At 34.7% G+C, this 121,896-nt stretch overlaps 13 protein-coding genes and 1 pseudogene across 14 annotated transcripts in view; 8 read left to right on the forward strand and 6 right to left on the reverse strand.

The window, feature by feature from the left end:
• The window catches only part of LOC125210735 (vacuolar protein sorting-associated protein 24 homolog 1-like), a 3,553-nt gene extending 3,372 nt beyond the window's left edge, over window positions 1–181 (reverse strand). The window contains exon 1 of the mRNA XM_048110318.1: window positions 1–181. This exon is cut by the window's left edge and continues 172 nt beyond it. The gene's annotated coding sequence lies outside the window, so the exon portion shown is untranslated.
• An 8,289-nt stretch (window positions 182–8,470) lies between these two features.
• Window positions 8,471–10,624, forward strand: LOC125212606 (probable xyloglucan endotransglucosylase/hydrolase protein 32). Its single transcript, XM_048112818.1, has 4 exons — window positions 8,471–8,688; window positions 8,777–8,877; window positions 8,959–9,176; window positions 9,966–10,624. Exons 1-4 carry the CDS (start codon window positions 8,487–8,489, stop codon window positions 10,321–10,323), a joined length of 879 nt encoding a protein of 292 aa, XP_047968775.1. The 5' UTR covers window positions 8,471–8,486; the 3' UTR covers window positions 10,324–10,624.
• Window positions 10,625–14,304: 3,680 nt separating this feature from the next.
• Window positions 14,305–16,431, reverse strand: LOC125211334 (probable glucuronoxylan glucuronosyltransferase IRX7). Its single transcript, XM_048111067.1, has 3 exons — window positions 15,579–16,431; window positions 15,255–15,505; window positions 14,305–15,179 (listed from the first exon to the last, which is right to left on the reverse strand). Exons 1-3 carry the CDS (start codon window positions 16,167–16,169, stop codon window positions 14,714–14,716), a joined length of 1,308 nt encoding a protein of 435 aa, XP_047967024.1. The 5' UTR covers window positions 16,170–16,431; the 3' UTR covers window positions 14,305–14,713.
• Window positions 16,432–18,318: 1,887 nt separating this feature from the next.
• On the forward strand, window positions 18,319–19,119 carry LOC125210997. Its single transcript, XM_048110667.1, has 2 exons — window positions 18,319–18,797; window positions 18,877–19,119. The coding sequence occupies exons 1-2, from the start codon at window positions 18,405–18,407 to the stop codon at window positions 18,937–18,939; spliced, it is 456 nt and encodes a 151-aa protein (XP_047966624.1). The 5' UTR covers window positions 18,319–18,404; the 3' UTR covers window positions 18,940–19,119.
• A 1,931-nt stretch (window positions 19,120–21,050) lies between these two features.
• LOC125211670 lies at window positions 21,051–21,933 on the forward strand. The gene is made up of 2 exons (XM_048111564.1): window positions 21,051–21,669; window positions 21,766–21,933. The coding sequence occupies exons 1-2, from the start codon at window positions 21,064–21,066 to the stop codon at window positions 21,826–21,828; spliced, it is 669 nt and encodes a 222-aa protein (XP_047967521.1). The 5' UTR covers window positions 21,051–21,063; the 3' UTR covers window positions 21,829–21,933.
• A 32,996-nt stretch (window positions 21,934–54,929) lies between these two features.
• Window positions 54,930–55,916, forward strand: LOC125212645. The gene is made up of 2 exons (XM_048112862.1): window positions 54,930–55,082; window positions 55,155–55,916. Exons 1-2 carry the CDS (start codon window positions 54,978–54,980, stop codon window positions 55,668–55,670), a joined length of 621 nt encoding a protein of 206 aa, XP_047968819.1. The 5' UTR covers window positions 54,930–54,977; the 3' UTR covers window positions 55,671–55,916.
• Window positions 55,917–57,700: 1,784 nt separating this feature from the next.
• On the reverse strand, window positions 57,701–66,899 carry LOC125214817 (DNA ligase 1). Its single transcript, XM_048115981.1, has 19 exons — window positions 66,446–66,899; window positions 65,316–66,219; window positions 64,585–64,701; window positions 63,871–63,972; window positions 63,687–63,800; window positions 63,200–63,430; window positions 63,019–63,113; window positions 61,782–61,869; window positions 61,103–61,234; window positions 60,496–60,608; window positions 60,197–60,298; window positions 60,052–60,113; window positions 59,842–59,913; window positions 59,642–59,715; window positions 59,492–59,548; window positions 59,315–59,392; window positions 58,674–58,751; window positions 58,418–58,561; window positions 57,701–57,967 (listed from the first exon to the last, which is right to left on the reverse strand). The coding sequence occupies exons 2-18, from the start codon at window positions 66,117–66,119 to the stop codon at window positions 58,493–58,495; spliced, it is 2,388 nt and encodes a 795-aa protein (XP_047971938.1). The 5' UTR covers window positions 66,120–66,219; window positions 66,446–66,899; the 3' UTR covers window positions 57,701–57,967; window positions 58,418–58,492.
• Window positions 66,900–69,714: 2,815 nt separating this feature from the next.
• LOC125216216 (protein SOSEKI 3) lies at window positions 69,715–72,740 on the forward strand. Its single transcript, XM_048117874.1, has 6 exons — window positions 69,715–69,886; window positions 70,215–70,496; window positions 70,590–70,659; window positions 70,762–70,877; window positions 70,995–71,877; window positions 72,032–72,740. The coding sequence occupies exons 2-6, from the start codon at window positions 70,289–70,291 to the stop codon at window positions 72,336–72,338; spliced, it is 1,584 nt and encodes a 527-aa protein (XP_047973831.1). The 5' UTR covers window positions 69,715–69,886; window positions 70,215–70,288; the 3' UTR covers window positions 72,339–72,740.
• A 4,913-nt stretch (window positions 72,741–77,653) lies between these two features.
• Window positions 77,654–79,971, reverse strand: LOC125209259. The gene is made up of 3 exons (XM_048108865.1): window positions 79,009–79,971; window positions 77,860–78,876; window positions 77,654–77,794 (listed from the first exon to the last, which is right to left on the reverse strand). The coding sequence occupies exons 1-3, from the start codon at window positions 79,969–79,971 to the stop codon at window positions 77,654–77,656; spliced, it is 2,121 nt and encodes a 706-aa protein (XP_047964822.1).
• A 1,465-nt stretch (window positions 79,972–81,436) lies between these two features.
• LOC125210922 lies at window positions 81,437–86,700 on the forward strand (annotated as a pseudogene).
• Window positions 86,701–94,217: 7,517 nt separating this feature from the next.
• LOC125215531 (zinc finger protein ZAT5-like) lies at window positions 94,218–95,270 on the forward strand. The gene has a single exon (XM_048116974.1). It carries the CDS (start codon window positions 94,375–94,377, stop codon window positions 95,116–95,118), a length of 744 nt encoding a protein of 247 aa, XP_047972931.1. The 5' UTR covers window positions 94,218–94,374; the 3' UTR covers window positions 95,119–95,270.
• Window positions 95,271–101,524: 6,254 nt separating this feature from the next.
• LOC125215754 (protein SENSITIVE TO PROTON RHIZOTOXICITY 2-like) lies at window positions 101,525–103,278 on the forward strand. Its single transcript, XM_048117288.1, has 2 exons — window positions 101,525–102,019; window positions 102,408–103,278. The coding sequence occupies exons 1-2, from the start codon at window positions 101,628–101,630 to the stop codon at window positions 102,991–102,993; spliced, it is 978 nt and encodes a 325-aa protein (XP_047973245.1). The 5' UTR covers window positions 101,525–101,627; the 3' UTR covers window positions 102,994–103,278.
• Window positions 103,279–107,000: 3,722 nt separating this feature from the next.
• Window positions 107,001–108,195, reverse strand: LOC125215477 (cyclin-dependent kinases regulatory subunit 1). Its single transcript, XM_048116900.1, has 4 exons — window positions 108,108–108,195; window positions 107,901–107,998; window positions 107,765–107,825; window positions 107,001–107,364 (listed from the first exon to the last, which is right to left on the reverse strand). Exons 2-4 carry the CDS (start codon window positions 107,951–107,953, stop codon window positions 107,242–107,244), a joined length of 237 nt encoding a protein of 78 aa, XP_047972857.1. The 5' UTR covers window positions 107,954–107,998; window positions 108,108–108,195; the 3' UTR covers window positions 107,001–107,241.
• A 515-nt stretch (window positions 108,196–108,710) lies between these two features.
• LOC125215370 lies at window positions 108,711–116,479 on the reverse strand. Of its 2 annotated transcripts, XM_048116769.1 has the most exons (19): window positions 116,280–116,479; window positions 113,370–114,347; window positions 113,203–113,289; window positions 112,930–113,131; window positions 112,684–112,792; window positions 112,483–112,605; window positions 112,278–112,359; window positions 112,048–112,107; window positions 111,893–111,945; window positions 111,406–111,572; window positions 110,860–111,073; window positions 110,498–110,555; window positions 110,334–110,390; window positions 110,000–110,245; window positions 109,729–109,796; window positions 109,580–109,636; window positions 109,402–109,495; window positions 109,168–109,308; window positions 108,711–109,063 (listed from the first exon to the last, which is right to left on the reverse strand). In XM_048116769.1, the coding sequence occupies exons 2-19, from the start codon at window positions 114,342–114,344 to the stop codon at window positions 108,968–108,970; spliced, it is 2,889 nt and encodes a 962-aa protein (XP_047972726.1). In that variant the 5' UTR covers window positions 114,345–114,347; window positions 116,280–116,479; the 3' UTR covers window positions 108,711–108,967. The 2 variants fall into 2 exon arrangements, with proteins under 2 accessions (XP_047972726.1, XP_047972727.1); XM_048116770.1 differs by lacking the exon at window positions 108,711–109,063 and having other exon boundaries at window positions 109,402–109,487.
• Window positions 116,480–121,896: the final 5,417 nt, after the last annotated feature.

Here is a 121,896-nt window from a genome sequence, read left to right on the forward strand (position 1 = left end):
GAATTTCTCTAGAGTTCTGTTATGAAATTTGAATATTAAAGGAAAAACAGTGATGAATGTTAGAAAAATATGAAATGGAAGTCGATATGCATTCGAACAAATCAATCGAAGCTTTTGAGTGGATCAAAGGAGCTGGGAAGTTTCCTTTGTCAGTTGGTACTTCACAATTTTGACCTTTCTATCGCTCAACAATGAACATTTATCGCTTTTTATTTTCTTCTAGTTTTAATAAATAATTCAAACATTTAACCTACGCATAGAAACCAAGAGATGAGTTTTGGGATAATCCATCCAAAAATATGAATTTTTTTTGCAAAATGCATCTGATTCGATCAGAATTGTCTACATATCTAAAATCCAAACTAGGAAATTCGATTTGTCCAAAAAATTTAAAATTGCATAAAAATATATAAAAATCTGAAATTTTAAAAATCCAATACCATAATAAGAAAATCTAATAAACTGTATCAAATACATACCATTAAAACTTTTAAACACACATGTTTAATATTTCATCTGTCTCAAAATAATCCCTTTTTTTTACATTTTTGTTTGTCCCACGAAATTAACCCATTCTACATTTGATAAATTTTTCTTTTACAAGGTGAACCATATTATTCACTATATTATAATTACCTTTTCTTTTTATCTCTCTCATATTTTATCAATTTCTTATTAAAATTCATATTTTTTTAAAAAAAAATTATTTTTATTAGATGGATGAAGTATTTAATAAATTTATAATAATAGCAATATATTATTATATAGTACAATCTATAAATATATTTTGGATTTTGTACTTCAAATGATAAATTTTGCAATCTGATATGGAGAATCGAAATAAAAATAAATAAATAAGTATGAACCGAAAATTCTAAAAATCCCATCAAACAGCAACCTATAAGGCATAATATAAAGTTTGCACAAAACTATAACAGCAACTTATCAATTACTAACAAGTTACAAGTCACAACATTGTAGACTAAATTACAAATAATTGAATAAAGCTTTGTAAGGATATTTTAGTTTATCAATTCAATTGGACTTTTATTGGGCCTGGTAACTGTGCCGACGTTGTATATTCAAACAAATATTGGGCATTGTATGTAACTGTATAGCCCATCAATTAGTTGTAACAAAACAACTTGAACAATACTACCATTATCTTTTAAAATTTTACACGATGATGTTGTTACGTATAAACGAAATATGATAAAAATTGGTAGTACCACCACAACAAAAAAATTGTTAGATATATTTTAATGCAATTATGGACATTAATTTGTATTTCTAAATATACCATCAGAACTTCAAATAGTGTCTTTATTATTGGTGTCCGAATTAAAATTAGAATACACAAATGGAAGCATCCTAAAAAAAAACAATTAAATTAATTTATCCTTAATTTAGAAACGCTTCCAAATTGTTGTTGTTTATAAAAAATTTTCAATGCAAGTAATTGCGTCTCAGTACTTATGTCTTTAAAAATTGTACGTAAGTGTTTTGTAGTGTAATGTTGAAACCATATTTACCAACATAGACAAAATGAAGGATTTTTAAAGCGATGTTCTATGTAGATTTAAAATACTTTAATTTTCATTATGTTAATCAATTTTAGAGAATTTTTCTTCACTTGTTTTTTACTTTTTAATTTCAGGAATTTTCTATCTGTAATTAACTCGCACAACTTTGATTCATGATTGAGACTTAATTCACCGTAATGTGAACTTTGGATTACCGCTCAGCTTTACTCTATATATAAGTGCCACAGGAGTATTATCATCACAATAAATAAACATCACATAATCGCCAGAAAATCTATCACGGGACAATTGTAAGATATAATAAAATTTTAGTTTAATTCACATTATTTAATAATTATAGGATAGACCATATATAAGTAGGGGAAAAAAAGTCATGATTTGAATAATATTTTCATAATAAAATTATGATTTTTAGAGATTTAATTTGTTTAATTTCTACATATATATAGTTTAATTTTGTCGAGGATATATAGAATGCCCTTTTGGGCCCATCATTATAAAATACTCTAACTTTGTCATTTATTATTATCATTATATATTAAACTTTGTCATTGGTTATTATCATTATTTTTTAAAATATTTTTATCAATATTACAAGATGCTTCTCTTATCAACAATTTAAAAACTTCAATATCCTCCCAACAAAATTATATCAGCCATTGTGAATTGATGTAGAAATCATGATTTAATCAAGCTAAGTCTCATTCTAGCTATTCCTAATTGCCAACTACCAACCATACCCAAAGTGCAATTATTCCATAAAATTAGTTGATGCAAAAACTCAATCTATCTTATGCACTACAGTACTATTTCTTTTCTTAGTTTTACTATATGTAGAATCAATTATTCCAGCATATATGTAACCAATGGCATTACAAATTATCTGGTAAAACAGAAATCAAATGAATAATTAACTTATGGATGAAAGTTAACGAGACGGAATTGATAAATTTAATTGAATATTAATTAAGCTAGCATAAATTAATAATATGTTCATATCCCATGCTACTCAATTAATCACTGTTATACTATAAAATGGCACAATCAAGATAATGATGAAAAGGAATTCAAATCTATAATTGACGTAAGAAAATTTTGTTCTCCACCAACTGCATTCTCCAAAGTCTTAGCCTAATCAAATTAGCATACTATTTTTAACTTATTATCAAGAGAGATAAGATGAACATTTAATGATTTCTCATAGGGTCATAATATCTCAGTTCTTGTAACAAATAATAATGCACATAAACTTTTCACTAAACAGAAGACGTTGGAATTTAGTCATACATATATATAGATTTATTCTTGAACACATTTGATGATCAACTGTCGGTAGGGTACTCCTATTAAATTTTGTCCTTGAATTATGCCCTTAAACTAATCAACTTGTAACCGACTAATGGCGTCATTTTGAAATTAATAACCTAGGCGTGGAATAATGAATAATACACATATTGGATTATGGATGACTGGATTTAGAAGTTTGTTTTTTTTTCCCAAATCTAAGAGCATCCTCATTCGTGCTCTTAAATAAAAGCATGGAGGTGGGTCCGGACCCACTTTTACTCCATGTCCTTAAACAAGAGCACAACACCAACATTCATGTTCTTCTGCAAGGAAGCTCAAGGGTCCCACCATTCTATTATTCAATTTAAATACTTCAATTACTAAAAACATTTCTACAATATAAAAATACATTAAAATATAAAAAATACATAATTAAATCCAAAAAAATAAAAATTACATAATTAAAATCCTAAAAAATAAAATTACATAATTAAAATCCTAGAAAATAAAAAAATACATAATTAAATTCATAAAATTAAAAAGACCCACTACTCGTTGCCGAATTTCGCCCAAATGTGTTTGATTAGTTTGTAGCTCAATATGGGTTCTTGTATCGCGCACTGTGTGTCTTGTGTCGATCCTCTCGTTCACCGTCGTATGCACACCTCCGCGTGGGGGAGACCTCGCGGTTGAGCTTCCAGCTTCATGAATGTGTCTATTTATAGATGATTTTGGGATAAAAAAAAATTTACAAAATTACAAAACAACGTCCATAAACGGCTCTATTTTTTGGGAATCCAAAAATATATATTTTTAAAAATTTTTATATTAATTTCGAATTTTTTTGAAAAAAAATCAAATTTGTCAACGGCTATGCCGTTGGCCAATCGCATGGCGCCACGTAAGGCTGCTCAGCAGCACGGACGGACGAGCTGCAGCGGCGGACTTCGGGGGTTTCGTGCCGCTAGCACGGACGGACAAATGACCGCTATGGATGCTCTAATAGACCGATGTCTTAAAAGGGATGTGGATAGAGTGACAAATTCTAAATGTGGAAGTTGAGATTCGAATTTTCTGTTTTTTTGCTTGTCCTAACAAATAACATATGATGAGATTGAAATTAAATTAAATCAAGAAGATCAGAAGTGCGTACGTACTACTAGTGTTTTTGAACTCAGAATTATGAATTTGGAATTCCGATCCATAGACAATTTTTTTTAGATTTCGTTATGATAATATAGTTTTTATTTAAGATTCACACAAAATATCAAAAGTTTAAGAATAATTTTTTAAAGCACTTGATTGGGGCTTCGAACCAAGAACACAAATTTATAGGGAGTAATTTTTAATTTAGCTGAAGACTTGAACTCAAACTATGAATAAATGATCTTCGAACAATGAATTTCATCTATATCTAATCAAATACTATATATAATCTGAATTCTGAAATTATCAAAACATAAAAAATAAGTATTCTTGGTGACATGCTAATAATGCACTTATTTTCCTTGTTTATATAATATGATTGATGTGGAAGTATTGTCGAATTTCTACGTACAATCTGTCACAATTAAAATTGGGCCAAACAAATTATAAGCTATACCTATTAATCTATTACTCCATAATATACGCGTAGGTTTTTAAATCATATAATTTGTTGAAAAGATTCGTGTTAATCATTAAAATTGACACAAATAAAAGCATCGATATCATACAAATATTGTGAAATAGATGATTCGAATTACTAAAAAGAATTATTCCCATTTAAATCGTATAATTGACCATCCCAACTAAAATGAAACAGTAGCAAGTTAATTTGAGTACTTGACCAGCTTAAACATAGAATAAGGCCTATTTTATGGGCAATTGTCCTGATCAATGAGCACATGATATAAAACATTACATCTTATAACGTGGGAGTTAACTATTTTCTAATGATTTCTTGTATGTTTGATTTATTGCATATTGACTTTAACACCGTGTAAGTTTAGGCTTGTCTTCCTTTGCGACATTAGACCAAAAACAAATGGTTTTGCCCCCCCTAAGCTCATATAATGAAGAAGAAGAAAAAGAAAATGATGCCAATAAAAACTATAAAGTCCTAAATTCTCATGACAAAAGAATTATACTCTTAATACTCCCTCCGTCCCACTCTAAGTGAAGCATTTCTATTCCAGCACAAGATTTTATAATGTTGTTTTGTGAGTTAAATGAAAAGAGTAAGAGAGAGAGAAAAAGTAGAGATGGTGATGTTTTTATTTTTAGAATTGTATCATTTAGAGTAAGACATCTCAAAAAGAAAATTGATTCACTTAGCAGGAGTGGTCAAAATTTAGCTCAAAAGCTATATGTATGGATTGATTTATTGGTTTGGAAATAGTACGTGTAATTAAACCAGTACCACCATCGACATGAAGAATTCAAATGCTACAAAACAAATGAGTATTGATGCCAATGAGCGAGGTTGCTTATTAATCCGATTTGAAGTGGTGCTAATATATATTATTATTTTCGATAAGTAAGTCAAAACGAAATAGTGGCATGTATGAAATGAAAATTACTAAAAATAAAAGATGCTAAATCCAATATATACCGACAGTTATAAATTTCACATCGCCGGAGGGGTTAGTGTCGGCAAGGAGGTCCCCATTTAAATAGAAATATATTAGGTCAGTTAGGTAGCGTTCAACCAAAACTATTGAAAATAAAAACATTTTGTCTCAACTAATTTCCACATTTTATAGCTATTGCTTGTGAAAACAAATTTTTGGATTTGAAAGTTATTGCCCACCAAACTAATCATTTCAATTATTTTATGCTATCATCTAAAATTATATGTCCGTACAAACTTTACTGTGCTTCCAGTATATATCACTATACTAAATATTATAATCGGAAATTAATTAGTACTACAATGTAGTATTGGTTTTTTAATGCGAGATAATAGTTAATTTGTCAATTTAAGGAATAAATGATAGAAAGAGTTAATAATTACTTAATCACAGCGGCAAGATTATAAAACTCGTGTTATGAGATAGAAGGAGCATTATTTTCCTATGAAAAAGAGTTAATTGACTTTTCAACAAAAAAACCCGGTGCTTGTATTAAGGAGCTAAACAAGTTGAATCATTTGAGTAAACGAGTAAAATAATTATGCAATTATGTATTCTACGTCAACTAATTCAACGCATATTTCAGCACCACTAGAAATGCTTAAGAATCAAATTAAGTAAATCATGCAATAATTTATAGTAGTAGTATGTGTTTTGGTGAGGTGCATGCATGCATATTGCACAACAACTGAACTTTCCCCTTTAATCCCATCTGCCTAATTATTAGTTTATTTTCATAATAATTGATGCATGCATGTGTTTAAATCACTCCACAAACACAAAATTACCGAGTACTATGACATAAGTGATATGGACATATTCTCGCAATTCAAACTCAATTTTGGGGGTCAATCAAACACATTAATTGTTTTTTTTTTTGCTATAAATCTGACACGATAGATGAAGATGAATATTGCGAATAAAAATAATTTCATGAGTATTTACTTATCTGGAAAACTCAGAAGAACTAACATGTATCCCATGCTTTTGAAAATGGCGCCGGCCATAACATATAGCAGACAAAAATTCAACATGTCATAAAGAGATTGGAATAAATATGTTGGAAATTTATCTTTGGTCTATATTATACATATCCGTTGAAAAATTAAATTGATTATTATATGAAAAAACTATGGAATTAATACGACTTCTTTATAAAAGTTTCTCACTTGCTTGTTAAAACATAAAATAATTGTCACGTTAATTTGAGTAATTGCAATATGCAAGTTTAGTGTCCATACTGTTAGAAACTCTTTCTGGTTTAAATTATAAATGAAGAATTCTACTAATGTTATATATATACTAGAAAAAGACAATGCTCAAAATAATGTTTTTTCCCATATGAGAAATTTCCATTTCGTGGTAAGAGTATGTGTTATTAGTAAATTTGGTAGTACCTAGCTAGCCCAACTGCATGTGTTTAGTAACTAGTTTAATATTCACAATATTAGTGGTTGCTTATTCTTGCAACGTACAAGATAATTAATACTCCTATCTTTGTCAGTTTAATCCATTAATCTAATTCGGTTCAATTTTATTTTTGGAAACCTTTACCACATATATAGTACTCCTACTCCACAATACTAGACTAGTAATGTGAGTCTATCTAGTAATTAAGGTTAGGATTCAGGTAATGCTTTGGGTTGAAAGAGAATGTCTCATACTAAGTAAAAATAGATGGTCCATATGTTTATACATTTAAGACCATTTCCATATGTGCGAAGTCAAGTGAACAGGGACTTTAATTGACAAACCTACCACATGAGAGAAAAATACATTGATATGGTTTTTAAAACAAAAATTGCAATTCAATGGTTATATAATGAGAACATGTAAGAATATTCATTAAAAGCAAGTAAGCAAACCATTAAACCACATACCTTCACAGACTTTTCTTCATAGAGAAATTTCATGAAAGTAGATATACTTGCCAATATGATCGGAGATATAGTTGCCATTATGATTGTAATGATTCTATTACTTTTTTTAAAAAAATTGCGTGTACATTTTAAAGTAAACTAAATTTAAGAATAGACGGCTAACTGTTTTACTATTTCCGACGTTTTCTTGTTCCAGAAGCAGATTATAATATAGGCAAAGTGAAAATGGCCGGAATATTAATTTCTTTAATTCTCTTTTCTTTTGAATTATTGTTATGCATAATACTTCTCATGAGTTTATATATAATAAAAGAGATTAATATGGCTTTCAAACCTGAGTTAGATAACTTTAATAGTCTTTTTACAGACTGAGCTGTTTTTAATTAAACGGTACATATATATTGTAAAAGGAATTCACGAGTCAATCGGTTCTATATATATAGTCAATTTTATACATCCATGCATGTCCTCGATTCATTTATTTAGTCTTTGCATAAAGATTGTGTTCAGATCATATATTTGTCTAATTTGTACAACGATATATCTAATAATCACCATCATCGTCAAACACTTTAATCTTAATTTTAGTACTAACATAAAAGAGTGATTTAATGGGGCTACTAAATAATTAAACTATTATTAAGTATAGTTTTCTATAACTTTTATATATTGACATTCCTAAGGTAATTGTTTTTTAAAAAAGAAATTCAAATAGATAGCTACAAATAATTAATTCAGCTCCGTCTCTACAATAATAAGTACACTTTAATACAAATAATAATAATAATAAGATTCTTGTACTGTAGCACCAAATCATTAGAAAAACCGAAAAAAAGCAGAAAGATAAGAGAACTTTTCGAAAAATGAGCAATTCTATTTCTAACTAACAAGCTACCTAGCTCATAAAAAACACTAAATCAAGCACAAAAACTGCCAAAAAGATACATACACCTACATAATTACAAATATGGATCATTCTTGTGCGCATGCAATATTTCCAAATTCATCTTTATTAAATTTTTTGTCTCAACTACATCTCCCTTCAATTTCCTTATCACAAAATTTCATCATGTGGGACCCAATAATCTTCCTATTTATACTCCTCACTTCCATACACAATTATTACACACAAAAGTTATTACTACAAACTACTCTCCCATCTCATGGCTCCTCTTCTTCTCTGTCTCCTCTTCCTCTTCATGTTCCCTTTGGGAAACAATGCTCAGGGTCCTCCCTCACCCGGCTACTACCCTAGCTCACGGGTTGGCTCGGTCGGGTTCAACCAAGGGTTCAGGAACCTCTGGGGCTCTCAGCACCAGAGGGTCGACCAAGGCGGGCTCACCATTTGGCTTGATCGAACCTCAGGTTCCTCTCTTTTTCTAAATTAGTTATACATAATTGAATTATTAGAAACATTAGTGACTTATTTGTGAGCTATGACTACAATGGCTAGGAAGCGGTTTCAAGTCGTTAAATTCATATTCATCTGGCTATTTTGGGGCTGCGATAAAGCTTCAGCCCGGATATACTGCTGGGGTTATTACATCTTTTTATGTAAGAATTCTGATATTTGTTTTTCTATTTTTTATAGAAATAATTTGAGAGATTTTTGAAGTGACAATGATCAAAATGCAGCTCTCAAACACTGAACAGCACCCAGGGGACCACGATGAGATCGACATCGAGTTCTTGGGCACGACAGAGGGGAAGCCTTACGTTCTTCAAACAAATGTATACGTCAGAGGGAGTGGCGACGGAAATATCATCGGTAGAGAGATGAAATTCCATCTCTGGTTCGATCCTACCAAAGATTTCCACAATTATGCTATCCTTTGGAATCCCTCTGAGATCATGTAAGTCTTGTTAAATTTGGTTACACTAATCCATTTAATTCACTAACTTATTTATTTTGGTGGTGCCGCTATTTTGCTAATTTGTTATATAAATTATGTACTACTATTAAGAAACTAATTTTGGTGGTCGTCATGCAGGTAGTCTAGTACTGTGATTCTAACATTCCAATTATGTCACCAAAAATGGTCTATTTTGAAAATAAATGTCTCTTAATACGTGTCATGTTTAAAAAAGTTATGCAAATAGATGTCAAGTTACCAAATTTATTACTCCACTGTTTTAATATTTCAATACCACTATAGTTTTGCACACATTTCTATTTCTACACAATAGTTAGAGGTAATAGGGGTATATTTGTCCACTTTCTAAATATGCAATTTTTTGGAAGGAAGTGAGAGGGTATAATAATTAATGCTACTAACGTTATTTTCTAAAAAAAAAAACTCTATACATCCCCTATTTATAGCTCTCTTTTTTTTCCATTTTAAGATAAAAAACAGTTATCTTCATTTAATATTTCAAATTTCACCAACTTTCTCTTTTTTCACTTTTATTTCACTAATTTCACATTAAAATACAAACCCTCAGGCTTCAACTAATCCACTATGATTGTATTAGTGAACTTATGTGGTGATAAAACAGCATGTCCAAATCCAATTAATTCGTCCTAGTGTTTGAGAAGGACATATATATTGTACTATTCCTTTTCTATCAACACAATAATTTGATTTGCTTTTTAGCTACGTGTCTCAAAATGGAACTTTCAATTGACGTGGAATTAAATGCAGATATTTTGTGGACGATGTGCCGATTAGAAGATACGCGAGGAAGAGCGATGCGACATTTCCATTAAGGCCTATGTATGTGTACGGATCCATATGGGATGCCTCCTCTTGGGCCACCGAAAATGGCAAATACAAGGCGGACTACAATCACCAGCCCTTTGTTGGTAAGTACAACAATTTCAAGATCGGCGGCTGCAGGGCCGGCGCCGCCTCGTGCCGACCCGCCTCCGCCTCTCCGTCGGGCGGGCCCGGGCTGAGCCGGCAGCAGTTGGCGGCGTTGGCGTGGGTGCAGAGTCATTACAAGGTTTATGACTATTGTAGGGATTCTCAAAGGGACCATAGGCAAACGCCCGAGTGCTAGGAAAGATCCGCTGCTACGTGTCAACGTTTTGGAGAGTCTTGAGATGGACCCCACTTCTTCGACTATGGATTTTATAGTAAAAGAGTGTGTAGCGTCCAAGCCTCCATAATTTTAAGTTTTGGAAGTTGCTTATGGTTAAGTTGTGTTATATTGATGTATGTGTGTGATTGCTTGTGAGATGCTTGGTTTGAAGGCAGAAAATTTGCCAACAAATGTATACTGCATTTTTTACTCATGAATTCCAAAGTTTGTAATAGATGGTTAATGGTTATTATATTTTAACTTTAGTTCTGTTTCTTTAGTTAGTTTACCATTTACAAATTACTTCTAAGTTTCTATTCTTTCACTTTTGGATCATTTCTTAAAAATAGAAATTCTCAATTTTAAAAAATGAACCCCACAACCTACTAATACTAATTGGACTGCTTTTTCTTCTTATCTCTCTCACTTTATCAATTTTGCATTAGCACTTGTGTTGCTTTCAAAATTCCTATTTTTAGGAAATGGAAGGAGTACTATGTACACTTATCTATGATAGATTTTATGCATCTTTTTCGTTATATGCTAAGTAGTAGTAGGTCATACCCATAACATAAATAATTTGTTACTTTTCTTCTTACTTATCAACGGAATTTGTAAGAGACCACATCCTGCAAGGTCGATTAATTGTAATGATAATTTGGAGTTTTAATTGTTCAATTAAAATAGGAGTAATTACATTTATAAACTTATTCATCTAATTAAAATTGTTATTCGTAACTGGATCGTGGCGTGTGGTGATTTGGGCCTCATTCAAAGTCCACTTTCAATACCTTTCTTTATAGGCCCACTTTTAATAATTCAGTGAAGTGCAATATTGGCTGAATTAATTGAGTAAATTAAATTAATACGGAGTACATAAATATTCATATTCTAATCCCCAATTAACTGCTCGTGGAACATATCGAGTTCCTTTCCATGGACGATTGGAGATTAGTGAGGCTAAATAAACAGATTTATTATTCCCATTAAGTAGGACTTGACTATATGAAAGAAATTATTTTTGAATTAAAAATTCAAAAGTTGCTCCCGTATAGTTTTTCTTTTATTTTTTAAGAAATAACGGTAGATTGATTAAAAGTATTCAATGATACAATCCGGAATAAAAGACCACACCATAAAAAGAGGGTACATAAAGGAGTTACGAGCTAGAATATGTGCTAACATATTGTTTGATCGACGAACCCAAGCAACTACCACATCAGGTCTCTGTAGTAGTACTTGTTGACATTCCAATATGACGGCTCCGTATTCGGACCAATCGGGTGATGTGTTCACGATGGAGAAGACTACACCTTGTGCATCTGTGTATATGATACCTGGCCCTGGACAGTGTTGAGAAATATATTGAAGCATAGTACGAATGGCTATCGCTTCAGATACACGGGGAGGCACAATCCCATATTGACAAGATGAAAATGCATTAAGAAATAAATTGTCGTGCGATAGCAATAAAGAACCTGTGCCGATCATATTGGACTCTGAGAATGTAGCGGCATCCGTGTAACACCACTAGCTTTCAGATGGGGCTGTTCCAGTGCTGAATTGTGGAGGTTCGCGAGGAGCTATGGGGTCTGCGTGAAGGCATGTTTGTTTTCCACCTTGCGCATTTGCCATTCTACAAGTGTTTCCCGAGCTTGATCAACAATTACTTCGGGTGGAAAGCAATTCCCACTCCCTACCGCTTGGTTGCGTGCCCACCAAATCCGCCAAGAAATCATAATAAACTCCTCCAACACCTGTTTGTTGTTTAACTCCTCGATCGTTTGATAACATTCTACAAATGGAAGTGATAAACTTGTTTCACATTTTCCCCAATGTTGCCACATGGCTCTTGCTTTATAACAAGTCAATAGGGCATGGTTGAGATCTTCATTCGAGGAGCCGCAACCGCAAATAGTATCAATAGATATGCCGCGTTGTTGTAAGCGACATTTTGTTGGTAACACATTGCGTAACACACGCCATAGGAATTCACGAACTTTTGGGGGAATGTGGAGTTGCCATATCTTCTTTCAATCAATAACAGGGAGTGGTTCAGATACTCTATTGATATGTGATGCAACATAATAACCGGACTTTATCATGTAAGTGCCAAATACATCTGTCTGGGATGGTCGGGGAGATAGGGATAAATAGACTGGTAGGGATGTCGCGTTCGCTGAACACATTACAAACTTTATCCAAATCCCATTGTGTTTGAGACTGATCAAGTAAGTCGACAACGTGAAGTTCGGAAGGGATAAAGTTGTTCGCCTGATCAACCTTGAAATCATACTCTTTTGGTAGCCAGATGAATACCTCTCTAGGTGAAACTTGGGTCGTGCCTCAAATTCGCAGATAAAAAATCACCATTGGGAAAATATCTAGCCTTGTAAATGCGGTAAATAAGAGAATTTTGAGAATTCAGTAGCCTCTATCCTTGCTTAGCTAGCATAGCCAAATTAAAGCATCGCAAATTCCTAAAGCCTAAACTAGACATGCCCACGGTTCGTAAACCGGCGGTTCCGGTTTCGGGAAATGTGGAACCGGAACCGAACCGTGAGGCTATTTCACGGTTCCGGTTTGGAACCGCCGGTTTCCGGCTCGGTTTCACGGTTCCGGCTCGGTTTCACGATTTTCCGAAGGTTTTTCACGGTTTCGGTTCGTAAAATTTGAAACCGGAATCGGTCCATGGTTCAAAATATGGCGGTTCCGGTTCAAGAAAAAAGTCACGGCTCCGGTTCGGAATCGGAACCGGCGGTTACGGTTCCGCGGTTAACCGCCGGAACTGAAAACCTTGGGCATCTCTAGCCTAAACCACCGTTAGACTTTTTCTCACACATCCGGTCCCATTTCAATCAATTCACTTTTTTTACCGCGATCATCTTTCGAATCTCACCAAACGCAATTCTTCATCTTTTGTAATTCGTCGCAGAGAGAACTTAGAAGCATGAAAACACTCATCGCATATGTGGGAATGGCTTGTGCTGTAGCTTTTAATAAAATCTTTTTACCAGCTCTTGACAAAAATCTATTTTTCCAATTTTGAATGCGTGCCCACAGTCTATTTCTAATGTATGCAAAGATAGATCTTTTATTACTTCCGACAAGGGATGTCAATCCTAGATATCGACTATGATCAAGAGCAGTGAATACCTGGAGACAGGGACGGATCCAACATGTATCAAGAAGGGGCAAATGCCCCTCCTCCATTTTCCTCACATATATAAAATTTATACTCCCTCCGTCCAACAAAAAATGTCACACTTTCCTTTTTAGTTTGTCCCACAAAAGATGTCACATTTTCCTTTTTTGTAAAAAGTTCTCTCTCATATGAATATAAAAATTATATTTTCTCTCTCAATTTAACACACAAAACAAACCCTTCTAAAATCTTATGCCGTCCCACAAGTGCATCTTTTGTGGGACAGAGGGAGTATAATATAAAATTTATTTAATTTAATTTCTCACTAATTGCCCCATCTAAAATACTTGAATTTTGACTATGTATATTTTTACCCCTTCATATATAAATTCTTGGCTCTGTCTCTGAAGAATACTTGATAAAATCTGTTTTTGAATCTCAAACACATTTGAACTATAGAAGATGTCAGATTTTGTAAGGTTCACTGTCTGTCATGAAGCACGCTCCCGTATAATTTTATAAAGTGTACAAACGTGGGTTGCATTACTAATCATTATTACAACTTTGTTATTCTGATAAATCTTATTTGGGGTAGATGAGTGTACAAGGTTGTATATATATGGACATTAATTACACATTCGTTGACTTTGATCCTTAAAGATGAATATATTTTGGAAACACTCAAAACTGCCAAGAGTGTACGCTTTCTTATGAGAAGGATGAGTATATATAATACTACTACTCCCAAGTCAAGGCTTGAGCTGTTCATTAGAATTTCATGAAAAGAAGTAAGCAATTCACGCGGTGGAAGTGTATTACCAAGAAAGGAACATTTATTCTCCCAAATAACGAATCTTAATCTAATTAAATGAATTATACTGTATGATTGAACTACATAACACCCTCCTAGATAAGGTAACAGGTTTGGGTCTCATCATTTCGATACACCATCTAATGTCTATTTCCAATACAAGATTATCTACTCGTCTAAAATATTTATTCTTTCCCTTTTATGCAAAATCAATAGATTGTGCGTACTTCTCTGTACAACGTGGTTCGCCCCAACCGCAATATCAACCCAATAAAATCCCGCCACATCACCTCCCACGGCCGGGTCCCACCAGCAATCCAATAGATTCCAGCTGTCGTCCACTCACATACATCAACCTCGAAAACAAGCATTCCCGCCTCTTCCAATAGCCACTCGCCACATCAGCATATAACTCATTGCGTAGAACCCCTTGACCTCCTGTGGGACCTGCCGAGCCTCACGGAGAGGGACTCGAGCACCCGCCACGTGGCATCGCCCTCCAGAACTGGGACACTGAACAGCAGGGCCCTCCTCACCGCCGGGTCCCACAGGTTCCTTTGAATCGCGGTCAGGTTAGTCGCCGCAACGTGCTCGAGGACCTCCCCGAGCTTGTCCACGTCACCTTCCGCCACGGTCAGAGATATATCCGCCCACGGCACGGCGGCGGGGAATGGCAGCTGGATGCCGTCGGCGATGATCACCGGCACGCACCCCAGCGCCACCGACTCCACCAGCCTCGGGCTCCATGGGGCCCACCCCAACGGACACAGGCAAAACTTTGACCGCACGATCTCCGACTGGTAGCCGGCGAAACGCTGCCTCCGTAGGTAGAAGCGCCGGTCGCAGCCGTATCTCCGCCATATCTCAGTCCGAACTTTCCTGCGATCGACACATAATTTTTGAATCCACAGAAAAATTAACAAATTGCGAATGTGTGAAGAGAATTAATCTTACTTGCTGTAGAAACGGCCGCTGACATTCTTGGGGTAAAGTTCCATTTTACCCCTGAAAAACGCAAAGATGTCGCGGCGACCGGTCAACGGCGACACCTCAAGCGTTGACCGTACACTTTCCGGCGATATGTACGGCGGAATCACTACATGCTCCACATCCTGACATGGATGCTCGTATTTCACTCCAAAAGTCTGCAACACGATTGAATTTTTCAAGAATTTCGGCACTCCATCTGCAATCGCAACATCCTCCTACAAACATCAACACGAAATCAAGAATTTTTCAAGAATTTCTTCAAGAATTTTTCAAGAATTTGACTATTACCAAAGTGTGAAAGCAAGAGCCGAAATCATGAGACGCAACGAAGACATGGTCGGCGCCGCGGCTGCGGTTCCAAAAGGGAAGCTGGAAAGAGACAAGATCAATGGCGGCGGAGATGAGGGAGCGGGCGTGGCCGATGGCGGGGAAGCCATTGACGGTGCTGAAGTTGCAGGAGACGTAAACGGGGACGAAGAAGAAGTCGGCCTCCCATGGCTCGAACGTGCGGATATCACTGCTCAGCAAGGCTCGGTGGATGGCCACCTCCGCCGCGAATAGATGGGTGCTGCACCGCTCGTTTTCCAGCCAGTCGGAGTTGAATTTCGGCGGCAATTCGTAGACGTAGACTTTGATTCCGTTGAGTGGCCATTCGGCGTGTGTGTTTTTGTTGAATGGTTGTTCGATGAGGGCGCGGGAAGCTTTGTTTTGGGAGACGGTGGTTCTTGAAATGGAGGAAGCGGGCTTGTGGCGGGTGATTAGGAAAGAGGAGAAGAAGTAGAAAGAGATGGAAAACCAGAGAATCCATTTGAAATATCTGTAGCAGAAGCCTTTGTCTTGGTTCCTACTGCTTCTTGCTCCATGGAAAAGCCTCTTCATCCTTACATACGATCTCTATCTCTCTATCTATCTCTCTTAAAACAACGGTGGAGAGAGTGTGGATTGAAGAGGGAGGAGTGGTTGAAACGGGGTTTTCTGAGTTTGGTTAATGTTGGGGGGAGTGGAAATCAAGAAACAAGGGATGTGTGATGGATGATGGAATGATTTGTTGGGAGTTCGTTTTTGCTTCAACAAAAATACAACTTTATTATAAAATGGTAAAACTCTGATTCATACAATTATGTACTACTAGTACACTACTCCATGTTGGTAAAATAGTTTAGTGACGAATTTTAGTATGAGGTGTTTTCTAGAACAAAACATGCTTTAGCCTTCAATTCATCCACTTATATTTTTCAATTAGGAGCGGAATATGCAGGTGTTTGCCTGGGTCTTTAACAACGTGATTATTCAGCCAAAAGTTAGAAAACGCTAATCCATGTTAGTATTATTAGCTAGATAAGTGTATTTTATGATAATAGCTCTTAATTAATTATTTGCAAGAAAACGATCTTTTTAATTAATAGTTCAGACTTTAGACTCTTGTTTAATTAGGTGAAGTTGCAATCATATATAATTGTCTTCTGGTGTACTCAATGGATTACTTCTCAAGATTGACCTGATCTAATTAGATAAAAATAATACTCCTAATTCATTTTTACTCTAAAAAATTAAATGGTAGCCTTAGCTTGTTCTTTTCCTTAAAATTTATATTTATCCAAAACTAAGTTTCTAATGTTTAGAGATTAGATTTAGAGTAGGAGGAGGAATTTAGCACTTTTACTATGCTGAAGATGGCGAAGGCAGACCCGCCCCATGCCCCATTATTTATTATGAACCCGGATAAAAAAAATACTAGGAGTAGTTAATAATTAAATATCAAGAAATATACCTTAAAGTATTGATTTATATTATTATGCAATGCAGGTTGACGAGATTTGAAATTATGCATATGCAATAATGACAAGTGGAATAATTCAAGAATCAGCAACCACTCTACTATCTTCCAGGGAGAAACTTCCTTAATAATGTACTAATTGCGGGCCAATCTAACAATGAATTATTGTGAGGTGTGAAAACAAAAACTTATGATTAGATTAGATGGGTGGATTTGCAAATTATATTTACCGGAAATAGCAATTCCATTTAACTTGAGTATTCTCATACCATCTCAAAAGACTTGCTGGAATTCCAATCATATTACAATGAGAATTCTAATCACTAGTTGTTTGTTCTCTTTGCATTCAAACGTGATAAACACACGGGCTTGGATCCCCTGCTGTGATTGGAACCACAGCAGGGTGTTGTGGTAGACACAATCAAATTTTTTATTAATAAAAAATAATTTTTTTTTTATATTAGAATAATGGGTATGAATCTTGCACAGCACCCTGCTGTAGTTCCAACCATAGCAGGGGATCCAACCCCATAAACACAAAGAGGCCGGAGGAACTCGCCTCATGAACCAAAAATCAGAGCCGCCCGATGTGGTCTAAGGCAGCGAACAGTTGAAGCTGTAAAGTTTGTACGTAATTGACAACCAAAGGTTAGATGTTTTCAAGAAATAGTTGAAGATTTCAAAACACAAATTAAAATTGATGACTTTTTCAAAACATTACTCATAAATCATGATTAACCATTTTTTCTACAGAAAGTGGTCAGTGATGTGTTTTCTTTATGGTGGGCATTTAACTCTTAATTTGAAATATTTATACCTTAATTATGTAATACACTAATCAATACTAATTAATAATCCATTACGTATAATTTACTTATAAAATTGCAATTTAATAAATATGTATATACTCCATTCTAATTGAAGCTAATGAATCCTAATTTATAATTATAAAACCAACTTAATTGTAAGTACAAAAGACTGGTATTTTAACAATCAAAATGTTTAAAAACAAAAAAAAAAATTAACAAAGGAGTGCATTAACATTGTATTTGATGTGATAGGGAGAACCTGGAGCCGCACCTACAGCCAATCACAATGCCTCGGGCATTTGAACAGTCCAATATTGTATGTTTAAAGACGCTATATAAAGGGGTGAAGTGAAGAAGTACAATAGTATATCCCTATTGAGCAAAAGAGATGGCAGGATCCAAAGTGAGCATGAAGCTGCTGATCGACAGCAGTGGTAAACGAGTGTTATTCGCGGAGGCCGGCAAAGACTGCGTTGATTTCTTATTCTACCTACTCTCCCTGCCATTCGGCTGCTAAGAGATGAAGGAATGGAGGGGTCTTTACCCACCCTCTACAAGAGCTTAGAAAATCTCAACAACGACTACATAGAGCCCTACAAGAGAAAGGAGACCTATCTGAAACCGGTCACCACTTCTCCGCTTCCTCTTCTGGGCCTTGGAGCAGATGCTTCAAGTTCAACTGCAAACAAAACTTGCAGCTGTGACAGTTACAGTGACAGTGACTGTGATATTCATACCTTTGGCAGCCCCAGTAGAAAAGTAAGTAGTGGTTTGGTGAAGGGGGTGGTGACGTACATGGTGATGGATGATTTGGAGATCAAGCCCATGTCTACTATCTCCAGCATTACTCTTCTCAATGACTTCAATATTAAGAATGTGGGGGCTTTGAAGGAGAAGCTTGTCTATTTGAGAATCAAGGAGGTATTGTCATTAACTATACATTATTAATACTACATTCTCTCTTAATTTTTAATTTTTTACTTTTTTTGAATTTGTTCAGGCCATAAAGCTGTTGAAGATCTCTCTGCAGAGCAAGAATGTTCTTACACAACTCTTCTGCTAGTTCAACAAATGTCGGTCGTGGATTTTGGTTTCACAATGAACCTCAGCTTTTTGTTCCAGCCTTTGGTTTTTCAAGTGTGATCTGTTTAGTAGGCTATCTTTTGCGCGTTTTGAAATTGTTACTGTATTTCGTAAACCTGATCGTCGAAATCTCATTCAAGTGCCACGGCATGTTTGGCCTTGTGTTATTGTATGCGGCAACGATTTTCTCCATGAAAAAACTCTAGTTTTCAAGTCAGTACCTTTATTTATTTTGGTAGTTTGAAGATAGAAAAGAATATAAATGAATTGAGAATCTTTATCGCTTCAACTGAGTTAAGTTAATATTTAAACTCAACAATAATGAAATATCCAAATTGAAAAATAAAGATGTAGAAAACTAAATAGTGAAATTACGTGGGACGGAGGGAGTAAGAAACAAATTAACAAAATTTGAGAATAGTGAAAGTTTGCAATGTTTGCACAACAACAGAGTAACTTTTATCTTTTGAGTGATATAAAAATTGAGGTACAATAACTAACTTTGAATTTTTTTAAAAAAACTACTAGTATAGTAGTACTAGTTTGCTTTTTTTTTATTTTTATGATGTTTCTATTTGTGTCTCTTAATTTTAGTTGAAACACTAACAATAAGATCACAAATCATCGGTGGCTTTTTTAGAATAAATAAAATAAAAAACAATGTCGAAGTTTAAAAATAATAAAAATAAAATTAGTAATTAAAATAAAGCCAACAGATGCGGGATTGAACCATTTCTAAATATCAAATGGTATCCGAAACTAGAAATAGAGTGAAAAATATGGAGTATTTCTATCGTTCTAATGCAATCTCAAGATCTATTTCATTTTTGGGTTTGCAATATACTACGTAGTAACAAACTCGCATCACTTTTTTAAGTTATGATTTGATACATTAATTTAAATTATTATATATTTATCAAAACGAAGAAAGAATCAACGAATGGAAGATGAATAAAGAAATTAGTATTGAATTAGAGCATCCGCAGCGGTGCTCTTAGCACCGTCCGTCCAACGTGCCGCTGAGCACCCGTCGTCCGTCCGCCGCTGCAGCTCGTCCGTCCGTGCCAACGGCACGGACATGCTCTTAGCTAAGAGCACGTCCGTGCCGCTGAGCACCCATACGTGGCAACGTCTGATTGGCCAACGCTAATTCGATTTTTTATTTTTATTTTTTTAAATTCAAAATTTATTTAAAAAAATGTTTTTAAATAAAAAAAAATATTTTTCCACTTTCCAAAAAATTATATTCGTTTTCTACCCACTTTTAATTTATTTTTCAATTTTTTTCACCAAAATTCACATTTTCATCTATAAATACCTCCACTTCAACACAAAAAAAATCACATTCTCTCATCTTTTTTTTTTATCATCTACATTCTCTCATCTTTTTTCTCATATTCTCATCTTTGTAGGATTTTAATTATGTATTTTTTTTTTATTTTCTAGGATTTTAATTATGTAATTTTTATTTTTGAATGTATTTTTATAATGTAGAAATGTTTTTAATAATTAGAGTATTTGAATTGAATAATGGAATGGTGGGACCTTTGAGCTTGTCCTTAGCTAAGAGCACGGATGTGAGTGTTGTGCTCTTAGTTAAGGACAAGGAGTAAAAGTGGGTCCAGGCCCACTTCCGTGCTCTTAGCTAAGAGCACGAATGAGGATGCTCTCAGATTTGTAGTATGGCAAGGGTAAGTATTTATGTTTTCATAAACCACATAGTAGAAGTATATATAAAATGATGAACATAATAAAAATAACCTTTTAGCCACTTAGTATTGATTCGAGTCATCCATGACATGCTTTTAAATTTGAATTTATTTACCATGTATTTTGTATTTCGATTTTGATATATTTTCTGTTTATATAGGATATCCTTTCAAATCGTTCTAGTCCGAAAATAGGGTAACAAATTAAACAATAAGATCAACTTTACTTCTCTCATATCTCGCTATTTATATGTCAATCTCTCCTAAAACCTCTTCATCGACTTCTCTTTCCCTCACATCCATTATCTCATTTTTTTTCATTTGTATCACACATCCTGATTAATTTTACTTTCTACAAAAAAAAAGAGAGAAAAATGTCAGATTCGAAAGTGAGCATGAGCATGAAGCTGTTGATCGATACTCAAGGCAAGCGAGTCTTGTTTGCAGAGGTAGGCAAGGACTGCGTGGATTTCCTGTTCCACATACTGTCGTTGCCGGTGGCCACCATCATCAGTCTGCCGAATGCCCAAAAATTGGTGGGATCTCTGTCCAATCTCTACCAGAGCTTAGAAACTCTCAACGACGCCTACATACTGCCAGACAAGAAAAAGGACATCTATCTAAAACCGATTCCGCCGGTCTCCAGCTTGGTTCCACTGCTGGCCCTTACTGATGCTAATCAGCTTCAGAAGAAATTTTACAAATGCAACAGCAGCAGCACCAGCTATTGTTCCGGTAGTTATATGTCTGATGACCCACGCGCCACTTGTCCTTCATGCGGTTGGCTTCTTAGCAAGAGCATGACCTATGTTCCTCATCCCGCTGTGAAAGTGAAGCCGGAAGATGGCGGATTGGTGAAGGGAGTGGTGACTTACATGGTCATGGACGATTTGATGATCATGCCTATTTCTACTATCTCCAGCATTACTATTCTTAATAAGTTTAATATTAAGGATCTCTCTACTTTGGAAGAGAAGGATGTCACCTTGGGGATGGATCAGGTATGTACTATTTTTTATTTTTTTTCACTTTTATATTTTTTTCTCTCATAGTAATACTTCTTTTTTGGAAATGTCTTTGTTTTTTATATCTGGTAGGCCTTGAAGCTGGTCAAGACTTCTATGCATAGCAAGAAGGTTCTGACAGAGGTCTTCTTTTAGTTCAAGATAAAAGAAATGCAGGAGAATGGTATCAGTGTAGCCTGTTTTGTTATCTTTTGGTGTTTCCAGTTGAATTACGTTTGTCGTCAAAACTCATTTACATATTTATTGCACCCTCGTTTTCAGTATGCTTAGTAGGCGTACTTAATATTGGTCACACCCATATTATAAAAAAATTTGTTACTTTTCTTCTTACTTATGGCAATGGGATTTGTAAGAGACCACATCCTGCAAGGGCGATTAAATAATTTGAAGTTTTAATTGTTCAATTGAAATACTTATTGATCTAATTAAAATTGTTATTCGTAACTGGATCGTGGGGTGTGGTGGTTTGGGCCTCATTCAAAATCCCCTTTCAATACCTTTCTTTATAGGCCCACTTTTAATAATGAAGTGAAGTGCAATATTGGCTGAATTAATTGAGTAGATTATAGTAATACGTAAATATTCATATTCTGATCCCCATTAACAGCTCGTGGAACATATCGAGTTCCCTTCCATGGACGATTGGAGATTAGTGAGGCTAAATCAACAGATTTATTATTCCTATTATTAAGGAGGACTTGACTATATGAAAGAAATTATTTTTTCATTAAAAATTCAAAAGTTGCTCCTTACTTAGCTTAATTTTATAAATTGTACAAACGTGGGTTAAATTACTAATCATTTTACAACTTTGTTATGCTGATGAATTCTTATATTTGTGGTAAGATGACTGTAGAAGGTTGAATATATATGGAAATCAATTATACATTTGTTAACTTTGATCCTCAAAAGAGGAATATATTTTGCAAAACACTCAAAACTACCAGACTGTACATAGAGATGTCTAGTTGGCTGGGCCGGTATGGGCCGGCCCATGCCCGACCCGGGAGTGAAATAATGTGGGCATGGACTGGGCTTAATAGTTTATTCGGGCTCCAATTGGGCCATTTTATAAACCCAGGACCAGCCTGGGGGCCAGGGCCATCTGAAGCATGGCCCGGGACCGGTCTAGGCCCGTTCCAAGCCCGGCCCAATACATCCCTTAAAAATCAGTAATTTATTTAAATCAAGTCTCATATGGTAGCATTTTACAACTTTTGTTATGCTGATGAATCCAAGGACTGCATGGACTACCTCTTCCACATACTCTCGTTGCCAGTGGCCACCATCATTCACCTTTCCAAAGCCCAAGAAATGGTGGGATCCTAACCCAATCTCTACCAAAGCTTAGAAACCCTCAATGACGCCTACATACTGCTTAACCAGAAAAAGAATACATATCTCAAACCGAAGCCGTCGGTCTCTAGTTCCTCGATTCCAAAAAATGAAACTTTAGTCACTTATAGACTAGTTACAGAAAAAATAAAGATATTAACAAACTTCACCCATTTACAGAACAAAATAAAGATAATAAACATAAATAAAATAGTGAACGTTACAGTATAGTACATATGTGGCGCAAGAGCAATAAATAAATATGGTGAAAAGAGCGCTAGAAGGGTGCAATACTGACCAGAATGCATGCCAAAAAGAAGGCTCGAGATGGAGAAGAATGATTGCTTGGATGATCAACCACAAACAAGGGCAAATGAGTCATTGTTCGAAGGAAGTCTACCCTAAAAGTAAGGGCAAGCCTCCCTATAGAAGGAGCCACTTGGAGAGAGAGAAAGAGTTCGACCACTACACTTAGTTAGAATTCTCTCTCGGAAAAGATCATTTTCCTTTAGCATTGTCCACATCTTCTCATTCCTCGCCACAGCCATGGTCACCTGAAGTTCCAGACGTTCACCGGAGTATCACCGTCCATCGTTCCAGCCAGTTCATCTCGTAGTAATAGCAGTTTCATCGTCCGGAGTGGCAAAACAATCTTTAATCGCTTTCATAGTTTAAATCTTTGATCGCTTTCTTTCGTTGGATTTGTTGCATAACTTAACTCTTTGTTATCTTTTGAAGTATTTTGTTGAGATCCAGACGCTTTTAGTAATGAAGTTTGTTTTATGCATCTCTTTTGGTTCGAATCTATTTCATTCTGCCTAGGCTTAGATCTAGTTATCACGTTTATTTTCTAAGTGTTTAAACATGTTTTCGTTTGAGTAAGCTAGATCTGGGTTTGTTAACTGGAATTTCGAGTTTCTTTGTTTCAGTTTAAGGTTTTGTGCATGAGTTTTTCATTTTACGTTACTGTCGCCACCTTGCATGTTATTCAGTAGGAGTGATCTGGAATTATTAGCCGTTAATCATTGAGTTTAAGCTTTTAATTTTTGGATCTTTTGTTTGAAGCTGTAAATCTGAGTTCATCCATGGAGTTTGTGTTCATTTAAATTTTATGCATACTTGTTGAAGAAGAAAACATCACAATCCACTTTTTCTATGACCACTTTTACTTTTTAGTTACTTTTTGTTGTTGTCCTTTACTTTTAAGTTGGTACCCTCCAGACTTGTCAGAGTAGCCACCCAACCACCACATATTCTTTGTTATTCCATATTGCCTTTTATAGTAACCGTTTTACTTTCCACATGTTTCCAAAACACCTTGTCCCTCATTCTCACGTACACAACCACATGTCTATCACTTTCACGCCCACTAGTCAGTAGAGTACCACATTTAATTCCTATCTAGGTAGAGTCTCAACCCAAAGCGTGGTAGCTAACTAAAACCTTCCCGATTATCACCACGATCATCCTAACGTGTCCATCTCAGTGGGATTCGACCCTTACCTCCACTATACTAACCAGTAGAAGTGGGTTGAAGAATTTTATTGATACCAGGTTCTGGTCGTCGTGCCAACGTCTCAGCTAGGTTGAGATTTTCATTCTGATCAGTTGGATACACCCTTGAATTAACACAACACCGAAAATCTGCTCATACAAGAGGTCTTCTGAGTGTCGCCACAACGGTTGTGTGGATGGTGGTCCAGGATTGGGTGGATTGGGTTGCTGTTGTGGGTGGGGATTCCAGAGAATCTGATCAGTTGCGCCCCAATTGTAAGTCTGGTATGGCTGCTGCCAATCCGGGGGGTCGGGCAGTTGAGTGTGCGGTGGATGAAACCCCGTGACGATTAATGGCGGGTTGCCATATGGTGGTTGTGGGACAACAGATGCAATTGGCCAATCCGAGGACTGTTCGTGGTATGCACGTTGATGTTCATCAATCTCGTCCAACATCTTGTGTATTCTGTTGCAGGCAGCCATTATCTGGTCACATAGGTAAGATAGATAGATTTCATCATTAGAAGTCATGGTGAGCTCATGACGAAAACACCAATTGATAAGGGTTTTCAAGTGAAAAAGATAAAGAAAGTCGCAGAGAAACCTTGCTCTGTCGACAATCAGAAATTCTAAAAGGAAAACCAAATAAAAGATAGAAGACAATAATTATGATTCCATTGATTGAATTATGAGAATAACAATAGGTCATATTTGTAATACTCCTACGAATAACCTAACTTGGTAAACAAGATAATAAAGATACTAAGAGATGTATGAGAAATATATGCTAAATCAATAATAACCTAAATAGAGGATATGGTAAATCATTAGTAGACTAAATAATAGAGATATAATATACCGTATCAGTCCTTCACCAGACCACGGTCGTCTTCCGGCTCCACTTCCAGATACGTTGATTTCATGCTGATAGGCCATTTTAGGGATGTCAATCGGGTCGGCCCATCGGATTTCGGGCCGATCCTATTCGGGTTGTGGGTCAATCGGGTGCGGGCTAGTCGGGTTGTGATTTCTTTCGGGTTATAAAAGTCCGACCTTAACCCTAAAATGTTGGGTTTCGGGCTAGCCCACCGGGTTAATCAGGTTGATACCAATAATATTAACATGCGATCAATCCAATTAATAATTATGAAAAATAGTTATATTCATAAAATATAAAATATTTAATTATGATAAATTTGAGATATATGCTTAAACGCAATCATAAACATGATCAAATACATATTTGAGATATTTCGTGAAATTTTAATGCATGTTTTAGAAATTTAAATAATTTTTTTTGTGAACTTAAAGTTTTTAATTTATTTATCAATTATTATATTAATAAAAATTAAATATATAATTTGTATATTTAATATAAAATTAAAAGTTATATTTTTAGTTATCTATATGATAAAATTAATCAATAAAGTGTCAAATTAGGAGTAAAAAATAGAGTAATAACAATTTTTTCGGGTTTTCGGGCTAGTCCATCGGTTTTTCGGGTTTGACCCTAACGGGTTGCGGGTTAATCGGGTGCGGGCTAATCATGTTTTAATTTTATCGGGCTATTCGGGCCAGCCCACGGGTTGCGGGCTACACCGACATCCCTAGGCCCTTTGCATTCTGGATATTTGACGCGCGGGTCTCCAGCAGCACAGAGGTAACAAACGCCGCATACATAAACTGACTTCTTGCTCGATTCGGCGGCAGAAGCGGGAAGCAACTTCAGACAGGAACCAGAGATCGGCGGAGTCGGATTCAGGTAGGTCTCCTTCTTCAGATTCGGGAGAACGTAGGCATTGTCGAGCCTTTCGAGGCTCCGGTACAAATTCGGTAGAGAGTCTGACATTCCTTCGGAGTTGGTCAAATCTATAATGGATGCCACCGGCAGGGACAACAACTGAAAGAGGAGGTTGACGCCCTCCTTTCCCACCTCGGCAAACAGGACTCGTTTTCCTGGAAGATCGACAAGGAACCGGAGGCTAAGTTGCGACAATTTTGTTATGTGGAGAGTTAACTCTCTTCTGATACTAGTAGAGTACTAATTATAGTCTATTGCTATACATAATACCTAAACCCTAGGCCGATAGAGAAAAATATTTGTAACAGAAATGATGTTCATCCGTTCCTGTTGGGCCACATATATACTATTCTGCAACGTCAATACTTAATATCTGTTATTACTTATCATTATTTTGTTTTGTAATCCAACTAATTAATCTCTTTTTGTGAGTTTTGGATTTTGAAAAGGACAATGTTTAAAGTCCAGAGATAACCTTGGACATTAATGATTTGGTGATAATTAAAATCTCACAACTATTATGATTCATAATTTGGTGAGTTATAATTTATTATGGTATAGCGTCCAAAAGCCTCCATGGCTCCATATTCCATAATTCATAGTTTTGGAAGTTGCTGATTGTTAAGTCGTTTGTACTTGTGTGATTATGGAATATGGAGCCATGGAGGCTTTTGGACGCTATACTTATACTTGTGTGATTATATGTGAGATGCTTGTTTTGAAGGCAGGAAATTTGCACCAAATGTGTACTGCATTTTTTACATATGATTTCCACTATTTGCAATAGACGGTTCATGGTTACTTTTAATTTTTGTTCTATTTCTTTATCAAGTTTACCGCTTTACAAAATGGTGTGGTAGTACTTATTTATTGTACATTTTTATCAGTTAGGACTTTATTTTTTTTTTGTTCTCTTCTCCTCATTATACTTCCACTATTAACATGTGACAAATTCACATTAATTATCCTATGCAGTGAAAAACATTTTTATTGTGACATGTGTTTAAAATCAAGTCAAAGTCCTCAAATTTATTGAATTAACTCAATTCATGTGAAAAATCTAAGAGAACTAAATTTAAGAGGGTCCATATTTTATTACAACTAACCACATACGTAAATTATGTCACTCACTCGATAAAAAACTTTTAAGGTCATATATTAATTCGACACTCCAAAAAGCATTTTCGACTTATTTCAACCAAAACTCAAAAGACATAAGTATATGCAAGCGTCTTTAAAAAATGAAATTAGATTCAAATGTACGTGGTTGATAGCTCTCATTCTTCTGATTCATCACAATATAAGCGTTGTCGAGGCTTTCCAAGCTCCGGTACAAATTGGGCAAAAACTCCGGCATTCCATGGGTGTTGATCAAATCGATAACGGATGCCATCGGCAGTGGCTGCAGCTAGAAGAGGAAGTCGACACACTCATTTCCCACCTTGGCATACAAGACCCGTTTGGCGTGAAAGTCGACCAGTAGCTTGACGCTCACTTGTGACATTTATTTCGAGCTTTGGTCAAGTTTCGTTGTTTTCCACTTTCTCCCTCGTTTCTTTAATCATTCCCTAGTTGTGATCAACTGTGTTTTCTATCCTTAGATGACTGTAAATGGTTGGATATATATTTGGAACTTAATTAATGTATCATTTGTTGACTTTGAACCTTAAAGAGGAATTGATGAAATCATGAGACATTCAAATTTAAGGATCTAAATCATGAGACATTCAAATTTAAGGATCTTCTTCTTTTAATGTAGTATACTCCCTCTGTCTCCTAGATATAAATTATATTTGTCATTTTTTTATTAATAATATTTTAACTTTTTCTTTTTATTTCTTATTTATTTTACTAATTTTGCATTAAAATTTATGTTATTTTAAATATTATCTATTTTGTAGGGATAGAGGAGTATTGGAAATACTAAAAACTGCCATAGTGTATGTTTATGAGAAGGATTAAGTATATATAACTCCAAAGTACAAACAAATTTTTCAAAGGCCTGAGTTATTCACTATAATTTCATGAAAAGAAGTAAGCAATTAAAGTTGGTGGGAGCGTAGTTCCATGAAAGTAACATTTATTCTCCCAAATTACAAATCTTAATCTAATTAAATGAATAGTATGATTGTAGGTAACAGGTTTGCCTCTTCATCATATCGAAAGACTCTAATGTCTATTTCCAATGTAAACGATTATTTACAAATTTAAGAAACTAGAATTCAAAATAAATATATCGAAAATTTGTTTTGATAACCTACATTGTCATGATGGTACCGATTCACGAGATTTGAAGTAATTAAATGCAATGGTCTAGGCCATGGCCGTATTGACATCTAATCATAATGATAGCAATACACCTCGGGCATTTTGAGAGTACAATATACTACACGCTCTTCTATGGCAGTGGAGGTAATTTTTTCTGTCACGAAAATTAAAAAAATGATATATAATGACTCAAGAATGTGCCAAAATGATAAAATTACTCCACTATTATGAAACATACAAAAATAGACTCAATTACTATAGAATGGAGAAAGTACTTCAAAAAATTGTGTATATCCCTCTATTGGAAAAAATGGATGAATTAGAATTAATGGTATAAAGATGGATGAATTGGCAAAACCGGCAATATTTAATGAGAAATGTTTGGTATTTTAATAGGATATATATGAAAGAATAAAAAGAAAATTAGAAAAAATCTAACATGGAGGGGGAGTGAAATTTTTTGAGATACTCCATGAATCATGATCATGGAGATTTATTTGGGAGTTTTGACATTGAGGTAGGAGTATTAGATATGAATCATGATCATGGAGATTAATTTGATATATTTAAATATTAATACAATTTTTTTAGATTTAAATATAATAAAGGATAATTTAGTAAATAAACAATATAATTAACTAATAATAAAACCGATTTAAATTTTTGAGTGAACTGTATAAATGGTACCTGATCTTTCACTTTCGCACATAAATGGTATCTGATCTTTATTTTATTTAAATTCTAAATTATAAAAATGACTCAATGTGTATATTAATTGCTTAGTGTCGTCTTCCAAAGAAATAATAACGGTAGTTCGCATCCAATAATTTTATTATAAAATAATCTTTAAAATTTTACTCCCTCTGGCTCAACTAAGATGACACATTTCTCTTTTTCACAGAGACTCTCCTTTATATTATTCTTTATCTTACTTTACTTTTCTCTATTTTAATTATTTATTGTCATTTTTTCAAAACGCATGCATAAAAACAACGTGACATCTTAACTGGGACCAAGAAAGTAAGCTATAAAAACGACTTATGTGTGCATAATAATTTCTTAGTGTTGTCATCCAAAGAAATAATTATAGTCATTCACATCCAATTATTTTATTATTAAATCATCTTTATATTACTAAATTATAAATTTGACTACATGTGTACATAATTAAAATCTTTGTGTTATCATCCAACTAAATGATCGTAGTTTACACGCATATATAATTAATTTGTTAGTATTATCATTCAACAAAATAATAACAGTCATCCGCATTTAATTATTTTATTATTAAATCAATTAAATTTCTAATCTATAAAACGTTTGCATGTGTATATAATTATTTTCCGGTGTTATTATCCAACTAAACAATCGTAATCATTTGCATTCAATTAATAAATAATCATTGTCATCCAAAGAAATAATTATAGTTATTCACATCCAATTATTTTATTACTATATTAAATAATTCTTAAAATTCTTAGTGTTACATCAAACGAAATAGTACAAAATAATAGTCATTCACCTACAATTATAAGTTATACAAATAATTACATACGTATATAATTAATTTATTATTGTTATCATCCAACGATAATAGTCATTCGCATTTAATTATTTTATTATTAAACCACCTTTAAAATATTTTAAGCAATAATAACACTACATGTGTATATAATTAAAATTTTAATGTTATCATCCAACTAAATAATCGCAGTAGTTCGCATCCAATTATTTTATTAATAAAAAATTCTTAAAATTTCAAATTTTAAACGAGTACATGCATATATATTTCATTCTTAGTACTAACATCACACAAAATAAACACAATCATTCGCAACCTTTTAACTCTTTACTATATTATTCATATAATTTAGAATTGACGTATACTCCATAGTAATGTAATAGTAGCATAAGTCATGTTGTAGCCTGGTGTCCATTTTCTCATGAAATTAATTTCAATTATAAAGTAACATTATTTTGTGTTTATATGTTTAATTTTGTTATATTCTTATAATTTTGTAATTTTCAAAGTTAATAAGTGGCCAAGTGGGAAATTATGTATTTTATGTCTTGTTCTTTTCATAAATTTATAATAAAATAATGTATAATTTTGTTTATTTTTGTTTTTTCATAAATTTCTGTAAAAAATCAGTTTAAAATTATTAAATAATAATATTTATATTTGATTTCATAATTGTTTGAGTGTCATTAAGAATAAGAAATAATTGCAACGTAATATGATTCCACCCTAAATAAGAACGTGACATGAAGTAGATGAATCATGAAAATGGCTAAACAAACTATTTGATCCAGCAATATTTCCATATTTTTGTTGTAGTGATTTTCCATAATTTCACATTTTCATCAATGTAATTTAATAGTGATTTAACTTTACAAATATAACAAAAGGGCAATTAGGTAAAGAAAAAATAGCTAATAAGAAAAACATTTTTTATTAAAACCGGTTTTAAATGCCGGTGTATTTTCATTTGGATCACAAAATTGTGTTTTGGTCACAAAATGCCGGTGTACTTTCAGTATTTATGTATTTTGGTTAATTTGTGTTTATATAGAATACCTATACAAATCTGTGTAGCCCGTAAATAGGGTAAATACCGGTGTATTCTTTGATAACAAATACTTACTTCTCTAGTTATTTATAATATACATGTCAATCTCTCCTAGTATCTTTGCATCGACTTCTCTTTCCCTCACATCCACAATCTGTATTTTCATTTGGATCACAAAAAAGAATGTTGAATTCGCAGGTGAGCATGAAGCTATTGATCGACACTAAAGGGAAGTGAGTCCTGTTCGTGGAGGCAGGCAAGGACTGCGTGGACTTCCTCTTCCACATACTCTCGTAGCATGTGGCCAACATCATTCACCTTCTCAAAGCCCAAGAAATGATTGGATCTTTATCCAATCTCTACAAAAGCTTAGAAACCCTCAACTACGCCTACATACTACCTAACCAGAAAAAGGATACCTATCTCTTCCCCTCCCTGATTCTGATCAGCTTCACAAGGAACTTTACAGATGCCGCACATGTGTCAATCCCAAGTATCTTTCTAATGACCCACGCGCCACTTGTCCTTCATGCCATCGGCATCTTACCGTGAGTGTAACCTATGTGGCTCCACCCGCCATGGAAGTGGCGCCGAAAGAGGGCGGTTTGGTGAAGGATGTGGTTACTTACATGGTCATGGACGATTTGATGATCAAGCCATCCACAATGGGGCGGAGGATAGCCTGGTCCGATGCATCCTCCGCCGCATCCTCCGCCATTGTGGGCGACGCGGACGATGCGACGGACGATAGAACGCGTTTTTTATTTTGTTGATTTTTTTCAATTTTCACACACTATATATACATCCCATTTTTCACACTCCATTTTCACTTCATCCACTCCACGCTCTCTATTTCAAACAAAATGAATCCCGGATATTACCCAAGTCCGAATAATCCGATGTTCGGTGGTAGTTGTGCACGGTGGCCGGGTACAGAACCCGATGATTAACAGCCCTTCGACACCAACACCTAGTACGATGTCGATTTCAGCACGGACTCGTACGGGATGTCAGACATGGAGCCTTCTCCCACCCGTGCACCCGCCCCACCTCGCTGCCGCCCCTCTGCCTCTGCCTCGGGCTCCGCCACCAAGAAGAAGCGGACCAAGGCAAGAGCGCAGAAGTTGCCGCTTCCGGCGGGGAATGAAGAGGTCGCCCCGGGGAGGACGAACTACCAGCTTGAAGAATCCATCGTCTTGACAAGGTGTTGGATTGATATTTCTGAGGATCCGGTGTTCGCCAACAACCAGAAGATTTTTGCTTATTGGGAGCGCATCGCTGAAAAATACAACGAGTCCAAGCCGCCGTCCGCCTACGAGCGCCAAAGAGAGCCGCTCCGCAAGCACCGGGAACAAATAAAGAAGCAGGTCAATTTGTTCTCGGCGGAGTACGAGAAGTGCGCGAGGGAGCATGGCAGCGGCGAGAGTCTGACGGATGTGCGCGACAAAGCGGTTGCATCGTACATGTCATTGTACGGCGATTTCTGATACGCTCGGATTTTGCACTGTTTTAAGGCCATTATTTGGTTCGTTTTTAATGTCAAAGTCACTCTACATGTCTATTATTTGCATATTTTATCTATTTGGTATTTTGACATGTTTTGTGAGAAATGTGCATATTTAAGCCTAAAAAGGGAGTCAAAACGCGAAAGTTGGAAATCTGGAGTTTCAGTTATTGTCCGGCGACCACTGCAACACTTCCGGCGACAGCCGGCACTCAGCGGTGACAAAGACTCATCCAGCGACTGTCGGCCAAGGTGCGGCGGCCCGCCACAGAAACGCGGCACACGACAACTGTATTCAAACTCATTTTTTTCCGATGATCCTGAAGTCCGATCAGGGCGTTCTACACACCATTCTCTTCGTCTTGAAAATGACTTCAAGTTGGTACCAAGATCACCTCAATTGGAATTCTAGGAATAAAGTTATGGTCGTTCTACCAAAGTCGCGCAAAACTGTCAAATGCAATCTAGGCGGAAATTTGAAGAAGGAAAAAAGATATTACCTTGTGAAGCCAAATCTTTTCCTTCTATGGAGAACGAAAATTTCATCTTTCCTATTGCTTGGAGGAGACTTTTACCAAATTTAAATCCTTCTCAAGCCTATATATACCACATAACCTAATTCATAGAATTCAACCCTTCCTTAGCCCTCAAAAAGGGGAGCTTTCATAGCTCCTTCTCCAACCCTAAATCTTCATCATCTTTTTGCCAATTACTTCCATAGTATAAATTTGAGAGTTCTTCATTATGCAAGGGGTTGGATAAAGAAGCAAGAACATCAAGAACAACAAGGATTCAACCTACGGGTTTTATTTGCTTTAGTTTTATGTTCCAATTGTTTTCCCTTCAATCTATGCGTTTAGCTTATTCCATTATGCGTAACTAAATTTATAGGATTCTAGGGATGTGTTAGTAACGACTTTGGTTATACAATTCCAGTTTTCTATTTAATATCCGTTTTGTTTTTACTTTGTTTCTTCCCTAAGTAATTTTGATGCTACATGATTGAGTGACACAATTATATATGATTTAATACAACTTGCTTCATAACTGTGAGAGAGTTCTAGCAAGTTATGTCCAGTTAGTAGACGCTACAGTTAGCTTCCCTTAAAACGGTACTGTTAATTGAGAGTGAGGACTTTTCAAGGTTCTTAGGAGCTTTATGGAGTTACGTGTTAGGATTGACAACCCTAATGTCAGTAATCAACGTTTGCATTGCATGAGCATAAGCTAGGTGACTCATCCTATCAAAGTAATAATTGTGCTAGGGTATTGTAGTTGGAATTTGTATAACCATAATTGTGAACGCACATCCCTAAAATTCTCTTATCTCTCATATTTTATCTTTGTGATTTAATTGCATTTAGTTGTTTGATTGCTTTTAATTGTTTTAGTTTTCAAAACTCCAAAATTTTCTTGTTTCTCTAGATAGTATTTGACGCTTAGTACATAATAGTCAGTTGCAACTATATTCCCCGTGTTCAACATCCTGGTACTGACCTTTAGCTATACTATTCCTACTCTGTATACTTGCAGATATTTATAGTGATAAAAAATAATGCATCAATTTCAAGCACAACTAAACCTGACTCCTCTTGAAGGAGAAACAGAAGTTCGTTGGAGGTGTGCTGCCCCAATCGTCGGCGACGAAGAAGAGGGCGAAGCACACCTTCACCGGTGATTATACGAGCAGCGACAGCGACGCAGCTCCAATAGACCTCAACCATCCGATGTACGAGGATGAGAGTTCCGGTACACCGATGTCCTCCCGGCGTCCCGCTGGCTTCAAGGCTGTCAAGGGCAAGGGCAAGGGCAAGGCAACATCCTCACAGGCCGCGCCACCTGCCCCATCCCCGACCCCGTGCGCGACCACGGCCCCGACTTCGGCTGCGGGACATGCCTACACGGAGTTGGTGGCTTCCGCCGACTATAGGACGTTGTTGGACACGCACAAGCCCTCAGGCAGACGGACGACCCGACTCAAGTCGCATACCTCCAGGATATGATCGAGCGCCTCCGCCGCAAGTTGGGAATGCTTTAGACTAGCCTCTTTATATGTAGTGCACTTGTTTTTTTATTTCTAACTTTGTAACTTTTTTTTTTAATTAAGTATATGTAGGATTTGCCTTAATTGTGTTGTTTTTTTTAAAATTTATTTTGCTTGATATATTTGCAAACATAAATTAAATATAAAATAGAAGTAAAAACTATAGGGCGGGCTATAGTCCGCCCCATTACAGATGGAAGGGTAGGAAGATAGAATGATGATGTGGCGGAGCATAGGCGGGGTTTAGAGCGGACTATCCTCCGCCCTACCGTAGATGCCCTCATGTTTATGTCTATTATCACCTGCATCACTATGATTAATAGTAAGTTTAATATTAAGGATGTGGGTGCTTTGGAAGAGAAGGTTGTCACTTTTGGGATGGATGAGGTAATTAATGCACTGTCTTTTTCTTCTCTTGTTATTTTTCTTTTAAAATATCTGTATTTTGTATATCTGGTACTGGTAGGCCTTGAAGCTGCTCAGAGCATCCGCAACGCTGCCTCGTTGCGGTCTCGGTCTCGTCTCGACGAGACGAGACGGCATCGAGACAGCGTTGCGGCTCCCGTCTCGTCTCGACGAGACGAGATGTCTCGACGCCCGACGCGTTCGGAAGAGGCCGGCCTCGAGCTGGCGAGACGACGCGCGCGGCCACGTGGCGCGCGCTAAGCGATGGCGTGACGCCCACTCGCCGGCCCGCGAGTGGGCGTCGGAATTATGACGTCATAAATTTATTTTTTTTAAAAAAAAATTGAAAATTCGAAAAAAAAAATTTGTAAATTTTAATATTTAATTATGTATTTTTTAATCATGCATTTTTAAATTTTTTAGGCCTTTACATTGTAATTTTTATTTTATTTAATTATATTATTTTTTAATTATGTATTTTATAATTTTTTAGGCCTTTAAATTGTGATTTTATTTTATTTAATTAAGTGTGTTTTTATTAATTGAATTTTTTGGAAATAAAAATTAAAAAATGAAATTGAATGAATAGTTAAGAGATGGTTAAGAGATGGGGGATGCAGGTGTTATCTCTTAGTTAAGAGATGAGCTGAAAAGTACAATGGGGCCCATGAATAGTTAAGAAGTGTGACGGTTAAGAGACGGATAAGAGACAGCGTTGCGAATGGCCTCAAGGCTTCTATGGAGAGTAAGAAGGTTTTGACTGATGTCTTCTTTTAGATGAAGAAATGCACGAGAATAGTGTCAGTGTAGCCTATTTTGTGAGCCAAAACTCATTCCCAAATTACTACGCTTCCAGTGTGGTTGTGTATGCTGAGATGGTGGCAATATTTATTCTCTATCAATAAATGGCTACTTTCTAATGTCAGTTGATTAAGCTAAATCTTAAGCACGTCTGCTAAAGATGGCTAAACTAATCTCACATAATGAGACATTTACATTTGTCTGGGAAAAAGTAAAAACTAGGAGTAATGTTTTTGGACTTCACTTTACTTGAATCATTTTGGCTGAAAGAAAGGGAATATGTATACGGAGTAATTAAATACGAATGCTAATAGCCTTAGAGAGAGGATACATAATATAGGAGTATAAGAATTACTATTACAGTATGTGTGGTTAAGTTTTATTTTGATATTTTGCAAAATGATCGTAATACGGAGTACCATAAGTTTTGTTTAAATCCCCAATTAAGTTTTGTAAAATTGAGAAAAACTGTACCAGGATTGGAAATTGGGTCAAGAAATTATCAATCTCTTGGTTAAATTCTTTGTTGGTTCCGTAATTTTGATTTCATCAAACCACCAATACAAGTTAATGTCCCGAATTTAAATTTTGAAAAAATTCCCTTAATTAACGTTTCCATAACTTAAAAAAACCATATTTATCATAAAATGAAAATGAGGAATTCATTACAAATGAAACTATTGAAAAGTATTGATGTTACTGATACAAGACAGCTGAGCAGGGCGGCGACCTGCCAATAGCGCCTCGTTAACTACACAACTTTTGTGTAGAATATCCAAGTTATATAAACAGCAGATGAGTATGTTATTCACCAAGCAATATTTTGTAACTATAGTTGCTATAGAAAAAGAAATGTCGGATTCGAAAGTGAGCATGAAGCTGTCGATCGACACACAAGGCAAGCGAGTTCTGTTTGCGGAGGCTGGCAAGGACTGTGTTGACTTCCTCTTCCACATACTCTCGTTGCCTTCTGAAAGCCCAAGGAATGGTGGGCTCTTTGCCCAATCTGTACAAAAGCTTAGAAACCCTCAACGAAACCTACATTCTTCCCGACCAGAAAAAGGACACCTATCTGAAACCGATGCCGCCCATCTCCGGTTCCTCGGTTCCGCTTCTTGCCCTTACTGCTGATCAACTTCAGAAGAAATTTTACCGATGCAGACAATGTGTCGGTTATGTTTCTGATGACCCACGCATGCAACAACCTCTTTAACACGGCTGTAACCTATGTGGCTCCTCCCGCTGTGCAAGTGGCGTCGGAAGAAGGCGGTTTGGTGACTTACATGGTCATGGATGATTTGATGATCAAGCCGATGTCGACCATCTCCAGCATTACTATGCTCAATAAGTTTAATGTTAAGGAGGTGGGTGCTTTGGAAGAGAAGCTTGTCACTCTCGGGATGAATGAGGTACTATCTTTTTCTCATTTCTTCCTCTTCTTCTTCTCTTATAAGTAATACTTTTATTTATACTCCATCTGATAGGCTGTGAAGTTGCTCAAGACTTCTCTACAGAGTAACAAGGTTCTCACAGATGTCTTCTTTTAATTAGTTGAACAAGAAATGTTGCCTGCTTTTGTTATCCTTTTGTTTTTGCCGTAGTTGTGAACCTCCTAATCCTATGGACTTCTAACGCTTGTCACCGCTAGTGTGTGTATGTATGGTGGCAAAATATGTAATTATCTATGTATGAACTCTCCTATGCAATCAAATCGTCCCTGGGAATGCTGTTTACGATCTTTATATCAGATGTCCATGCCGATATTATTCGAATATATTGGCTTTGGACAGTTAGTAAGATTTCATTATTTTTGTTTTTTTCTAAAGATCTTGCACCCTACTTCATTATAGGAGTATGATGATTAATTTATGTGTGTTAATTATACATTGTTATTTCCAACAGGCCCTAAAACTATATAATGGGCCCATCGACTGTTTATGGCCATTTAGTTAAAGCCCAACTACCGAAGTTTACGACTTGAACAAGTCTGGCTCTCGTTTTCTAATTAGTTGTACTTAGCAAACGCTATATTCGATGCTACACTTCTTATTCAATGAGTTAATTCAATAAATTTGAGGATTTTGACTTGATTTTAAGCACATTGTCACAATAACAATGTTAGTAGTGGAAGCATAATTATTGAGGTTAAAATGGCACAAAATATATTGAATATGGTAGTGGAGTAGTACTATATTTTTTAACAATTACCGCTACTTCGATCTATCATCTATGTGAACATAAAACAATTAGTATTCCCTCCGTTCCAAGAAAGTTGAATCATATTCATTTTTAATCCGTCCTAATAAATTTGAGTCATTTTTTTTTTTAACAAAAGACAAAACATCTAATCACTCTTACTTTATTCAATCATTTACTTTAATCTCTCTTATCTTTCTTACTTTTTTCATCTCTCTTATTAATTTAATATAAATTCTTAATCTTCGTGTTCAAAAGTTTTATATCAACTTTTATGGGACGGAGGGAGTATCTTTTTACTATTTTGATTTTTTTAATAATAGAGATTTTTGTCCACACTTGTTTCATATGCTTTTATATTTTTATTCAGGACCTTAAATTCTATCTAAAGCTTTGAATTTTCAATTTTTTCTTTACTAAAACTAGACCTCTATGTCAAAAATTATATACTTGACACTACAATTAGGACTAAAAAAAATCATTATCCTTCAAACATGCAATTTATTTGACTATAAGCAATTATTATTATAGTGAGAGGGACATTATATGTCCCATGGTTGGAGACAAAAAAAAAAGGAGAAAAACGCGTTAGATTTGCACATGAATTGAACTCCAAAGTCATAGTTGTTTCCACAAACATCAACTACTTCTATCTATTTTATTAGTCCATTTCTTAGCAGCCTTTTTAAAGCTTTTTTCTGTGAATTTAGGACTTGGGATTCCCATTTGGATATAAATATCTTTAAATGCTAGTTGTAGATAACATATATATTCACCATCACTTTTATAAAGGGGCAAAAGGACTGTATAGCGAGCGAAAGTAGGCACCTACTCTTGACGAATAATCACAAGCTTTGTTATATGCTGAGCGTTAAGTATTAATCTCCCTCCGTCCCATAATAGACGGCACACTTGGGGTTTGACACGAGATTTTAGGTGATGTTATTTTGTGTGTTAGGTGAAGAGAGAAATAATAATATATTTATATTATTGTGAGAGATAGTTTATCAAAAAAAATAAAATATGACATCTTTTGTGGGACAAAGTAAAAGGAAAGTGTGACATCTACTATTGAACCGAGGGAGTACTACTATATTTATCACAGCAAGGTTATCAACTTTATTTTATATTGAGATTTGAGATGACAAGCCTCTATTTTTTTGAACAATAAAAATGGGATCAAAGGATATTGAGAAAAAGTGATTACGTATAATTTAAGATCAAAGAAAGACATGGCTTACCGCTTATGTATAATGTATATGTAATCATGTAATGTAAGTTTTAATGGAAGACTTCCAAAAATAAATGGTAGAATTCAAATCGCAGGAAAGTCTTACACTCTTACTTTTAATTTGGGCCCTGCTGACACAGTCTCCAAACACTGCAACATGTACATATGCTGAAAGTTGTAAATTAATGAAGAAAAATACTCTTTCCGTCCCACTTTAGAGTCCCAATTTACCATTTTTGGGTATCCCATTTTAAGAGTCCCGACTAAAATATTTCATAAATTTCCACCAACCTTTTTCCTCTCACATTTTATTATAAAACTAATATAAAAAAGTAGGAATCATATTCCACTATCTTTTTTCACCAATTTTTTTTTATATTTATTAAAACACGTGTCGAACTCAATTGGGACTCCTAAAATGGGACGGAGAGAGTAAGTAGAGTGAACTACATAAATGGTACCTGATTTTTATTTTATATCGTTTTTGGTACCCCATGACAAAAATAACCCTAGGCACCAAATATGTGATTTTTTTGTTATGGATGATATTTTTGAAAATTTCAATTAAATAGAGCCAAATATGTGATTTTTTTTTCTTCCTATCTTATTTCTTTTTTTCTTCTTTAGTTTATTCTTCTTTCCTTTTTCTTCATTTTCTTCTTTCTTTTTAGTATTTTATCTTCCTTTCTTCTTTCTTTTTTTCCTTAGTTTATGTTTCCTCTTTTTTATTTTCTCTTCTTTTTCTCCTTTCTTTTTAGTGTTTTATACATACATCTAATTGCATTCATAATACAAATCAATAACAAAACACCTAATTAAATTAATTATTTAAAATAATTAAATCAATTGAATAGTTTTAATTAAATTATTTATTCTCATTTTAGGATTGAAACACCTAACTAATAATATTCAACTCTTTATAATTATGAATACAATTCACAATTTTAGATTTTGATTAAGACTATATTGACTAGTTATTAATATAAAATAAAAATAATTATTCATTAATTACTACTAGTTTTTACTATTATAATAATAATATTATTATAATAATTAAATATAATTTTAACTATAATTGTGATTATATAAATTTAAATGATATTAAAAAATATAGTATTAATTTATAACATCAAAATAATAATAATAATAATAATAATAATAATATTAATTAATAATAATAGTATAAAGAGTGAGAAGAATGAGAGGAGGTTTATAATATCATTTTTGATACTAGCTTTGTTAATGTCCAAAATACCTTTATGACATAAATGGAAAAATGAATTTGTTTAGAGGGTATTTTGAGGAGGGTATCAGGTACCAAAAATGTGATTAATAGGTACCAAAAATGATAAAAAAATAAAGATCTAAGTTCAAAAAATTGCTTGACTTTTGTAAAAGAAAATAAATGACAAAAGTAAATAAATAGCACAAGGTCTAATATACAATTGGTAAAGGAAGAGAAAGATTGAAAAACGTAAAATAAAGAGAGCGAAAAAATACTAGAATGGGTATTAGTGGATAGTGGATACACATTATAAATTATGTATAAAATTATTATTTAAAAACTCCTGATATTTGAACTTGGTCTATTTTGGGGGCGACCAAAAATGGTAAAATTAGTACTCCATTTTTTGTGCGGATGGAATAATAATTTTAAAAAGTACGGTGAATATAAAAAGTTAGTGGAATATGAAGTCCGTATATTCAATATAGAAAAAAGTAAATAATTCTTTAATTCAATTCGTGAACAACCCAAAATGCAAAATAGCTACTTATTTAAATAGTGAAGGGATCTTAATCTATAAGAGCATCCTCATCGCCATGTCCGTCCGTCCATGCCAGTGGCAAGGACGAGCTCGTCCGCCGCTGCGAGCCATCCGTCCGTGCAAGCGGCACGGCGCTCCTCTTAGCTAAGAGCACGTCTGTGCCGCTGAGTAGCACACGTGGCGCTCTCTGATTCGCCAATGGCATAGCCGTTGGCAAAATTGATTTTTCTTTTTTAAAAAAAATCGGAAATAATTCGAAATAATACAAAAAATTTAAAAAAATATATTTTTGGATTCCCAAAAAATAGAGCCGTTTATGGACGTTTTTTTTTGGATTTTTTTGAATTTTTTTTTTTAATCCCAAAATCATCTATAAATACACACATTCATCATCCACTTTTCACATCAAATTATCTCTCATTCATACTTTTTCATACTAAATCATCTACATCTTCCTCTCTCACTCAAACTCTCTCTAAAAATTCAAAAATGGATTTCACCAATCTCATTGCGGAAGAGGAGCGCGAAGAACAAGAATACCAGGAACAATATTAAGCCGCCTATGAAGCCTATGTCGCCGCCAATACCTCCGCCCCTCCTCCTCAACCAACTAGATCAAAACGTCGCTACATCCATCGTAATCGGGAGGGAGCCAACGAAAGGCTCATTGCCGACTATTTTTCCGATCAGCCGCGGTTTCCAGAAGATTACTTTCGGCGCCGTTTTGGCATGTCAAAACGGTTATTTATGTGTATTGTCAACACATTGTCCACCCGTATTGAATACTTTCAATCAGGTGTAGACGCAATTCGTCGGCAAAGTATCTCGGCGTTGCAGAAGTGTACTTATGTCATCCGACAACTTGCTACTGGGCAAACGGCTGACCTCTTCGACGAGTATTTGCATGTCGGTGAGTCAACTGGAATCCTACGCCTCAAGTATTTTTGCGACGGCGTTCGTTCTGCTTTCGTCGAGGAATTCCTTCAGGCACCCACCACCGGTGATTGTCAACGGTTGCTTCGTCTGCACGAAACAGTCCATGGTTTTCCCGGTATGCTAAGCAACATTGACTGCATGCATTGGAAGTGGAAGAATTGCTCGACTGCTTGGAGGGGACAATACTTAAGCGGCCACAAAGGCGGCGACCCAACGCTTATCCTTGAAGCAGTCGCCGACTACCGCCTATGGATTTGGCATGCACATTTCTGTGTTGCCGGATCCAACAACGACTTGAATGTGCTATATTATTCACCACTCTTCGATAATGTTTTGAATGGTGTAGCACCGGCGATCGACTTCACCGTCAACAGAAATACATACCACATGAGTTACTATCTCGTCGATGGTATCTACCCAAGGTGGTCGACTTTCGTGAAGTCGTTCAACAATGCGCAAGACCCGAGACTGATTCTTTTTGCGCAGCGTCAAAAGTCTGCTCGAAAAGACGTCGAAAGAGCTTTTGGGGTCCTTCAAGGCAGATTCAACATTGTGAAGGCCCCGTCTCGGCTGTGGTACGTTAGGAATATAGCCGACATCATGTACACGTGTATTATCTTGCACAACATGATTATAGCTGACGAAGGACCGATGGCGGCCAACTTTTACGACTATGAAGCCGGAAGCTCAACCGCGAGGTCTCCCCCACGACGAGGTGTGTATACGTCGGTGAACGAGAGGATCGAAACAAGACACACAATGCGCGATACAAGAACCCACATTGAGCTACAAAAAGACCTAATCAAACACATTTGGGCGAAATTCGGCAACGAGTAGTGGGTCTTTTAATTTTATGAATTTAATTATATATTTTTTTTTCAAGGATTTTAATTATGCATTTTTATTTTTTAGGATTTTAATTATGTAAGTTTTATTTTTTAGGATTTTAATAATGTAATTTTTAATTTTTAGGCTTTTAATTATGTAATTTTTATATTTTAATGTATTTTTATATTGTAAAAATGTTTTTAGTAATTGAAGTATTTAAATTGAATAATAGAATGGTGAGATCCTTGAGCTTGTCCTTGCGAAAAAGCATGGATGTGAGTCATGTTGTGCTCTTAGCTAAAGACAATTAGTAAAAATTGGGTTCGGGCCCACCTCCGTCCTCTTATTGTAAAGAAGTACTGCTAAGAAAGAAGAGGAAGCGAGCGTAAAAGTAACTGAAAATAATGTTAACTTCATAATATATGGTTAAATATGTAAATTAGGACTATATTTTTTTTACTGGATAGTCTACAGCCGCCAATTCTTAGTAGAACAAATCAGAAAAAGTGTAATGTATCGTGGGTATAAAATTAATTATCTTGCGAGTAGAAGCATTTTCAAATTCACTAGACACTTGTGAAATTAATCCCATCAAAAACCATCACTAGACAAAAACCATGTCATTAATTTCCAACCGAACTTTCAATAAATACTGTATGTTCTAGAGTAATCTCTAGGGCCGGGGAAAAATACCGAAATATCGAAATATCGGCCTTATCGTACTGAAAAAATACCAAAAATATCGAATTTTTGGTATACCGTGACTTTCGGTACGGTATGATACCTTACCGAAAGATTCCGGTAAGGTAACGGTATGAATTTTCAAATACCGCGGTATACCGCTGCACACAAATTCGGTATATACCTACGAAATTAAGGTATATACCGTAAACTAAGGTATATACCACAAAAATATAAACACAATTATATATAAAATATATTTTATATATTTTAAATTATAAAATCTATTGTGAAATATAAATATAATTATGAATAAATTATATTTAATTTATTTATAAAATTATAAAATTTAAATAATATTCTAAATTCTCTAATTTTCTATTTAAATTGATGTTGAAAATCAGGTATACCGCAAAAGTAAGGTATACCGAACTTCGGTATGGTATACCAAAAATGAGGTACGGTATCGGTATGGAAATTCGTCATACCGAAAATAAGATATACCGAATTTAGGTATACCGAAAACTTTGGTAAGGTAAAGGTATGATGACTTTTTCGCATACCGTATTTACGGTAAGGTATACGGTATGATGGTTTCGGTAAAGTATACCGTACCTACTCACCCCTAGTAATCCCATCAATATAACAACACGCGCTTAACTTTTACGAGCAAGACGAATGCCAGTGTTGAACTTTACTAGTGAAAAACAAAATACTAGTCAATAAAACTCAAGACGTTAGTTAAAACAATCCATTTTTCTTTTTCCTTCTTGTAGAAAAAATAGCATGTAGGACGATATTAATTCAGAGAACACTATATAGTAGGCTATCGGAAGAAACTATTATTATATATATTCACTAATTTAAGTTTGATGGATGAAATAAAAATTAGGGAAAATTGTATTGTCATAGATACATAATCCTGATCATCTCAATACAAAATTTAAACCAAATCCTGCTAGTGAGATTTGTCAATTTGATGGTTAATAATTAATAAAAAATATGAAGAGTCATTATTAAATAGTTTTAGATCATATTATAAAGGCAAAACACATTCTTAGATCCTTACACTTTAATCAAAATGTTCATTAGGTCCTCGTACAATTTTTTCGTTTTAATAGGTCCTTATACCTTTCTCATAAATTTCATCACATCTTCGTACAATTTTTTCGTTTTAGTAGGTCCTTATACTTTGATTATAACTTTTATTAGGTCCTTATACAATTTTTTATTTTAAGATATTCTTTTACTTTTATCTTAGATAATAATTTATATTAAATTAAATTTAATGAATCTTTTATTTTTATTATTTAACTTATCTTATGATTATAAATATTGGGAAACGTATCTTTCAATATAAATATAAATAATCAATTGAAAATTCGGATAGTTATTCTAGAAAAAAAAAACTTTGATTGTAATCATGAATCATCACGGTTAATCTTTTTATTATTCTCTACAAGTTATTGAGATAATTGGATAACAAGATGATATTATCTTTATAGACTATGCTAAGTTAAACAATGGAATATTAAAAAGATCATTAAGTTTAATTAAATTTAGATTATTATCCAAGATAAATGTAAAAAAAGTCCCTAAAATAAAAGATTGTACAAGGACCTAATGAATGTTATAATAAAAGTATAAGGACCTACTAAAACAAAAAATTGTACGAGGATCTGATAAAAATATTGTGAAAAGTATAAGGACCTATTAAAACGAAAAAATTGTACAAGGACCTAATGAACATTTTGATTGAAGTATAAGGACCTAAGAATGTGTTTTGCCTATTATAAAATTAAGGTCTAATATCATATTAAGATCACTTTAAGTACTTATTATAATAACCTAAATATATACTATAAATTAACAATGACCTAAAAATGAACTTTGTATGCTTAATTCTGTGTTTTTGTATTAAGGTTGAGTTTTGCAAAAATCAAAACCCTAAAATATTATATTGATTTGTATGAAATTCTCTTGATAATATCCAAAATTATATTAAAATAGCGAAAAAATAAATGAAGATGCAAAGTTTAAGGCGATAAACATATTTGCATTAAATCACAATTGAAAAATAATAATGATACAATATGATCGTCATGACTGTTAGCTTGTTTATTTACAGTTTAACATAATTGTCATTAGTGTGCTATATGTAACGCATTAAAGTTACACACTCAAACATCATACTCCCTCCCTCCATGTTATAAAAATAACATCTTTTTTTATTTTTAGTAAGTCTTTTATATCTTATAAGGTAGGCCTCATTTTTTATTTACAATACTTTAATAATTTTTTTTCTTCTACATTTCTCCTACTTTATTAATTTTGCATTAAAATTCATATAATCTCAATCAAAAGCCCTATTTTTAATTTAGATTTGTAAAATAAATAAGAAAGTATAAAAACAAATTATACAAAACTGACGAAAAATGAAGAATTTTAGGATCCAACTACAAAGACTTAGTTATTATTCAACTGATTTTCTCTCTAAAGTTATTAGGTCGGTACGTAATTAGATTAAACTTTTCCCAATGTGAGAAATATATAGATTAGATGTTGATATCAAAGTCCTTGCTAAACACCTAACGTATCTAACTCCTAAAAGATTTAAAGACCCGAAGACCTCACATAAAACCCCAACTCTCCTAAATTCTATTGATTAAAGAGTGAATTATACTTAAGTTCGGGTTAATTATTTCATCTCCCAATTAATTTAATTAACACCAACACATTCAAGAGCTAGCTAATTAGTTGAACGAAAAAAGCGTAAGAAATACAAATAATTTCAAGAGAAAACAAGGAAGAATCAATCGAAAAAAAACTACTCCATCCGTCCCCCATTATTCTGTCCATTTTGACATTTTCATTTGTCTCCCATTTATTGTCTACATTCTCTTATTTATCATGCCTTCACATTCCACTAACTCATTACACTCATATTTTATTATACAACTAATATATACTCCCTCCGTCTCATGCTACTCGCACTTTTCATTTTAGGCCATAAATTTGAGATTGATTTTTTTTTGTAATTAAATTAGAATTTTAAGTGTAATGAGACGTCACTTAATAAAAGACCTCTTAACTTAAACTTGTTGGGGTTTGTATACTAAAAGATGCTTAGAGCGTACATGCCTTTGTACAGTCAGCTTGTGCATGTATACGAGAAACGCCACGTCCACTTGTTTACCTAATTATGAGAATAAATAATATAATATAATGGTTTATTATTGAAATATGATAAACAAGTCTAAGGCTTTTTACTAAGAAGGTCAAGTAGGGAAATTCGATGAATCTCCTCATGAGTTTTCCAGTAGGGGACTTGGCCAGATCTAGTAAGAAGAAAAACGTATTCACAACCTAGATAGGCTTTGGCTACCTATTGGTACGGTTGCGGTGTTTGTGATAATTCTCTCTTACCTAAGAAGAGATTAGTAACACCGGTGTGGTAAAGCACTGAAAGGATCTAATTCGAAATGTATTCTTTATTGCTATCTACTGAAAGAATATATTTCAGAAAGTTTAGTATTTTCTAGTCTATGATATTAATATCAATATTGTTTATTCAATCAAACGCCACTTTTACTTATCAATATGTGAGAGTTTGTATGTAACTCAAGTTCATGATATCTTGGGTGGTAGTAATTGAATAACATGAAGGTATTGGAATATTATTTCATAGAATTCGCGTGCCCAGTGTGGTATGATTAAATCCCTAAAAGGGTGATCCCCAATGAGGTGTTTGAAAGAGGAATTTATTATTCAGAAAACTGCGCAGTTGGAATTTATTCCACGAATAATAAATAAAGTTTCAAACTAGAAAAACTCTTTGGAGAATTAATTTAATTCTAGTCATATAGCAGACAAAAGAATTAAATTGACGGATCAAGATAATCTTAAACGCGGGAAATATTATAAAATAAAATGGACCCAAGTTATTTGTAATTTGGTGATTTAAGTGGGAGTGCAATATTATTCTTTAGTGGAATAAAACAATATTTCATTGATAATATATTAAATCATGGGTCATTTGATTTAATTAGTAATTTATCTAATGGGTGAGCCCAACACTTAAGTCATTCCATGGATCCCCTTACTAGCCCAATAAGGTCCACTATAAATAATGAATGAAAGGGAAACCCTAGCACACAATCCAACACAACACAAAACCCTAACCCTAGCCTTGAAATCGGCGCCTCCTTCCTTCTCTCTCTTGGTCTCGATTTTCGAGCCATAGTTGTGGGAGAATTAGGGTTTTGATTATTGTTCTTGATCTATCCTAATTCATAGGATTAGATCTAGACAATTTGGTGTTTGCATTGGGTTTTCTTAGATCCATTCAAAGTTATTTAATTGGTTTTCTAAGATCCGCCCACACGGATGGAGAATCAAGGACGAGGGAATAGTACGGAAGATTCGTGGTCGATAAACCAAGGATCTCCGGGTGGTGCAGCTAGCAACGTCAATCCAATGATGGATTATGAGGTAACAATCGAATCTACATCGAATATGCATGATTATGTGTTTATTTGATGTTATATCTATAGATCTATGAATATTGCATGAAATTGGAGTCGAATGCATAATCACCTAAATAGATCCGGTCAAGGACCTGTTTGGTTTCCGTGTCTTCCGCTGCGGTAGTCCCAACAAAACTAACATATTAATTAAATGCATTAATTCTAACTTAAACTATAAATAATGTAAGGAGTTTGTGACGTGCCGAAAAGTAAAAGTGCAAGTAACATGGGACGGAGGGAGTAAAAGTGAGACTCAAATTTCACTAACCAAGGCACTTTTCTGTATCTCTTTTAAAACATGTGCCCCCTACAAGTGGACTAAATATGAGAGACACAAGGTGTATGAATATAGTGCATCTTCATCAAGAATTCCATAAAAAGGTGTTCAACTACTGATAGACAAATAGTTAAAACAATAAATTAAAGTACTAGACATGAAAAAAAAAACAAAACACAAGATTGAATTATGCAGTCATCAGTCATATTTTGAATTATATTATGGGGTTTATATAGATCTGAAAAAGATTTAGATAAGGTAGGAATAGAAAAGAGTTGGCTTCACAAGGCAATATTTTATTTTCTTCCTTGAATTTCTGCTAGCTTTTGACTGCTTTGCAATGTTCGTAGGCGTGTCAAATACGCATGCGAAGCTCTTTCAAAGATGAAAAAAATGATATATATTAAGGACTGATTGGACTTTAAAAGTGCCAGCAAAATTGGCTCGAACTAACGCTGTTATACATCCTGTTGGCTCCGAACTTTAGTTAATCTGGCTATTTTACCCTTTTAAGTCTTTTTTGTAATTTTAAACAAACACGTCAAAATATAACAAAATGTAGAAATATACTCCCTTTGTTCCACGTTACTTGAATCATTTTTTGCACTCTTTGAATAAATAGTTAAAGTGGAGAGAAAATAAGTAAGTGAGAGAATAATGTAAAGAAGACTCTTCTCCTTTATATTCTCTCTCTTATAAAATAATGGACATAATATGCATGATTGACATTCGAAACGAACCAAATATTGACCTCAAAAACATGCAATATCCGTATTTTTCAAAAATCTATCACCAGGTTATAATATACTCCCTCCGTCCCATAAAAGTTAAGTCGTATTCCTTTTTAGTCCGTCCCAACAAAGTTGAGTCATTTCCTTTTTTAACAAAAGACAAAATATCTAATCACTCTTACTTTATTCCATCATTTACTTTACTCTTTCTTATCTTTCCTACTTTTTTCATCTCTCCTATTTATTTAATATAAATTCTTAATCTCCGTACCCAAAAGTTTTGTCTCAACTTTTATGGGACGGAGGGAGTACTCATTATAAATTAATATTACAATGTACTCATTATAATGTCATAATTATGTCATTATAGCAATGAGATTACCTATTGTAAAGTTACAAGTTACAACATGCTCATTTATTACAACGATGAAGTTTTCTCTTACAAATTGATGATCTTATTATTATTATTGTTACCCTAAAATTGCAAAATTAAGAAATATGAGACCGACTTGACTAAAATACTCACTCCGTCCTATTTTAGGAGTTTCGATTTACTATTTTTTGGCCCACTTTAAGAGTTTCGGTTGGAATATTCCATAAATGGTATTAGGCCTAACATTCTACTAACTTTTTTCTACTCACATTTTATTATAAAATCAATATAAAAAGTATGACTCACATTCCATTATTTTTTTTCACCAACTTTTCTTTACATTTCTTAAAACTCGTGTCGAACTCAACTGAGACCTAAAGTGGGACGAATGGAGTATTTCTTAAAATGAAAGTTATGAATCGTTTTTAGCAATCAAATTATAAAAACCTTGAATGAATAAATAGTCTTTAATATGAATCTTATAAAGAATGAATATACAAATATAATACTCCGAACACAAAATCACATAGTACTATATGTAATACCTTGATAAAATAAAATATACAAAATCAAATATCGTTTCGCAGGTTCAAAATAATTCGTATTCAATAGATCATCGGAATCCATTGTGTGAGAGTCCAAAATTCGCAGGTTCAAGCTAGAGAGTCCAAAATAATTCGTATTCAATAGATCATCTAATACTCCATTCAAAGCATTACAGGCGGAATCTATTGTGTGAGAAAATTCGAACACCTTTAATGCTCATTTTCCAGGGAGGAGGTAAATATACAGATAAAGTGAAATAATTACTCTTAGTTTAGTAGTAGATTTCATAATAGTGGAGTTAATTTTCTTATTTAATAAAGGGAAATGCTATGTGGCCATAATGTGGCTGGCCATAAAATGGCATTTTAGTAAATATAAAGACTATGAATTGAAATCATTTAATTACTTTATTTAATGCTCAAACAATATTTCCACTATTACCCTTTTATTTAACTTCAGTAGTAAATTTCAAATTCTACAATCTGTTATTTATATTTCTTTTGTTTTCAACTCAGTTTTTTTTTTTTTTTTTTGATTAATATAGTTTTATATTGATTGAATTTATTTATAACAATAAATATTTGTTATTAATCATTGAAATATATATTAAAATAGCTTCGAAATCAATATATTTATTTGTATACTAGTGATATGTATATACTAACTACTAGTATTACATACGCATATATTAGTACTATTTAATATTTTGTGAATTGTTTAAACACTCCATTATTTGAATAAATCTGTGATTAATATAAATTCTCCATAAAAGATAAGATCAACTAAAATTTCTTATTACATAATGTACATGATAATTAGTGTATTAGATGTAATAATAGTAGTATTATTATTGTTGATTAAACTATTTGAATAAAACTATCATTGATTTAAAGTACTCCCTCAGTCCCCCCAAAAAAAAACATTCCTTTTTAATTCGTCGTCTCTTAAAAATAAAAACTCTCTCTTTGAGGAAATTTCATATCATGATATTATATAACTTAATAAAAATATTACATACTACTCAAATTGATATCCTAATTAACATGAGTGATAGTAAATTAAATTATCGATAATTAGTTTGACTTATAAATATAAAATGGTGATATTCACAAACTATAATGATTCATACACTACAAAAGATCATTTTATTAAGAACACAAATTAACGTCTTTAGTTTAGTTGTATTAAAAATATCTTTAACAATATTTTTGTTGTAAAAATTGAATTAATCTCTTAGTAATAAATAACCTATAAATTATAATCATCGAAACATGTAATTAAATTAGTGATCAAAATTGAAACTAAATATGATTAATCTACTTATCTTGGTATAAGTGTGTGATCGTTCCAATTAGTAATTGAGTTAATATATGGTTAAACTGGACTAGTATATATGACGTTGTATTATGAATTTATGATATACAAATAATAATAATAATTATGGTTTTATATTGATCTTAGATTCAACGGGAGATTTAATTTAATTTATTTAATTGGATGATTATGTTTCAATTCAACATTTTAATTGATAATATTAAGATGTGACGTCATAACAATTGAGGGTTTATACTGATTAAGATATAATTGAACGACATTAATTTCAAATAATAATGTATACTACTCATTTTTTATTAAATTGAATTGTTGAATATATTAAACTGATTATAAACTATATATGAGTCTTTGTCATAACTTAGCTTTATAAATTATCTAGGATTTTTAATTTATTTAATGGATTTCAATTAAGTAATTTCCATTTTTCAAATGTATGTTTCCAGGATAAGATATTTTTTATGTATACTTTTAGTCTTGAAACATTGTCCCCTCTAAAAAATGAATTACCTTTTTTATAAATGCATTGTATACTAATATAATATTTACATATATTTTGTTATAATTATGTAAATACTAATTATTAATAGTTGACTTATTTTATGGAGTATAAAGGAGAACAAAAATAATTAGTAACAATTGAATTCTAATATCATTAGATATTTATATTATTACTTTAAAATTAATTTTACTCAAAATTTAAATAACAATACTAAAATAATAAAAAAATATAAAAAGTGATACGAAATCAACTTAAAAGAATTGAAAAGAGGGTTAAATTTCTGTTTGTTATGTATTGGAGTGTTAATGTTAAAGGATAATATAGTCCAAAATAAATTGCTTCTTTCTAGATGAAATAAATTAAAGTGAATCAGCAATAAATGTACAATTTTTTATTAATATTTTAAGTTTATGGCTGGCCATAATGTGGCCATTTAACACTACTCTTTAATAAAAGTCATTACATTTCTTCTCACTTACTATACTCTCTCTTAATTTATTTTATTATTATATTTCTACCATTTTCAATACCTGTTTTATTCTTCCTTTATTTAATTCAATTAAAATAATATTTTTTTAAATCGCGTGACGAAAAAAAAACGCATCCATTGTCGTGAAATGAAAGGAGTATTAGTACTACACTTTTTTTCTCTCTTCTTAAAAAAACTCATTCTCCATTAAAAATGGTACTATTGAGAAGGTATTATACTTTCTTCAATTTTGAATAAGTATATACTACTAGTAAAATATACTCCTATCTCTTCTCCACACAAAAATTAAATATGAAATACTGTAGTTATTTTTTTTTACCTTTTTCGGTTTACCTTCTTTCAATGGATCTCACTATACTACTCCCTCCGTTCCATAGTAATGGAGGCAAAACTTTTCGGCACGGAGATTAAGAAAAATTGTGTTAGGTGAGTTAAGTAAAGAGAGAATAAAGTGAAAAATGAAAAAGGTAGAGAGGTGAAGATAGAAAAAAGTAAGAGAGAGTAAAGTAGGTGTGGAAAAATGTGTTGACTTTTACTAAAAAAAGGAAGTGACTCTATTATTATGTAACAGACGAAAATAGAAAAACGTCCATGTTACTATGGAACTGAGGGAGTACTTTGTAAGAAAGTACTTTTATCTTTTTTAAAAAAACAAAAAAAAAATGCATTTTCAATTTATAAATGCTTTAACATTTCATGATACGTTTGTTCAAACTTCAATGTTATTGAATTCCACTTCCGTCGACACATAGTACTTTTTCTTATATATAGTCATTTACTTTTCAATTTCATTGGAACTCTATATCACTACCTCACTTTGCAATAAATATGTGGGAACTTCTCGAGCCCATTTATGAATGTCTTACTTAATTCGATCCTTTTAAATTTTAATAACCAAATGATAATGGAAAATTCCATGTACAGAAAATTCTAAGCATAACGCGGTTGGAGAAAGAAACAATTACCCAAGCGTTATTAATTTCTTAATCAGTTAAACAAATGGAAAACTTTCTCGATGTTCTACAAAAAAGTTAAAATAACCATACCTAACTCCCACTATTGCTTAATTTAATAATGTGATTTTAGGAATTCTTTAATCCATAATGTCTACTAACATTCTTCCAGCAACTGTTGGGGATAATTTAACCTCATCATTAAGCACTAATAAAGTAAGCCTTCATAGATTGGTATCTCAAGGTAAAAAGGGTCAATTTTAGTCTTATATTTTCCTTTTATTATAAAGCAAATTGTCAAATCAGTCTGACTTTTAGTTTAAAATAAGAGGTAAAAGAAGAAAAAATGGAGAAAGTAAGCTGAAGGAATGTGTGTCTGCTTTTCAAGGAGAATTAAATTTGAACTGATCTCGTTAATTTATCAACAAATAATTTCTTTTTAAGTTTGGCTAAAACTCTAATAAAAAATAGTAAGTTCTTTGTTATTTTCAATATAATACCAATAAATTATTACTACTATTTCTTATTTTAGTTTTGTAACATATATTCTCATTTTAATTAGTACTGTACTATGTATTTGCTCACCGTGTTAATTACTAGTAGTATATGGTAAACGAATAGAGTTTGCATGGTAATTTAGTGCTTGGGTGTGAATGCTTGTAATAAGGATATTCCTATTATAAATTAAGACAGCATGATTTAACCAAATTGCGATTTTTTTTTTGAAAAAAAAAACACTTCTTTTTTGGTCGTCGATAATTTTAGGCGGCCAGATTTTTTTGAACATCTATAGCTTATTCATTTCGCCTAGACATTGTCCACGCTCCACGGTCATAGATAGATTTATATACTCTATTTAAGAGAGAATGCATTATTGATAAATAATCCAACTCCAACCAAATTACAATTTTATTTGTATGGTTTTAACTTGTGATAGATAAATTAATGAAGAAATGTATGTCTGGCTGGGTGAGATTTGAACCCATGGCCTCAAGAGGTCACCATAGCTCCGTGCTGCTAACTTAGTGCAACTTGTTGGCGTCTGCTTCTTAATTGTATTTGATCATAGTTAACCGCATGATACAACAGAGACCACATAGAAACGAAAAAACTGGATTTGCATAATTTTAGTGTTGGAAGAAATCCAAAGATTGCTAATGAAGAGAGATGGACAGAGACAGGAGAACATGAGCAGAATATGAGTTGTCTGCATTCCCGCATTTGTCGGATGAAAATGAAAAAATGTGGTTAGCCAATAGCAATAGCAATAGCAATAGCTAGGCCAATATGATGTGAGTGAGTGAGAGATTAGGATTAGATGTATCCTCTTCCCTTTACCCATTAGTCTATTTGGTTTGGCAGTCACTCCTTGGCCTTTTCTGCGTTAGTCTTACACTCCAACAACCTCACTCCCTCTCCCACCCCCATAATTAGCTACCCTTAATCTTTCTACTTAATTTGATTTGTTAACAATACAATGACGGATAAAATTATAATCTAAATACTTAAACTTATTTCATTATTTTATTTTAATAGCATATGCAATTATTCCAATTAATGCACGCACAACAATTTTTAGAGACATTTTATTCTATTTTCTTTATTTTTTAGATGAATATTTTGGATAGAATAAATGGTATTTTTTCCGTATTTATTTATTTTGATGCAGGAGTAGTATAAATAAAGAGAGAAATATGAGTAGTTGGGTTGTGTTTTCTTGTCTACACCAAATAACAAAAGGTGTGATGGATCTTCAAAGAAGCCTCCTCCTCAATTTCACGTATTTCCAGCAAGATAAGGTAAGAAGAAAACTTGCTCTTGTTCAGTGCATGAGTAATTTGAAATTAATTGTGTGAATTACTGAGACTCAGAGCATGGACGAGGCGCGTGAGTCGCTGCTGCTAACAATGGAGCTTGAAGACACGCGCCTCCAAGCGCAGGAGGAGCTCAAAGCCAGAGACCAACAAATCTCCCAGCTCAAAGAATTGCTCTCCGCCGCCATCAGAGACCGCGACGAAGCTCACCACAAATGCCACAACCTCATGCTCCTCCTCCAGCGCCAATCCACCACGCCGCATTCCAGCGTCGAGTCCGACTGCGACGAGAGCATTGTCTCCTCGCCGCCGCCGGAGCAGGACCTCGCCGTGCTCATAGACCACCGCCCGCTGCCGGAGAAGGGCAAGTTCCTGCAGGCGGTCATGAAAGCGGGGCCGCTGCTGCAGACGCTCCTCCTCGCCGGCCCTCTGCCGCAGTGGCGCCACCCTCCGCCGCCGCTCGACGCCTACCAGATCCCGCCGCCGCCTCTCTCCGGAAACTGCCGGAAAAGAGGCGCCGAGGAGATGTCGCATGACGACGCCCCCCTCAAGTATCAAAGAATTGTGCTTTAATTATTTCCAATTTGCCGATTTCTTTCTATAATTTTCTTGAGTTATTATTAGTATGATTGAAGATTCAAGATTAGGAATTAAGGTGGGAAATGCAGGTGGAAATTTGTGAAATTTTGTACAGTAGTTTGGTTGAGAGTTGAGATCCATCGGTGAATGGTTAGAGAGTCGTTTTCAGTCTCACTCCTTGTGGAATCCAAAGGGATGTGTGTGGATTTTTCATCATATTCTTAGCTAACTCTTCTTCAACTTTTATGTTTATCAAAATTAGCTACATCAAATTCAATTTATAACTACGAACATTGTTGGATATGAAAAAATTTAATTATCTTTCTACTAAACCAAAACTTTAAAAACATGTATGGAACACAAAATATTGACTTTATAAAAGGCTTAAAGCGAGAACTAAAGATTTCACGACATCTTCACACAATACGGACAGGCTTTTGTGTGTGTGTGTGAATTTGACTCTATGGAAGGGAGAGGGGGGTTAGGGTGCACCAACCAGAAGGTGTGAAAGGGTTTGCTTGTCGGGTTAGGTGGGTTCCCACAAATCACAATTGGGATCTACTAATTGACCCATCTCTTTTTATTTTTAACTTTTTTATCATTGCTAATTAAATAATTCATCTTTCATTTCTTTAGTCCTAATTTACTCACTAATTCCTACTCTTTAAATATCATTAATTTAAAAGCCTAACAACAAAGAGCCGCAGCCCAACTTCCTTGAGCGCACAAAATCTTTAACTTCATCGAATTGAGGTTTTGGATGGCGACTTACCTCACTTTCCTCCTCATGCTATACTAAATGTGCATTAAATTTTTGTTGCTTTACTCTCACATTCTCACTTTTGTACTACCATATTCAACTTAATGTTGATGTACTTCCATACCTTATCACAATTATTTATAAACTAGTACGATTTTATGGTGCATTTAATGGATGGAATGTTGACGTGGTTTCATTAGAAAACGGTCTTATGATAGTACTCCTATCTTTTAGAAATTGGGATTTGATGCCGTTATACTTTTTACATGCTGAAGTAATTTGAATTTGGTTTTCATGAACAATCAGAACACTAATAATTAGGCCCAAATCAACCATGGGTAAAATTGTATATATGCTTCAAATATGATTACTTTGCACTCGAGTCTTTTCTTTTAATGTAAGGTGAAATAATAATTTAAATCAAAGTTAATCATAACTAATCAATTACATGAAATTTGTTAGTAATGATTCTAATGGAAAAGTTTGTCAGACTTCATTCCACTCACATTTTATTATAAAATGATAAACGATAAATAGGTCATTCATTCCATCAACTTATTCCCCTCAAATTTTATTATAAAACTAGTATATATATATGTTAACTCATATTCCACTAACTTGTTCGATTCACTTTTCTTTAAATTTTTTAAAACATGTGCCCAAACATAATAGGACGCCTATTATGGGATGAACGGAGTATTTGTTTTCTTTCGGTGTCATGATTACAATGCATACATCAAATCGAACTAAATCTTTAAAAAAAGGAAATAAAAAAGAAAAATAAATGTTTTAATAAAAATGAGAATATAATTTTGACATTCTTCCTTCTTTGGTACATACTACTACATACTGTAATGTGGTGTATTTTTTTATGATAATTAATAACCCAACCGTGTGTTGATTAAATTCCTAGATATAGCATTAAAAAGCTGGCACTATGGGAGTGATTTGATATGTAAATTACTAACAAGTAAGAATGAGGAGAGAAGAATTGGGCGTGAGAGACGGTTTGAATAACGCAGACCAAAGGTCGAAAACACAGAAAATATCATCTTCAAGAGTCAAGAATGGTCCACACGGCAAAACAAATCATTAAACAACAAAAATCAACAAAGAAACTCAATGCACGAATCACGTTGCTTGCTCCTAAACACAAGTTTCTTCTCTAGTTTCCATCAACCCATTTCATTTTCAACAAAATCTCTACACCCCATTTGCTCACCCACATGCTTCACCCTAAAATGTCTAGATGCCAACCCAAACATTAACAATATGCCATACATTTTTCCATTAAAATTTGCAAGTGCATTCCATGTGTCATGGATATAATATTTTCCTTTGGAAGGGCTACCAAACTAATACTTCTAATTCTAGTAACATGAAAATTTGCTAGTTCACACAGTATAAAATTGCCACAGGGGATTGAAGGAAAAATATTACAATTGGAAGTCTTACCAATCTAATGCCGAACTCCTGAATCTTGAGCACGAACTACTTCCTATATTACCCGCTCCACCTTCAGCGATGATATCTGTCAGATTAAGCAAATTAAGTCAATGCATAACCATAAAATATGAAAACAATGATATAGGTCAATGGTTTAGGTCAAGAGTTTGCAAATTTACCCTTGCTGCAAAAAAAATCTCATCAACATGTAATTTTTACTGTTGTTTCTACCCAGTATCAGTTAATTTTAGGAATATTAAAATTTGCAAGTTTCAAATGCTGGAGAAGTTTGACATATAGTATGAAAACAAACCTAAGCAGACAAAGAAAACGATGGAATAGATGACTATAATGCATGTTCCAGCTTGTTATTATCACTACTTGACTTTACATCCAGAAATATCACATCTTTGCAAACTAAATGCAAACTGGAGTTTAATTAAAGTGCATCTTAGGTTTCCATTTAATTCTTTGGGAGCTAATGAGATTAAAACTACTGTAAAATGAATTATTCTGCAGAAAAGAACCAACTTACTTTTCTCAGCAATGAAAATCCATTTCTTACAAGAGATAACACTTCGAGAATTAATGAAAGCCACTCTTTCCCATTTCAAACATCATCATTTTCATCTTGGTTGTCTTTCTGGGTGTGCTTCTGTGCGTTATACATATCAGCAACCTAAATGTAGCAAAATAAATGGCTCCAATCAACAGTTAAGAACAGTAAACTCACAAGCATAAAAAATAAAGGATGATTGAGCAAAAACCACAATATGCCAGTGAGTAGTTACCATATCAGATGAGGAGGCCTGTTCTGGATTCTTATCTTCTCGCACACGAAGTAAACGTGGAAACCTCAGAGAAATTCCCTAGGTCAAGATAGAATAAACAAGATGAGCGGATGCTCCATAATTGAAGGTAATAACAAAGAAATCCAGCTTTCACATATGTATGAAAATGAATTGGAATTTGTGGGAGGAAACATGTAGCGCTTTTTAGCAAGCAGAGGAGTTTACAAACATGCACAACAATAAAATAGTGAACAAAAAACGGCACAATATAGTAAGAAATGTAGCATGCAATGGTTTTCACATACTAGAACTTTTGAACAAAATCGCGTCTCCAATAATCACCGTACTGTAGCTATAAATATGATTCAATAGACAAATACAAGAGTAACAAATCAATTCCATTATCTCACTTTCATTTTACTATGGCCTTGGCCTTTTCACTATGGACGAGTCGCATACATTGGTAAGACATTTAATCTTAATTGAAAACTGACGGAGCTCTCTAGGCTTAGAGCAGCCCACTACCTGTTTTGGACTCTTAGTTCAGTCTAGGCTTAGAGTTCCAACATTTATAAACACAACAATATCATACTAGATGATAATAATCATGGGTTTTTTTCTTGCAAGAGAAAAGGAGGTACCTTGTCGGGATCTACGGTGCCAACGGCAGCTCGGTGAACGGGGCTAATGGTAAGATCAGCCGCTTTGACCTCCCAAACCTAAAAGAGTAGTATAAATATCAAACATCCAATATTTGAGACTCTATAAATCATGTACTATCTCTAGCAAACCAACCATTGAAAGGTGTTTATAGGTACCTCACTAGGTTCAAACCACACATCCGGACTAAGTGTATCTCCATACCTGTAATATGACTGGACATTTGCAGATGTCAGAACCTTGTGAAGCTTCAAATCCCATTAAAATAGAGCACACGGGTTCAAAGTCAATTTAAATAAAACTCCAACCTTTGGCTTCTCAATCACTTTTGAGCGAAGACTAGAAGAACGTTCTTCAAGCATAGCTTCAGAAAATCCAGTTCCTAACCAGAAACAAACGTTCGTATATCAATAGACATCAAACACAACTTCAAACCATCAAGCAACAACAATTATGTACTTTGTTAGGAACATAGAAGAATGTCAGGATGGCATCAAGTAGAGCGTACCAATTTTACATATGCTTTGGAATTCTTCTTTGTCATTGTCATAACAAGCAAGGAGAAAGGCACCATAGACACCTAGAAGCACCAACAACATTACAATGCAGCAATTTGTCAGTAACTAAATGAAGAGGAATGCATCACCATTAACATGTCTGACACAAGGCATCATGTGATTATTGGTGTCCAATAAAACAAAGTTCATAAAGAACTTACCAGTACGTTTACCCCTGCCATGGAATGCAGCAATGGGGACCAAATCTAATGAATCACCAATACTGCAGAGCAGATAATGTCAATTATACCATACAATGAGCTTATAAATTAAAGTTTCAACAAGCTAATGAGATTAAGGGCTTACGTGTCCATGTAGTCTTTCTTCAATTTTAGCCAGTTAAGCGACCTTTTTGAAGGTTCATATGTAGCATCTTTTTTCAATGTTTTGATAATCAAACCCTCAGAGCTGGAAAGTAAAAATGAAGCAACAAAAAGGTAAAGAAGAAAAACTATTTGTACTAATTCATAGCATAGATAAAATATGTCCACGGATTCTAAGCACGCTTCTTTTCAGTTTCCAGGCGAGGTGCAGCAGCAAAAAATCAACCGCATCCCACAATTGGCATTACTCACATCCCATGCGTCCAAATTAGTAAGACTAACCTTGAATTAACAGCATCATCTAGAAACTTTTGTATTTCCTCAAGATCATCTGATGTTATAGCAGTAGCAAACTGGAAAAAACTAGGTTCTTCTTGAAATGATTTGTAAAGGTGCTGCAAAAATGCCATTAGGGAGTCAACAAACATTATACAAGGCAAGACAAAATATATTGAATCACAGAACAAGTGTCCAAGCATGCAACAGCAGAGCAAAGTTAGAAAACAAATACTGAAGTTCATGGTGTTCAGCAGAAGCATTTATCATAACAAAGATTACATCAGTAAGTAAGTGCCAAACATTATACTGAAGATCACTGTTGAAGAAAGAAGATTGTTTCTGGATGTTAGTTGACGACATGATGAAACCTAAAGGAAGCTCATACTTATTGCAACAATCTTCGTAACACAGACAAACTCTCAAAGTCAGAGCCAACATTAGGTAAAAGTTTATCCTCTTCAATTTAACCGAAAAAATAGAGGCATAAAACAACTAAAAGCTCCAGTATGCCTCAGAACTCGTCCAGTTGCTCATGAACAGTTAAAAAAAGAATGATTGGAAGCATAAGTATTATCAGCAGGCAAAAGGAAAAGCAAACGAGACATCACACCTCCCTACGAACATTCAGTTGCTCCTGCAGGAGTAGTTGGCCATCAAGATAGAGAATGTCGAAAGCATATATGCAAACATTGACTTTGATTTCATTCATGACAACATTTTTCCGAGCACGAGTGCTGAGTATCTGACAAAAACAAATTTGGTAAGCAACACATCTACAACAGTTATATGTAATGAATAAGACTGCAATATCTTCCATCAAAAAGCAAATATACCCGAAAACAGAGGGATCTTCAGATAATGGTGGAGACAACAGCTCTATTAAGTATTAATAATACGAAAATAATAACCATTATGAAGACTGAAGAGGTATTTAGACCCAAAAAGAAGCACTATGAAAGCAGAGTTCAGATAGAAGGAAAATGATAGGAATATCCACAACAAAAATTAGGGTATCTACCAATGCATTGGAACAAAAACCCAGTTAAAAAACCCTTCTGGTCAATTTTCCATAAGGAACTTAACCATTTCCATCTGGGAAACAGCACAATAAAGGCTAACATTCATATTAGCATGATATAGATATAGCACCTACAATCCCTACAAAAGCTGCCAGTACAATATAAGTGGATACGAATTCCCCAAGTAAAATGTAACAGCCACCACTCATAGTAAAATGAATTATCAAAAACTGGTCCTAGTTATGTATAAATAATAAAAAACTTTTGTACCTGGAAAGGTAGGATTTTCTGTTTCTCGCGATCGTATGCAACAAGTTCGCAGTCAAGAACAAATGATTTTACAGAAGGCTTTTTCAATCTGCAGTTAGAAGGTAAATGTTAGTAAGAAGTACACAAATAAATAAATGTAATGACTCAGTGTGAACAGCAAGAAAAGAGTTTCATGAGAATGGCCAGAGTGGAAGAGACAAAAAAATGATAATGCCGCCATACAAATGGAATAGAGCTCTTTTAGGATTTATTATCAATGCATAAAAGCATAAAAGTTAGTTGATAAAGTGTCAGTTCTATGATAAAAGAACAAGGCATAGTGTTATTTTTCCTTTTCAACTAGGCTGCCTCCTATTTTCCTTTTGTACTATGCCATTGAAAAGATACTTGTAGTTTTTTAAATGGAAAAAGATACATGTAAGTTGTACTAGTTAATAAACAAATAAAAACATGTGCCACTAATACCAATAAGATAAAACAGATAAGTCATCAACAAATGCAAATGTCACCGATACAACTAACTAATTTTTCTTATAAAAAATAAAAAAATACCCACTCGTGGTATATTCCTGAATCCCACCAAAAAAATTTCCATCTCCGCAATATTCTAGGATGCCACAAATGATAATGAAAAATCATTAATTTTATTGAGGGGAGACTTCTGGCAGTTTTCTAGTAACTGATTGTATTCTTGGATAAATCCAAGTTTCTTCAATCTTCTCCTATTTATTTTGTAATCAAGCACTCAGTTAAAAGTACTAAAACAAGTGCAAAGGGCACAACTTTGTTGATATTAACTTGGCAAAAGAACATGTTTATCAGATATATACTACTCCTATTAGTTTCAGTTAAACAAAATCAGGCCTGATGTATTAGTACCCCCTTTAAAGCCATCATAAGGGGGGAGGGTTATCCACACTTATATAGAGGAGATAGGATCATCGCCAAGTCGAAGTGGGACAAGATTTAGAGATTTTAACAGTAATAATTAGAAAGAAGTACTGCAGCGAAAATCATTTTCCTTCTAGAAAAGTACTACTACTACTACCACTTTCTATGGTTACAAGCCATTTCAAACAGCTTGCGGTAGCCTATTCCCAAAGGCTTTCTGGCTTAGCTACTCTGGAATGGTACTTTTATAAGATCGGGTTATCATGGTACACTTGTTAAGTAGGTGTCACAACTCAAGTCCTAACACATGAAAATAGCCTATAGCTCTCATTAAAGTAAAGATTACCTAGTGATAGCAGCAACAACATCTGGAAACTTTCCAGTGTTCCGCTCTGCATTTCTACTGTATATCTCTACTGAGCCATTCTCCATATAGTGTATCTACAAGGAAAGTAACAGTTATAGTAAAAACAAACTCGAGATTTCATAATTCCAGAATTTTTGCATATTATTTTAAGTATTGTCACCTGAGCACGTTCTCCATCATACTTGTATTCGCAGGTGTATTCCATACCTTGAAACTTTTCCACAATTTCAGATACTCCTTTTGTAGGTTTAGCTAACATGGGTCCGACAGGAATACCGGGTGAAAAGCTACATGTCTTGTGTAGATCCCACACACCACCACAAAGAAGAGCCGGAATGATTTTATCGTATACTGGAATTACAGAATAAACTTGTTTGATGATTTTTGCAGCCTGGTAGACAGAAGAGAAAATAAATAAATTTATCTAAAAACGCCGTATGATAGCCGGAAATAATAAGTATATAGAAAATCATTCAATTCAACAACTTAAATCTGCAATCCAAAGTAACTTCCCAGACTTCAACCCACTAGCTCTTGATGTCTATCTTTAATCTACATGACATTATAATCCATTGCTCAATTAATTTAGACTCTTCTGCACATCAGGGTAGATTGTTCTGGAGATATTCTAGTACATAACAACTTACTTCTTCGAGCGAATGATCAGCCTTCGCAGAAACTGAATGCTTCTCTGAATATACAGCAGCATACCCTAATGCAGCCAATAGAGTTTGTTCTGCCAAACCAATACGTAATTTTGTCTGCATAAAATCCAAGTTTGTGATTTGTTGCGTGTATCAAATCTAAACCAAATAGATAATTTTAATGTACCTGGAGCAAACGAATCAAAAATTGAGGTTCGCAATCAGTTGTTGCGACTAGCAATGCCTTTATGTGATTCTTTTTCTTCTCTTGACTATCTTTCCCAGATTCCTATGGCAGCTAGCAAGTTAGACGAGAAATACATTGATCACTTGATTAATGTAACTTTAAAATTAAGGTTCAAAAGTGAATATTCTGATGAGTTAATGAAAAAACACTGTAATAGAAATATAGAATATATAAGAAGCATCATTCTTGATAATAGTATCAGATAAGCTCTTAAGTTGGCGTGTCTTATCACTCCATGGTCAATGGAAGGTGAGAGCACTAGAAAAGGATACAAAGTCTATTGCATTAACTGTGATTAAGAAGCCAACAATGTTACCATATAAGAGCTCCAGTCTGGACTCTGGAGCCATTAAGTGATTAAACTAACTTGAACGTCCGATCTGTTACACGTAAAGCTATACACAGTAATTTCTAACCAAAATGCATCAGAACCTTCGCTGGAAAAAGAGAGCAATATTTGGAACAACCTACTCAGCTTACTAAAATCAAGCTGCATTGAATTTCTATATTTTGAAACCAATTAAAGAAAGATGCAACATCTGAATCAAAGAACCTAATTATGCAAACAGAAAATGTGACAAAAACTTCAACAAGGAAAATAAATACAAAGATAATAGTCATAATACCGAATACATTTCGGAGAAATAATAATACCTTGGCAATCAGCCTGAATGTGTCAAAGACTTTAACAACGGTTAACGGTTCTGGTTTACGCAACAAAGGCTGCGACGTACGTATGGCTTTTGCTACAAGGCCTAGATCACCAAGTTCCTACAGTGAAGAAATATTCAAATAAACAGAATAATAACAAAGCAGCAAAGAGTGTGACAGATATTACAAGAATAGAAGCTCATCACTAGAAAAAAACAAAATGGAAACAAGGACTTATTAATAAAACACAGCAATAAAACCATATCTCCAAAGAAGACATGTCACAACAAGAAAAAAAGATGCCCATATTGTCATCTAGGTTCTACCAGTAGAGCAGGAAGAAACCATTTTACATAATCTTTATCCACGTTATGAACAATTTCTTATTGTGAAACAAATGATTCACAAGGACGGCAACAGTTCTTCATCTTAAATGCGGACTATAATGATGGAATGATAAGATGGTGCATTACAAGGAACAAAATAGAAGAATGCTTAGAAATGAAATCATATAGGTGCGCACATATACACAGAGGTTTATCTTAGGTGCATACTAAACTTAAGATTCAGGGAAGCTAATCCATGTTATTCCATCATACTTGATTTCAAAAAGCTCAAACTAAGGCCCAAGTTACTCAATCTAATACTTGAGTTAAAATAATTTAGAAAGCTCAAACCCAAGCAAATTAAAGGCATGGCACATAGTCAACTTCAATGGTAAATCATGCAATCACCTCGTATTGCTTCTTAATATGTGTTTCTTTAGCCCCACAAGCCTCAGCAAGTGCCTTGATAATCGAAGATTCCCCAATACCAAGCTCCAAACCCTCATGAGCAGGTGCGATCCTATTCACCAAAAGGTACATAACCGCCAAAAGATCATCCGGCGCTGTCTCCATCACTGTCCTCAGCATATTACACACGATGCCTGTGATGACAATCCTGCCTGACTCCTTAGAGACAGCCTCCAACGTCTTTGCTAAAAACATGAAAGGCACCCGTTTTCCTTCACCCCAATACGCCGCCTTCTTCGCTTTGAATTCTACAGCCTTTTTCTTCAACTCCGATACACTCTCCTCTGGCGTAATTGACAACTTCGGCTTCTTCGCCGCCACCAAGCATTTATCCGCATTACTACTAGTCTGAATTTGCTTTGAATCTGAATCTTTCAATCCACCGATTTCACACGAGCTCGAATTCTGCACAATATCTTGATTTTCAGTGGGTGCTGGTGCGTCTTCCTTTTGTGGAAGTAAATCAGGGGTTTGGGATTGGGGTTTAGATGGGGTTTTGCGTTTCCGTGGCGATGATTCTTTAGCCTTGGACGGTTGATTTTTCTTCTTGGAATTGGCCATGAGAACATCAAAGGCTGAGCGGGAAGAGCCGGACATTGTTCGTGCACTAGGGTTTAGTGTGGTGGAATTGAAGAAATGGTTAGAGGAGATGGAGACGGGGGATCGGGAGGTGAGTTTTGTTGCGACGTTAAGAGAGAGAGAGACGAGGAGTGAGGTGTGGCGGCATGAGCAGAACGAGAACATCAACTGCGCGGGAAAAATGTGCAGAAGGCTTCACAGCAAGCTAAGAGTGGCGGGGCAGTAGAGGCTAAAACTCAAAACGACATCGTCATCTAAATTTCACCTGTGATTAAAGGAAAATAAAATAGCAGTAATGAGGGATACGTCAAAATTCAAATTGATGGGCTGAAAAGCCCAGACTGATCACCCAAGGAGATTTTCATCCACATCTACCTATCCTAATGCCAGTGGGTGTGAAAGTACTTTTATATCCTTTTGGGCGGCAAAATGAGATAGACAAGTTTTTGTTCTTGCATATACATACATACCTATAGGCTATAACCTGTTACCTGTGAATGTTTTACCGAGATAAGCATAGGATCAGATTTTTGCAGGAACATGAATTTATTTCCTTTCTCCATTTTGGATGGGTTCCCAGTAGAAACGCTGCAGCAGGAAATTTGTGTGTCTTCCCTAGAAAAGCACCGCAGATTCAACACATCTTTCTACTTACATAGATTCCGTGAACTACTTGCTTCTGTACCAAAGGAGCAGAGAACTAGTTGAGAGAAGGGTCCCACCGCTGGTCCGTGAGTGCTGCCTTCGTAACCAGCCGTCGTCCCACCGCAGCAGCTCCGCGGAGAGAACAGAAATAGAGCAATTAGTGAATAAGAAAAAGGATGAATTTGAGTTGATAATGAAATTAAACGAACAAGACTGAAGGGAGTTCCATTGTGCATCGCCGTTTTAGTAGCACAATCAAGGAGAGAGGCCGGTGATAGTAAACCTAGGGATATGGACATTTTTATTACTCCATGAATTTTTGTTTTGCTTTTATTTTTTATGTCATCATGTGTACTACAAATCATAAATTTGTACGACAGGAGCTGTTTGTTTGCAAAATTGTAATCCAAATTAAATCTTAATTATTTTAATTTTCAGTATTATTTTTACTTATAGTAGGTTTTAGTTTATAACTTTTATGAGCTAATTTAATATTTAGGTCCAGTTTAACATGAGATATTAGTAATTTATGAGGTGATATTTTATTAAATGCTAAACTTATCATATTTATTAGTTTCTTTTGTTTTTAGTAGTATTATAACTATTTTCATTTTTTTAGTTGAGTGAATTACATATTTAGGTCTTATACTTATCACGACGCACGTTCGCGGTCCCTATACTTACAAAATATCATTTGTAGTCCTTATACTTGTACTTATGCACGTTTTAAGGTTCTTTTCACTTTTTAGCATTTTTTCGGACAAAAACACCCCCAAAGGATAGAGGGCAAATTTGTACATTATTTTCTCTCTTTCCCCCTTCATTCTTCCTTTTTCCTCTTTCCGGTAAACATTGTAGAACTTTGGAGGTGTGGACATGTTCAATAATCCATAGAAATTTGATTGTCATTGTGCAGTTTGTGGTTGCAAAACAATACTCCACTACAAATCAGCATTAGATATCAGCATTCCAACAAAAATACCATTCTTATTCAACGCCCTTCAAATCAATCATAGCCCTTTGATTATAAATCCAAACTAATCTTTTATTTTTTTTATATTGTGGAATGGTAGATTTTATTCATTGTTCGCATAATTAACATTCACTGTCGGAGGTGCTAAAGCGAAAAAAGGGAAAGGCGGTGCTACTAGAGAAGGACGAGAGAGGTAAAATGATGAAGAAGAAGAAGAAGGAAATAGAGAAAATAGTGTGCAAATTTGCCCTCTATCCTTTGGGGGTATTTTTGTCCGAAAAAAATGCTACAAAGTGAAAAGAACCTTAAAACGTGCATAAGTACAAGTATGAAGACCGCAAATGATATTTTGCAAGTATAGGGATGGCAAACGTGCGTCGTGATAAGTATATGACCTAAATATGTAATTCACTCTTTTCAGTTTGACATATTATATGCAGGGACTGAGCCATAAACTTTTTATGAAAGGGGCAAAAATATACATGAAGATAATTTAAACATTTAAGAAGGGACAACTAATGAAAGATCAATACAAAATATGTTATAGCAAGTTATATTTATATATAGGTAGTTAAATATGAGCAGGGGCATTTGCCCCATCTAGCAATACAGTCCCTGATTGTATGCAAATAAGGTGGTCTGTGCCCTAAATATAAAAGCTTTTCTTGTAAGAAATATTCTCTCTCTCTAATGAGCAGGGTTTCATTTTTTTTAATATTCTTTTTTTTTCAAAAGTTCATATTTTGAAACAAGACGGAGGGTGTATAATAAATGCATTTGACGTATAAAAGTTATGACAAAATAAGTTTAATATTAATTTATTATGTGACAATGTGGAAGTTGTGACAATAAGCTTAATATATTATGAATAATGTGATATGAAAAAGAAAAAATACCTAATAAGTTTTACAAATTTAAAAATAAGTATATTGAGGTGGACAATGATAGTACGATATTGTGTGTGACTAATGACTAAAACTAAATATATATATTTAGAAAAAAATTCTCACTCCCTCCGTCCTATAATAGACGACATGTTTTCTTTGTCCTACAAAAAATGTCACATTTTTAACTTTGGAAAAAGTTAACCCTCACATTAATATAAAAATTATATCTTCTCTCTTCATCTAACACACAAAACAAAACCTCTTGAAATCTCGTGTCATAATAATAATAATAATAAATAACTTTAATTTGAAAAAAATCATGTAATGTTATTCTTTCTCACGTTGGTTGATTAATTAACATATAAACTTAATTAATATAAGAAAGTAGTATAAAATAGGCCGTGCATCACACAAAGATTGATACTAAGATATTGGTAGACCCTTTTTAATTACATGACAAGACACACCTCACATTGTATATTTATGATTGTAATGTATTTTGACCGATAAAATTATTTTTGCATATCTCTAATACTATCAATGTATTTGTTGTTGTTTTTCTATGTTTTGGTATGTTGCACATTCTTTGATTTTTACGCACACATATCTTCTTTATTTGTACTATTTTACTCTTATTAACTCATACTATTTGATCATTAGACATACATCTTCTCTTTGTCGTTAACTTTATTATTTTTACTCCTCTTAGATCATAAATTAAAATTATATAAAATTGTAGGCCGAACTTAAAATGTTTCATTCCTTATGGAGCAGTAAATTCTTCATTTAGTACGAAACAAGATAAATACTACTCCTATTTATGTTTTTGTAATCTTCTATGGCCCGTGCATAACACGGGTATTAATACTAGATAGAAAAATCGAAGGATAGATAAATTATTTACTATAGTAGTCAGTATTTAATTTGAAGGCTATAATAATATTTTTGTAATGATATTTATTAATAATTTGAAAAAAGAAATTCTCTGATAGTAAAATGTACAATGTTGTTTTACGAACAATGTGACCTAGAAAATTTATGAATCAACTTCAATCTCGATGGATCAATGTGGTAATAAGAATTGAAAATGATTTGGGCACTTGTATCAAAATTTAAACATAAGTTATCGGCAAATAAGAAAGTCAGACCACAATTATAGGCCGAGGCAGCAAAAAATTGGGCGGGCTGCCAAAAATGAAACAGAAGCTCCTCCCCTTGGAAAACAACAACAAAAAAGCTCTGAATTTGTATGACCTGACTCCTGAGGCATAACGCCAAATCTCCCCCCTCCATCTCCATTCTTCAGTCCCTTTCTCCAATCTCTACTGTGTAGTCACACATCACTCTCCTCAAGCTCTGTCGCCAACACGCAGTGCCCACACTGCTACATTTATTGTGCACTGCCCCATTACCTCCGCTTTCTCCAGGTTGCCACACTTCGCCTTTTCATGCTTTCAGAATTTTCAGCTCATATACCTCACCATCTTCTCTTCGCCTTCAGTTTTTGGCTGTTATTTTGGTTTGATTACTATCCAATTCCAACTCCATTTGGTCGAAAATTATGGTTTGTTTTCTTGCGAGACTATTGATTTTTGGACGTTTTCAAGGTTTTGGAGCTATTATAGTTCATGTCTAGATCTGTTAAACGTTAAACATGCGTAAAGATTCATTTTTTTTTGTTAATTTCCGGCATTGGCCGAGTTTGGGGATGTGATGATTATGTAACCTGAGATTCTTAAATTTCAACCGCTGCAGTTGATTAAATTGAAGGAAAGCTTTAAAGGGTAGTGGTTCAATATCAATTTTCAACTGCTTTTTGGTGCAAGAGAATGGAGAGAACGAAGAAATATAGGCAACTGAGCCCAGAACGGGCCAAAGTGTGGAGAGAAAAATCGCCCAAGTATCACTACAACCAGCTGCCGCCGCAGCACAAGCAGAAGGTGCCTGTAATTTACTATCTATCTCGAAATCGCCAGCTCGAGCATCCTCATTTCATGGAGGTCACCCTCTCCACTCCAGATGGCCTTTACTTGAGAGGTAACTGTATGCAGCTATGTTATAATGTGTTTGAACACAAATGTTTATTTGGGGATTGTGTTATGAAATTTGACAATTGTTTGTTTTGTGAAGATGTAACTGAGAGGCTTAATGCTTTGAGAGGCCGAGGCATGGCTTCGAATTACTCCTGGTCCTGCAAGAGGTGAAAATGCTTTATGCACTTTCTTTTCATTTGTCATTGCAATTTGAATGCAGCTCCTCTTTTGGGTTGTGAATATGTTTTGAGGGTGATTTGTGGATGTAGGAGTTACAAGAACGGATATGTATGGCATGATCTTTGCGACGATGATATAATCCTTCCTGCTCATGGGAATGAGTATATCCTCAAGGGTTCAGAGTTTTTTGATGATTCCAATTATGGTAAAAATATGGCCTATTTTGTGAATTCTTTGCTGATTTCTTGAGATGGAGTTGTTGTGATTATTTCCTAATTTCATGTGTAGTCTGACTTCCTAATGATGAATGCTTGATTTGTAGGTAACTTTAGTCCTGCTGAGACTGTCATATTACATAATCAGAAGGCACTTCCAGAGCCACCATGTTCAAGAAGCCAAGAGGAGTCGTCATCTTCATCTAGCTTGATTGACAGGGCTACAAAGACTTCTCAGGAGGATGAGTTATCGCCTCCTGATCAGCGTCCTCATTCCTCTTCCGTGTCTCCTGAATGCAGCATTGAGAATAATTCATCGTGGAATGGCTCTATGAGTGTTACAGAGTATAAAGTCTACAAGAGCGATGGTTTTGCTGATGCTTCCACTCAAACTGAGGATAATGTGAACAGAGGTACTACTAGAGCCCAGCTTTCTTGTATGAGAGGTGTGTCAACTGATGATGGACTAGTGGAGCCTGAAAGTAGTGGAGCTTGTCCTAGACTAACTCCTAAAGTAAAAGCCAATCCACAGATTCACAGAGATTTTGTTTCACCACCTCCTTCTACATCCAGTGCTTCTTCTTCAAGTGGCAGGACCGACACCTTGGAATCTCTCATTAGAGCTGATGCTAGGAAGCTCAACAGCTTTAGGATACTTGAAGAAGAAGACTTTCGATTGTCATCCCATTCTAAACTAAAGGCTTCAAATATGATAATGCAACTGATATCTTGTGGTTCAGTATCTGTCAAGGATCATAGCTTTGGCCTAATCCCGAGCTACAAGCCAAGGTTCTCACACTCCAAATTTCCATCCCTGTTGTTCTCAAAATCATTAATGTTGGGAGAGCTTGATTGCCTGGCAGAGAATCCTCGTCTTATTGGCATGCCTTTGGAGGACAAAGAGTACTTCAGTGGGAGTTTGATAGAAAGGAATATGATGAAGGAAGGTGCACCCAAATTAAAAAGATCATCTTCGTTTAATGCTGACCGGTAAGTCCTCTTATCTCAGTTAACACTCATATTTTCAAAGGAGTTAGCGCAAGTTCAAGTCTCTGTGGTTTCACAATGTATGTTGCTCTTCTATGGTTACATCTTCACAATTTTGCAGAGGTTTTTGAATTGAACTAACTTTGGCTCTTTACAGAAGTATCAAGCAACTTGATTCTATTGAAGACAAAAATGAGGGAGGTTCCACTCGCACAAAGTGCATCCCAAGATCAATTAAAGTCGCTCTGAGCAAGCAGTCGAGATATGACTCTATGCGGTCCCCTGTTTCAGAGGGACCAAGAATCTCATCCGACGGAGTAAGGAGTTCAAGAGCATCCACACCAGCCTCATCGAATGGTGGGAGCAAGAGAATCACTGAGCCACTCCCAGGGAAACATTTGTCTAACACATTAGATTCTTCCAAAAATCTGAACAAGAATGTGATCCAAATTGAAGAAAGTTAAATGCCAATTGCAGACCCTTTTAGCATACATAATTCAGTGTCAAGTTCACACTGCTCTCTTCCTCTTCATGTAGGTTGAAGAAGTAATTCGTCTCCATTTTCTCCAATAGGCTTACTTCAGGAGCTCGGGTTGTAATTCAGTCGAAAGTATGTTCTGACAGTGTGGGTAGCTCATAATGGACATGTATGAGACTTAAAGAGATGGAAGACTTATCACACTATTTTCTGAATGAATTGTTCACATCGATGGAACCATGGTTGAAGCCTTTTGAGGTGACTCTTCATCTCATGCATAAGCATTTTTGTTTTCGTGGAAATATTTTCGATTGAATTATGTTGAATCTTCGACTTTAGTGTCGTTTTTGCTGGTAAGAGTTAAGGCAGGCCATAGGAGTACCGAGTACCAGACATGCCTCAGAACATGATATATTGATATTTACACTAGGATGAGTTCATTAGTATTCTACTCCGTTTCAACGAAGATGACTCACTTTTCTTTTTGGTTTGTTCCAATTCCCAACCAAAATAACTCATTACTAAAAATAGAAACACTTTTATTTTACTTTATTCTGTCTCTTTTACTTAACACACAAAATAAAATTGGATAAACTCTCGTGTCTGCCCAAGGAAGGGGTCATCTTCCTTGGGACAGAGGGAGTACTATGTTACCCTAAAACTGAGATAGAGGGAGTATCATTTTAACATTCGACAATCACATAGTAGTATTTCAACTGAAAGGTTGATGTCAGACAAGATACATAGGATGCTGCATTTTGTTTTATTCAAAGAATTTCTGTATACTGTTTATTTTGAGCTAAAAGTCTAAGTTTAGATGGTATTTAATGAGGAAGCATGATTGTGGATACTTGAGATTCTGTATGTACCTTTGGCTGTTAAAGAGTAGAACACGTGCATTAAAAGGGGGAAATACTGTTGGAGAATGTGGCGGGATTCATAATTTTTAAAGTTTTAAAGTTTTTGAAGGGGAAGGGTATTTTAGTAAAAGGATTGTGTCCAGCCATGTGAGTACATACTTATTAGAGAGTGGTGACAAAAATAATTTGTTGTACACTGATAAGAAGAATATTACAAAAATAATTTGTTGTACACTGACAAAAAGTTTTTTAAAATTATTTTTATTCTTATTGTAATCAAATTTTAATTATGGTAATCATCTATATTATTTAAATTTTTTTAAAATCCTCCTTGCAATTGAATTTTCTCAAAAACAGTTGCAATAAAATAAAATTGAATATGCATATTTATTTGAGTGAATTACATAAATGGTACTGATATTTCACTTTTCGCACGTAAATGGTACTTGATCTTTATTTTATATCATTTTTGGTATCTAAAAATCACATTTTGGTACCTGATGCAATTTTCTTCTCAAAATGCCCTTTAAGCAAATATATTTTCTCATTTATGTCATAAAGGGTATTTTGAGCAAACATAAAATTAGTACCAAAAGTGATATTATAATAATATCTTCTCTCATTCTCCTAATTCTCTATACTATTATTATTAATCAATATTAATATTAATATTTATTTTTAATATCATTCAAATATACTTAAATATAATAATAGTTATAGTTATATTTAATTATTATTGTTATAATACTAAAAATTGATAATAATTAATAAATAATTATAGTATAATTATATAAATTATGAATCACATAATATTAATAATTATTATTATTTAACATTAAATTAGTAACTAATCAATATAGATTATTATTGTTATAATACTAAAAACTGATAGTAATTAATAAATAATTTTAATATAATTATATAAATTATGAATCACGTAATATTATGTAATAATAATAATTATTATTTTATACTCCCTCCGTTCCATAGTAATAGGGGCGTTTTTCCATTTCCGTCTGTTCCATAGTAATAGAATCATTTCCCTTTTTAGTAAAAGTCAACAACATTTTTCCACACCTACTTTACGCTCTCTTACTTTTTTCTATCTTCATCTCTTTACCTTTTTTATTTTCCACTTTATTCTCTATTTACTTAACTCACCTAAGACAATTTTTCTTAATCTCCGTGCCGAAAAGTTTTGCCTCCATTACTATGGAACGGAGGGAGTATTATAGTAACTAATTAATATAGCTTTAATAAAAATTTAACATTGTGAATTCTATTTCATAATGATATAAAAATTTGAATATTTTTAGTTAGGTGTTTCAACCTTAAAATGATTATAAAATAATTTAATAAAAAATGTTCAATTAATTTAATTACTTTAAATAATTAATTTAATTAGGTATTTTATTTTTTATTTATATTATGAGTGCAATTAGATGTATGTATAAATCACTAAAAAGAAAGAAGAAAAAAGAAGGAAGAAGAAACATAAACTAAGGAGAAAAAAGATAAAAGAAAGGAAGATAAAATACTTAAAAGAAAGAAGAAAATGAAGAAAAAAGAAAGAAGAAGAAACTAAAGAAAATAAAGAGAAATAAGAAAGGAAGAAAAAATAATCACATATTTGGTACTCCTTCCGTCCCAATAAATATGAAACATTTGGTTTTGGGCACAAGATTTGGTACCTAGGGTTATTTTTGTCACTGAGTACCAAAAACGATATAAAATAAAGATCAAGTATGTGCGAAAGTGAAAGATCATGTACCATTTACGTAGTTCACTCTATTTATTTAATAAATAGTACTCCCTCCGTCCCAAAAGAATTTGCATTTTGAATTTGACACGAGTTTTAATGCAAAATTGATAAAGTAAGAGAGAGGTAGAGAGAAAAAGTAAATAAAATATTGTTAGTGGAGATTAGGTCTCACCTAGAGAGAAAATAGTTTTTAAAATTAGAAAGTGCATATTCTTGGACGGACTAAAAAGGAAAGAATGCATATTCTTATGGAACGGATGGAGTAATGTAGTATTTCACGTAATTCTAAAATTATCCAATAGATATAGACACTATAATTGAAAATAAAAGATCTTATAAATGATTTAATCCTGAAAATATAATTATTTTTAATTCATACTAATATTTAATAAAAAAAAATCAAAACCAAATATTTTTTTTAAAAAATAGATGAAAAACCAAATATTTGCAGAGCCCAATCCAACCACTTACCAAGTGTGCATAGGTTAGGAATTAGGATGGTAATGTGAGGTGAAATTCTATGCACTTGTAAAAGCATGGAGTAATTTGTATGAATAGTGGATAGGTTTATTTTTCTTGGAAAATGTTGGGAAGCAACTTGTTGGTGGCTAAGACCATCTCTAACAGTACTATAAATCCTAAAATGCAGTAGAATAATACCTCCAACAGTACTGCAAAATCAATCCTATTATAGATTTTTGAAGAAAAAATACATATATTTAGATTTGTACTAAAAGTATAACAAAAACAATTTTCATAGTTTGAATACTAGAGCGAACTGCACCAGAGGGCCCTAACTTTTCGACTTGTTTCACCGGATACCCCTAACTTTAAAAAATCCCACCAGAGGTATCTAACAAAATATATAATCACAAACCTTGTGTTTTTTGCCATTTTTCGGACGAAAATGCCCAAATTGGCTGAAGGGCAATTTAGTCTCTTTACGAACAAAACCTGCATTATTCTGCAGCCCTATTCTGCACACCTACTTACTGCAATGCAAGCAGATGTTAAAAAAGCATAGACTCTATTTTTCCATTCTCCTATTTTCTTTCTTATTTTCCTCTCTAATAATTTATGTTCTTATTCTCCTCTCTAATAATTTTTGTTCTTATTCTCCTTGTGAACCCCAAGCATCACCATACCTAACTCGACCTTCTTACTTCTTCTGTTTGTTTTTTGTAAGTTGTAAAGTTTGCGATTTTCCTTTCCCTTTAGACTGGTAGATTGATTGGCGCCAGCGAGTTAGGGGTTTTATTTGCAATTGTATTTGGTAGGGTTACGGTGGTATCCACATTTTAGGGGATTTCATTTGAGCGAGCAATAGTGATTTGTTGTTGATGTTTTTTAGAATATCATTCAAATTAATTTGCAATTCTTGGTTGAATTTTATTTTGGCAAGTCAAGTCAGGTTTTGTAGGGTTACAGTCGGGCTTCTGGAATTTTATTTTGCAATTCTTTGTTGAATTTTATGGTTGTTGGGAGTTGGGCATCTGGAATAATGATTTTATGTTTTCTGCTATATTTCGGCGACATTGCAATGCTGATCTGGAATTTGTAATGTTGAATTGAATTCAGGTCGTGTTGCAATGTCTTCTTCTTCTCAGTCTTTCGGGTCAAGCTTCAATTGGAATTGGCCTCGTCCCGAAATTGTGAATTGTAACCACGATCTTGAGGCTGAGCTTGTGACATCTAGGACGGCTGCTAACCCGGGTAGACGTTACTATCGCTGCCCAATATGGAAGGTTAAAATCATGTATTTTTTTCGTTTTTCCATTATTTTTGTTGGCAGAAAGTTTAATGACAAAGTAGTATGCAGGAAGATGATTGCAAGTTTTTTCGATGGGTTGACGCGGGTCTATCCCCAAGCCAAGACAGTTACTTTCAGAGAGTGAAACTTGAACGAGACCAATTCGAATCTGAGCTTAGAGCCAAATCGCTACTTGAAGGTGTTCTGCAAGAGAAATTGCGCATGAAAACCGATGATTTTGAAGCCTTGAAGTTACAACTGGCCATGAAAACTGAAGAGTGTGAAGCATTGACACTACAAATTACTAAGACAACAACTACTTCCCGAAAGTTAAAGATCACAATCTTGTTGTTATGCTTTGTAATTTTTCTACTGTTATAAGCTATGTTGTGTTTTCTAACAAATGACGAATGAAGTTACAGGAAGTTAAGTATTATACTATGACTTCAATCTAAATCACGATTGAAGTTTTTCAAGAATGACTGAAATCACGAATGAAGTTACGAAACTATGACTGAAATCACAAACTATGTCCTCAATTGAAAAAACCCCGACAAAATAGAGTAAGTACTCTATCACATGCCATCAAAATATATCATCAATGCCACCAAAATACTAGTGTAATTTGCTACAAATCACTGCCACAAAAATTAACCAAAATACTAGAGTAATTTGCTACAAATCACTGCCACAAAAATTAACCAAAATACTAGTGTAATTTGCTACAAATCACTGCCACAAAAATTAACCAAAATACTAGAGTAATTTGCTACAAATCACTGCCACGAAATATATCATCATCGTTAACATACATATCATATAATCACTGCCACAAAATATTAACCAAATCCAAAAACCACTAGTTTTGTGACATACGAACACTGAAACCATCCCAAACAAACACCAAGTTTTTAGAGCAGGTAAGACAGTCAATCTTGATCACCGCGGCGGCCACATCGCTGAGGATGAGTCCTGGCCCTGGTCCACTGAGGCTGAGTCCTGGCCGTGGTCCGCTGAGGCTGAGTCCTGGCCCTGGTCCGAGTGCTAGGTCCCGGATCCGAATCATTAGGCTGCAATAATATATATCAGAAGTGAGCGTACGAGTGGAGAATATAGTTGTAGATGCTTATAGTACCTGTTGGCATTTGCGATTGTTTGACGATTCAGGCAAAGTACTCTCACCACTCTCACGCGACCCAACCTCAGACCGAGCATCTGTCCGAGGATCATTGCTGCATGTCCTCCTATTATGACCTTCCTGACCGCAACGACGACATTTCATCACGAAGGTTCGTCGCAGTGACTCACCTCCGTCCGCATGAAGACGAATCTGGGGCTCCTCACGCCTCAGTTTCTTCGGCCTACCACGCTGTCGCTTTGACCTCGGGGGCGCCAGTTCCAAAGAACCGTAAGAACTCTTCGGCCAGTTGTCCACCCCATTGATTGGGTAAAGGACATTCTCGTACAGCATGATCATTGTTGACTTCAAATAATAACGGGAGACGTATCGCATCACATCCTCGCCATTCTTGTTGATTGTTGCAATAGCATGAGTGCATGGGATTCCGGTTAGCTGCCACAATCTGCAAGAGCATGTAAAAGAGGACATGTTGACAACATATTGGCCAGACGGCCCTGTTACTTGGTACGAAGACTCTCCATTCCATGTAGCCCTCCATGATGAAGCACGCGAGTACCACTTATCCACAATCTCCTTGATAACAGGAGGGACTGTGTGGTCGTAGCTTTTGATCCACTGACCTCTGATCTGAATCCATTCCATCTGACTCGTTCGAATGTCCTCCAACATGCTGATAATTGCTTTCTCTCGAGCCAATGTAACTTTCGAATTGAATGTCTCACAGATGTTGTTTAGGAGCACATCACAACAAGTATGTGGAGAGAAAAATGCCTTCACCCACTTTTCTTTGGGAGCAACTCCAGAAAGCCAATGATGTGCTTGGGGATACTCGGTTTGCAAAACATCCATCTTATCCACATAATGTTCGATGGTGGTACTCGCGGCAATCTCCCACAATCGCTCTTTAAAATTTTCCCCGACGAACCTCTTCTTGAAATTGTTGTATATGTGCTGAACACAGAATCGATGCTCGCTCTGTGAGAATTCTTTAAGAATCACCTTTGCAAGACCCTGCCCATCGAATGGAACACAAACATTATCACAAAATCACATTGACCATACATAATGTATTAATAAAATCACATAAAAAAATAAATCACAAACGAAGTACATTATGTAATAGTGAAATCACAGTGGCCATACCTTTTGTTGGTCAGACATAAACACAAATCGTGGGCCATTTGCATGCAATTCAAGGTCCTCAGACAAGTATTCCACGAACCACTTCCACTGGACATAACTCTCTGCCTCAGTCACGGCCCAAGCAATCGGCCACCAGCCATTGTTGGGATCAATTCCCATTGCTGTCATGAGCTGTCCTTTGTACATTCGTCGCAAGAAACAAGTGTCGAAGAATATAATTGGCCGACATAACTGCTTCCATCCCTTTTTCAATGGACCTAGACAGCAGTAGAACCTGAGGAATCTCGGACCCACGGCGCCAGGATCCCTCGAACTCTCATACTGTATATGTACGCTGGAATCAGGGTGCGTCCGCTCCAATTCGGCTTTGTAGTAGAACAAGTTTCGATATTGGGTAGCCGCAGAGCCGAAAGTGCCGTCCAGTGCGTGCTCTCTGGCCCGATATGCCTTCATCCTACCTATCTTAAGCCCAAAATCTTCATCCACACATTGCCGTATAGCTGCAAGTGGAATGTGAGGGTTGGCTTTGATCTTCTCCATGTAACGCTCGCCTAGCCACTTTGCCGTCAACCACTTCTGATCCAACACTTGGGAGCATGTGTGCGCATGATCGCGTTGCATATTCATCACCACATAATCATGGCCGTTGTGTGATTCGAGCTTCCTCAAATAAACATACCACTCACAGCCTTGCCCTCTACAAATCGCACGAAGTTTGTCGCCGTCATTTCTTTTCACGTGCACCCGCCTTCTGGACATTATTGCGTACTGCCTCAACACGTCATAGAAGAAATCTCTATGCTTAAAAACATGACCAGGCTTCCACAACGGAAGCTCATTAGGAAGGAGCTTGAACGGGGTATACTTTATGCCTCTCTTCTTGAAACCCTCCAAATCTTTAAGGTCATCCATATCTTGTAGCTCGTCCACAAGTTCTTCCTTGAAAAGTGGGTTATCTGTCATGTTCACTTTTCCACATATGGCGAATACTTCCTCCGCCTTTTCTCCCCTGACCCCGGCTGGTATTCGCGTTCACCCGTCTGGTCGACAGTCTCTGGCTCCTGATTCACATGTTATTGCTGGAAAATGGATTCGTAGTATGAAGTAAATAGCTGCTCATCTCGGCACATATGTGCCAACATATGTGCCAACGAGATAAAATGGTCAACCTCCTCATCTTCATCATCAGTCGGCGGTCCCTCGTTATGGAGATGACAACCGTCCGGAACGTAATCAAACGATGGAATGTATACCTCATCTGGAGGTTCTACTTCTGGCCCATCATGTACTTCCGATCCAACCCGCACTTCGGGTCCAACTTTAGCTTGTACTTCCGGTTCAATCTGCACTTCCGGTCCAGCTTGTACTTCTGGTCCAGCATGTTCCACATCACGTTCAAATCCGTGCATTAGCAATTCATCCGAAATCTCGTCGATAATGGGAACTTCCGACTGCGGTTGACATTGAGCTTCGTCTGAAAAATCCAGGGTCGGCTTGTACACAGTGTTGTCAACTGCCATGCATTCTGGTTCGTCAATGGCTTCAACATGTTGTACATCTTGGCTATGAATTGATTGTCCCATCTGATTTAAACACGAAATCACAAATTAACACCATACATACAACATAAATCACAACTGCAGTGCACATGTGTGTGCTAACCTCTGACACGTTTTCAGTGTGTTCTATTGGTTCAACCTCATGTTGTAATGCTTGGTGGGTGTGATTTGATTGCCCCATCTGACAACTTTACTTTCTATGAACTTAAAATCCAATTCTTAAATCTCGTACCCAAAAGAAACGTCTCGCTATAATAAATTATGATTTTTATTTGTTTCTAAAATATGAATAGTCTTCAGCGACCTTAGCCATTTATTTTGTTCTAAATTAGAGTGTGTGGTGTTTTTATAATGCATTCTTTGTGTTTTTATTTTGAAAGAATATGTTAAATATTACTATCCCCGTCTCTTAAATTTTGACACAATTTACTATTTTGGTCCGTCCCTGAAAATTTGACACACTTTATTTTTATTATTTTTGGTAGTAGGACCTCATATTCCACCAACTCATTCCTACTCACATTTTATTATAAAACTAATACTTTAAAAGTAGGACCCACATGCCATCAACTTTTTCAACTCACTTTCCATTACATTTCTTAAAACTCATACTGGGTCAAAGTATGTCAAAATTTAGATGAAAGGTACTAATAGTCTATACTAAAATTAAATAAATTAATGCATATACTCTCCTTCCGTCCCTGAAGTACCAGCAATTATTAAAAAAACTACTAATACAAATTAATTTTGATACATTTGTAAATTAGGATCCGTTAGCTTTAGCCTTTATGATACGTAGTAGTATTAAGAAATTTATTTAAATAGAAGTATTGAATTTTGGCCCATCTTCCAAAAGTTAAGCCAACACGAAGCTCTGGTTTGATTTCTGCGCCGCCTTCAGTCGTCTTCTTCCTTAATCTCGAATCTCAGCCTTACCACCTGCATTCCGACGAGCTCAGCACCAACCACCACCAAACCGAACAGAAACTCCCAAATCCCTAAATTATGAAAACCCCGTCACCGGACACCAGATATTGGTGTTTCATACTGCAACATTGTCTTCCTATCTGATTTGACGTCGATTCTCCGATTTTGGAAGGAGGAAGCTCAGGAATTGAGCATATATTTCGGTTACTGCGAGCGGCAGATGCAATGGATCACCCAACATTGGAGCTGATAAAATCTATCCCTCTTTACAATCCATCTCCAATTTTCTTCATTAGTGTTCCAGCCTTCCAGGTATGCCAATGCTATATATTGCTATAACTTTTGCCCTCTAGATATTAAATGCAGATGGTGGAATTGAGCATAAATTTGAAATTGTGTGGTGGAATATTGGAAATCAAGTGTTGAATTTTGAAAAAAAAAAAACTTAGTCGACATTGTAGATGCACAAAGTCACATACTTAAACCCTTATACGAATTTAGAATACATAGAGGTGTTTCAACACTTTCTTAAACCCTTATACGCAAAAAAACTAAACAACTATGTGAGACTTCTTCATTTATTATAGGTTCTTCTTTTCGATGATTTATGAGTATTTTTTTCTCCTCTCAAATCTTAACTAGCTTTTTCATTCACTGTTCAATCTTCACTCTCTCTCAATACCATTAAACTCATTAAAGCTTCAGTTTTCCCTCCTCCAGCGTCTTCTCGACTCTCTCTGAAATTCACGCCGCCCACTCCTCCAGGCTCCGGCACTGACTCTTGCTCCAGCCCCCTGTATCAGAGCCTTCGCATGAAAGACTTTGTTATTGAACCGCCTGAACAAATCCTCACAAAAGAATAAGGCTGCGCTTATTGAAACATCTGATTTCCCAATACCCATCTGAAGGATTCTTCCATTGGCTTATGCCAAGCATTCAAGAATGAGGGCAATTTTCATTAATCCAGGTATGTTGCGATTTTACATTTGAAGTATCACTAGTTCCGGATTGAATGTTTGTGAGATGGTTTTGAAGTTGACTTTGTTACAGGAATTCTCCCTTTCCTGCTAATGCAGTATCAACATATTTGTTCTTTTCATGTTTATGTTCATTAATGGTTCTGCTCCCTTCTGTTGCTGCAGTGCTGAAACTGCGGCTTGAGCAGGAACCGTTCTACTTGTATAACACTTTTAAAAGGTTATCATCTTTGAATGATGGGACTAGTGGTGTGGATGTTAATGAAGGATCCAACAATGAGGGGAAGTGGAGAACTCCTCATAGTAATGGAGGAGATGCTCATATGAGGACACATGAACTTCTTAGGAGAGGGATTGAGAATGTGTGTCATATATTGGAAAGTGGTCCGTGGGGACCTTCATTGGAAAAAGCTCTCTCTTTGTGTGATGATAAACCTGAGCCAGACCTGGTTATTGGAGTGTTGAGGAAGCTGAAGGATATCAATCTAGCAATTCACTACTTTAGATGGGTGGAGAAGGCGACAAACCAAGTGAATCTGCCAGAAACATACCATTCGCTTCTGATACTGATGGCAAGGTGTAGGAAATTTGATAGAATTGGACATGTTTTGGAGGAAATGAGTCTTGCTGGATTTGGACTTTCTTTCGAGACTAGCATGGAGTTAGTTTCTAGTTGTGTGAGGGCGCAAAGGTTGAGGGAGGCGTACGATCTTATGCAAACAATGAGAAACTTTAAATTCCGTCCAGCATTTTCAGCTTACACCACTCTTATAGGGGCACTGGCTGTGGTGCGTAAGCCTGACACCCTAATCTCATGCTTTCCCTCTTTCATCAGATGCAGGAGTCAGGCTATGAAGTAAGTGTGCATCTGTTTACGACTTTAATTCGTATATTCGCCCGTGATGGCCAGGTTGATGCTGCTCTCTCCTTGTTAGATGAGATGAAGAGCAACTCATTTCAAGCAGACATTGTTCTCTATAATGTGTGTATCGACTGCTTTGGTAAGGCTGGCAAAGTTGATATGGCTTGGAAATTCTTTCATGAGATAAAATCCCATGGTCTCATTCCTGATGATGTGTCATTTACCAGCATGATTGGAGTTCTTTGTAAAGCTAATAGGATGAATGAAGCTGTTGAGCTGTTCGAACAGATGGAGCTGAAGAGGTCTGTTCCATGTGCATATGCTTATAACACCATGATCATGGGCTATGGGTCTGCTGGAAGGTTTGATGAAGTGTATAAGTTGCTTGAGAGGCAAAGAATGAAGGGGTCTATTCCAAGCGTGATTGCATACAATAGCCTTCTTACATGCCTTGGTAGGAGAGGAAAAGTAGATGAGGCCTTAAAAGTTTATAGTGATATGAGAACAGATGCCATGCCCAACCTCTCTACATATAATATTCTTGTGATATGCTTTGTCGGGCAGGAAAACTCGATGCAGCTTTAGCGATACAACATGGCATGAAGGCATCTGGCATGGCTCCTGATATAATGACCGTCAACATAATGATGACAGATTGTGCAAGGCTAATAAACTGGATGAGGCTTGTTCTGTCTTTCACAGCATGGATCGTAAAGTTTGTAGCCCAAACAAATACACATTTTGTTCCCTGATAGATGGCTTGGGCACGCATGGCAGAGTAGATGATGCATACAAATTATATGAAGAGATGTTGGATTCTAACGAGGTGCCAGATGCGATTATATATACTTCCCTAATCAAGAACTTTTTCAAGAATGGCAGAAAGGAGGATGGTCATAAGATTTACAAGGAAATGGTCCGGAAAGGCACCTCACCAGACCTCACACTCCTTAACACTTATATGGATAGTGTTTTCAAAGATGGTGAAACAGAAAAGGGCAGAGCCTTGTTTGAAGATATCAAAGTGCAGTTTACCCCTTATGCACACGAAGCTACTCAATTCTAATAAATGGTCTCATAAAGGCTGGTTTTGCACGTGAGACTTACGAGATCTTCTATGCAATGAAGGAACAGGGTTGTGCTCTTGACACCCTTGCTTATAATACTGTTATTGATGGATTCTGTAAATCAGGTAAAGTTAATAAAGCTTACCAGCTATTGGAGGAAATGAAGGCCAAAGGTCATCAACCAACTGTAGTGACATATGGCTCTGTTATTGATGGGCTTGCTAAGATTGACCGGCTTGACGAATCTTATATGCTTTTTGAAGAAGCAAAATCAATTGGAGTGGAACTGAATGTAGTTGTGTATAGTAGTCTTGTAGATGGGTTCGGAAAGGTGGGCAGAATAGATGAAGCATATCTCATCATAGAGGAAATGATGCAGAATAATTTGACACCTAACATCCAAACATGGAATTGCTTGCTTGATGCACTTGTTAAGACAGAAGAGATTGATGAAGCCCTTGTCTGCTGGAACTCTATTAAAAGCTTGAAATGCATACCTAACATCGTAACATACAGCATTCTTATAAATGGTCTCTGTAAGGTTCGGAAGTTCAATAAAGCCTTTGTGTTTTGGCAGGAGATGCAGAAACAAGGGTTGAAACCTAATGCAATCACCTATGTCACCATGATATCTGGGCTTTCCAAGACTGGGAATATATTAGAGGCCGTTAAACTGTATGAAAGATTCAAAGAAAACGGAGGTATACCTGATTCGGCCTGCTATAATGCAGTGATAGAAGGCTTGGGCTTAGCGAATAAGGCAACAGAGGCATATCAACTATTTGAGGAAACAAGGTTAAAGGGTTGTAAAATACACACCAAAACCTGTGTGGTTCTTTTGGATGCACTTCATAAAGCTGAATGTCTCGAGCAAGCTGCTATAGTGGGCGCTGTATTAAGGGAAACAGCTAAATCACAACATGCTTCTAGATCGTTGTGATGTTGGATTTGCTGGTGCCAGAAGTTGTATATCTTTTGGTGTGTAGTTGGCTCTTCTATTTACAAGCACAGAAAGATTGAAAGGAAACTTCCACATGTTAAATTAGTGGATATTGAGGAAGCAATAAACTCAATATCAACTAATTTTATGAGCACTACACGTATTGGTCGATTAAGGGATTGCATTGCAGATTTGGCCCTAGAGGTATGATTATTTTCTTGTTAATATTAGTGTAAGATGGGCTGAATCATGAAATGCCATTTTTTTTTCTGCGCTGCGTGTTTTACTGTGGATGCATTCACTTTTCTTTTCAAAGTTGCTCTACTTATTGGGATTTAAAGGAACTGTTAGTCTGTTCATAGTTAGAAAAATTTATGTCCTGGTCTTTGCTTCATTAGTATCTTGGTTATATACATTTAAGCTGCTTGCCTGTTCTGTTGCTCATACCTGTATGCTTCTTGGCAAAGATGAGTACTTGTTACTAGACTGATAAAAGTATTGTTCCACCAGAAACTCTTCATAGAGTTCATAGGAGAACTAAGACATGCTGTTGATGAAATCCGGACTGAACTAAATCAAGTTGTTGAAATAAATTAGTTTGCTAAAGCTTTATTCTTTCTAGTATTAATGCTTAGTGCTGTTTTATCTATTGAACTATTTGCTCTCTCTGCGCAGGCGATGGGAAGAAATCAGACAGCTTTGGCCAGTAATGACTGCTCGCTATCAGAAAGTGCTAAGACTCCTCACTATCAGAAAGTGCTAAGACTCCTCACGATTCCTTCATAATCAGAGAGAAATATGCTAAAAATTGGAGCAGGTTCTCTTCTGTTCTAGTCGGTCTTTGTTAAATACCTGTTTCTATTGCTTCCTATCAAACTTAGGACTAGACATAAGCTGTCTTTTGTTACCATCAATTTCAGTTTAGTGCATTGACTCGTGCATCAGTGATATACTTTTTCATATGTAGATTCATAAGATCAAATTGGCAGTTTATTATGACTTGCTTGTAGTAACACAGACCACAAGTACAGCTGGTGGTTTGTTAACCTGACACGAAAATAAAGATTTTTTTAGCCTTATTGTGTTTGTGACATCACAATAAAAACACGAAATTTTTTTATTTCTTGTCTTATTTGTAAATTGTGTCAACCAGTTAGAAAAAGATTAAGAGGTGATTCCGTTTCGTTTAGTGAAGTTGATGTCGGCACCATTATATCTTGTTGGTTCTTCAGCATATTAATGAGAGATGACATATAGTTTCATAAGATCAACTTAGTCAATGTACCTTGTTTCACTTCTTCAGCATACCACATAACTCTTTAGAGCACTCCCAATGGTTTGGGGATAAACTCCCTTATTTCTCCCTAACTCCTGCCACATCAGCGCCACATCAGCACCAAAATTTATCCCCAGTTTTTAGCCAACTTTTAGCCAACCTCTGCAATGGTTTCTCCCTTATTTCTCCCTAACTCAACATTTCATTTTTACATCATCACTAATTTAATTGTTTTATTTTTATATATAATAAAGCTAGCTTATTTAATTTATAAGATAAAACAAATAATAGTAATAAAGTTCATTGTATTAAACACGGGTACACATTACAACGAAGAAAATTAAAAAAAAAAAAAAAGTACACGAATGGAAAAAAAAAATCAAAAAAAAAATTCAAAGAAAAAAAAATTCAAGGGCGGTGGGCGCGGTTTCTATTTGCCCACAATTCTTCGATGATATCGTGTTGTAGTGCTTGATGGGCCTCCTTCTGGTGTATGTCCATGAACGCCTGGAACCGTTCATGTTCGTTGTGCGGTACACCCTGGCGGGCGGACTCGGTTGAGACACCGTGACTCGATGATGCAACACTTGGGTCGTTGGTGACGTCGAGGACGCCTTCGTGTTCATCATCGATGATCATGTTATGCATGATGATGCACGCATACATGATATCGGCAATATCCCCCTGGTAGAAAAAGCGTTAGGTCGTTATTAAGCATGTCTGAAATAAGCATGCGAATCCAGACGTTGGTCGACAGCGCAGCAAGAATGATGGTGGGATCACGTGCAGCACTTGATGGTGAAGGCCCAGCTTCTCGCCCACGCAGTGGGCGATTCTTTGCTGTCAGTCATCCCATTCGATCTTTGCCCGGAGAGCATCCCGGAAAGCGTGGGTCCTCGATTACCCGATCAGTAAGGCTAGCGATCCCATTGCGTCCGGCCCGAAAAAGTAGTCTTCCCCCGAAAATATCTGCGCACGCCACAAACGGAAATTCTTGAGCTTTCGTTGCAGTCGTCTCGCCGCATTACGAGATACTCATCGAACATGTCGGCGGACCCTGCGTATGCCCGGCACCGGATAAGCAGCAGTTACATTTTGTAAAGGCGATAGTCCAGGGCTTCCTGCTTCTGCGTCTGTTGGGCAGTTCGAAATGTAGCAGACAGCGCGTCGCAATCACCTTGAGAAGAAAGGCGGCGCGTTTTAATAAAGATGGAGAGAAAAAAGATTGAAAATTTGTGTGAATGAAGTTTGTGGGTGATGAATGGAGGAAGAGGATGAAATATTTATAGGGGTGGAAATTAGAATATGACCGTTGAGGAAAAAAAAAAAAAAAAAAAAAAAAGATCATCGCCGAACAGCTCCCCACAGTGGCCGGCGATGATCCGGCGATAGCCCGGCGTTAAAACGCCGCTTGGCGTAAAATCGGTAGGATTTTCGCCGAAAAATCGCCGAAATCCTCCCAATGGCCGGCGATAAGTCGGCGATATCTGGCGAAAAATCGCCGGATTTTCGCCGTCGCCATTGGGAGTGCTCTTAGTCTATTACGGTAGAGTGCCAGCTTTGACTCCTTGAAGCACAGACATAACATAATACAAATTCCATATTACTTTACAATATTAGTAGGAGTAGTACACAGTAACCAGAGGAAAATTTGTGAGGTAATTTGCAAAATAGTTGAACTTCTCTTATAAAGAGAGTTCAGCTGCACATTATGTAAAATAGTTGAACTTTCCTCTCAAAGCAAGCTCAGCTGCATATAAAGTAGGAATTTTTTTTTTCTATTTACTCCTGTTCCACTTATATAGGCAAAATAATTGTTCACCATTGAAAAGGAGAATATAACAACTATTCACTATATAATGTGCACTTTCCTAATTTAACTCTACTAAATGAGCATATAATTTTCCTATAGGATCAATAGACATCTCTTGAAGTACAGTAAATTAGGGAAGGATTTCCTTTGATATAGTATCAAGTATGAGACCCTGTGGACATTTTCAGTCAGTCTTATGATATGGAATCTACTTTATGCATTCTAGTTGGAAAAACAGAAAAAGAATCTTCTTACTGAAATGTTGCTTGAGGAGCAATGCGATCGAGAGGTCTCTGAAACTTATGAAGAACTTTCTAATTCAATAGCTTCAGGTGTGAAAGAGAGGCCGCCACAAGCCAGAAAGGTGTTTGTTAAATATGGTTACTAAATTGTTCACGTCTAAACAGTTAGGGGGTGTTCGGTTGCCAAGATTAAATCCCATGATTAAATATGTATTATGTTTGGTTCATGAGATTGAACACTACAACTCAATCCTAGATGGATAGTCTCATGATAATTAGTCATAGCCTTCCCCCTCCAACTAAAATAATCCCACAACTTAATCCTAGATGGATAGTCTCGTGATTATTAGTCATGACAACCAAACGCCACCTTAGTTTTAACAAACTTATATACGTCGAGCTAAAAGCAATGCAATGCTTTTAATATGCATAATTCAGTGTCAAGTTCACACTGCTCTCTTCCTCTTCATGTAGGTTGAAACATTCTTTTCCATTTTCTCCAGGAGCTCGGGTTATAATTCAGTCGAAAGTATGTTCTGACAGTGAAGGTAGCTCAAATGGACATGTATGAGAATGAGACTTAAGAGATGGAAGACTTATCACACTATTTTCTGAATGAATTGTTTACATCGATGGAGCCATGGTTGAAGCCTTTTGAGGTGACTCTTCATCTCATGCATAAGAAATTTTGTTTTCGTGGAAATATTTTCGATTGAATTATGCTGAATATTCGACTTTAGTGTCGTTTTTGCTGGTAAGAGTTAAGGTAGGCCTTAGGTGTACCAGACATGCCACTGAACATGATATATTGATATTTACACTAGGATGAGTTCATTAGTATTCAAGCACTGTACTATTTTTGCCCTATTTAAAATTTTCAGGCGTAAATTTGTAGATTAACAAATTACAATGTAGTTATTGCCTAAAATAATTTGTTGTACACTGATAAGAAATCTCAGCTTCCGACTTGTGAAATGGTCCAACCCAGTCTCAGACCCAGCCCACTAATGAAATGAAGCAATTATGGGTTAGATTTATTATAGATTGAAACTTGAATCGAGTTTTGATTGGGTCTCTTCTAAACTTGGATCCAGTCCAACCCAGATAGTATCCATAATTATTAATTTTATATTTAAAAAATATTTCTATTCTTATTTTAATCATGTTAATTATCTATATTATTTATATTTTTCAAAATCCTCCTTACCATTAAATTTTCTGAAAAACAATTGCAATAAAATAAAATTGAATATGTATAATTATTTAATAAATAGTACTCCAATATAGTATTTAATTGTAATTCTAAAATTATGCAATAGATATAGAGACTATAATTGAAAATAAAAGATCTTACAAAATAATTTAATCCTACAAATATAATTATTTTTAATTCATAATACAGAGTAATATTTAATATAAAAAATTCAAAACCAAATAATTTTTTTAAAAAATAAATGAAAAACAATTATTTGCATAGCCCAATCCAACCACTTACCAAGTGTGCATAGGTTAGGAATTAGGATGGTAATGTGAGGTGAATTATATTGACAGCACTTGTAAAAGTATGGAGTAATTTGTATGAATAGTGGATAGGTTTATTTTTCTTGGAAGATGTGCTGCTGGCTAAGAGCTTTCCAAACCGAATGGCTGCTTTTCATTGCCCAACTAAAGCTGGAAACAACCGAAAACCTAAATCTAGTTGAGTTTTGTGGTGGAAAACATAGTTACTCTATTTGGAAGCATGATGTGGAGCCCTTGTTTTCTAGTTTCCAAATATAGTACGAGTCGAAAGAGATGAATTTCTAATTTCCATTTCTCCATAGTCCATACTAGTGCTGCCTAAGCTGTTAAAAATTGCCATGACGACAGTTAGGCATTATATACATGTGAAACTGTGCTATATATTCGTCTCATCCCCAAACAATAACCTTGGTGCACAACGCGTGCACGTGGTTCGCTTAATTCAACTATGAGGGCTCAACTTATTGGGGGCCATAATGTGCAATTTATTAACGTGAGTAATTTTTAGTTGATGCCAAGAATTAGCAAGAAATTGTAATAATGCAGTTGATCATTGTCACTGGATTAGTTGAAGTCCAACTTAGTTGAAGTTCAATTTCAAATTATCTTTTATAATGCATGTTGAGTTTGGTTGGTGATTTATTGTCAAATCTGAGGTTTCTTGCTAAGAGTCTTGGTAAAAGCAATTAAATGCCTGCATTCTTTAAGCAATAGCTTTCTCATCATGAGTAAGTATTAGGTAGGATTAATATTTACATTTTTTAGTCAATGTCAATCTCTTTAGGAGGAATATAATCATATGATGAGATGAATGAGTTAATTATATGTCAAATTTAGGAAAATACTAGTTGAGGAACATGGTGTAAGTAGAGGTAGTTTATAAGAATTGGTGAGTGATGAGAGGGGTGAGTATGGTGTGATTGTAAGTAGTAGAGTTGGCATAAAGTCAACATCAAAGAAAGTAGGGAGTTTAAATAGCCAACTTATCCACCTATTTTGGGCCTTCTTTTGTGTGCATTTGGTTACAACTTCCACTTCACAAGTGGGTTCTCTCTACACATCCATCACTAGATCCACTTGTATCCACTGTACACACAAAGTATGTGGTAAGCTAACTTATATTATTCTTATATATCTAGACTATCATCTAAACTAACGGATTAATAGCTGCTACTTTGGGGAGTTGGCTTAGTGGTCGGAATAGGGACCGGGACAAAGTATGTGGGTACGTAATTCATGTTCCCGCCCGCCCCAATCCCAATCTCCGAGGAGAAATTTGTCCCCATCCATAGTGCTATATCAAGTTGGATCTGTAAAATTGTTACTATTAATCCAAAAGAAGTATCTTCAGAGATGATTACACAGAAGTGAATGCAATTAATTAAAATTGTATCATGTCTTAGTGCAACTAAAAAAGCAAAAAGAGGTGATTTAACAGTGACACACAATTTTAATTAGGTTGGAGCACATGAGTGCCTTGCACATCACCTCATACACAACATTTAACTTTTGACTATAATATACCCGTATTTAAAATGACTATAATGTACTCATATTTACATTAAAAGGGTTTATATTTAGTAATGTAAATAATTAATATGATTGGCATAGGTGTTTAGTTCCTTACGTGCCTGACACTGCCAACTAAACTTCACTTGAATTTGTTACGCCAAGAATAAAATGGGGTCCCTTTCTACTCTTTCTCCGCCGCTATATTTGTTGCTTCCACTAACTATACTAACACTTTACATTAAAAATGTTGTATCTAATTTTTTTTTCTTAATACTCATCAATAATCCAATATAATTCGAAATATTACATATTTTCTTGATAAAATATTGAACTTCCCGTAGACAAAGAATTTTAGTTTCTTGGTTTATTTTATTTATTCGAATACATTATATCACCAAGTCTGCATCGACCCAACGTAGTAATTAATTTATACGCAATATTATTCTCTTCTTAAAAATCATTTGTTGAGTTGACTTCTAATTTTATTAGCTAACACTTGTAAAATGGTTGATCACAAAGTATAGCTAACACACTCAACAATAATTTGCGTATTAAAGTAAGACTTAGTATAATTGACCTATTTTATATACACCAGTCACATTATGAAATTAGCCTCTTCTCGAATTTTCAAAGAATGCAAATTTGTTACTTAATTATTAAGATATACATACGTGAAAGAAACACCAAAGTTGATTGGCCCTTATATAAATTATAATGATCAAATTATTAACATCTTTCTTTTCATCCATTTGGCCTATCTTTACTCTCCTCACTTCCTTCATTTTTGAAAAATGTATACATTGAGAATCAGTTTTTTTTTCTTTAAAAATTTATGAAGTTATGTGAGTTGACATCAACCACGCACGATCAATCCGTTTAAGTCAACAAAAGATACATCTACTTGCAAATGATTGAAATAATCCAGTGTTATTGAACTCCACCTTGGGAAACAGTTTGTCAAATTTTTAAAAATTCGAGAAAAATGACAACTTGCATCCAGTGCCATCTTTTATTTAATTTGTTGAAAATATTAGATGTATCGGATAAAATACAACAAATGTTTATTTATTTATTGGTAACTAACCAAGACAAGTACCTGGCAACAGGCAGTTTTAATTTGTTGTAGATTTCACAATAGTTCACTCATAATTGATGATTGTCCAACAAAAGGAAGCCTAAAACAGTCATTTCACTCGTAAGTAATCTTGGAAGCGTGGATTGCAAGGCCAGTTGATAAAATCAAAGATTCTTCAACACTGAGATTAATTAATTTATTTTATTATAGGGTTCTCCTTTGTTGTATATCATTACAAAAAAATAATTATTACATAAATATCATCTGAAAGTATATGATAAAGAAATTTGAAGCTGTGAATTAATAGTCACATGTCACAAACTGTCCATAGATAGTTACTCTTATGGCACACACACTCTTCACAATCCTTTCCACTGGCATTTAGTGTCCCTACACAAGTCCTTTTCTTGCAAATGCAACCCTTGGGTATATATATAGCCCAATTATAGATATATTTAATTTTTAACTTCAATTAGTACTTTCTTCTAAATGCTAAATAAAATTATGAAACTTACCCTAGATCTCATTTCTATCATGTAGTACTAAACATACACACACCATACATTTTCACGAATATAACGGCGAATATAATGGCATGTAAAATTCTAGTTCTGTCACTGACTCACTGTGTATATTAATTTTGTGGTATATTCGATATTTTCACTATTATAACAAGGAGTGGATAAAGAGTGAGTGGAGAGCAAGTATATTGAAAAAAAGGAATATAATGTTGTCGAAAAGGGTTGATGGGGTTTGCTTGAAAGCCAGTGGAATCTTGTTTGTATGCTCTCTTCTCTCACTCTAAAGTATACTTTTCTTTAAGTTTAAGAAGAGATGGAGTGAATGAGGTGGAGCATGCCTTTAACGTGCAATCCCCCTTGCTTTAATGCCTCTGCTTATTTCTCACTTTCGCTGGCAAATTGTGAGATTGTATTTTAACATTAAATAAACATAATCACACTTATAAGAAATATTTATTTTATTGTTTACTAGTAAATCATTTGCGTGTGTTAATGACTCCCTTATTTCCCATAACAGAAAACCATATTATTAAAATGAATAATTTATTTATTACTATGCCCTTCAAGAAAACAGCATTAATAAAATTTGAGGGATCATGTTACAATGTTCCACACCATGAACTTTCCCATCATATTTTATTTTAACGTACATTAAAGCCTCTGACTTAGACTAATCAATTAATTAGCTTTATTAAATGCCACTCGATTTTGATCTATATTACCATATTTTACACAGAACATAACTATAATAGTTGAAGATGCATACTAATATTTTCATTAGTATAAAAAAAAAAGACAAAATGAAATTGTGGTTGGTTAAGAAAGTAGGGAGAAAGATAAACAGAGGATTCACACAAACTTTTATAGTTGGAAACCGAAGCAAGAAAGATTGGTTGGCTTAAGCTAAAGGGTTGAGTATTCACGATATAAATATATATTGGTCTTAATTATAAGCCTCACTATTTCATTCTCACTTTCTCTCACACTTAAATTCCACTCTCAATAATAGTGTGTCTTGTGTTAATCTTTTCTTCAATTTCTTCTTCACTCCCAATTCAATTTATTTATTTGGGGATGATGAAATTGGAGGAATTTCACGATCAAAATATGATCGTGAAAGGGAAGCGGACGAAGCGGGCACGGGCGTCTTCCTCCGCCTCCTCCAACGCGGAGTTATACAACTCATCTCCGGCCACCTCAAGCGGGATATCGAGGAGCACGGAAGAGGACGAGGACATGGCCAACTGCTTGATCCTCCTCGCGCGTGGGAATTCCCCTCCGCAGCCCGACGAAATCAAGGCTAAATTCAGCAGCCGGAAATTCGCCGAGATGGCCACCACCGCCGTCGGAAAAGTAGGCATCTACGTCTACGAGTGCAAGACCTGCAACAGAACCTTCCCGTCGTTCCAAGCGCTGGGCGGCCACCGCGCCAGCCACAAGAAGCCCAAAACCGCCGGCGAGGCTGATCAGAAGCCGGAAAATCAAGAATTGGAAGGTGGAAAGGAGTTGAGGAAATTAACCACTGTTTCTCCACCACCATCAACGCAAAATGATCCCAACAAGTCCAAAATGCACGAGTGCTCCATTTGCGGCTCCGAATTCGGATCCGGGCAGGCCCTCGGCGGCCACATGCGGCGGCATAGGTCGGCCGCGCCGCCTAGTGCTAGCGGAAGGATTCCCGGTGACCAAACGACGTCGCACGAAGAGAAGGCGAGGAATATGTTGGCATTGGATCTCAACCTACCGGCGCCGCCGGAGGATGAGAAACTACAGCCGCTAGTGTTCTCCGCCGCCGCGCTGGTGGATTGCCACTACTAGATAGGAGGAAAATTGGGGTTGACATTTGATCATGTGAATAATTATTTTTCTTACCCACAATACTATTATAAATTTATGAGTCCCATTATTCATTATTGTTTGGGTTATAATTAATTCATTGAATACACATTTTGGTTGATTTTCATATTTTATTCCTTGAGTGATGAAGTTTAAGTTGAATTCTTTGAGTGAGTAAGTGGTTACTATTCACGGTTGCCTTTCATTCACCAAAAGTGAGTGATGTGGCATCTTCTCATGTTTTCTTTTTGTTTTGTTATTTTAATTGGAATGGAAGTAACAAAATGCTACTTTCAAGCTACTTCATTTTCTTTAATGGAATATCGTTTATTACTATTTCCAATCATATATAACAACCAATTTCGATAATTTCACTAATTGATGGATTAGTATTTATGAGTGGGAGAGCGACTTGAGCAAGGGGTAGGCTTACGGCATGAGGAGCACCACAAGCAAAGTGATGGATTAGGCTGTGTTTGTAATTTCTATTTCAAATAAAAAATAAATAACAAGATTAAAAATAAGAGGTTTTCTTTGAGTGTATGTTTCGACTTTCCATTATATGACGAGGAATAAATGGATAGGAAAGATAGCAAACCAACCCATCACTTATTCATCTTTAAATATTTACATATTTAGGTTAGATAGCCTAGCTTTCAGCATCTCACTTGCGTTTCCATATCACTAATTTCTCAAACGCACCTAACTAATTACCTTTAACTAACTACAAATAAGCCTTTAAGTAATTTAACTAACTAAAACTATTATCTACTAATCCGGTGATTGTTACTAACTAATGGTAGTATTATTTATTAAGACAAAAATTAAATGAGACGTCAAATATGAAACATAGTAGATTTATATAGCTATTGACTTATAATATGACAAGTCGCAAGAACACTTGTCTTATTAAATGTGACTGATCAAATTTATAAAATAAAAATTACTAGCCGGGCAAGAACACCTGTCTTATTAAATGAACACATATTATATATTGATAGTAAAATCAAAACAAAGAATAACTTCATCTATTTTTTAAAATATGCATGCCAATATAACTATATAAGTATTAGTATGTTAGTTACCTATAAATAACAATTATGCTGATATTGTTATTTCGCGACTTAAACAAAATGATGTGAATTTTGTTGTTCTGCAAACGTGTTATGTTTTAGGAAATACGATCTAAGTTTAGAAATTTAAAGAAAACACAAATTCTCAGTGGATTGAGAGAAAAAATACTTATTTTTTTTAATAAACAGGTTAAGGTACAACCAATTAGATTGAGCATGACCTCACGATCAATCTATAGTATATATGGTTCAACCATCTTATCATGGATATAATCAAATTAACTATTAAAAATTTTCACTTAAATATAATAGTAGTACTACTTATTAATTACTATCCAATATTAATCACATATATGCGGGCAGGGTAGGGTTAAGGGAGTAATTAAACCATTCAGTTGTTGTTGGTTGTGTTTGTTATGTGATTATTTCCTAAGCCATGTGCCCACTTAAGAAATTCATCCCCACATGCTAGTGGGCGCTGCCCTGTCTATTAATCATCTACTCTTCCCTCTTAATTAATCACCTCTTAATTGTAATCTTAATATTTCTTTTAATCAAAGTTATCACTCCACTTCTTTCTAGGGATGGTGAGCTTTGGAGATTTTTTCTTGATTGTATTTCAATTTTATGCTTTCCATTTTATCGCATATGCTTGATGTACATATATATATATATGTATTGATGAACTTAATTATGACCTTAGTTTTGATGATGTATTTTTCTCAAATCATTATAAATTAGGTCTGCTGAATTTTTACTTTCGAAAAAATGAATGGAATAGTACTAGAGAGAGATGGAAAGTTAGCTTATGATAGGCCTACTTGTGTAATAGGTGTCACAAATGCTGCTGTTAGACAAAATATGTGGATTGTATTTAAGCTAATTAATCTTTATTTTAAATTTTAAGGTGAGGATTTATGATCAAACCAAATGAGTTGTAGACATTTGTCAGCAATGTCTGTGTGTTTATGTATGAGCAAACTAAATGAGTATACTGATTAGTGAGTTAGTAACTATCCATGTTATCAGAAAATTCAGAATATCAATGTCAACAATGACACTCCTACTATTTTGAAGTTAATGTTTAGAGGGCTATGGTAAAACTGAGTACATTAAACTAATTAAATAATTATGATAATATTTTTTATATAGCTAAATTTTTCGTTTAAAATACTACTAATACTTTATGAATTATGATTGTTAGATCTATAGCTATGATAGTACCATTGTATTATACTCCTATATGGAGTATATTATAAGTGCATGTGCGTGTGTATGTAGGAGTGATTAAACTAAATTGTGGCAGTATCTACTTTGGAAATAGTGATGATAGGGACACTACAAAGCCCAGCCACTTTTTAGTTAATAATTCGTTATTAAAGTGAGCTTATTATACTTCTAAAAAATAAACTTAATCATAAAAAGGGAGTATATACTTATAGTATTACAGATTTTTTTAGTTGTATAATAATCTAAAGACTTGCCATCTGTCTCATTTCATAGGTGTATTGTATAGTTGTACATAATATATGTGTAATATATAGGCTGTTATAATTAATGTTGGCCCACACAACACATGCTATTGGACCCTGCAAAATGGGAGAATAATATGCTCGAATTCAGAAAGAAATGTAACCCCTAGCAGAAAGAATGTGATGTTGTATTAGTTTTTTTTATATCAAGGTATGTTTGATAAGTTAGTAATAACAAGATAGAGAATTATATATGGACATTTCTAATTGTTTGATATCATAGTTAAGCTTAACTTAAATCCCAGTATAAAACCAGGGCCCTATCTAATCTTACCAAATTATAACATTAACCTTGTTTATGTATCTCACCAATTTGTCAAGTTAGGCTATGTTATTTAATATACAATACAAATTTAGATAATTTCTTTTCTATCAAACAACAACGGAAAAAAAATCATATCTTTGCATATCTTGACATGAAGCCCGTATTTCTTATCTTGTTTTACATATCTTCTCATATCCCATCTTTTTTATCAAACGAGTCCTAAATCTAAATATTTACTCCGTAATTCAACCATATGTAGATGTATATTTAAAATTTGAGTAGCTCTGGATGTTTAGAAAGATTTGACCGGATTATACATTTGAATACAATTGAGATGAGGAATATAAAATATAATCGAATTTGATTCGACCCAAAAATAAATCAATGAAAAGTGAATGTTCTACTTATTAAACCGGACCTATTCCGGCTTTTTGCTAAACTAATGAAATGAAAGTCTCTTTTCTCACAAAAGAATATGTATGAAGATTGAAAACAAATTGGGCAAACTAATCAATACTCCCTCCTTCCGCTATTAGGAGTCCCAGTCAATTTTGCGCTCTTACTTTACCATTTATCCATTTTAAATATTTATTATTATTTTTATAAAATGAGTGTGCAAAATTGACCGGGACTCCTATTCGCGGGCGAAGGAATAATATACTAACACATAATGTTACCTAATAGTAATGTTAACTGTGGAATTTAATGTTTGAATATGATAGAAAATGGAGAAATATATTTTCCAACATCTACCCCTTGATGGTTCATGTCCAACTAAGATATCTTTTTAATTTATTTCTTTAAAAAATAAAATAATTAATCAAAATAATTGAATGAGAAAGTGAGGAAGTGGGAACAAGTAAGAGTGATGATCTCCGAAAGATACGGCGGAAGATCAGAATAAAATTTGTTAATAAGCGATTTAAAATATAATTATGAACATTATTATATTATATTGTGCACGCAAGCACCTAACAAAGTCCACCTATTCAATAATTTGTAACTTCCAAAAATATTCTGATATATTGAAATAATAAAAACATAAACCTCCATCAACTACTCCATAAAATTAGGTAGAATAAAAATAAATATTTTATAATTCTCCCTCTGGACATAATTAAAATTACTCCCTATATTATTTTGTGATATTGTGAGTGTGTATTTTAGAATGTCAAGATTCACGGTGAAATGATTGTGTCGCTTTAACATCTTTAATTGGATGTAATGATGTATCAAGTATATTTGTAATTGTAACTTTTAGGGAAGGAAACTGTGTTATATTTATACTGGCTAGTATGCAATGTCTATTTTGAAATAATTCCCAAAATTCATGATTAATCTTTCTTTACTAAAACTGTGACGCTATATAGTTATGAAGTTAGAAATATTGTAAATAAAAACTATGCAAAATTAGGAACATATAATCCAAATTCTTTATGGGCTAAATATGAGGGTTCCGTGACACACATTGATGGCAATATCTTGGTTGTAATATTGATAACAAGAAGATTAAAAAAAAAGCCACTAATTAATTGAAACCGGATTGGGCCAAATCAATATATAGCCCAACTAACTAATGGGCTAATTTATCTCTTAAAAATCAAGTGAGAGCCCATTCCTCTTTTCATTATCGCGTTTGTAACAGCCAATGTGCAGTATACTGTTTACCCCAAAATTGTGGACATCGAAATAATTTACAGTATACCTTAAATTAAATTTTAAGAAACTAACACCCCATTACTTCAGTCAACCTTTTTTTTTTGTATCTCTATTTTCATTTTTCGACATTCTAATATATTTTATCTTTTAACTTGAATGTTGTTTGCTTTAATTGAATTTTGTACTCATTATTTTCTTTTAGATAAAAAAATTATTACAAGAGTTGATAACAATGAATTAATTACAAATTTTATTTTATAATAATTTTTTATACTTTAATTTTATTAAATACTTAAGAGATTAGACATGTTAAATGAGACAAAGAGTGGGAGCTAGTAGAGTTTTCCTAAGGAAAACAAATTGTGTTCTGCTCAACATAAAAATATTGTTGTGTTTAATTGCCTATAGAAATTCGTCCAATGACTGTACAATATACTAGTATATAGTATTATTAGTACAGGGATAAGTGATTAAAATGCAAACTCATATATTGTACAAACTTTAAACCATAATCTGAACCATTAAAAGATTATCGACAGATGACAAAATAATAGCAACTGAAAATATCAACACAATATTAAGACAACACAGCATCAACCGTTGATATTGTGTTGACATTTATATTGCTACTATTTTGTTATCTATTGACATTTTCTAATGGTCCAGATCATAGTTTGAAGTTTGTACAATATTTAGAGTTTGCATTTGATCACATTCCTATTAGTATATGACTGAAACCACACGTGATATATAGTTGTTGCGACTTGTTAGTTTATTGTCATAAAATATGAATATGCATATTTATAGCATGTGTCTCGCCCAAACTTTCACCTAAGATGAGTAATATATTTCAATTCACACAATATTTATATACTATAACCAAAAACCCCTAAATCTTAGAAGAAACAAAATTGTCAACATAGATTCAAACATCCGTTATAGTGATGGTGAGTAATTTATGTCAATATAGCTACCACAGTTCAACTCTCTCTCGTGCGTGATGGTTGACGCCATCCACAAACAATACCAAAGAAAGTGAGGTTGAAAACATTAAATTAAGCCGAAGAATAAAATACAAAACTAGCCAGTTAATTATTGGTGTTATTAAACCTATCCTAATTTTATGATATAAAAATTTGTTTGAAAGCAATTTAGGTTTTACTTAAGGGAGGTCTCAAGTGGTGTAGAACTTAAGCTCGAAAGTTGACTTAGCTTCGTGTTGCTGCGATCCCCTACACCCTCGTGTTCCTACACCAAGTGCAAATATGACAATATTAACTCGTTTGTGATTAAAAGAGCAAAGGTTTTAAAACCAGACCGGACCGGACCGACTGATTTGACCATTTCGATTGTAAATCAATGCGTTGTCTGGTCCAATTTAGATAAAATTAAAAGTCACTACAATATTATAACTTTATGATATGGAAAACTCGATTAGTTTGATCGTGACCGGTCACTCGTGTTATCATTTTTATGTTATTTTAATAAATTATTTAGCAAATTCTATGCATAACATCATACAAATAATCTTTTTTGATATCATGCTTTGGATTAGAATTTTTTTTTTTTATTTCAATATATAAAATTATTGTTTATTATTTTATATTAGTACAACTTATATTAAACTTATAGACATATTGACATTTAATTTTATTAAATCGGTTGAACCATGAACTGATAGCTTCGTGAGTTCATTTGCTAGTCTGATTTTCAAAACCTTGGAAAGGCACACGAGTCTATGGTAGAACTCTACATCACTAGATTACACCTTTCTTTTAGTTAGATGTTCATAATGTCAACTTGAACAATAACTGAGTTATATATCTTCTACCCTTAAATACCACCCTCTGACAGAAATTTAAGGTTTCAATAGGGGAAGAGATTTGAATCATATCTAGCCAAAAAAAGGTAGAATCCAAGCAAAATTCAAGAAGGCTTATTCCTTTTCTCTGTTGCTATTGCATGATGACCGATCCTTGTTACCCTAATGGCCCTCAAAATGTCCCACCAATATATGGAGCTTCTCAACAAGTAATGAACCCCAATTCTTCATCATCTCCATCCACAAATCAAACCTCCTTTCTCTACAATCTCTCCCTTCTCAAAGACAAAGTCCATGAGATGCAATCCCTAGCCTCCATCTTCAGCCACCACCCCGAGTCAACCCCAATCGTCGCGTCAACAATGGGCACCTTAATCCAAGAGATCATCGTCACCGCCTCTTCCATGATGTTCGCCTGCCAGCAGATGTCCCTCGCTACCATACCTTCTCCGGCAACCGCTTTCGAGGTGGACAACAAGACCACCACCGCAACGGAAACGCTCTTCGTAAATACACACGGTGACGATAATTGGTACTATTCTCTCCTGTTCCTATTAGAAGTCTCATTTTTTACTTTTACTATTTTTGGCAAGTGGACCCCATATTTCGCTAATTTACCCCACTCACATTTTATTATAATATCAATATATATAAAAGCAAGACTCACATTCCACTACCTTTTTCAACTACTTACATGTACAAATCAAACAATTTCCTAATACTCGTGCTACCAGTTGAAAATGAGACTTCTAATGAGGATTGGAGGGAGTATTAGAAATCAATACGGTTCCATATTAAAATCAATGGGTGATTCAAAAACCAGCTCATGAGAGTTATATAGTTAGTAATTTGAGTTTTCTCTTTACACGAATGCAAGATATTGTTATAATTATTTTTCATTTCATTTATTTTTCCAACAGGTATGGTGACGTCGCTATGGGCAGAAATGGCGATTACACCACCGTGGAATTGCCGGTGAAAACGGAAGGAAAGGCGGCGGAGGCGGGGACGAGTTACGAGCTGATCGAGGTGGAGGCGGCGGATCTGCTGGCGAAGTACACGCACTACTGCAAGGTGTGCGGCAAAGGGTTCAAGCGCGACGCCAACCTGCGGATGCACATGCGCGCGCACGGGGACGAGTACAAGTCGAGCGCGGCGCTGAGCAACCCGGCGAAGGAGGAGACGGGGACGGGGACGGGGACGAGGAAGTACTCGTGCCCGCAGGAAGGGTGCCGGTGGAACAAGAGGCACGCGAGGTTTCAGCCGCTGAAGTCGATGATTTGCGTTAAGAATCACTACAAGAGGACTCATTGCCCCAAGATGTACGTCTGCAAGAGATGCAACGCTAAGCATTTCTCGGTGCTCTCCGATTTAAGGACGCATGAGAAGCACTGCGGCGACCTCAAGTGGCTATGCTCCTGCGGCACCACCTTCTCGCGAAAGGATAAGCTCATCGGCCATGTTTCGTTGTTTCTCGGCCACACACCCGCCACTGCCCTCACCTAATCTGTTCAATGTAGTAAGTGTAAAGATGTCCGTATAGAATTCTTTAACACTTGACACATTGAGCCAAGGTTATGTATAAATTGTGTTACTTTATATACTTACTAGTTCATGTTACATAGTAGCTTGAAAATAACATTCACAACATAAGAGTGGATTTCTTTTGTATGACAGCATGAGTTTTTTGTATTGTTATTATCATCGTCTGTCTCTTAGGTGATGTAGTTTGATTTTTTTTCTGTAACACTAGAACAAAAGGAAAGTTTATATTAATCGGCATTCAAATGATCTCTTAGCCTATAATCAAACAGTGGTGCCATATATATCCGATACAGTACCACCGGTGGTGTGGTGTTAGAGAGGTGTGCGAAGATGTTAAGTTTCCTACACAAGATGAGAAGAGAAAGAAATAACTGTCGTGTCTCTTGCAATTCCTTATGATGTTATGAGAAATAATTATGCGTCCTTTGTAATTCTAGAGATGTGTATATAAGCTTCATCAGCTTCTTGACAAAAGATTATCTAAAATAAAAAATACATTTCTGGAAATATTGTCTACTGCTTTATTCTCTACTATGAAGTTCTTTCTTTTTCTTTCATGTGGGTACTTAAGACACCGACGTGTTACGTCTAGCTATCAGCCGATGTTATAGACTACTGATCGTCAAGAAAATAGCTTCAATTATTAGATGAAATTACTACTACCATGGACTTTGACTGCTAAAAATAATTTAACAATTAATCCATTTACATAAGTATTCAAATCAGCTAGAGTTAGCCTATAGTGTAATTAAATTGATGAAATTTTTTATTTTGTGATCGATTAGCCTCTTCATATAACGATGTGCATCGTCGTCTCAGAGCCGTACATTTTATGTGGAGGCCGAAGAAACATGTCAAATGTCATTATTATTATTCTCTTGCATTCAATTGATATATCACTCCATTTGTTACAAAAATAGCTGAAAATACTGACGTAGTTCAAATGAGAACTTTGTTTATCATGAAAACATGGGATTCATTTTTAACCCTTGTAACGCAAAGAGGATGCAACTTCTTGATGAATGAATACAGTCTCTCCGCTCTCGGTTAAATCCTAGACTTGGCAAAAAAATTATACTCCCTCCATTCCATAGTAATGGAGGCAAAACTTTACGGCACAGATATTAAGAAAAAATTGTGTTAGGTGAGTTAAGTAAAGAAAGAATAAAGTGGAAAACGAAAAATGATAGAGAGATGAAGAGAGAAAAAAGTAAGAGAGAGTAGAGAAGGGTGGAAAAATGTGTTGACTTTTACTAAAAAGGAAATGACTCTATTACTATGGAACGTACCAAAATGACAAAATGACTCTATTACTATGGAATGGAGGGAGTACTACTACTACTATCTTTTTTAATGCATGCTAATGAAAAATGTAAAAATTTAAATGTTTAGTATGTTCTCATGTTTGCACAATACTGACAAATTCATAGTTTAGGATTGTTTTATGGGTGATTAGATAGTACTTTTGATGATTTAAGGTTAATATAGGTTTTTCACCACTTATATATTAATTAAGTGAGTTAATGGGTTTGTCCTTGTTTTGTGATGAAAACAGGTTGAAACGAGTCAAAGCTGAATTTTGAGGAGGATTCTAGAGAGAAAACCCGACCGGGTGTTTCCCATTTCCCAGAAAACCCGGTCGGAGGTTTTGCAGCAATTTTGCGGGCTCCAGAAGAAAAACTCGACCGGGTGTTTCCAATTTCCCGGAAAACCCGGTCGGATGTTTTGCAGCAGATTTCGAGCTCCAGAGAGAAAACCCGGCCGGGTGTTTCGTCACTTACAGATCATCCGGCCGGATGTTTTGTATAATTGCTCACTTAATCCTGATTTTCACTCCGAGTATAAAAGGGTTCTGACTCATTTTCGAATCCTAACTTTCTCCACTGCAAAATCAAGAGAGAAATCGAGAGAATCAAGAGGATTGAAGGCAAGGAGGCTTCCATCTTCAAGAGATTGAAGAAGAAGACTCTCCCCATCATCAATTCCACCTTAGGGAGTTCTATTTTCCACTTTCCTCATGTTTTCCTTTGTTGTTTTTGTATTTACTTTTGTTTTAGCTTCCACTATGAGTAGCTAAGTCTTTATTAGGGATATTGGTGAAGTTTGTATGAAATCCATGGGTTAAACTTTGATTTGTGCTTATCTATCTCTTTTGTGTTGGTTTTGTTGGTTATTGAGCTTTTTCATTATCTAATTGTTTAGCTACCAATTGGATATGTCTTGTTCTAATTATTATCATTGAGAGATGTTTGATTAGATTGTTAAATAATCAATAACTACGTGCGTTTTATGTGATCGAGAGATGCATAGTTAGAGAGAGGGCTTGGGTCCGTAGGTCTTAGGAGTCAGCCTTGACTTGTAGGGAGGAAACTCCGACATTAGAGGCGGATCAACGAGTTAGATGCACCCAAGAGGGGGTCTAGCCAATTATCCCAACTTTCCTAGCCACACATGAGACCCAATAGATGAGCATGATCCCTAGGTGAACATCCGTGATCCATACCAACGGATCCATATCCCTACCTTTCCAATTTGAGTGAAAACCATCCTTTTACTTGCTTTTCGTAGTTAATTGTCTTAATTTGCTTACTTGTTCTTTGATCTTAGTTAAGAAAAACCAAAAACCCCTTCTATTAGTCTAGATAATGTTCAAAGTTGCATCGTAGTACTCAAGCCGGCATTTAGTCTCCAGGATTGATAATTTCAACTTGTCACTTGTGGGTGACATATTGATCACAAAATTTAGCATGAGTCAAATACTATACTATATTGCATGAAGGTTGGTCTACTAAAGTTGAAATTATAAACATGTTGGAAGTGTATCCAGATTCGAGATGTCTCAAATTTCTCTTATTATGGAGTATAAATTAGTACTCCTTCAGTCCTTAAATTTTGTCACACTTTGATCGAATATGAATTTTAACTTTTAAGAAATGTAATGAAAAGTGAATTGAAAAAGTGAGTGGAGAGTGAGTCCTACTCTTATATATTGGTGGTTTTGTAATGAAATGTGAGTTGAAATGAGTTAGTGGAATATAAGACCCACTATCAAAAATACTACTTATAAAATGAAAAGTGTCAAATTTTATGGGACCGACGAAAATAGAAAAATGTAACAAAATTTAAACGACAGATGGAGTATAATGTACACTTCTCTGTTTTCGGATGGATATCCACTCTATTATTTCTTTAAAATCTTCTCGTTTTAAAACATCTACCTAACTATAAATTCAAATTAAGAATTACTGCGAGATGAGGACAGACTGACAGCATAAATAGTGTGAGCATACCCAATTTTCTTTCCCTTGGAGATCAGTTTAATGGAATGATTATATAAGTATTCTAAGGTGTCTTTTGGATGCTATAACTTATCATATGATTATCCATCCAAATATAAGTGGTGAAATTCAATTTAACGAACCAAACATAATGGAGTAGTACATATTTAAACATGAAATATAATCTTGCAAACCGAGCGACACCTAAGTGAACAATATTTACTCAAATTTATATAATGCTGACCAAATTTGTAATTTCAACATGACTTCTAAGTGGTAAGTATAATCCTACAACGAACAAACATTTTGATTTATACCAAGATAGATGTTTCACACCGCTCAAAAATAATGTGGTTTCTATTTAATTAATCCCACGAGACATTTAGAGCATGCATGCTAATATTGCTTCCAGTTTCTTACTTGATGAAGTCAGGCAGCAATAGAGGAAGACGACAGGCATGTATGATGCCTACGGACACTCATGCTTCCATGAATATGAGATGCTAACTTACTGTATGTTTAAAGTAGCTACATGTCCAAGTAACGAGATAGATATGCAAAACTGGATAACATCCTAACATTTTCGAGTTATAGTGAAGTTTCCATTTATACAAATCCTTGTAATGTTGCAATTGCACCTCTATTGGAGTATTCCCAAGTTATGAACCAGCAGAATAAACAGGAGCAATATAGCAAAAAGAAGAAGACCGTGAATTATGATGAGTGATGACATCCAAGTTGTTGAAAAACAACTTCAGCATGAAATTCTTAACATATGTGGAACACTAAACACTCGCAATTCACTTAGGAGAAACAAGAGTTTCTGAACCAGTTATAATAGATGGTATAATACTTGCATAGGAAATCATATCATTTTAGCAATCTAAAGATCAAGTGAGAAGTTGAACTGGCAAGCACATAGGGGGAGAGCCTAATTCTGCTGCTGCTGGTAATTGAGTGCCCTCCTGAATAGCATTATGTGCGGCTCCGGGCGATGAATAGCATAGTGAACCCACCCTCGGCTCTGCTGAACTCCAATGGCGCGCCACTCATTCTAACCCCCAAAAAACAACACCATCAGATGTGTACATCAGACCAAACCATTAATCCACAAATGTAACAGCAAGTAATGTATATTGCACAGGATATAGGTAAACAGCATTCAAAAACCAGCATGATATTTCCGGAATCACATATTGCACAATTCCTGAGTAGTTGAATGACAAGGATTAGCAACAATAATTTCAAAATCTTCTCCAACAGAACCTATAAATTAAATTATAAAACCATGACAGAAACTTCAGAAGAATTTAATTGCAATCTAGAATAAAATATAACTAAGCCTATCGAAAAACTTGAGGTGCGTTTCTGAGCACTGAACCCTAGATTTCATCCCTACTTCCGAATAATCCAAATAAACCACCTTCGCTCACAAAAACACACATAACACTTACTTCCGCGAGTAGGCGATTTTTGGGGAGCAATTTGGCAACCTCCGCTGGAAGAACGACATGCCTGAATAATTTCCAAAATATACAGAATAAAATTTCTAAGGAATGAAGATCCAAAACAAAAATAAGCTAAATCTACCTGTACTCATAGATGTCATCATTATACTTGTCGGAGTACTGAATCTGACCCATGCTTGTTTACCTCCGATGAAAACTCGAAATAACAGCAACTGCGATCTGCGATCAATAAGTATCCGAAACAAATTAGCAATTTTACAGAAGGATACGTCAAACAATTAGCAGATGAGTGATTACAAATGTGTGAGAGAGAGAGAGAGGAACAAACATTGAGTAAATGAAGGAGCGGTTGCGAGAAGAATCGTGTTGAACTTTGGGTGAAATGGGAACAGAGTTAAAGACCTTTTAAACCCGAGGAAATGAATTTATTAAAAATAACGGACTTTAATTTGAATTTCAAATCTCAAAAGATTCCCGCTTTCACAATTGCAATGATTTTGTCTAATTAAAACTTGCTTTTATTAGTACGTTCTGGCAAAGGGGAAAAAAATAGCTTTATTAATACATGTAGAAATAAATATATTGAGTATTTAAAATGCATTTTCCTAATTAAACTCAATAAATGCCCTTATATTAGATTCTACACCTCAACATTTACATTGAATTAAATATATGGATGTATTCTTAACCAAATAAACACGATTTTTATACAAAAAATAAATAAATACATTCAGCACCATACCATTTACGTTACCATTTAAATATTTTCTGAAGAAATTAATTCTTTAACTGCTTCTTCAATATTCCAAAAAGTAAAGTAATTTAAAAATACTGCTACTATAAAAGAGATTCCGAATATATTAATATATTTATGTAAAGTCTCAAAAGTCAAGTGATGCTCTCTTATCAAATGCTGCTTGAAGAAATAAAAGACATGGAAAGATGATGGTAATTAGAAAAAAAATGATTTGTAGTTGGACAAAAATAGATGGAACTTACAAAAGAAGTTGGTACTAGAGCATTCGATAGAAAAGAAATGACTTTTACTACTCTGACCACTCACAATTGAGCTGCAGCCTAGCTAGGTATATGTATACCTCTATCATTTTCACATTCTATAAGATGAACAAAACCATCCAAAAATAATTGCAATGCCCTGTATAGGGCAAAAACAATCTCTTCAAACAATCACTCCAAAAGAAGTTGATTCTTCGACATCAACTTGTGCAGAACTGAAGTTCCATCGAAGATCATCAGTGGGTAACTCTTCTTGTATTCATCTAGCTGCAGCGGAGAAAAGAGACCACGGATTTAGAAATAAATCTTTCTTGAATGTTAGCCTTGAACATGTGACATGATGTACAAGACCAAGGTAGTAATTAACTGACCTTTTCCTGATCAAGTTTTTCAAACCCAAATCTATTTTTCCACAGTGATTCTGCTTCATCTGCTGCAGGAAGCACCAGAACCTTGATGTTGAGCGACAATAAAAGATCTTCAATACAGGCGAAGAGCGCTTGAAAGTATCCCTGGAGATGGAAATTAAAAATCAATTTCTGATGGAGATGGCAAAAGGATGATAAGAATAAGATTATCCTGTCCGAATCTATCAAATGACCCACCTTTCCTTGGCAATCACTCCTTGTTGCAACTAGAGGGAGCTCTGCTACTTCCTCCCCAAAAACTCGCACTATGGCGGCAGATACTACTGCAGAACTGTAGCATTGATGGATCATTTCAAAACGGAAAAAAATAACTAAGGAAAAAAAAGAGCATGTAGAAAGTCATAATAATTCTTACCCAACTGTCAATATGGCGCAATACATGCCATAAAATTCCTGGTCTTTGAACTTCCTCCTGCATGTAATTAGCAATAATTAATGGTATGTCCAACCAATCAAAAGTCTTAACTTAGATAAGTCACGTGAGAACTATTGAGACTCATTTACCCATAAACCATTGTTGGAATAAGGTCAAGACGGCTGGTGCTGGCATCAGCTATAGGATCAAATCGGTCCTGAATAAATTAAGGTCATGATAATCAACTCTCAAATAATTTACTTAGGCTCATATGTTGTGTCAATAATTTTACCAAATCAAGTCACCAAATTATAAAGAGGAAGGCCATATTATCGGGGAATGACAGATAGAATAAGGAGGTCCATAAAACCATAAACCATACAAAGACGGATGCAATAGCAAATGACTCAGGTAACTCACATGAAAAATAGTGACTGCACCAGAAAGCCAAACCCTGGTGTCCTCTGAAGAGACTTTTCCTCTGAGCAACCTCCATCTCACATCAAGCTTAGGATTCTCCTCTGAAACTTGCCCATCACCTTTCTTCTCCAAGACGTTCAAAACAGCTTCTGGAAGGGTTTGGTCACCATCACCAATCATCTTCTGAAGGATATAATGAATACTGCTACAGCCTTTGCTGCAGAACCATTCAGTTTCTGGAAGTGCCTGTAGTTTGGGTAACAAGCCTTAGTCCTAAGCCCCTTATTGCATTTAGGATTTCTGGAACAGTAACAAAGTTAAAAATGGTGCAAACCTTCAAATCATCAATCTCTTGCTCCCTTAGACATTTGACATGATATTCTCTCTCACACTACAAAAACCATAAGCATAGTTCATCATACACCCAATATCAAACACAGCAAGCATTTTAACATGACTTCTAAACCTTTCTCAATACATACGCGCAGAGAGCACTACCTGATCACATATCATAACTGTGTGGTCATTAAATCCCGACCTGCTGAACTCATCTACTCTGCAATAACCACGTCAATGAAAAATAGATAAAGGAGAGAATGAAACCACAACAGAGAGGTCTTTGGGATAAAATGGATATCATAATAGCAGTTAGGATTATGTGAAAACCAGATTAAAATTCTAATATATACTGAGATATATATGTATTGTCAGCTTTATAAAAGCATTTTTACCTTTAGGGGAATTTCAGGCAAAATTATCTAATTAAGAAAATACTAATAGGTTTGACGTAGATTCCAAATATAAGCAGTTCAGGATAAAGAAAAGGGAAAGCAGAAAAACAAATGTCAAATATAAACAACCTGCAAATGACACATCCACCCCCAATATATTTTTCAAAATTTCCAACAATGCGAATACACCTCCTGGTGATGTCCTCTAGTGGATCTACACCAGGGACCCTACCAGCTGCGATTGCATTTGCATTGTTCTCTGCAAATTTTTCCTTTTCATACATATTCTGGCAGTACTTGCAGTACCATATTCCTTGCGGAACATTCGGGAGACCAACGCATTCTGCAGAAATAACCAAGAGACCAAGAAAGCTTTAAGAAGTGGGATGAAGGAATTGAACATTGAAGGATTGCAGGTTTAGTAACAAGCAACAAGTTATGAATATCTTTGAGCATGAACATCAGCATAAAAACAATCATCCAAAAACCAGGTGGAAGTGAGATTGAGAAGGAAAGCTGAACTAAAACAAACACAGCGTATAGTGACTGGCATATTTTAGTTTTCCTTGTAGTAGGAGAAATCAACATATCATAACAGATTAAACTTCAAAGAACTGCAGTTTCATTACATTTACACAATACCATACAATTGGTACAGTGTTGAAATGTCCTCACCATAGTGGAATGCTCGTGGACAATTTTCACAGCATAACAAATTTCCTCCATCCTCACAAATAGAACAAAGATCGTCACTTTCTTCAGTAGATGATTTACGACTTCTAGATAGTTCAAGGGATAGCTGATGCAGAGAAACCCCATTGGAAGTGTATATACTCATGTACCTGCACGCCAAGCAGCCCTAAGTTAACAAAAAAGAACCAGATGTTTAACATTTTACTTGTTCTTTTGTTTAGCATTTTACTTGTCCCTAGGTACCCAACGTATCTTTTTGTTGTCTCAACTAAGACTACTAGGCTTCAAAAATTCTGATATATTAAATCACTCGCACAACAGCTTAAGAAAAATTCTGATATACTATTAAATACTCAGACAACAGCTTAAGCCTTAAGATCGGGAAGGGTTGAACAATACAGAAGATAAGGTGCGTTAGTAAGAATGTAACCCCATAAAAATATGAAACAAGAGGAAAAATAATACTCACGGCTTCCGACGCGAAGCAAAACCAGCATGAGCCTCAAACTGCGAGGGACTCACCTGTTCATAAAGATTGAGGCAGCAACATTACAAGTAAGTGACTTATAGGTAACAAAAAAAATGTGTTGCAACTTTCGAATAAAAAGATGAAAAGTAACAAACCACTTTTTGGCAACAGAAGCAGAAGATTAAACCATCTTTCTTGTAACCCTCAAGCCTTATCTGCTCCAGAGTAATAATTGAATAAAAATTTAATTAGCATTTCAACAAGAAAATCAACAGGTCATTTCCAGAAAGATAGAACTATCTATATAGTACCCGTCAGCAATCTGGAAACAATATATAGAAAAAAAGAGACCTAAGAAGGAATGTTAATGGTAGTACCCATTCACCTTTCCATGCATAACATATGACAAAGCAGTACCATCAGGAAGCAGATCTTCTGCTAGAACAGATTTATGCATTCTCAGATCCCTGCAAAGTGGAAACACTAGAATCAGCACTATTAAAAGACAGCTTACCCTAAAGACATGCATAATTTGAAGATGGGAGCAATTGTGAATCCAAATAAGTAGCACGTAATCATATGGTACTTACTTCCGTGTCAGCTTTCCCTGACTCTTCACTTGAGGTTGACTATTTGGAGAAATTAGAACACTATTTACAACTTCAGGCAAGCGAGTAGAAGATGCAGGAGCTGGTGAACCAGCCAAAGGAGACCTAAAAATATCATCTTAAAATATCATACCAATAAACACAGACAACAGGACAAAGTTACTAGCTACACTATGGAACTACCTGACGGTGACATCACCGATATGTGTTTGACTGGGGCCGGGCTCCTTCAGAAGAACACAGGAGTCACAAAGAAGCATTGCTCGACCAGCACCAGTTTCAGGAATCAACTCTGAAAGCATAAAAAAAGGCATAGGAAAATTAAATGAGGAAGTGAGAAATAGAAGAAATAGGGAGTACAATTTTTAATATCCTATTCAAGCACATGAGCAAGGTAGGACATATCAGAATAACAAACATGGACATCACCTCTGCAGTTGAGACAGATAGCAGTTATATGATTTGAACGGCCAATTGCATTCCGGATAACACATTCCAGCGGATCTGAAGGATTGGCCTTGCATGCATTAAGCACATCTCTCAGACTTTTTCCATTCTCCAAATATATATACTCCGGTGGCCGCTTATTGCCACTACGTGCATGCAGTTCAAATTGATTAGGAGTAACAACCTAAACCAAAAACCAGCAGTTAGTGGAAAGAATCATGCAAATCATCACAAGTCAATGATCTACACATTTACCTTTTTCCCCTCGCATTCATAACATGAACATAATATCCCAGTTCCTTTAATAACACCCTGAAGTTCAGATTCTGGTCTCCTCCTCCCCTGAAAATGTCAAAGAAAAGATGCCATCAACCATATAAAAAAAGCTAAAATGGAACATTTTAATTGTCAAACGTGATTACCTTTGACCCATTTACATATCGAACTTGAAGGCCCTCAAGCAATCCTGTCCGAAGAAGGTGCTTTAACTTCATGGGAGCTCTATTCAATCCAATCTTTTTTGACATTTTCATTTCAAGCTTTGAAGGACTTGCAGTCATACTCTCCACAGCCCCTGCCTCTGATCCTAACTCTATTGCCCCATCCTGCAGCTTCAAAGCCGAGCGCGTAAACCTCCTTAGTGACTTTTCAAACATCATGCCTGTGCGCTCTGCAGTACTCTCACATCCCAAATCAGAGGCACTGCTATGTATTCCATCATCTTCACGATTAGAAACTCTATCGATACCTCCAACCTGATCCACAGGTAAATCTGTGCACAAAGGCTGGATAATGTTTTCCCTAGAATCAATAACCACTTTCTCTTCTTCATCGCACACTACTGCAACTAAGTCTACCTCTGTATTTCCTGTGCCCACTTTCTCTTCTGCTTCATCTCCCACTTCAGTAACTGAGTCAGCCTCTATATTTCTTGCGCCCACTTTCTCTTCGGCTTCACTGCCCACTACAACAACTGAATCAGCTTCTGAATTTCTTGCGGCTAATTTTTCTTCTGCTTCATATCCCATTGCATTAACTAAGTCAGCCTCTAAGTTTCTTGAACAGTCACCCATATCACATACAATGTCAACTACAGCCCTCACCACCCCATTATCACCATCCAAAACATTACTTGGCTCCAACTTTACGACATCCTCTGTTTCTGGCTTCTCTTCATCAGTCACTTTTGATTTCTTAGAAGCATACACCTTCATTTTCTTGTTCATCTTACTATCACTTACCACATAGCCTCTACTGGAACTACCGCCTCTCTGGGACCTTGTTACTCTCCTGCCTGCTGGAAGCCCCCCCATTTCAGACTGAGACTTCATCATGAAGGCAAACTCCCTCTTCATCCCAGTACGAATGGATGATACCACTATGTCGCTGGCATCCATATCCTTCAACGTTGAAAGGCAAAAGTAACAGAAAGTAATATCAAATGAGGGTACTCATACAAACAAGCTACGACTGAAAAAAATTCAAAAAATCATATGCATAAATAATGTGAGAACGGCATAAGAATTTCTCAATTCTAAACTTTCAGATTCGTATATTGACTTAGTAAACTTCATAATGAAAAGAAATGATGCACACATAGATGCGTATGTTGACAATGTGTAACGGACCACAAAAAAACAACAGATACGGACACAAGACTACACGGTCACACAAAAAAAATAATGATTGTAATTGTTGATACATCTCACTCTTCTGTTACAGGATTGGCAATAAAATGGCTTCAAGTAACTTCATCTGACTAAAGAGTTCTGGCCCTGGGTTGGCAAAAATAAAATGTGTAGTCCTCAACCTGAATCTATTCTAAGCATACACTATATGCCAAAAGCATTTGAGATGAGAACTTCCTTACCATGTTATCTCAACATAACACAGTATACTAGTGAAACAATTTCTTATATTCCAATTACAACTAATCATCTCCATCAAAATAAGTAATACAATCAAAAGATTGGTAGAGTACTTACCAGTGAAACAATTTCTAATATTCTAATGACAATTAATCATCTCCATCCAAATATGTAATACTCCGTACAATCAAAGGATTAGTCCAGTACTTAGTCCAACTATAGTACAGTGACTATAAAGCCTTCTGCCATTATCTTTCAGGTCCATCCAAAGGTTCTTAATGTGTTAGGTTTCATTTAACAACTCATAGCTGAATGAAGATGAATACCAGAACTATGCTACAAGGATATATTGTTCTTATTTCACCAAGATATTGATTAATATAAAGAACTCAAATTCATTCCAGTAATACAACATTATAAGGGCATATTTTCTCTAACTAAGCTACCCGGTATGTTATCATGATCAATATATCGTTAGAGTGAAATAACCTTCCTAGAGTAACTGAAATAAAAGAAAACATTAGGTTTACATATTTTTTAATTCCTTGCAAATGATTTACCTATTTTGGGCTATGACTATGATAGATATTCTCATAAACCAGAAATAAGAAAAAAAGCATGAAGATCTTGACAGAGCAGCCTACATTCCCATATAAGATATAACTATCAGTTCATGCATGCTGAACAATTGGACCTTAAGGTCAAGGGGCTCTGTTTCACACATGATACAAGTGACACCAACTACATAATTATCCTAGCAGATATTCGTGAATATACATTGTAAGAGAGGAAGTAACAAAGCAGAACCCCACAGATCATGGTTGAATTTAACTAGCAATTTTCACACTTTGCAGCATTTATTAGGGGTGTCGAATTGAGCTAGAGGGGTCAGACAGCTGACAGCCTGACAGCCACAATAACGAACTATCCGGCTAGGGGCGAGCCAGCCTGTCGTTTCAACAGGCAACTACTCTACAATGTCAACTTAACTTAGCTTTACCAAGGTTGGGAGGCGGACAGCAGCCCCTACCACAAGTCCTAATAATTTCCCGTTTCACTTAGTATATTCTTGTGCTATAATATTGGTTTGAGTATTTAGTGCGTTCGGACGAATGATACCAAATCAAAAAATACGCAGAGTCGAATGAATTAACATGTTAAGTAAGACTATCTACATAAGTGACTTCAGACATGCATGTCTATGCAAAATGTTTAGTCACTGGCCAACAAGTACTAAGCCATATTTACAACTCAATTGACGAAACAGGCAGATGCAAAGCAAATTTTGTAACAGATTACTGTAGACACCCCTGTTTCTAACTTGTCTTAGAAAGTCTTTATTTGCAATTCAACATTTTTGGATTCACTAAACCGTTTTATGTTGATTTGAGGCGTTCAATTCATCGATATTTTCTCATCCAAAACAATTTGTATTGGGATCGAGATTGAAACATACAGACATACCTGAAAATTAATAATTACTTGAAATAATTAGTGGGGGGTGGAAGACAGAGGTATTGGGATGACTTTCGGAGTGAAGACGGGGAAGGGGCCGGCGAGAGTGGCGGCACCGCAGTGGGGATGTGAACGGGGAAGGGCCGAAGGCCGAAGGAGGGAAGGGTTTCTGCCTTTCTGCAACGTTTTGCATTCTGGTTTCTCAATCTCCGTTTAATTTTTTTTATTGTTTATTAGATTTGAATTTAATAAAATCTTACCAATTATAAATTAGGAATTAATGCATGCGGACTAACCCGATCCGTACCCACGACCCAAATAGGATGGCCCATTTACTCCTGCAAACCTAATTATCCATTTCTTTGAACTATGAGTCTATGATAGGTTTTATTTATTTAATTATTAAAACAAAGGACAATTTTGTTTTCTATTGTTTCTATTTTTTTTTAATAAATGACATATTTTAAAATTTCGCAACACCTGCATAGGACCATTGTCCCACCCACCCCTAACTGTAACAATTAATAATTAATTTGATAATTACACATAGGAATCACAATATTCTATATAGGAATCACATTATTCTTACTTGGGAATCATCACTTGACGTCCAACTGAAATCATCCATCACTTTTCTGCAACATAAATACAGTACAATTTAAATAATTAACCATTTCTATCATTATTTTCAGGAGTTAAACAACATTTCAAATTTTGAGTGCAGAAAAAAAAAATTAATGTATGAAATAAAAAGTTCGCTTCCTAATATTTCATTTTCAATCCCAAACAGTATAGATATACAAAAAGGCTATTTACAGTTACTATTTGATAGATAAATAATAATCTGTTTTTATTTTGAATGCAATCTACATCAAATATACTTGTAGAAGAAAAAAAATATACTAGTAATTTTTATATCAACAAAAATCTTGGTTAACGGTAACTATTGCAATTTAGGCAAATCTGTGTAAAAATACAAAAACATACTGAGAAAAATATTTGAACTGGCCGAAATAAACTTAAAAATTAATTAGAACTGTAAATAAAAATGTGTTTTGCCCACATAAAATTATTAGAGTTGGGATTTATGAAAAGAACATCTATGCATGTCAATGTGTTGAAACCACCTCCCACATCCAACTATACGAAATCAAGCTTATAACTTTCTATATTTTGTGACAAAATAAATGGCTACGATTTTGAAAAATTACACGCACATTGTGTTTTTAGCAAAGAAAAAAAATACAGAATCTTATTAATTTAATAAACATATACTACTAAAACACAGTATAAATAAAAAGTACTAGTATGAATTTGTATGTAAAAAAAGGGTTAGGATTTCAAGATAGAAACAAAATTAATTACTCAACCATACTTTTCAACACCAAACCTTCATAATCCTAAAGAAGGTCAACATTTTTGTAGTAGTAAAAATAATTGATAGGAGAATTTCTTTGAACAAGTTCATCTTATATATTAAAAATGAAAAAATAATATATACATATATATATATATAACAAAAACATCCATTAGAATTTTTACAGGAAAAAATTCTTTGATTCTAAAAAAAAATAACTTCTATACCTATTTTTAGCAAAAGAATCAAACTTAGTTACAAAAATTACGAATGCAATTGCATAGATAAAAAATACTATAGAAAATAAGAACACGAGTATGATATGAAAGGAAGTTACCTTAGAAAATCGAAATGGTGATATCGATTTTGTATCAAATAATTCAACTTCTTAAATGTAGCTAGCAACAACTTCTTCAGATTGGGGGTGAGGCCTTTTCCTTCTTCCTTTTTTTTGAAGATTTTTCTTCTGTTTTGATTGTAAGGGCAAAGCTCTTCTCAGATTTGTGAAAGTTGGGAGGACGGGAAATAATGTGAAGGGAGGACGAGAAATGATGCGAAGTATTGTATAATTGCTTTATATGAAATCACGAATAAAATAAGGTCTTCGAGTTTTAAATATGACACGTTTTTGGCAGGTGAGTTGCAACGCTCTCTTCGCTGTCAAATTGTCATTATCTTCTTCTTTTAGCCACACATTGAGTTGTAACGCTACCTTCGGTATAAGTGAGTTTGTCACTATTTCTTTTTTCCCGGCCGAGTAAATTGATTTATAAACCAAACAAATTTCAAAATAAAACTACCATGTCATAAATGCAGTTCTCTCAAAAAAAATTAAAGACATTTGGTTTTCTATTTGAGGCCAATTTTGTAAATCATCTTTTAATTTATTTTGTGTATGTAGTTGGGGAATCAAATTAAATCTTATTGTAACTGAACGTACTTTGGGTATTTATTATGTGGAGACTTTTTTATAATAGGTTTTAAGATTATTTTCCAAATTCATTATTTATTTTATTCATTCATTTTTTAATATATTGGAGATGGGGTGCGTTACATTGCTAACTATTTAAATTGTTAATTCTGCTAACTCATCAATGTTGTGTTTTAAAAATGTCAATACGGTGACATTAAAATGTCAACACATCATATTGAAGTTCAACAAAATTATGTGTTGACATTTTAATGTCATTGTGTTAACATTTTTAATACACTGCGTTGATGAGTTAGCAAGTTAGCAACTTAAGAAAGTTAGCAATTAATCACACCCCTATTGGAGATAGTAACATTTTATCCGCTATCAATTTCATCGCTATCTTCTCTTTTTAGCCGTGAATTGAATTGTAGGTTATGTAGCATATCATCTTCATCCAATATCAATATGTAATTTGTTTCTATCTTCTATATTTTGGCTACGATAATTTATTTTGGATTAAAACTTTAAATTTAATCCTTTACGTTTGCTCTAAAAAGCTTTTTGGTCATTTACATTAAGTAGTCCCAAACAATATGTTTTGGTCAAAAGTTAACCATTACCGTTAAATTTAACGTATAAACGTGATTTAACTAAATTAGTGGATTAATTATAAATCTAATTAACCAATTACCTAACTAATTCAATATTAAAATTTATAAAATATTTTTTACCTATATCAAAATATATTAATACATATAATAAAAAAAAATATTAAAATTTTTTCCTATAATAAAAATAAAATATAATTATAATTTATAAAACATTCACGAGTCTAATTCTTATCATAGGTAAAAAATATAGGTAAAATATCATAAAATTTTTAATTTGAATTAACTTTTATAAAATATTTTATAAACTGTAAGTTAATTTATTTTGTAGGTAAATTTTTTTTATAAATTTTCATATTAATTTAGTTAGGTTAATCTGACTAATTAGATTCATAATGAAGTTACTAATTTGGTCAAATCACGTTTGACCGTTAAGTTTAACGAAAAAGATTAACTTTGGACCAAAACTTATTGTTTGGGACCAAAATTTAATAAACTTAATGTAAAAGATCTAAATATTTTTTTAGAACAAATGTAAATAACCAGATTTGGACTTTAGTCTTTATTTTAATACCAACAAATTTTAAAAACATTATGAATTGGTTTAAACTTGACAATAAAACGAAATTTAGTTGATAAATTACTTCTTCAACCAATAAGTTCTTTATTTAATCATCACAATCTTCGAGTGTTGTATTTGATATAGGAAGCTTTTAGGAGCCTCCTAGATGTCCCCAAATCTAACTATGGATGGCTCTATATAGCGTGAAGCTATCGGGCTTCAAAGCAATAGATCAAGGTAAAATTTCATTTTTCAGGCATTTTTAGCAGATCGTTGGATTGACACTCATCAAAGTCAAGCAATGTGCTAGCTACATTTTGAAATCTGGACCCCATACCTTCTTAGCCATTCCAAACTAAAATTAAATCTTAGCCATTAGATTAGAAGTTCTAGTGGTTGAAATAATGCTAATGGATAATATTTTTAATTGAGAAAATTAATAAATAAAATTAAAGGGTATTAATGTCAATTCTCTTTCATTAAAATCATCTTAAAACTTTAAATTTTCGGAACTCTCTCGATTTAAATTATTTTTTCGCTAAAAATATATCAAATTAAAGATAATTTTATAAGGATTCCAACGAGATCTCAATTGCATATGTTCCGACGACGTTCAGATGATGAAATTTGATATTTTTTATTTTAGTTTTCGTAAATGTTGATAATCAGATTTTTATCAACAAATACATCAACAAATCTCAATAAAACCATGTAAAAATCTCAATAAATATGTGTTGATATTTTCTTGTACTAGTGTTGATACTCTTATGTCATATTGTTGATATTTGTAATACACTATGTTGATATAAAAAAACATTTACGAAAATTATCATATGATAACATAATAATGATATTACCCTTTTGTTGATATTTTGTCTACTATTTATTAAGATTCGTAATATTTAATCTCATCTACTCATTTTAAAATCTAAGGGTGAATATTTGGTCTTGATTTTAGATTAGGGTGCTATGAGCATTAGAATATGACCCATTATAGAGATATCCAAAAGATTTTAATCAATATATATTGACTAATTTAATAAATTATTTTTTATTTTCTAATTTTCATGTGTATAATAATTTTATACTAGATTTTTGGAGCAACTACAATGGTAGTGAATCACATGGGCGAGACAATAGTGTACTTTAATCAGGACTTTTGTGCCCAATTTTGCTAGGGCACATTAGCCCACTATTGGGCGGCCCGGCCTGTTTGGTCACTTTTGATCTGTTGGGTAAGCAATTTTTTTTTTCAGAAAAACAAATAGCCTAGAATCGTAGTATAAAAAGATTAAATTCGATTATTTTGAAATGATTTTTTTTTTGTCAGTTTGGTATCTTTTTCCATCGAATGTGGTAATGAATAATTAATCTATATACTTATATTTTATAAATATTAATCATTTAATATGGATGTACATATTCCCTAAACATTATTATTCTTTTGTTAGATTATTGTATTAATTAATTGTTTTTTGGAAAAAATATTAATACGGATGTACATATTTATTATACAAATATTATTCATTTAATATGGATGTACATATTTCCTAAACAGTATTGAATTGTTTATACCAGTTATTTTATTAGATTATTACTATTGGTAGATTTTGAAACTGATTATATTCAAATTTTATTTTATTAATAATAATAAAATTGTAAAAAAATAAAGATATTAAAATATTCATTAATTCGATCCCATTATTTCAAGCCAAAACCAATTAATATTTGGTCACAAATCACTAATTACTAACGAAAGAGGTATTGTCCTCCTATCTAAGGAGAGAAGAAAACAATCTTCCGATCTCTTATTTAACACGTTGTAACGAGAAAAAGGAAATCTATGTGATAAATAATGCTAACAAACATTAATCAATAAGGGATTACACTATATATATATATATATATATATATATAGGAAAATACCATCAATCTTATTTCCCCATGGTTGCCGAGTTCCATCCTTCCTCAAACCGAAAAAAAAATCGCACACGCTACTTGCATATCTACGAAAACGAAAATGAAAAATATGCCAAAGGATTGAAGTTGCCCTGTCGGAGAATTTCAAACATAACAAATATCTTCGTTACCTCCTCCACCGCGACATCGCAGCTCCATTGGAGACATGGTGGAGCTCAGTGCTAACTAGCCATTAATGCTACATACATAGCATTTTCATAAGGATT

This window comes from Salvia hispanica, chromosome 3, assembly GCF_023119035.1.
Source record: "Salvia hispanica cultivar TCC Black 2014 chromosome 3, UniMelb_Shisp_WGS_1.0, whole genome shotgun sequence".
Classification (NCBI taxonomy): Eukaryota; Viridiplantae; Streptophyta; class Magnoliopsida; order Lamiales; family Lamiaceae; genus Salvia; species Salvia hispanica.

Coding starts and splice junctions, on each gene's coding strand:
- LOC125212606 (XM_048112818.1), top strand. CDS start 8,487: ATGGCTCCTCTTCTTCTCTGTCTCCTCTTCCTCTTCATGTTCCCTTTG. Junction 8,689..8,776: donor TTGGCTTGATCGAACCTCAG/GTTCCTCTCTTT, acceptor TACAATGGCTAG/GAAGCGGTTTCAAGTCGTTA. Junction 8,878..8,958: donor GGGTTATTACATCTTTTTAT/GTAAGAATTCTG, acceptor ATCAAAATGCAG/CTCTCAAACACTGAACAGCA.
- LOC125211334 (XM_048111067.1), bottom strand. CDS start 16,169: ATGAAGAGGCTTTTCCATGGAGCAAGAAGCAGTAGGAACCAAGACAAA. Junction 15,506..15,578: donor GCTCTTGCTTTCACACTTTG/GTAATAGTCAAA, acceptor TGATGTTTGTAG/GAGGATGTTGCGATTGCAGA. Junction 15,180..15,254: donor AGCGGCCGTTTCTACAGCAA/GTAAGATTAATT, acceptor TGTCGATCGCAG/GAAAGTTCGGACTGAGATAT.
- LOC125210997 (XM_048110667.1), top strand. CDS start 18,405: ATGGAGGGGTCTTTACCCACCCTCTACAAGAGCTTAGAAAATCTCAAC. Junction 18,798..18,876: donor TCTATTTGAGAATCAAGGAG/GTATTGTCATTA, acceptor GAATTTGTTCAG/GCCATAAAGCTGTTGAAGAT.
- LOC125211670 (XM_048111564.1), top strand. CDS start 21,064: ATGAGCATGAAGCTGTTGATCGATACTCAAGGCAAGCGAGTCTTGTTT. Junction 21,670..21,765: donor TCACCTTGGGGATGGATCAG/GTATGTACTATT, acceptor TATATCTGGTAG/GCCTTGAAGCTGGTCAAGAC.
- LOC125212645 (XM_048112862.1), top strand. CDS start 54,978: ATGAGTAGTTGGGTTGTGTTTTCTTGTCTACACCAAATAACAAAAGGT. Junction 55,083..55,154: donor CGTATTTCCAGCAAGATAAG/GTAAGAAGAAAA, acceptor ACTGAGACTCAG/AGCATGGACGAGGCGCGTGA.
- LOC125214817 (XM_048115981.1), bottom strand. CDS start 66,119: ATGTTCTCGTTCTGCTCATGCCGCCACACCTCACTCCTCGTCTCTCTC. Junction 59,393..59,491: donor TGTGGTTTGAACCTAGTGAG/GTACCTATAAAC, acceptor CTACTCTTTTAG/GTTTGGGAGGTCAAAGCGGC. Junction 58,752..59,314: donor GCACCGTAGATCCCGACAAG/GTACCTCCTTTT, acceptor ATCTTGACCTAG/GGAATTTCTCTGAGGTTTCC.
- LOC125216216 (XM_048117874.1), top strand. CDS start 70,289: ATGGAGAGAACGAAGAAATATAGGCAACTGAGCCCAGAACGGGCCAAA. Junction 70,497..70,589: donor AGATGGCCTTTACTTGAGAG/GTAACTGTATGC, acceptor TGTTTTGTGAAG/ATGTAACTGAGAGGCTTAAT. Junction 70,660..70,761: donor TACTCCTGGTCCTGCAAGAG/GTGAAAATGCTT, acceptor TTGTGGATGTAG/GAGTTACAAGAACGGATATG.
- LOC125209259 (XM_048108865.1), bottom strand. CDS start 79,971: ATGACAGATAACCCACTTTTCAAGGAAGAACTTGTGGACGAGCTACAA. Junction 78,877..79,008: donor TTATGTCTGACCAACAAAAG/GTATGGCCACTG, acceptor TTCGATGGGCAG/GGTCTTGCAAAGGTGATTCT. Junction 77,795..77,859: donor ACAATCGCAAATGCCAACAG/GTACTATAAGCA, acceptor ATATTATTGCAG/CCTAATGATTCGGATCCGGG.
- LOC125215531 (XM_048116974.1), top strand. CDS start 94,375: ATGATGAAATTGGAGGAATTTCACGATCAAAATATGATCGTGAAAGGG.
- LOC125215754 (XM_048117288.1), top strand. CDS start 101,628: ATGATGACCGATCCTTGTTACCCTAATGGCCCTCAAAATGTCCCACCA. Junction 102,020..102,407: donor ACACACGGTGACGATAATTG/GTACTATTCTCT, acceptor TTTTTCCAACAG/GTATGGTGACGTCGCTATGG.
- LOC125215477 (XM_048116900.1), bottom strand. CDS start 107,953: ATGGGTCAGATTCAGTACTCCGACAAGTATAATGATGACATCTATGAG. Junction 107,826..107,900: donor GATGACATCTATGAGTACAG/GTAGATTTAGCT, acceptor GAAATTATTCAG/GCATGTCGTTCTTCCAGCGG. Junction 107,365..107,764: donor AAAATCGCCTACTCGCGGAA/GTAAGTGTTATG, acceptor TTTGGGGGTTAG/AATGAGTGGCGCGCCATTGG.
- LOC125215370 (XM_048116769.1), bottom strand. CDS start 114,344: ATGGATGCCAGCGACATAGTGGTATCATCCATTCGTACTGGGATGAAG. Junction 112,793..112,929: donor TATCTGTCTCAACTGCAGAG/GTGATGTCCATG, acceptor TTATGCTTTCAG/AGTTGATTCCTGAAACTGGT. Junction 112,360..112,482: donor CAGGGAAAGCTGACACGGAA/GTAAGTACCATA, acceptor TCCACTTTGCAG/GGATCTGAGAATGCATAAAT.